This window comes from Carcharhinus amblyrhynchos, unplaced genomic scaffold, assembly GCF_965287045.1.
Source record: "Carcharhinus amblyrhynchos unplaced genomic scaffold, sCarAmb.v2.hapA chromosome_359, whole genome shotgun sequence".
Classification (NCBI taxonomy): Eukaryota; Metazoa; Chordata; class Chondrichthyes; order Carcharhiniformes; family Carcharhinidae; genus Carcharhinus; species Carcharhinus amblyrhynchos.
In genome coordinates this window covers 1,245-145,423 of record NW_027650099.1, presented here as the reverse complement: position 1 = coordinate 145,423, position 144,179 = coordinate 1,245, and the positions used below count along the sequence as shown (strand labels likewise).

General features: G+C 49.7%; 3 protein-coding genes and 1 pseudogene across 4 annotated transcripts; 3 read left to right on the top strand and 1 right to left on the bottom strand.

The window, feature by feature from the left end:
- The first annotated feature begins 21,210 nt into the window (after window positions 1-21,210).
- On the top strand, window positions 21,211-32,417 carry LOC145339247 (putative G-protein coupled receptor 139). The gene is made up of 5 exons (XM_080183648.1): window positions 21,211-21,280; window positions 22,736-23,662; window positions 28,746-28,863; window positions 30,328-30,446; window positions 32,320-32,417. Exons 1-5 carry the CDS (start codon window positions 21,211-21,213, stop codon window positions 32,415-32,417), a joined length of 1,332 nt encoding a protein of 443 aa, XP_080039774.1.
- A 17,980-nt stretch (window positions 32,418-50,397) lies between these two features.
- LOC145339248 (uncharacterized) lies at window positions 50,398-60,656 on the top strand. The gene is made up of 7 exons (XM_080183650.1): window positions 50,398-50,661; window positions 52,225-52,343; window positions 52,483-52,735; window positions 53,338-53,456; window positions 53,647-53,875; window positions 53,990-54,148; window positions 59,254-60,656. Exons 1-6 carry the CDS (start codon window positions 50,481-50,483, stop codon window positions 54,124-54,126), a joined length of 1,038 nt encoding a protein of 345 aa, XP_080039776.1. The 5' UTR covers window positions 50,398-50,480; the 3' UTR covers window positions 54,127-54,148; window positions 59,254-60,656.
- A 13,014-nt stretch (window positions 60,657-73,670) lies between these two features.
- Window positions 73,671-84,376, bottom strand: LOC145339246 (HIG1 domain family member 1C-like). Its single transcript, XM_080183647.1, has 4 exons — window positions 84,314-84,376; window positions 79,448-79,550; window positions 76,906-77,037; window positions 73,671-73,741 (listed from the first exon to the last, which is right to left on the bottom strand). The coding sequence occupies exons 1-4, from the start codon at window positions 84,374-84,376 to the stop codon at window positions 73,689-73,691; spliced, it is 351 nt and encodes a 116-aa protein (XP_080039773.1). The 3' UTR covers window positions 73,671-73,688.
- A 4,669-nt stretch (window positions 84,377-89,045) lies between these two features.
- LOC145339249 (acidic amino acid decarboxylase GADL1 pseudogene) lies at window positions 89,046-141,626 on the top strand (annotated as a pseudogene). Its single transcript, XR_013886012.1, has 3 exons — window positions 89,046-89,145; window positions 133,204-133,355; window positions 141,500-141,626. The product of XR_013886012.1 is annotated as an acidic amino acid decarboxylase GADL1 pseudogene (transcript).
- The last annotated feature ends 2,553 nt before the right edge of the window (window positions 141,627-144,179 follow it).

The following is a 144,179-nucleotide window of genomic DNA, read 5'->3' as shown; positions in this document are numbered from 1 at the left end:
GGCTGGAAACTCGGAAATATATATAATGCACAGTAAACGTTGCCCACAAAAGTACAAAACTTCCCGATACAGCAAGCAGTAAAATGATGGATTTTCTTCGATTCTCCATCTCTGGATCAGCTTCTCCACACTTCTTGCCACGCAGTGCCCTCCGGACCAGATTAGCCATGACAATAGACCTCACGGTGAGTGCATTCAGCAGCAAGATTGAAATCAGCGGTAAGAAGGGGGTTAAAATGTGGGTAAGATACGAAAATGTAATCCACGGAGTCTCAGTGTAAAAGTTTAACTTGATGTTGCAGTACCAGGCGATGTTGTTACTGATATACAAAGGTTCCATTGCAAAGCACCAGGGAATATTTCTTAAGCAGCTCAGCACAAACACAGTGGCCACAACCCCAACTGCCACATGCTTGGTGCAAAACTTCTTCTGAAGCTTCTGGCAGCAAATTGCCACATAGCGATCGACGGTGAAGGCAGCCGTCAGCCAGACGGAACTGTCCTTGGCAGTGTAGACCAGTAAGGTTTTCAAAGCACACACTGGCGTGATGGACAGGAAGCTGACGGGGAAATAAACGGCGATTATTCGATTCAGCGTCACACTGCTGAGAACAACCAGCAGATCAGCTCCAGCCATCGCCACCAGGTAGCAAGTGACGCATTCGGAGAGGCCACACTTGCGTCGGGTCAGGATTATAATCGCTATGATGTTGCCTGTCAAGAAAAATACAAGCGAGTATTGCAATGGAGCAGGTTCGCAGCAAAACAAATCAGCTTTTTGGGACCCCTGATTTTCAAAAAGAGGACTGAAATAACACAAAACAAGGCGGTGCCACAAGATTGTCAGCTCGACGTTCCTCCTGTTGGTCAGTTCATTATAAAACATTATTGGCTGAGTGGGGGGGGGGAGTGTGGATTTCCTATGCAATATCACCCTGTAACATTCCTATTACTGAACGCCTCCCACTAATAACAGCAGGTGACGGTGCAGAGGGATCTGGGCGTCCTGGTGCATGAGTCGCAAAAACCCAGCTTGCAGGTGCAGCAGGTGGTCAGGAAGGCGAATGGGATGCTGGCCTTCATAGCGAGGGGGATTGAATATAAAAGTAGGGAGGTCTTGCTGCAGCTGTATAGGGCATTGGTGAGGCCGCAGCTGGAGTACTGTGTGCAGTTTTGGTCGCCGTACTTACGCAAGGATATTTTGGCCTTGGAGGGAGTGCAGAGGAGGTTTACTAGGCTGATACCGGAGTTGAGGGGGTTGAGCTATGAGGAGAGGCTGAATAAACTAGGCTTGTACTCGTTAGAGTTTAGAAGAATGAGGGGAGATCTCATTGAGACGTATAAGATGATGAATGGGATGGATAGGATAGAGGTGGAGAGACTCTTCCCACTCAGAAAGGACAGTAGGACTAGGGGGCACAGCCTCAAGATAAAGGGGGGGGCGGTTTAGAACGGAGTTGAGGAGGAACTTCTTCACTCAAAGGGTGGTGAATCTCTGGAATTCTCTGCCCGTTGAAGTGGTGGAGGCTGCCTCGCTAAATATATTTAAGACGCGGGTTGATGGGTTTTTGATAAGAGAGGGGATTAAGGGTTATGGGGAGAGGGCGGGAATGTGGAACTGAGCCACGACAGATCAGCCATGATCTTATTGAATGGTGGGGCAGGCTCGAAGGGCCAGATGGCCTACTCCTGCTCCTATTTCTTATGTTCTTATTAACCAGAAACTCAACTGGACCCTGCCAGTTAGACAGGATCTAACCATCTCCCCCTTGGCGTTACCACTGTTGAGTGCCCCCCCCCCAACCCTGCCCCCCCCCCCCCGGCCCCCATCAACATCCTGGGGGGTTGCCAATGACCAGAAACTGGATCCAGCCACATAAACACAGTAGCGACAGGAGGAGGTGAGGCTGGGAATACTGCAGTGAGTAACTCACCTCCTGCCTCCCCAAAGCCTGTCCAAGAACAACACAGCCCGGGAAACAGGCCCTTCGGCCCAACGAGCCCGTGCCGCCATTTTAACAATGTGTTTTCCCTCCTTCACCCTTGCCTATGCCAATGGCACTCCACATTGGAAACCAGATTGAGGGGAGACTAATTTAGGGATAATTTGTTCCACCAATCAGCCTAAGAGCACATCTTTGGGGTGTGGGAGGAAACCGGAGCACCCAGAGAAAACCCACGCAAGCACGGGGAGAATGTGCAAACTCCCGCAGACACTGGCCCAAATCCATGTGTCTGCACAGCAAACAGTGATAGTCACTGAGCTGTTGTGGTGCCCATTTGCTGGTCCAGTTTTAAGCGCACACTAACGATGTGAAGTACTAGGCCACTCTCGAAACATCCAAGAGCAGCCCACGCACGACCCACCGTGTGCATGCCCCTCGTTGGACAACAAGGTGGACCGACACACCTGTGGAGTAAAAGAGACAAAACATCAACACGTGTAGCATTAGATTTCCAGGAACGTCCCGAGGCTCTGATCCTTATTTAAAACAGTCTCCTATATCCCTCCATCCCTGTTTCACTCATGTGTCTATCTAACTAAACCTTAAACAAGGTGGTGCCTGCCTCCACCACCTTACTTGGCAGTGCATTCCATACTCCCACGACCCTCTGTGTGAAAAACCTCCCTCTAGCATCCAAATTATACCTCCCCCCCTCCTCACCCTAAGCCCCTCGTGATATTTGTCTCCAATCTAGGAAAACGCCTGCCACTGTTTACTCTATCTATTCATTATCTTATACACCTCTATCAGATCTCCCCTCATTCTCCGTCTTTCGAAGGAAAACAGCCCCAATTTACCCAATCTTTCCTCATAACCCAGTCCTTCCATACCAGGCAGCATCCTGGTAAACCTCCTCTGCACTCTCTCCAGGGTCTCCATGTCCTTCCGGTAGTAAGGCGACCAGAACTGGATGCAGTACTCCAAATGCGGTCTAACCAACATTCTGTACAACTGTAGCATTAGACGCCAGCTCTTATACTCTATACCCCTTCCTATAAAGGCTAAAGCCAGGAGTGTGATGGAATAGTCTCCACTTGCCTGGATGGGTGCAGCTCCAATGACACTCAAGAATCTTCACACCATCCAGGACAAAACAGCCCCACTTGATTGGCACCACATCCACAAACATTCACTCCCTCCACCACCGACACTCAATAGCAGCACTGTGTGTACCACCTACAAGATGCACTACAGCAACTCACCCAAGGCTCCTCGGACAGCACCTTCCAAACACGTGAACTCTACCATCTAGAAAGCCAAGAGCAGTAGATACTTGGGAACACCAGCCTGGAGGTTCCTGCGCTCAAACCCATTTTCCTGCACTTCTCCCATATCCTGAATGTTCTGAGATTTCAAGTGCTCATCTATTTTTATCAAGGTTTCCGTCCTCCACTACCTTCCCAGGCAGTGCATTCCAGATTCCAACCAGTGAGAAAATATTTTCTCAAATCCCCTCTGAATCTCCTCCCCGTCACCCTAAAACCAGAGTTGTGATTGACCTCTCAACCTAGGGGGACAGCTGCTCCTTCCTCACTCTGTCTATATCCCTCATAATCTTATAGATTGTCCCCGCCGCTCAGCCTTCCCTGATCTAGAGAAAACAATCCAAGTCTATCCTTACAGCTTAAATGCTCCATCCCAGGGAGCGTCCTGGTGGATCTCCTCTGTAGCCCCGTCCAGTGGAATCAGACCCTTCCTATAGTGAGGTGGCCAGAACTGCACTCCAGCTGTGGCCTCACCAATGCTCTGTACAACCCCAATATTACCTCCCTGCTCTTATACTCTATACCCTGACTGTATAGGGCACTGGTGAGGCCGCAGCTGGAGTACTGTGTGCATAATTGGTCGCCGTACTTACACAAGGATATTTTGGCCTTGGAGGGAGTGCAGAGGAGGTTTACTAGGCTGATACCGGAGTTGAGGGGGTTGAGCTACGAGGAGAGGCTGAATAAACTAGGCTTGTACTCGTTAGAGTTTAGAAGAATGAGGGGAGATCTCATTGAGATGTATAAGATGATGAATGGGATGGATAGGATAGAGGTGGAGAGGCTCTTCCCGCTCAGAAAGGACAGTAGGACTAGAGGGCACAGCCTCAAGATAAAGGGGGGGCGGTTTAGAACGGAGTTGAGGAGGAACTTCTTCACTCAAAGGGTGGTGAATCTCTGGAATTCTCTGCCCGTTGAGGTGGTGGAGGCTGCCTCGCTAAATATTTTTAAGAAGCGGGTTGATGGGTTTTTGATAAGAGAGGGGATTAAGGGTTATGGGGAGAGGGCGGGAATGTGGAACTGAGCCACGACAGATTAGCCATGATCTTATTGAATGGCGGGGCAGGCTCGAGGGGCTAGATGGCCTACTCCTATTTCTTATGTTCTTAAAAGCAAGTGTCCCTCTCAAAAAGCAACAGAAACTATCAAATTCCAGAAAGAATGCATCCCAATTATTAAGGCACAGGGATTCATTGGGTTGATTTCTTCAGCAAGTGAAACAATTTTGATTTGAGATCTTGATGGGAGATGGATGCTCCGTCTTGGAACAGAGGAAAGTGACTGAGAGGCCGACACCTTCTCAATCCTGGAGCATGTCTTGTGAAGTATGGAGAAGTCTAAGTAGATCCGGTTGAAATGTGTTCTGTATTTTGGCAGTTTCAAGTTGGGGGTAACATCAACTGGGAGAATAGTGACGGCTGCAGGACAATTTCAGCAGTGCCTTGTGACCTGAAGGTGGCAAAAAGACCCACAAAAGAACCACAAGTTTGGCATCTATAAGTCTGTTCGAATGAAGCCATTGATGGGGAAATGAATCTTGTTTCTGGCTGTACACCCCTCTTAAAATACTCATATTTTTGTCGCAAGGATAATTGGAATATTTCAAAACGTGCAGTTACCGTTCTCACCAGATTACTTTCGAGAGCTCTCATTCTCAACATGGAGAAAATGCCCGGTAATCGGGTTCGAGTTCACTGATTGAAATACACAGAATCACATCTTTCCCAGTGTCGGAATGAGAAGTTTTTGTGTTTGCCTTGCCCGTGTTAAGGATCATTCCGTCATACGCTTCTTATGAAACTGGAATCATAGAACCCCTACAGTGTAGAAGGAGGCCATTCAGCCCATCAAGTCTGCACTGATTCTCTGACATCCCACCCAAGCCCTATTCTGTAACTCCATACATTTACCCCACTAATCCCCCTAACCTACACATCTTTGGACACTAAGGGGCAACTTAGCATGGCCAATCCACCCTAACCTACACATCTTTGGACACTAAGGGACAATTTAGCATGGCCAATCCACCCTAACCTGCACATCTTTGGACACTAAGGGGCAACTTAGCATGGCCAATCCACCCTAACCTGCACATCTTTGGACACTAAGGGACAATTTAGCATGGCCAATCCACCCTAACCTACACATCTTTGGACACTAAGGGGCAATTTAGCATGGCCAATCCACCCTAACCTACACATCTTTGGACACTAAGGGGCAATTTAGCATGGCCAATCCACCCTAACCTACACATCTTTGGATGCTAAGGGGCAATTTAGCATGGCCAATCCACCCTAACCTACACATCTTTGGATGCTAAGGGGCAATTTAACATGGCCAATCCACCCTAACCTGCACATCTTTGGAGACTAAGGGACAATTTAGCATGGCCAATCCACCTAACCTACACACCTTTGGATGCTAAGGGGCAATTTAGCATGGCCAATCCACCCTAACCTACACATCTTTGGATGCTAAGGGGCAATTTAGCATGGCCAATCCACCCTAACCTGCACATCTTTGGAGACTAAGGGGCAATTTAGCATGGCCAATCCACCCTAACCTACACATCTTTGGACACTAAGGGTAATTTAGCATGGCCAATCCACCTAACCTGCACATCTTTGGATAATAAGAGGCAATTTGGCATGGCTAATCTCCCTAGCCTACAAATCTTTGGACACTAAAGGGTGATTTGACATGGGCAATCCACCTAACCTGCACGTCTTTAGATATGGGAGGAAACCGGAGCATCCGGAGGAAACCGAAGCAAACACAGAGAGAACACGCAAACTTCACACAGACACTGACCCAAGGCTAGAATTGAACCCAGGTCCCTGGCGCTGTGAGGCAGCAGTGCTAATCACACTGCCACCGAGTGGCGCCCGTCATGTCAAGGCTGGGCTGCAATGCATGATGGTTACTTTCACTGAAATCTGTCAATCTGTCAAAATTGGAATATGTGTGTGCGTGTGTGTGTATGCATGTGTGATTGTGTCTGTGTGAGTGTGTGTATGTGTATATGTGTGATTGTGTCTGTGTATGTATATGTGTGTGTGTGTGTATGAGTGTGTGATTGTGTGTGTGTGATTGTGTGTGTGTGTGTGTGTGTGTATATGTGTGTGTGTGTGACTGTGTGTGTGATTGTGTCTGTGTGTGTATGCGTGTGTGATTGTGTCTGTGTATGTGTGTGTGTGATTGTGTGTGTGTATATGTGTGTGTGTGTATGTGTCTGTGTGTGTGTGATTGTGTGTGTGTGTGTGTATGTGTCTGCGTGTGTATGTATGCGTGTGTGATTGTGTCTGTGTATGTGTGATTGTGTCTGTGTGTGTGTATGTATGTGTGTGTGTCTGTGTGTGTGTGTATGTATGTGTGTGTGTCTGTGTGTATGTATGTGTGTGTGTGTCTGTGTGTATGTATGTGTGTATATGTGTGTGTCTGTGTGTGTGTATGTATGTGTGTATGTGTCTGTGTGGAACTAGCCATTCTGAATAAAAGCAACATTATGTAGCTGTAAGGGTGCCCACACACCAACTCGCTTCTGCTCCTGAAAGATAGAACGGTTAAATCAATATAATGAATTAATGTGATGTTCATGAATATACCAAAGTCTATTTGTGCTTTATTATGATGTTTTTTCAAGGCTTAGTCTTTGCAGAATAACAATGGGGAGATAGCGACTTGTTTGGGCAGCATAAGGTGATGATGGAAGTACAGAGTTGCAGAGGTTGAGTGAGTAAGAAAAACGTGAATCTCCGAATCTTTGAAAAAACTGCAAAAACTTGCATGGGGCCAATGGTTTGGGGCTAAGGGAATCCACAGACTGTCAATGACCTCCATCTGACTAAATCACATCGGTCAGGACAAACTGTGGCCTAGGAATGGCATGGTAGGGGATGGGGGTAAAGGAAATGAGCTACAGGATAGTATTGGCACATCTAGAAGCAGGAACAGCTGACTGGGAAAAGCATGGCCAATACAGAACAAATCAATATGCTTTCACTGATGGAACCCAGGTTTGACAATTTGTTTTAGAGTTTCTGAAGGAGGCAATGAGCAGGGTAGATAAAGGGCAATCAGTCGATGTAATATACCTGGATTTCCAAAAAGTATTCGATAAGGCGCTGCACAAAATGTTATTGGCAAGATAAGTGTTCAAGAATTTTGAGTGTGGATAGAGAATGCTGCCGGGACTTGAAGGATTGAGTTATAAGGAGAGGCTGGATAGACTGGGACTTTTTTCTCTGGAGCGCAGAGGGGTGATCTTATAGAGGTCTATAAAATAATGAGGGGCATAGATCAGCTAGAGAGTCAATATCTTTTCCCCAAAGGTAGGGGAGTCTAAAACTAGAGGGTATAGGTTTAAGGTGAGAGGGGAGAGGGTCCAGAGGGGGCAGTTTTTTCACACAGAGGGTGGTGAGTGTCTGGAACGAGCTGCCAGAGGCAGTAGTAGAGGCGGGTACAATTTTAGATTTGAAAAAGCGTTTAGAAAGTTACATGGGTATGATGGGTATAGAGGGATATGGGCCAAATGTGGGCAATTGGGATTAGCTTAGGGGTTTTAAAAAAAAGGTGGAATGGACAAGTTGGGCCGAAGGGCCTGTTTCCATACTGTAAACCTCTCTGACTCTATGACTCTAATTTATTAATAGATAGAAAAGCAAGAGCGGACAGAAATGGGGCTTTTTCAGGTTGGCACTCTCAATTTTCTAAACTCCAGTGAATATAACCCTAACCGACTTAGTCTCTCCTCATATGACAGACCTGCCACCCCAGGAATCAGCCTGGTAAACCCTCGCTGTGCTCCCTCTATAGCAAGGACATCCTTCCTCAGATAAGGAGACCAAAACTGTACACAATACTCCAGGTGTGGCCTCACCAACGCCCTGTACAATTGCAGCAAAACATCCCTCTCCCTATACTCAAATCCTCTCGCTATGAAGGCTAACATACCATTTGCCTTCTTTACTGCCTGCTGTACCTGCGCGCTTACTGTCAGTAACTGATACATGAGGACTCCAAGGTCTCACTGAGTATCCACCTCTCTCAATTTACATCCTTTTAGATAATAATCTGTCTTCCTATCATAGCTCCCAAAGTGGATAACCTCACATTTATCCACATTATACTGCATCTGCCATGCAGATATCCACATACTCAGCCTGTCCAAATCACACTGAAACATCTCTGCATCCTCCTCACAGCTCACCCTCCCACCAAACTTTGTATCATCTGCAAATTTGGAGATAATATATTCAGTTCTCTCTTCCAAATCATTAATATATAATGTGAATGGTTGGGGTCCTAACACAGATCCCTGTGGAACGCCACTAGTCACTGCCTGTCAATCAGAAACAGGACAATTGACATTTATAACAGATGAAGAGATAGAGGATAAGGTACCTAAATTTGCGAACAATACTGAACTAGATGGAAAGGTAAACTGCAGGGAGAACACAGAGTGGCTACACGGGTGGCCCAGTGGTTAGCACTACTGCCTCACAGGGCTAAGGTCCTGGGTTCAATCCCAGCCTTGGGTCACTATCTGTGTGGAGTTTCTACATTCTCCCCATGTCTGTGTGGGTTTCCCCCTCGATGCTCCGGTTTCCTTCCACAGTCCAAAGATGCGCAGGTTATGCGGATTGGCCCTGCTAAATTGCCCCTTAGTCATGTACATGGTCACACGGCTTCTGATCTTCAGGTGAGCGTTCTCCAAGGTGGCCTTCACAGTGCAGAGTCGCTGAGCAGAGACTGATAGCCAAGTTCCGCACACATGAGGACGGCCTCAACCGGGATCTTGGGTTCATGTCGCACTATCTGTAATCCCCATGACTTGCAACATCTCACTGTCCTGTCTGGAGACAATACACATCTCTTTAACCTGTGCTTAACCCTCTCTGCACTCACACTGTCTGTATCTTTAAGACTTGATTACCTGTAAAGACTCGCAACCCAACCATTATTTTGTAAATTGAGTTTGTGTCTTTATGTGCCCTGTTTGTGAACAGAACTCCCACTCACCTGATGAAGGAGCAGCGCTCCGAAAGCTCGTGGCTTTTGAACATAAGAACATAAGAACATAAGAAATAGGAGCAGGAGTAGGCCATCTGGCCCTTCGAGCCTGCCCCGCCATTCAATAAGATCATGGCTGATCTGTCGTGGCTCAGTTCCACTTTCCCGCCCTCTCCCCATAACCCTTAATCCCCTCTCTTATCAAAAACCCATCAACCCGCTTCTTAAAAATATTTAGCGAGGCAGCCTCCACCACTTCAACGGGCAGAGAATTCCAGAGATTCACCACCCTTTGAGTGAAGAAGTTCCTCCTCAACTCCGTTCTGAACTGCCCCCCCTTTATCTTGAGGCTGTGCCCCCTAGTCCTACTGTCTTTTTTGAGCGGGAAGAGTCTTTCCACCTCTATCCTATCCATCCCATTCATCATCTTATACGTCTCAATGAGATCTCCCCTCATTCTTCTAAACTCTAACGAGTACAAGCCTAGTTTATTCAGCCTCTCCTCATAGCTCAACCCCCTCAACTCCGGTATCAGCCTAGTAAACCTCCTCTGCACTCCCTCCAAGGCCAAAATATCCTTGCGCAGGTGCGGCGCCCAAAACTGCACACAGTACTCCAGCTGCGGCCTCACCAATGCCCTATACAGCTGCAGCAAGACCTCCCTACTTTTATATTCAATCCCCCTCGCTATGAAGGCCAGCATCCCATTCGCCTTCCTGACCACCTGCTGCACCTGCAGGCTGGGTTTTTGCGACTCATGCACAAGGACCCCGAGGTCCCTCTGCACCGTCGCCTGCTGCAGTTTTTCGCCACGTAAGTAATAGTCCTTCCTACCATTCTTCCTACCAAAGTGGACCACCTCACACTTGCCAACATTAAATTCCATTTGCCATTTCCTGGCCCATTCGCCCAGCCTATCTAGATCCTTCTGTAGACTCTCCACACCCTCCGCACAATTTGCCTTTCCCCCAATCTTGGTGTCATCAGCAAATTTCGACACCCTACACTCGGTTCCCTCCTCCAGATCATCTATATAAATGGTAAATAGCTGATAGTTTGCTACCAAATAAACCTGTTGGACTTTAACCTGGTGTTGTGAGACTTCTTACTGTGTTTGCCAGGGTTAGTGTCAGGGGGCTAGCAGGGTAAATAAGTGGGATAAGGGGCTGGGTGGGATTGTGGTCGGCACAGACTCAATGAGCCAAATGGCCTCCTTGTCGGGATTCTATGAATTCTATGGGTACGGAGAGGGATACAGATCGGCAAGTCAACAACGAGATGGTGGGATCTCCCCCCCGCCGCCACCCCTGCCTGCCCAGCCATCCACAATTTCCACCCCAAGTCAAAGGACCTTTCGATGGGCAGTCAAATTTTCTATCCCATCTGCCACGTTTCCTGTGGCAGCGGAGGGCAAGCGGGAATGTTTAAATTTTACAAGGTGAGGTCCCTCTGTTCAAATCTACAGCAGAGGGGGCTTTCTTCTCAATGCTGTTTGATCCCACAGTCAAAGCAAAACACTGCATCTGGATCAAACTGTGTCGCTCGAACGCACAACTGCATTTTATTCCAACGCAATCGTTGGAAATGGAATGATATAAAATGTAACTCCAAAACAGAGTTATTCAGCTATACAGAGCGCAGCTCCCAACGGCAAACGTTTCCTGAATGAAATTCCTTCCCTTAGACTGAGGGGATTCCTTCCCATTCTATAGAACACAATCAGCATGATCTTAAGTTTATTTATTTAGGATCACAGACTCCCTCCAGTGCAGGAGGAGGCCATTCAGGCCATCAGGTCTGTACTGACCACAACCCCACCCAGGGCCTATCCCCACAACCCCACACATTTACCCCACCGACATCCACATTCCGTGACACGAAGGGGCAATTTCGCCTGGTCAATGTACCTAATCTGCACATCTTTGGGCTGTGGGAGGAAATCACAGCACCCGGAGGAAACCCACGCAGATTCCACACAGTGACCCAAGGCCAGAATCGATCCCTGGCGCTGTGAGGCAGCAATGCTAGCCATTATGCTACCATGCCACCCGTTATTGTCACAAGCAGGCTTACATTAACACTACAACGAAGTTACTGTGAAAATCCCCGAGTCACCACACTCCGGCGTCTGTTCGGGTATACCGAGGGAGAATTTAGCATGGCCAGTGTACCTAACCAGCACGCCTTTCAGACTGTGGGAGGAAACTGGAGCACCCGGAGAAAACCCACGCAGACATGGGGAGAATGTGCAGCCTCCACACAGACAGTGACCCAAGTCGGGAATTGAACCTGGCTCCCTGGCACTGCGAGGCAGCGGTGCTAACCCACTGTGTCATTGCAACGCTGCTGTTTTAATGTTTGATCAAATGCAACGCAATGATCTGGGCACCAGCTTGTGGGCCAGTCGGGGTGACAGAATAAATATGAGCCATCTGTCCACATTGGGTACACCCAATCACCAATCAAAATACATCACAAATAGAAACCAAAGTTGTGGCATGCAGAGAGGATACTTACAAAGGGGACACGTAGGAAGAACATAAGTACATAAGAAATAGGAGCAGGAGTCGGCCATCTAGCCCTTCGAGCCTGCCCCGCCATTCAATAAGATCATGGCTGATCTGAAGTGGATCAGTTCCACTTTCCCGCTTTCTCCCCTTAATTCCCCTGTCTATCAGAAACCTATCTACCCGTGACTTAAATATATTTAGCGAGGTAGCCTCCACCACTTCAACAGGCAGAGAATTCCAGAGATTCACCATCCTTTGAGTGAAGAAGTTCCTCCTCAACTCTGATCTAAACCGCCCCCCCCTTATCTTGAGGCTGTGCCCTCTAGTCCTGCTGTCCTTTCTAAGCGGGAAGAATCTCTCTACCTCTACCCTATCCATCCGCTTCATTATCTTATACGTCTCTATAAGATCCCCCCCCCCATCCTTCTGAACTCCAACGAGTACAGACCCAGTCTATTCAATCTCTCTTCATAGTCCAACCCCCTCATCTCCGGTATCAGCCTAGTGAACCTCCTCTGCACTCCCTCCAAGGCCAATATATCCTTGCGCAAGTGCAGCGACCAAAACTGCACACAGTACTCCAGCTGCGGCCTCACCAGTGCCCTGTACAGTTGCAGCAAGACCTCCCTGCTTTTATATTCAATCCCCCTCGCTATAAAGGCCAACATCCCATTCGCCTTCTTGATCACCTGCTGCACCTGCAGACTGGGTTTTTGCGACTCGTGCACAAGGACCCCCAGGTCCCTCTGCACCGTAGCATGCCGCAGCTTTTCACCCTTTAAATATCAGGTATCAGTGTACCAGATATGTGGGCAAGTCACAATCTGCCTGCACTGTTACTTACCTGGGATACCCAAGGCTGCGAGGATAGGGTAGCATATTGCATACACAAGCCCATTGGCTGGTTCGTGCATTTCCTGCTGGATACGATGGCCTCTGTTCATACGTGACACAGTGACTCTGAGCAGAGCCCCATAAATGATTGGAAGACTGTCTCATATATGCTCGAGTAAAACCTCATGTGACACAATTAGGCAGCATTATTTACAGTCATTTAAACAAACAGCCAATGAGAGACGTCATCGTGCTTTAGTCAGCTGTGACCTTTTCTGTATCAATACTTTTCCGTTTCTGTATGTGTGGTAAGGATAGGTAACAACACCTCCCCCACGATCATCCTCAACACCAATGCCCCACAAGGCTGTGTTCTCAGCCCCCTCCTTATACACCTATAGCTGTGCGGCCAATTCCTCTCCTATTCGATTATCGGGTTTGCTGATGACACCGCCGTAATGGGTCAGATCTCAAACAATGACAGAGTACAGGAATGAGATAGAGAATCTGGTGAACTGGTGCGGTGACAATAATCTCGCCCTCAATGTCAACAAGACAAAGCAGATTGTCATAGACTTCAGGAAAGGTAGTGGAGAATATACCCCTGTCTACATCAACGGGGATGAAGTAGAAAGGGTCGAGAGCTTCAGGTTCTTAGGTGTCCAGATCACCAACAGCCTGTCCTGGTCCCCCCATGGTCTCCCTCATCCTCCGTCTTTCCAGGGAGAACAACCCCAATTTACCCAATCTCTCCTCATAGCTAAGACCCTCCATACCAGGCAACATCCTGGTAAACCTTTTCTGTACTCTCTCCAAAGCCCCCACGTCCTTCTGGTAGTGTGGTGACCAGAACTGGATGCAGTATTCCAAATGTGGCCTGACCAACGTTCTATATAGCTGCAACACCATATGCCAACTTTTATACTCTATGGCCCATCCAATAAAATACTCCAATCTTTTGGAATGTGGGAGGAAACCGGAGCACCTGGAGGAAACCCACACAGAAATTGGGAGAATGTGCAAACTCCACACAGACAGTGACCCAAGGCCAGAGTCGAACCCAGGTCCCTGGCGCTGTGAAGCAGCAGTGCGAACTACTGTGTTGGCACGAAGATGAGTGGAAAAGCAAATTGCGTGGAGGGTGTGGAAAGTCTGCAGAGGGATCTGGATAGGCTGAGCGAGTGGGCGAGGACCTGACAGATGGAGTATAATGTTAGCAAGTGTGAGGTTATCCACTTTGGTAGAAATAATAGTAGGAGGGATTATTATTTAATGGGTGAAAAGCTGCAGCATGCTACGATGCAGAGGGACCTGGGGGTCCTTGTGCACGAGTCACAAAACCCAGCCTGCAGGTGGAACAGGTGATCAGGAAGGCGAATGGAATGTTGGCCTTTATAGCGAGGGGGATAGAATATAAAAGCAGGGAGGTCTTGCTGCAACTGTACAGGGTACTGGTGAGGCCGCAGCTGGAGTACTGTGTGCAGTTTTGGTCACCGCACTTGCGCAAGGATATATTGGCCTTGGAGGGAGTGCAGAGGAGGTTCACTAGGCTGATACCGGAGATGAGGGGGTTGGACTATGAAGAGAGACTAAATAGACTGGGTCCGTACTCGTTGGAGTTTAGAAGGATGAGGGGGGATCTTATAGAGACGTATAAGATAATGAAGGGGATAGATAGGGTAGAGGTAGAGAGATTCTTCCTGCTTAGAAAGGATAGCAGGACTAGCGGGCACAGCCTCAAGATAAGAGGGGTTCAGTTTAGATCAGAGTTGAGGAGGAACTTCTTCACTCAAAGGGTGGTGAATCTCTGGAATTCTCTGCTCGTTGAACTGGTGGAGGCTGCCTCGCTAAATATATTTAAGTCACGGGTAGATAGGTTTTTGACAGACAAGGGGATTAAGGGTTATGGGGAGAAAGCGGGAAAGTGGAACTGATCCACTTCAGATCAGCCATGATCTTCGGTGCAGGCTCGAAGGGCTAGATGGCCTACTCCTGCTCCTATTTCTTATGTTCTTTGAGTCACACGGAACATAAAGAAGATTCTTTTCCTGTTTGGGGCCCGTAATCTCAGCACCAGAACATCAGAAATTCCTCATAATTCCTCAGTTCCATGTCCTGGGACCGATTACAGTTGCTTCCGCAGTAAGTCGGATGATGAGAGCTGAACTGTTCAGTTCCATTCTGTACTCCTCAGACACTGAAGTAACATGACCTGCAGAACACTCAAGCAGATTAGTGACATTTGCTCCATGTCCAAGCCAGGCATGACTATTTTCCCATCATAGGATTACAGTCACTGAGGCTCGACTTGAGGGGTTACCATTGACCAGAAACTGAACTGGACCCAGCCATATAAACGCAGTGGCTCCCAGAGCAGGTCAGAGGCTGGGAATCCTGCGGAGAGTAACTCACCTCCTGACTCCCCAAAGCCTGTCCACCATCTACAAGGCACGAGTCAGGAGTGCGATGGAATACTTGCCTGGATGGGTACAGATCCAACAAAGAACAAAAACAGCCCGGGAAACAGGCCCTTCGGCCCAACGAGCCCGCACTGCCATTTTAACATTACCAGTCCCCCCCTCCACCCATGACCCTTATCTATTGTTTTATGGCCATCCACATTGAGGGAAAACTGATTTAGGGACAATTTATTACCTCCAATCAGCCTAAGAGCACATCTTTGGGGTGTGGGAGGAAACCAGAGCACCCGGAGAAAACCCACGCAAGCACGGGGAGAATGCGCAAACTCCTACAGACACTGGCCCAAATCCATGTGTCTGCACAGCAATCAGAGATAGTCATTGAGCTGTCGTCTTGCCCAGTATCTGGTCCAGTTTAGGCACACACTAACGACACGAAGCACTAGGCCACTCTCGAACAACCAAGAGCAGCCCAAGTACGACCCATCATGTGTACGCCCCTCGTTGGACAACAAGGCGGACAACACTCAAGAACCTCAACCCCATCCAGGATAAAACAGCCCCGCTCGATCACTGCAACCTTTTCCTGATTGTTAAGAATGAGCAAATAATTCCAAGGGCGTGAGAATATTCTCCTCAGTTCAAGTGGGGGAAGTGAGAATTCCAGATTTAGTCTGTACAACTGGCTATTCCACAACATGGGGATATTGCAATCCCCCACCTCTGTCCGACTAGTTCACAATCTTTCCTCTTGTAATGTCGATGGAGGGTGGAATTCTTCGGCTCGCACCAAGGCCGGAGAATCCCACTCGGGGCCAACGAGCCTTTGCGTGATCCATGTCCCGTCACTGGGATTCCCGCTAGACAGGAAAATTCCAGCCCGGGTTTACCGTGCTCACTGATACAAGTAGCAGTTCAACTTAGCCATAAGGCAGTGGCACAGTGCGTTAACAAAGAACAACACAGCACAGGAAACAGGCCCTTCAGCTCAACAAGCCCGCGTTGCCCATTTTAACATTGTGAGTTCCCGCCTCTACCTATGACCTTTGTCTACGCCTATTGGACTCCACAATAAAGGAATTATAATCAGATTGAGGGGAGACTAATTTAGGGACAATTTGTTACACCAATCAGCCTAACAGCACATCTTTGGGGTGTGGGGGGAAACCGGAGCGCCCGGAGAAAACCCACGCCAGCACGGGGAGAATGTGCAAACTCCCCACAGACACTGGCCCAAATCCATGTGTCTGCACAGCAAACAGTGATAGTCACTGAGCTGTCGTGTTGCCCAGTATCTGGTCCAGTTTAAGCACACACTAACGACATGAAGCACTAGGCCAATCTCAAACATCCAAGAGCAGCCCTAGTACGACCCATTGCGTGTATGCCCCTCGTTGGACAAGGCGGACCGACTTAAAACATGTGAATTAAAAGAGAAAAACATTAGTATCATTCCACATCCTTTTACATTACCAGGGATGTCCCAATGCTAATGAACCTTATTTAAAACAATCTCCGATATCCTCCCATCTCCAACTCACTCATGTGCCTGTCTAAGTTACTCTTAAACAACCCCTGCCGGGGTTGGGAGGGGTGGGAGGGCAGCCCAGAGATTTCTGTCGCGGTCCCACCAATGATATTAAAATTAGATTTCAGATATTCAAATCAGCTTTGTGCCGATTTCCGACAGTGAGCTGACAATGCGGGAAATCTGATGGCTGGAGATGCGTGGAGGCTGTTTTGCACAACAGGGAGCCTGTTAAACTGCTCCTGTCTCCTGGCTCGCCGCTGGAGAGACTGAATAGACTGGGTCTGTACACGATGGAGTTTAGAAGGCTGAGGGGGGATCTTATAGAGACGTACAAGATAATGAAGTGGATAGATAGGGTCGAGAGATTCTTCCCGCTTAGAAAGGACAGCAGGACTAGAGGGCACAGCCTCAAGATAAGGGGGGGGGCAGTTTAGATCGGAGTTGAGGAGGAACTTCTTCACTCAAAGGGTGGTGAATCTCTGGAATTCTTTGCCCGTTGAAGGCTACCTCACTAAATATATTTAAGTCACGGGTAGATAGGTTTCTGAAAGACAGGGGAATTAAGGGTTATGGGGAGTAAGTGGAACTGATCCACTTCAGATCAGCCATGATCTTATTGAATGGCGGGGCAGGCTCGAGGGGCTAGATGGCCTACTCCCGCCCCTATTTCTTATAACATTGGAGACCTGGAAGAATTTTGCATGCACCATTTCGCAACAGAGGTCGGGTACCAGACAGGGTAGCTAAAACCAGTTAATGACCACGGGGACAGGGTTAAAGTGACCTCTCTGGGCGGCCCCGAACACACACGAGGGGAATTGAGGGACGGGTCAGTTTCTCTGGAACAAAGTCTGCGAGCAACTCAAAACCTTCTGAAAGAGAGTTTGTCAGCTTGACATTTCTGAAAGTCCAAGGAGCCGTTTGGACTCTGTGAAAGGAATTAAAAGGCACGTTCTGAAGCGGGGCTTGTGCCAGTTTGAACTCAAGTGGGAACTCTTCCCCTCCGGACGCTGCCCAGCTCGCTGAGCAGATTGCCAGAACTGATTGACGACCGAGCTGGGACCTGGAGTTAAAGCAACAACAAAGGGACATTCTGAAGAAGAGAGAAGAAGCAACTGAACAGCAGCAGTGAGCAGAGTGGGAACAGGAAGGGATGGCAGATATTTTATCACCATTTTGATAAAAGGTGGAACATTAGCATTGGGGCGTCCCTGGTAAGGTAAATGGATATGGTATGATAATAATGTTTTTCCTCTTTTAATTCACAGGTTTTAAGTCGGTCCACCTTGTTGTCCAACAAGGGGCATACACACGATGGGTCGTGCTTGGGCTGTTCTTGGTTGTTCGAGATTGGCCTAGTGTTTCACATCGTTAGTGTGTGCTTAAACTGGACCAGATACTGGGCAACGACAGCTCAGTGACTATCACTGTTTGCTGTGCAGACACATGGATTTGGGCCGGTGTCTGTGGGAGTTTGCGCATTCTCCCCGTGCTTGCGTGGGTTTTCTCCGGGTGCTCCGGTTTCCTCCCACACCCCAAAGATGTGCTGTTAGGCTGACTGGCAGGAATAAATCATCCCTAAATTAGTTTCCCTCAATCTGGATGGCCATAAAACATTAGACAAGGGTCATGGGTGGAGAGGGGGGGACTGGTAATGTTAAAATGGCAGCGTGGGCTCGTTGGGCCGAAGGGCCTGTTTCCCGGGCTGATTTTGTTCTTTGTTAACATTCACTGTGCAAGAGAATGACTGAACTGCACTAAACTACAGTTCCGTTGACGTGCTTCAATATAACCGAATGTTCCAGAGTACCCACTGGAGCTTTTACAAATCTTTTCATATTGTTGGTTCATTTCTTTTAAAGTGGAAGTGAGAGAGATTTTCCCACAGAGACACAGAGAGAGAGAGAGAAAAACTGTCCCAGAGAGAGACAGAGACTGTTCGAGAGAGAGAGAGAGAGAGAGACTGTCCCAGGGAGAGAGAGAGAGAGACTGTCCCAGGGAGAGAGAGAGAGAGACTGTCCCAGAGAGAGAGAGACTGTTCCAGACAGAGAGAGAGAGAGAGACTGTCCCACAGAGAGAGAGAGACTGTCCGAGAGAGAGAGAGAGAGACTGTCCCAGGGAGAGAGAGAGACTGTCCGAGAGAGAGAGAGAGACTGTCCCAGGGAGACTGTCCCAGAGAGAGAGACTGTCCCAAGGAGAGAGACTGTCCCAGCGAGAGAGAGAAACTGTCCCAGAGAGAAAGAGAGAGACTGTCCCAGAAAGAGTGAGAGAGAGAGAGAGAAAAACTGCCCCAGAGAGAGAGAGTGTCCCAGAGAGAGAGAGACCATCCTGGAGAGAGATGGAGAGAGAGGCAGAGACTGCCAAAATGTCCCTTCGTGTCCAAAGATGTGCAGGTTAGGGTGGATTGGCTATGCTAAATTGCCCCTTGTTGTCCAAAGACGTGTAGATTAGGTGGATTGGCCATGCTAAATTACCCCTTAGTGTCCAAAGATGTGTAGATTAGGGAGATTGCCCATGCTAAATTGTCCTTTAGTGTCCAAAGGTATGTAGGTTAGGGTGGATTGGCCATGTTAAATTACCCCTTAGTATCCAAAGGTGTGTAGGTTAGGGAGATTGGCTATGCTAAATTGTCCTTTCGTGTCCAAAGATGTGTAGGTTAGGGTGGATTGACCATGCTAAATTGCCCCTTAGTATCCAAAGATGTGTAGGTTAGGTGGATTGGCCATGCTAAATTGTCCCTTAGTGTCCAAAGATGTGTAGGTTAGGGTGGATTGGCCATGCTAAATTGTCCCTTAATGTCCAAAGATGTGCAGGTTAGGTGGATTGGCCATGCTAAATTGTCCCTTAGTGTCCAAAGATGTGCAGGTTAGGGTGGATTGGCCATGCTAAATTGCCCCTTAGTGTCCAAAGATGTGTAGGTTAGGGTGGATTGGCCATGTTAAATTACCCCTTAGTGTCCAAAGATGTGCAGGTTAGGGTGGATTGGCCATGCTAAATTGTCCCTTAGTGTCCAAAGATGTGCAGGTTAGGGTGGATTGGCCATGTTAAATTACCCCTTAGTATCCAAAGATGTGCAGGTTAGGGTGGATTGGCCATGTTAAATTACCCCTTAGCATCCAAAGATGTGCAGGTTAGGGTGGATTGGCCATGTTAAATTACCCCTTAGTGTCCAAAGATGTGCAGGTTAGGGTGGATTGGCCATGCTAAATTGTCCCTTAGTGTCCAAAGATGTGCAGGTTAGGGTGGATTGGCCATGTTAAATTACCCCTTAGTATCCAAAGATGTGCAGGTTAGGGTGGATTGGCCATGTTAAATTACCCCTTAGCATCCAAAGATGTGCAGGTTAGGTGGATTGGCCATGCTAAATTGTCCCTTAGTGTCCAAAGATGTGCAGGTTAGGGTGGATTGGCCATGCTAAATTGCCCCTTAGTGTCCAAAGATGTGCAGGTTAGGTGGATTGGCCATGCTAAATTGCCCCTTAGTGTCCAAAGATGTGCAGGTTAGGGTGGATTGGCCATGCTAAATTGTCCCTTAGTGTCCAAAGATGTGTAGGTTAGGGTGGATTGGCCATGCTAAATTGTCCCTTAGTGTCCAAAGATGTGTAGGTTAGGGTGGATTGGCCATGCTAAATTGTCCCTTAGTGTCCAAAGATGTGTAGGTTAGGGTGGATTGGCCATGCTAAATTGTCCCTTAGTGTCCAAAGATGTGCAGGTTAGGGTGGATTGGCCATGTTAAATTACCCCTTAGTATCCAAAGATGTGCAGGTTAGATGGATTGGCCGTGTTAAATTACTCCTGATAATCAGGGGGATTAGTGGGGTAAATACGTGGGGTTACTGGGATAGGGACTGGGTGGGATTGTGGTCGGCGCAGACTCGATGGGCTGAATGTCCTCTTTCTGCGCTGTATGGATTCGATGATTCTGTGCTATGATACTAGGTGACGGTTGTGAGCAAGCTTTGAACGTCGGAAGGATCCTTAATCCCCCCCTCCATCGCACCTTCCAGTGAGTACGACTGTTAGTGTCTTCTGGTGATCAATAGTAAAACCCTTTCAAAAACAAAAGGAGCTGCCCATCAGTTCCAGAAATGGAGGCTGTTGAGAAATGGCAGCACCAAGAACCAGGGGTTAACCCGTCCAAACCATCCACACTCTGATCCACATGAAACTCGTCTCATCCCCTCAATTTTTCAATGCTTATCCAGTGTTTCCTGATACGCACTTGTGTTACTCGCCTGCTAAGCTGCACCTTATCACCAATGTTGTGTAGAAAGCTCTATCTGCTGTGTGCACAGTTCCAGCTGGAGATTGGTGACAGGTGACCAACAGAGTTGCTGTGCCTGTACAGACAAGGCTTGTTCATGCGGTCGTTCGGGCAGCTCAGTCTCAGAGGCGCAGGAGAACTTTTTAAAAATATGTTGAAAAACCGTTTTGAAATAGTTTGGAGAATACATACGTTTCCTAATGGATCTGAAGCTTTCACAATCGGTGATTAAAGCTGTTTGTTTAACTGAATGTCACTAATTTGGTGTGCTGTTTCTCATTGTCCCAAAGGCATATTAGCCTCAGGTATAAGTAACCTCTCCTTTGACTCTCTTAGCAGTTTTCAGACCCTCGCTCTGTGAGACAGAATATGGTCTACCCGACCATCTTTACGTTTGAACGCATCTACTACCCTGTTCTTGCAGCAGTTGGTATTACAGGTAAGGAAATGGGGCTAGCTGCAGTATAACTGTCTCTGTGCTTGCATTCTAGGGCAGCACGGTGGCACAGTGGGGTTAGCACTGCTGCCTCACAGCACCAGGGACCCGGGTTCGATTCCTGGCTTAGGGTCACTGTCTGAGTGCAGTTTGCACATTCTCCCTGTGTCTGCGTGGGGATGCTCTGGTTTCCTCCCACAGTCCAAAAGACGTGCTGGTTAGGTGGATTGTCCATGCTAAATTCTCCTTCAGTTAACCCGAACAGGAGCTGGGGGGAATTTCCACAGTAACTTCATTGCAGTGTTAATGTAAGCCTTCTTGTGACACTCATAAATACACTTTAACTTTACTTCTTTTTTAACATATAGTCATGATTCTGTTTGTAATAAAGACAGAGATTGAGTGTGTGTGTGTGTGGAGATAGAGAGAAGAAACAAGAGATTCCAGAATCAGTGTATATGTACACTTATAATGATATCATCTTTTTTTTATTCATCCGTGTGACATGGGCGTCACTGGCTGGCCAGCATTTATTGCCCATCTCTAGTTGCCTGCGGGTAGTCGAGAGTCAACCACATTGCTGTGGCTCTGGAGTCACATGTAGGCCAGACCGGGTAAGGACAGCAGATTTCCTTCCCAAAAGGGAACCAGATGGGTTTTTCCGACAATGGTTTCATGGTCATCAGTAGATCCTTAATTCCAGATATTCCTGTTCTATTCATTGATTTATTGGACTTTTCCAGTGTCACTTTTTGGTGTGTTTGTTGGCCACTCCATCAGATGCTTTGACTGAAAGCTCACAACGATTTTTGCATCTTCAGCTGGACAAGGATTGGCGGGCATTGCGTGTAGCCTGGAGGCTGGCATCGGGTGATGGCACTGTGTTACTGTTCATTCAGGGTCGGTGTGGCAACGTGCACTTTTTGCCTGCATGTGGGCGCAGTCATGATGTGGATCATCTAGTTGAGCAGGAATCTCTCGCATTCTCGCTTGCTGGAAAGAGTCGTAGGTTGGTACGCAGACCGTTTGGCCACAAAATGAATGCGTCTTCCCTGGCCATCAAGTCCTTGAGACCAAATTTCTTTGTCGAGCAGCAGCCAGCACAGAACAAGACCGGGTTCAGAACAACATCCTCTGAGACTTTCTCCATCATTTATCTAATCTCATTGAACTCACTTTAGCATCTCTTCCTCAGTGCAGTCAATATCCTGGCATTCTCTGTTAATCTCTTATTAATTCTGTTAATCTCTTATTAATTCTCTGTTAATCTCTTATTAACTCTGAGAGACTTCAATCTATTGATGGTGATTGGTTTATTTTAGTTACCCCCTTCTTCAATCCCAGAACTAGCTGAAATTAACCTAGGCAGCGACAATGCTGGAGTTAGTGTGTCGGTGCTGAGATTGATTCCTTTGTGACGATGTGATATTAATTCTCTTTTCTCTCTCTCTCGTGTAGTTAACGTGGTGGCCATTGTGATCCTATCCCGGGGTAAATGTGGCCTCTCCAAATGTATCAGTCGCTACCTGATTGCCATGGCAGCCGCAGACCTTACGGTGGTGATCATTGAAGTCATACTGAAGCGAATTAACAACATTTACCTGCCAATAAATTTCCTGTTTATCACTCCCATATGTGCCATGAAACTGGTGACAAAGATTGCCGCCCTGGACTGCTCGGTTTGGTTCACAGTTGCTTTCACCTTTGATCGCTTTGTAGCCATTTGTTGTCAGAATCTTAGGACAAGATATTGTACGCCGAGGACTGCGGGCATAGTTGTCTCGAGTGTGTGCATAATTGGCTGTGTCAGGAGCATCCCGTTCTACTTTATGTACGAGCCCCAACTTATAATTAATAAGATTCCATATTTCTGCATTGAAACGCCTGCCTATTACACCTCACCCCTGTGGGCAGCGTACGAGTGGTTCGACAGCATTTTAACTCCTTTAGTGCCAATCTTTCTTATTCTGTTGTTCAATGCTCTCACAGTCAAACACATTATCAAGGCCAATATAGTCCGCAGGGGACTGCGGAATATTGCCGATAATCAGACTGATCCAGAAAGCGAGAGTCGAAAGAAATCAATGATTTTGCTCTTCACCCTATCTGGAAACTTCATTCTTCTCTGGCTGACATACGTTATACACTCTTTAAGCTGGCGTGTGAAAAACTACAATTATACAAACAAGTACTACACAAATCCGATATACATCAACCAACAAACGGGATACATGCTGCAGCTACTGAGCTCCTGCACCAACACGTGCATCTACGGGCTGACACAGAAAAAGTTCAGAGAGGAGTTGAAGAATGGGGTGATATATCTGCTCACACTGAATGGAAGATTATGTAAACTGCAAACAGCTGACAAAAACCTGCAATGGAGTATGTAGGTTAGAAGCCAGTCCCTTCCTCGATTCCATACTGCCACACCACGTGATGATTTGAAGAAAAAGACTGACCATCTTGATATATCAGCAGCCCTATTAGCACACTTAGCATTGTTCAGTAAGTGCCGCCCAGCAATGTTCATGCCCGTTTGTTCATGAGGTGTGGGTGTAGCTAAATAGGCCAGCATTTATTATCTATCCATAATTGAGAAGTTGGTGGTGAACTGCCTTCTTGAACCCACTGCAGACTGATGTGTAGGTACACCCACAGTGCTGTTAGAGAGGAAGTGCCAGGATTTTGACCCAGTGACAGTAAAGGAACAGTGATATATTTCCAAGTCAGGATGGTGGTGACTTGGAGGGGAATCTCCCGATGATGGTGTTCTCAGATATCTGCTGCTCGTGTCCTAGATGGTAGAGGCTGTAAGTTTGGAAGGTGCTGCCGAAGGAACCTCAGCGAGTTGCTGCAGTGCCTCTTGTGGATGGTACACACTGCTGTTACTGAGTGTCGGTGGTGGAGGGAGTGAATGGATGGGGGGCCAATCAAGCGGGGCTGCTTTGTCCTGGATGGTGTCGAGCTTCTCGAGTGTTGTTGGAGCTGCACCCATTGAGGCAAGCGGAAAATATTCTGTTACACTCCTGACTTGTAGATGGTGGACAGGCTTTGGGGAGTCAGGAGGTGAGTTACTCACTGCAGGATTCCCAGTCTCTGACCTGCTCTGGTAGCCACAGTATTTACATGGCTGGGTCTAGTTCAGTGTCTGGTCAATGGTAACCCCCAAGATGCTGATAGTGGGGGGATTCAGTGATGGCAATGCCATTCAATGTCAAGTGTTGACGGTTAGAGTGTCTCTTATTGGTGATGGTCATTGCCTGGCATTTGTGTGGCGTGAATGTTACTTGTCAGCCCAAGTCTGGATATTGTCCAGATCTTGCTGCATTTGAATATGGACTGTTTCAGTATCTGAGGGGTCGCAAATGGTGCTGAACATTGTGCGATCATCGGTGAACATCCCCACTTCTGACCTTATGATGGAGGGAAGGTCATTGATGAAGCAGCTGAAGATGGTTGGGCCTCGGACACTGACCCTGAGGGAGACCTGCAGAGATGTCCTGGAGCTGAGATGAGTGACCTCCAATCACCATAAGCATCTCCCTATGTACCAGGTATGACTCCAACCAGCAGACAGTTTGCCCCCAAATACCCATTGATTCCAGTTTGGCTCAGGTTCCTAGATGTGACACTCGGTCAAATGTGGCCTTGATGTCAAGGGCTGTCACTCTCACCTCAGCTCTGGAATTCAGCTCTTTTGTCCATGTTTGAAGCTGTAATGAGATCAGGAGCTGAGTGACCCTGGCAAAACCCAAACTGGGCGTCACTGAGCAGGTTATTGCTGAGCAGGTGCTGTTTGATAGCTCTGTCGATGACCCCTTCCATCACTTTACTGATGATCGAGAGTAGACTGATTGGGCGGTAATTGGCTGGGTTGGATTTGTCCTGCTTTGTGTGTACAGGACATAGCTGGGCAATTTTCCACATTGTTGTGGAATCAAGAATCTATCCAGCTCAGCCCTAAAATATTCAGACGCTGCTTTCACTGCCTTTTCAGGAAGAGAGTTCCAGAGACATACAACACAGTGAGAAGAAATTTCATCGTCTCCATCTTAAATGGGTGATCCCTTATATTGAAACAGTGACCCCACCCCCGTTCTAGATTATCCCACAAGAGGAAACATCCTTTCCACATCCACCCTGTCAATAAACCTCAGCATCTTTTAGATGAGGGACTGATCGAGTCCCTCCTCTTTGAAACTCCAGTGGATCCACATCTAACCTCGCCAACATGTCCTCATGAGAGATCCCGCTGATTCCTGCTATATTAGTCTAGTAAACCTTTGCTGAACGGCTGAATATATTTGCGTCTTTCCTTAAATACAGAGGCCAGTATTGTACACACTATCCAGATGTGGTCTCGCCAGTGTCCTGTAAAACTGACACGTAACCTCTCTGCTTTTGTAATCAAGTCCCCTCACAATAAATAACATCCTATTACCTTTCCTAATTACTTGCTGTACCTGTATACTGGCCTTTTGTGATTCATGCAGTCAGACACCCGGTTCCCTCTGCACCTCAGCGCTCTGCAATCTCTCATCGCGTAGATAATATGCTTCATTTTAATTCTTCCAGCCTATGCCCGCGTCATAATCCCGTTGCAAGATCCCTTGCCCATTCACTCAAACCCAGCCAGCAGTGGGATTCTTGAACCGTGCTCGCCCCAAAACCGGAGACTCCAGACCCAAGGTCAATGGACCTGTGTGTGATCCTCCCCCCCCCACCCCCACTACGATTCCTGTGGCAGATGGGACCGGAAGAATCCACCCCCCTATATCTTTTTGTAGCCTCCTTCTGTCCTCTTCAGAACGTACTTTCCTACCTACCTTCGTGTCATTGGCAAATTTGGCAACCATCCCATCCATCTCTTCGTCTAAGCCAGCTATAGAAATTGTAAATAGTTGAGGCCCCAGCACCGAGTGTTGTGACACACCACGCAATACATCCTGCCAATGAGAAAGCAAACTGTTAATGCCAACTCTCTCCTGTTCATAGAATCATACAGTTCAGAAGAGGCCCTTCAACCCATCGAATCTGCACCAACACATTGAGAACACCTAATCCCATTGACCAGCACTTGGCCCTGAATGTTATAATGTGCCAAGTGTTTATCCAGATACTTTATAAAGGATGTGAGGCATCCACCCGCCCCCCCCCACCACCCTCCCAGGCAGTGCATTCCAGACCATCACCACCCTCTGGGTAAAAAGGCTTTCCCTCACATCCTCTTATATCACCCCCCCGACCCCGACAAGGACAGCATGGCGGCACAGTGGGTCAGCACTGCTGCCTCACAGCACCAGGGAACCCGGGTTTGATTCCTGGCTTGGGTCGACTCTGCATATTCTCCCCGTGTCTGCGTGGGTTTCCTCCCACAGTCTGAAAGACGTGCTGGTTAGGGGTGCATTGGGCCGTGCTAAATTCTCCCTCGGTGTAACCCGGACAGGCACCGGAGTGTGGTGACAAGGGGATTTTCACCGTAACTTCATCACAGTGTTAGCATTAGCCTACTCGTGACACTAATAAATTAACTTTAAATTTTTAAACCTCCTGCCCTCCACCTTGAACCTGTGTCTCCTCGCGACTGACCCTTCAACTCAGGGGAACAGCTGCTCCTTATCCACTCTGTCCATGTCTTATAACCTTGTACACCTCGATCAGGTCGTCCCTCAGTCTTCTCTGCTCCAGAGAAAACAATCCAAGCCTTCCCAACCTCTCTTCATAACTGAAATACTCCATCCCAGGCAGCGTCCTGGTGTATCTCCCCTGCATCCCCTCCAGTACAATCTCATCCTTCCTATAATGTGGAGACCAGAACTGCACTCAGTGCTCCAGCTGTGACCTCACCAAAGCTCTATACAACTCCCAACATCACCTCCCTGCTTTTGCAATCTGTACCTTGATTATTAAAGGCAAGTCTCCCATATATCTACTTCACCACCCCACTAACATGCCTTTCTGCCTTCAGAAATCTATGGACAACAAATCAGGGTCCCTTTGTTCCATAGAACTTCCTAGTGTCCTGCATTCATTGAATACTTCCTTGTCAAATTACTCCTTCAAAACAGGGCTAAATTCCATCTGCCACTCATCTGCCCATTTGACCATCTTGCCTATACTTTCCTATAGCCCAAGACACTCTGTCTCACTGTTCACCACCTGGTCAATCTTTGTATCATAAGAACATAAGAAACAGGAGCAGGAATCAGTCCGCCTTGTTGTCCAACGAGGGGCATACACGCGATGGGTCGTACAATGGCTACTCTTGGATGTTTCGAGATTGGCCTAGTGCTTCATGTCGTTAGTGTGCGCTTAAATTGGACCAGATGCTGGGCACCACAACAGCTCAGTGACTATCGCTGTTTGCTGTGCAGACACATGGATTTGGGCCGGTGTCTGTGGGAGTTGGCGCATTCTCCCCGTGCTTGCGTGGGTTTTCTCCGGGTGCTTCGGTTTCCTCCCACACCCCAAAGATGTGCTGTTAGGCTGACTGGAGGTAATAAATTGTCCCTAAATTAGTTTCCCTCAATGTGGAATGCCATAAGCATAGATAAGGGTCATGGGTGGAGGGGGGGACTGGTGATGTTAAAATGGCGGTGTGGGCTCGTTGGGCCGAAGGGCCTGTTTCCCGGGCTGTTTTTGTTCTTTGAGTAGGCCATCTAGCCCCTCGAGCCTGCCCCGCCATTCAATAAGATGATGGCTGATCTAATAGTGGATCAGTTCCACTTACCCGCCTGCTCCCCATAACCCTTAATTCCCTTATCGATCAGAAACCTATCTACCCGTGACTTAAATATATTTAGCGAGGTAGCCTCCACCACTTCAACAGGCAGAGAATTCCAGAGATTCACCACCCTCTGAGAGAAGAAGTTCCTCCTCAACTCTGTTCTAAATTGACTCCCCCTTATTTTGAGGCTGTGCCCTCTAGTCCTGGTTTCCTTTCACAATTCTTATTCATCCACAAACTTACTAATCCTGAACTCCAAGTATGCCTTCTATAACTTATTTAATTAAAGCTTCTAACATTTTACCTACAAAAGACGGTAGCTGCCTGGCCTGTAGTTTCCCACGTTCTGTCTCCCTCCCTTTTTTTGAATAATTGGGTGGGATTTTCTGGTCAGGCTCACCCCAAAACGGGAAAATCCTGCCTAAGGAAAATGGTCCTGGCGATGGAGCTCGCCCGCTCCGATTCCTGTGGAGGGCAGCACGGGAGAATTTGCCCCATAGAGTTGCGTTTGCAGCTCTTCCAATCTGACGGGATTTTCCCCGATTCTTGGAAAATTAAACTCAATGCAACAACGAAAATCCATCAGGAGCTGGCCTCGGTCGCTGCTCCAACAATTCTCCCAGGATCACATCTCTGGAGGCTGTTCCTCCCTCACTTCCTTCAATGTCCTCATTTATATTAGCCTGGGTCCCTGGGGTAACTCGTCTACTCCCTCCTCAATTTGAACATGGTCTGTAGTTCCAAATAACCACAGGAAGACGTTGCTTGATTTGATCAGTCAGTCAGTGGCATGCATCGCCTACGCAGCTGGCATCACCCTGGCACCAAAATCCACAAAACACATCGCCTTTGTGGGGTAACTGGAAGGTATTTTTGCATAGACTCCTCGTCCTGAAAATACCAGTCGTGGATCCACTGCACAGTCGGAGTTAGAAATACCTTGCTTAACCTGTGGCCACGAATGTGGAGACGCCGGCGTTGGACTGGGGATAAACACAGTAAGAAGTCTCACAACACCAGGTTAAGAACAAAGATCAACACAGCCCGGGAAACAGGCCCTTCGGGCCAACGAGCCCGTGCCGCCATCTTAACAATGTGTTTTTCCTCCTCCACCCTTGACCCATGTCTATGTTTATGGTACCCCCATTGGAAACCAGATTCAGGGGAGACTAATTTAGGGACAATTTGTTCCACCAATCAGCCTAAGAGCACATCTTTGGGGTGTGGGAGGAAACCGGAGCACCCGGAGGAAACCCACGCAAGCACGGGGAGAATGTGCAAACTCCCACAGACACCGGCCCCAAATCCATGTATCTGCACAGCAATCAGTGATAGTCACTGAGCTGTTGTGGTGCCCATCTGCTGGTCCAGTTTTAAGCGTACACAAACGACGTGAAGTACGAGGCCACTCTCGAAACATCCAAGAGCAGCCCTCGTACGACCCACCGTGTGCATGCCCCTTGTTAGACAACAAGGTGGACTGATTCAGTTCAGGGTCTTTTCCCGTTTCCCCCAGGAATCCAGTTTTCTGGATTCTAAAGTCCAACAGGTTTATTTGGTAGCACGAGCTTTTGGAGTGTCACTCCTTCAGGTGAGTGCACTCAGTGCTCTGAAAGCTCGCGATACCAAATAAAGCTACTGTAGCCTGGTGTTGTGAGGCCTCTTACTGTAAGCCGTGGTTCACACTGTTGTATTTCCAGGGGAATTTGGGGTAGACTGGGTGCTTTTCGAGTCCAAAAATGGTGTCATTCGGCCCACTTTCCAGTTGGCATAATACACAGTCAGCAATGATCTGATCAGGTTTGCCATTGGTCCATTTAATAACCAGTTTAATACAATTCACAGAGACCATGACGTGGCTTACCTCTGCTTGCTGGGACTGACACAAACTCATACACAGGGAGGCACTCATACACAAACTAATGGAATACTTCCACATCCTGCACATTTTTCAAATTACCCGGAAGCTTGGGGAGCCTCTAGATCCCCATAGCTTTGGCCATGGCAATGCTTCAGCCAATCAGAGACAACTGGTCAACCAATCAGCACCCTTTTTTCCTGTCGTATAAATTGTGATCATTTGAAATTTGGTGCTCGTGTTTGTCCTGATGAGTACAAAATGAAAAGCTTTGACAGTACGCACCTTTCAGCAATATTCAAGCCCTGCACCACCCAGCGACGTGGGCCGCGATTTTAATGTTTGCCCCACCCATCGATTTCCGCCGCGAACAGCCTCCTGCCCATTTCCAGCAAGACACGGAACAAATTATTTAAATTTATTCTAATCCATGTGTTTAGCGATGTGTTTCCATGTGTTTAGCGATCCCGGTGCTCACTCATCCTGGCTCACTTGCCTTTGCGGTCTCGTCGGGAGTGATTCTCTCCAGCGAGGAAAAGCCTGGCTCCCCATGAGCGGGGAGCAGTCGTGTGGCCTCACCGGTAGAACCAGAGACCATTGAGGGCACTGCCGGCCTGGCACATCGGCACTGCCCACCAGGCAATGACAGGAGATGGGGCCTGAAAGGACACGGCTGAAGGGGGTGGGACCGATGAGGCGGAGCCTGGAGGGGGCTACGGGGGTGTGGCCTGGATGGGGTGGAGCCAGGCCAGGTGGGCCTTTTCAGGGAAGGGGGGTGCGGCCCCTGCTGCTGAGCCTGTGATTGTTGAGGGAGGGGGAGGCATGATCAGTGTGGGTGGCAGAGAGGCAGTGATCAGCTATGGGTCCCTACATTAGCAGGGGGAGGGGGGTACTGGGTGAAGGCTGGCTCCAGGAGCTGTGGACTGACAGCTCTCTCTGCTGTCGGAATGTACAATAGCTCCCTCTGCTGGCTGATTGATGTGGAGCTGCTGGACTGGGGGAAGCACAGTAAGAAGTTTAACCTCACCCACTGGTAGCCAGTGTTAGGGGGCGATGAGCTACACTCACAAGTGACAACTTTCCCTTGGTATTTCTCACATCCACAATCATCTCACACCTTCAGAGGCAGGCTCATTTCTTATTTCTGGGCTGACGTCCTTTATTGATGCTGGCATTTCACCCAGACATTTTCCCCCATTTTTCCAAGTTGTCAGACACACTTGAATATTCAGCAACTTGTGCCTTGGTCACCCTGCTGTGTCTCGGTAAGTACTATCAAACCATACCCACTTATCACTATTTGTGCCATCAATTCATGTATCTTATTAGAATTGCTGTGTGCATTCAGATAAAGATTTAATTTTATATATATATATGTATCCCCATATTCTGATCTTTCTTGTTCATTTGTTAATTCTCTCTGTAATAACTTTCTTGTCACGCTCTGGCTATCATTTCCCATATCACTACTGTGACTTTAGTGTACCTTTAAGAGATTTTTATTTTAATCATGATCTGTGCAGCTCTCACAGTCAGATTTCTCAGCTACCAGCCTTAGCTGATTGCATTGGTTTGATGGGAGATGTCCTTCTGCTTAACAGGGGGTTTGTTTAGTTTAGCTGGGATGTTGATGACTCTGCATTGTTCGGAGGAAAATGGGTTGGCAGGTCAGCTGACAGGAGGTTTCACATTTTCAGTTTGGAGCTGCAGTTTGAGTTTTAGTTTTAGAAGGGGCATCAAGCTGAATAGAAGTCTCCCTCTCCTTTGGAAATTACACTGGACATCTGAAAGCAAGGTCTTGCCTTTCTGAAAGGGGACTCTGCCGTATTGGCGGCTTGCTTGGTGTTTTGGGAAGCTATTCTGACTATAAACTATCCAGAGAACAGTCTACCCAGAGAACTGCAGACTACATCCAAAGGACCCAAGTCCAGTATTATATGAGCATTAGTCTTTGCTGAGTTAAACCTGTGAAAAGGGTCTTTTGTTTATGGAGTTGGAACACCTTAGATATCTTTGCTAAAGATGTATACATTATAATGGATCTTTTGTTTCTTGTTTGTAATTGATAAGAGTTCTTGCTAATTTTCTTACTATATATGTTAACTATATTCTTAAATAAATTTATTTGCTAAAAGCTCCCTAGTGGGTCATTTGAATCACACCAGAAATGAAACATGCTTATCCCAGCCAAATTCAAGAGGCAAAACACATGATCCAGGTGGGCGACATAAAAAAAACTTTCTAGTTTCTGACCTGAACCATAACACCACCCTGCACTGCTCTCTTATCCTTCTGCTTAACTTTCTGAATTACCCCTCACGTGAACTAGTTTGCTTAAAGCTCACTGCACCACCCTGCCCATGAATCAAAACTTATTTCTGCAACGCCAAACTTTGAGCCACACATCTGACTCTTTGCTCTGAGTTAATCTACATCAATTTGCTTGTGGTTCAGGTACGAATCCACAGATGGCCAACTTTGTTGCTGCAATCTTTAATTTAACTCCTTACGGTTCATACTCGCCAAGGAGAAACTCTTCCTTCTACCCATGACGTCATTATCTGGGTGGATCCAGTTCTAACTTTCAGGAGGCTACAGAATCAAAGAGGTTTACAGCACTGAAACAGGCCCTTCGGCCCAACCTGTCCATGCCACCCAGTTTTTACCACTAAGCAAGTTCCAATTGCCTGCATTTGGCCCATATCCCTCTATGCCCATCTTACCCATGTAACTGTCTAAATGCTTTTTAAAAGACAAAATTGTACCTGCCTCTGCTACTACCTCTGGCAGCTTGTTCCAGAGACACAGTACCCTCTGTGTAAAACCGTCAGCGCCGAGACCGGTACATGTGCAGTGACCCAGACATACCGGTCTTCCGATCGCTGGCCAGCCCCGTGATCCTTGCAAACGTCAGCCCTCCCCCCCACCACGCTCCCCCCTCAAACCATTCCCTGGTTCGCTAATATTATGAAAATGATATTAAAATTAGGATTTGAATACGTACCCAGCCTCCCGCTGGAAATCCGGTGCTGGGAAACACGATCACAGTGGAATATGGCATGTGCAAATCCTGCGCATTGCCCACTGGGATATGCCCCCAACGGGAGATTCCCCCGACGGGAGACACTGACTCTGGTTACAATTACACTGAGAATCACTCAGTATCTGGGGGAGAGAGACACTGACTCTGGTTACAATTACACTGAGAATCACTCAGTGTCTGGGGGGAGAGACACTGACTCTGGTTACAATTACAATGAGAATCACTCAGTATCTGGGGGGAGAGACACTGACTCTGGTTACAATTACAATGAGAATCACTCAGTATCTGGAGGGAGAGACACTGACTCTGGTTACAATTACAATGAGAATCACTCAGTATCTGGGGGAGAGACACTGACTCTGGTTACAATTACAATGAGAATCACTCAGTATCTGGGGGAGAGACACTGACTCTGGTTACAATTACAATGAGAATCACTCAGTATCTGGGGGGAGAGACACTGACTCAGGTTACAATTACAATGAGAATCACTCAGTATCTGGGAGAGAGACACTGACTCTGGTTACAATTACAATGAGAATCACTCAGTATCTGGGGGGGAGAGACACTGACTCTGGTTACAATTACAATGAGAATCACTCAGTATCTGGGGAGAGAGACACTGACTCTGGTTACAATTACACTGAGAATCACTCAGTATCTGGGGGAGAGAGACACTGACTCTGGTTACAATTACAATGAGAATCACTCAGTATCTGGGGGAGAGACACTGACTCTGGTTACAATTACAATGAGAATCACTCAGTATCTGGGGGAGAGACACTGACTCTGGTTACAATTACAATGAGAATCACTCAGTATCTGGGGGGAGAGACACTGACTCAGGTTACAATTACAATGAGAATCACTCAGTATCTGGGAGAGAGACACTGACTCTGGTTACAATTACAATGAGAATCACTCAGTATCTGGGGGGGAGAGACACTGACTCTGGTTACAATTACAATGAGAATCACTCAGTATCTGGGGAGAGAGACACTGACTCTGGTTACAATTACACTGAGAATCACTCAGTATCTGGGGGAGAGAGACACTGACTCTGGTTACAATTACAATGAGAATCACTCAGTATCTGGGGGGGAGACACTGACTCTGGTTACAATTACAATGAGAATCATTCAGTATCTGGAGGAGAGAGACACTGACTCTGGTTACAATTACAATGAGAATCCCTCAGTATCTGGAGGAGAGACACTGACTCTGGTTACAATTACAATGAGAATCACTCAGTATCTGGGGGAGAGACACTGACTCTGGTTACAATTACAATGAGAATCACTCAGTATCTGGGGGGAGAGACACTGACTCTGGTTACAATTACAATGAGAATCACTCAGTATCTGGGGAGAGAGACACTGACTCTGGTTACAATTACAATGAGAATCACTCAGTATCTGGAGGGAGAGACACTGACTCTGGTTACAATTACAATGAGAATCACTCAGTATCTGGGGAGAGAGACACTGACTCTGGTTACAATTACACTGAGAATCACTCAGTATCTGGGGGAGAGAGACACTGACTCTGGTTACAATTACAATGAGAATCACTCAGTATCTGGGGGGGAGACACTAACTCTGGTTACAATTACAATGAGAATCACTCAGTATCTGGGGGAGAGACACTGACTCTGGTTACAATTACAATGAGAATCACTCAGTATCTGGAGGAGAGACACTGACTCTGGTTACAATTACAATGAGAATCACTCAGTATCTCGGGGGAGAGACACTGACTCTGGTTACAATTACAATGAGAATCACTCAGTATCTGGAGGAGAGACACTGACTCTGGTTACAATTACACTGAGAATCACTCAGTATCTGGGGGGAGAGACACTGACTCTGGTTACAATTACACTGAGAATCACTCAGTATCTGGGGGGAGAGACACTGACTCTGGTTACAATTACAATGAGAATCACTCAGTATCTGGGGGAGAGACACTGACTCTGGTTACAATTACAATGAGAATCACTCAGTATCTTGGGGAGAGACACTGACTCAGGTTACAATTACAATGTGAATCACTCAGTATCTGGGGGAGAGACACTGACTCTGGTTACAATTACAATGAGAATCACTCAGTATCTGGGGGAGAGACACTGACTCTGGTTACAATTACACTGAGAATCACTCAGTATCTGGGGGGAGAGACACTGACTCTGGTTACAATTACAATGAGAATCACTCAGTGTCTGGGGGAGAGACACTGACTCTGGTTACAATTACAATGAGAATCACTCAGTATCTGGGGGAGAGACACTGACTCTGGTTACAATTACACTGAGAATCACTCAGTATCTGGGGGGAGAGACACTGACTCTGGTTACAATTACAATGAGAATCACTCAGTATCTGGGAGAGAGACACTGACTCTGGTTACAATTACAATGAGAATCACTCAGTATCTGGGGGAGAGACACTGACTCTGGTTACAATTACAATGAGAATCACTCAGTATCTGGGGGAGAGACACTGACTCTGGTTACAATTACAATGAGAATCACTCAGTATCTGGGGGAGAGACACTGACTCTGGTTACAATTACACTGAGAATCACTCAGTATCTGGGGGGAGAGACACTGACTCTGGTTACAATTACAATGAGAATCACTCAGTATCTGGGGGAGAGACACTGACTCTGGTTACAATTACAATGAGAATCACTCAGTATCTGGGGGGAGAGACACTGACTCTGGTTACAATTACAATGAGAATCACTCAGTATCTGGAGGAGAGACACTGACTCTGGTTACAATTACACTGAGAATCACTCAGTATCTGGGGGGAGAGACACTGACTCTGGTTACAATTACACTGAGAATCACTCAGTATCTGGGGGGAGAGACACTGACTCTGGTTACAATTACAATGAGAATCACTCAGTATCTGGGGGAGAGACACTGACTCTGGTTACAATTACAATGAGAATCACTCAGTATCTTGGGGAGAGACACTGACTCAGGTTACAATTACAATGAGAATCACTCAGTATCTGGGGGAGAGACACTGACTCTGGTTACAATTACAATGAGAATCACTCAGTATCTGGGGGAGAGACACTGACTCTGGTTACAATTACACTGAGAATCACTCAGTATCTGGGGGGAGAGACACTGACTCTGGTTACAATTACAATGAGAATCACTCAGTATCTGGGGGAGAGACACTGACTCTGGTTACAATTACAATGAGAATCACTCAGTATCTGGGGGAGAGACACTGACTCTGGTTACAATTACACTGAGAATCACTCAGTATCTGGGGGGAGAGACACTGACTCTGGTTACAATTACAATGAGAATCACTCAGTATCTGGGAGAGAGACACTGACTCTGGTTACAATTACAATGAGAATAACTCAGTATCTGGGGGAGAGACACTGACTCTGGTTACAATTACAATGAGAATCACTCAGTATCTCGGGGAGAGACACTGACTCTGGTTACAATTACAATGAGAATCACTCAGTATCTGGGGGAGAGACACTGACTCTGGTTACAATTACACTGAGAATCACTCAGTATCTGGGGGGAGAGACACTGACTCTGGTTACAATTACACTGAGAATCACTCAGTATCTTGGGGGAGAGACATTGACTCTGGTTACAATTACACTGAGAATCACTCAGTATCTGGGGGGAGAGACACTGACTCTGGTTACAATTACAATGAGAATCACTCAGTATCTGGGGGAGAGACACTGACTCTGGTTACAATTACAATGAGAATCACTCAGTATCTGGGGGAGAGACACTGACTCTGGTTACAATTACAATGAGAATCACTCAGTATCTGGGGGAGAGACACTGACTTTGGTTACAATTACAATGAGAATCACTCAGTATCTGGGGGAGAGACACTGACTCTGGTTACAATTACAATGAGAATCACTCAGTATCTGGGGGAGAGACACTGACTCTGGTTACAATTACAATGAGAATCACTCAGTATCTGGGAGAGAGACACTGACTCTGGTTACAATTACAATGAGAATCACTCAGTATCTGGGGGAGAGACACTGACTCTGGTTACAATTACAATGAGAATCACTCAGTATCTGGGGGAGAGACACTGACTCTGGTTACAATTACAATGAGAATCACTCAGTATCTGGGGGAGAGACACTGACTCTGGTTACAATTACACTGAGAATCACTCAGTATCTGGGGGAGAGACACTGACTCTGGTTACAATTACACTGAGAATCACTCAGTATCTTGGGGGAGAGACATTGACTCTGGTTACAATTACACTGAGAATCACTCAGTATCTGGGGGGAGAGACACTGACTCTGGTTACAATTACAATGAGAATCACTCAGTATCTGGGGGAGAGACACTGACTCTGGTTACAATTACAATGAGAATCACTCAGTATCTGGGGGAGAGACACTGACTCTGGTTACAATTACAATGAGAATCACTCAGTATCTGGGGGGAGAGACACTGACTCTGGTTACAATTACAATGAGAATCACTCAGTATCTGGGGGAGAGACACTGACTCTGGTTACAATTACAATGAGAATCACTCAGTATCTGGGGGAGAGACACTGACTCTGGTTACAATTACAATGAGAATCACTCAGTATCTGGGAGAGAGACACTGACTCTGGTTACAATTACAATGAGAATCACTCAGTATCTGGGGGAGAGACACTGACTCTGGTTACAATTACACTGAGAATCACTCAGTATCTGGGGGAGAGACACTGACTCTGGTTACAATTACAATGAGAATCACTCAGTATCTGGGGGAGAGACACTGACTCTGGTTACAATTACACTGAGAATCACTCAGTATCTGGGGGAGAGACACTGACTCTGGTTACAATTACAATGAGAATCACTCAGTATCTGGGGGGAGAGACACTGACTCTGGTTACAATTACACTGAGAATCACTCAGTATCTGGGGGAGAGACACTGACTCTGGTTACAATTACACTGAGAATCACTCAGTATCTGGGGGAGAGACACTGACTCTGGTTACAATTACACTGAGAATCACTCAGTATCTGGGGGAGAGACACTGACTCTGGTTACAATTACACTGAGAATCACTCAGTATCTTGGGGAGAGAGACACTGACTCTGGTTACAATTACACTGAGAATCACTCAGTATCTTGGGGAGAGAGACACTGACTCTGGTTACAATTACAATGAGAATCACTCAGTATCTGGGGGAGAGACACTGACTCTGGTTACAATTACACTGAGAATCACTCAGTATCTTGGGGAGAGAGACACTGACTCTGGTTACAATTACAATGAGAATCACTCAGTATCTGGAGGAGAGACACTGACTCTGGTTACAATTACACTGAGAATCACTCAGTATCTTGGGGGGGAGACACTGACTCTGGTTACAATTACACTGAGAATCACTCAGTATCTGGGGGAGAGACACTGACTCTGGTTACAATTACACTGAGAATCACTCAGTATCTTGGGGGGAGAGACACTGACTCTGGTTACAATTACAATGAGAATCACTCAGTATCTGGGGGAGAGACACTGACTCTGGTTACAATTACACTGAGAATCACTCAGTATCTGGGGGAGAGACACTGACTCTGGTTACAATTACAATGAGAATCACTCAGTATCTGGGGGAGAGACACTGACTCTGGTTACAATTACACTGAGAATCACTCAGTATCTGGGGGAGAGACACTGACTCTGGTTACAATTACAATGAGAATCACTCAGTATCTGGGGGAGAGACACTGACTCTGGTTACAATTACACTGAGAATCACTCAGTATCTGGGGGAGAGACACTGACTCTGGTTACAATTACACTGAGAATCACTCAGTATCTGGGGGAGAGACACTGACTCTGGTTACAATTACACTGAGAATCACTCAGTATCTGGGGGAGAGACACTGACTCTGGTTACAATTACACTGAGAATCACTCAGTATCTTGGGGAGAGAGACACTGACTCTGGTTACAATTACACTGAGAATCACTCAGTATCTGGGGGAGAGACACTGACTCTGGTTACAATTACAATGAGAATCACTCAGTATCTGGGAGAGAGACACTGACTCTGGTTACAATTACACTGAGAATCACTCAGTATCTGGAGGGAGAGACACTGACTCTGGTGACAATTACAATGAGAATCACTCAGTATCTGGGGGAGAGACACTGACTCTGGTTACAATTACAATGAGAATCACTCAGTATCTGGGGAGAGAGACACTGACTCTGGTTACAATTACACTGAGAATCACTCAGTATCTGGGGGAGAGACACTGACTCTGGTTACAATTACAATGAGAATCACTCAGTATCTGGAGGAGAGACACTGACTCTGGTTACAATTACAATGAGAATCACTCAGTATCTGGGGGGAGAGACACTGACTCTGGTTACAATTACAATGAGAATCACTCAGTATCTGGGAGAGAGACACTGACTCTGGTTACAATTACACTGAGAATCACTCAGTATCTGGGGGAGAGACACTGACTCTGGTTACAATTACAATGAGAATCACTCAGTATCTGGAGGAGAGACACTGACTCTGGTTACAATTACAATGAGAATCACTCAGTATCTGGGGGGAGAGACACTGACTCTGGTTACAATTACAATGAGAATCACTCAGTATCTGGGGGGGAGACACTGACTCTGGTTACAATTACAATGAGAATCACTCAGTATCTGGGGGAGAGACACTGACTCTGGTTACAATTACACTGAGAATCACTCAGTATCTGGGGGAGAGACACTGACTCTGGTTACAATTACACTGAGAATCACTCAGTATCTGGGGGAGAGACACTGACTCTGGTTACAATTACAATGAGAATCACTCAGTATCTGGGGGAGAGACACTGACTCTGGTTACAATTACAATGAGAATCACTCAGTATCTGGGGGAGAGACACTGACTCTGGTTACAATTACAATGAGAATCACTCAGTATCTGGGGGAGAGACACTGACTCTGGTTACAATTACAATGAGAATCACTCAGTATCTGGGGGAGAGACACTGACTCTGGTTACAATTACAATGAGAATCACTCAGTATCTGGGGGAGAGACACTGACTCTGGTTACAATTACAATGAGAATCACTCAGTATCTGGGGAGAGAGACACTGACTCTGGTTACAATTACAATGAGAATCACTCAGTATCTGGGGGAGAGACACTGACTCTGGTTACAATTACACTGAGAATCACTCAGTATCTGGGGGAGAGACACTGACTCTGGTTACAATTACAATGAGAATCACTCAGTATCTGGGGGAGAGACACTGACTCTGGTTACAATTACACTGAGAATCACTCAGTATCTGGGGGAGAGACACTGACTCTGGTTACAATTACACTGAGAATCACTCAGTATCTGGGGGAGAGACACTGACTCTGGTTACAATTACACTGAGAATCACTCAGTATCTGGGGGAGAGACACTGACTCTGGTTACAATTACAATGAGAATCACTCAGTATCTGGGGGAGAGACACTGACTCTGGTTACAATTACACTGAGAATCACTCAGTATCTGGGGGAGAGACACTGACTCTGGTTACAATTACACTGAGAATCACTCAGTATCTTGGGGAGAGAGACACTGACTCTGGTTACAATTACACTGAGAATCACTCAGTATCTTGGGGAGAGAGACACTGACTCTGGTTACAATTACAATGAGAATCACTCAGTATCTGGGGGAGAGACACTGACTCTGGTTACAATTACACTGAGAATCACTCAGTATCTTGGGGAGAGAGACACTGACTCTGGTTACAATTACAATGAGAATCACTCAGTATCTGGGGGAGAGACACTGACTCTGGTTACAATTACACTGAGAATCACTCAGTATCTTGGGGAGAGAGACACTGACTCTGGTTACAATTACAATGAGAATCACTCAGTATCTGGAGGAGAGACACTGACTCTGGTTACAATTACACTGAGAATCACTCAGTATCTTGGGGGGGAGACACTGACTCTGGTTACAATTACACTGAGAATCACTCAGTATCTGGGGGAGAGACACTGACTCTGGTTACAATTACACTGAGAATCACTCAGTATCTGGGGGAGAGACACTGACTCTGGTTACAATTACAATGAGAATCACTCAGTATCTGGGGGAGAGACACTGACTCTAGTTACAATTACACTGAGAATCACTCAGTATCTGGGGGAGAGACACTGACTCTGGTTACAATTACAATGAGAATCACTCAGTATCTGGGGGGAGAGACACTGACTCTGGTTACAATTACACTGAGAATCACTCAGTATCTGGGGGAGAGACACTGACTCTGGTTACAATTACACTGAGAATCACTCAGTATCTGGGGGAGAGACACTGACTCTGGTTACAATTACACTGAGAATCACTCAGTATCTGGGGGAGAGACACTGACTCTGGTTACAATTACACTGAGAATCACTCAGTATCTTGGGGAGAGAGACACTGACTCTGGTTACAATTACACTGAGAATCACTCAGTATCTGGGGAGAGAGACACTGACTCTGGTTACAATTACAATGAGAATCACTCAGTATCTGGGGGAGAGACACTGACTCTGGTTACAATTACACTGAGAATCACTCAGTATCTTGGGGAGAGAGACACTGACTCTGGTTACAATTACAATGAGAATCACTCAGTATCTGGAGGAGAGACACTGACTCTGGTTACAATTACAATGAGAATCACTCAGTATCTGGGGGAGAGACACTGACTCTGGTTACAATTACACTGAGAATCACTCAGTATCTGGGGAGAGAGACACTGACTCTGGTTACAATTACAATGAGAATCACTCAGTATCTGGGGGAGAGACACTGACTCTGGTTACAATTACAATGAGAATCACTCAGTATCTGGGAGAGAGACACTGACTCTGGTTACAATTACACTGAGAATCACTCAGTATCTGGGGGGAGAGACACTGACTCTGGTTACAATTACAATGAGAATCACTCAGTATCTGGAGGAGAGACACTGACTCTGGTTACAATTACAATGAGAATCACTCAGTATCTGGGGGGAGAGACACTGACTCTGGTTACAATTACAATGAGAATCACTCAGTATCTGGGGGGAGAGACACTGACTCTGGTTACAATTACAATGAGAATCACTCAGTATCTGGGGGGAGAGACACTGACTCTGGTTACAATTACACTGAGAATCACTCAGTATCTGGGGGAGAGACACTGACTCTGGTTACAATTACAATGAGAATCACTCAGTATCTGGGGGGAGAGACACTGACTCTGGTTACAATTACACTGAGAATCACTCAGTATCTGGGGGAGAGACACTGACTCTGGTTACAATTACACTGAGAATCACTCAGTATCTGGGGGAGAGACACTGACTCTGGTTACAATGATAAATACTAACTGTCTCTCTCAGTTCCTCAGAAGGATTGCCCCGGAAGTGCTCTGGGTTGCTTGGCTTGAAAGCTCGCGCCTTTGTGGCGGGACCGGAAGTCCCGCCTCGCCCACCGTGATTGGCGGGTGTGGGGCGAGTGCCGTCGTGTGATTGGTTGGAGCGGGTGTCAGACAGCAGCAGCTTGGAGGAGTGTTGTTCGAGCTTCCCCATTGTCCAGGTGACTGTGTGTGTGTGAGAGACACTGAGAGAGAGCAGTTAGACTGTCTGTTACAGCTTCCCCATTGTCCAGGTGACAGTGTGTGTGTGTGAGACACTGAGAGAGAGCAGTTAGACTGTCTGTTACAGCTTCCCCATTGTCCAGGTGACAGTGTGTGTGTGTGAGACACTGAGAGAGAGCAGTTAGACTGTCTGTTACAGCTTCCCCATTGTCCAGGTGACAGTGTGTGTGTGTGAGAGACACTGAGAGAGAGCAGTTAGACTGCCTGTTACAGCTTCCCCATTGTCCAGGTGACAGTGTGTGAGAGACACTGAGAGAGAGCAGTTAGACTGCCTGTTACAGCTTCCCCATTGTCCAGGTGACAGTGTGTGAGAGACACTGAGAGAGAGCAGTTAGACTGTCTGTTACAGCTTCCCCATTGTCCAGGTGACAGTGTGTGTGTGTGAGAGACACTGAGAGAGAGCAGTTAGACTGTCTGTTACAGCTTCCCCATTGTCCAGGTGACAGTGTGTGTGTGTGAGACACTGAGAGAGAGCAGTTAGACTGTTACAGCTTCCCCATTGTCCAGGTGACAGTGTGTGTGTGAGAGACACTGAGAGAGAGCAGTTAGACTGTTACAGCTTCCCCATTGTCCAGGTGACAGTGTGTGTGTGAGAGAGACACTGAGAGAGAGCAGTTAGACTGTTACAGCTTCCCCATTGTCCAGGTGACAGTGTGTGTGTGAGAGAGACACTGAGAGAGAGCAGTTAGACTGTCTGTTACAGCTTCCCCATTGTCCAGGTGACAGTGTGTGTGAGAGAGACACTGAGAGAGAGCAGTTAGACTGTCTGTTACAGCTTCCCCATTGTCCAGGTGACAGTGTGTGTGTGAGAGACACTGAGAGAGAGCAGTTAGACTGCCTGTTACAGCTTCCCCATTGTCCAGGTGACAGTGTGTGTGTGAGAGACACTGAGAGAGAGCAGTTAGACTGTCTGTTACAGCTTCCCCATTGTCCAGGTGACAGTGTGTGTGTGAGAGACACTGAGAGAGAGCAGTTAGACTGCCTGTTACAGCTTCCCCATTGTCCAGGTGACAGTGTGTGAGAGACACTGAGAGAGAGCAGTTAGACTGTCTGTTACAGCTTCCCCATTGTCCAGGTGACAGTGTGTGAGAGACACTGAGAGAGAGCAGTTAGACTGTCTGTTACAGCTTCCCCATTGTCCAGGTGACAGTGTGTGTGTGTGAGAGATACTGAGAGAGAGCAGTTAGACTGTCTGTTACAGCTTCCCCATTGTCCAGGTGACAGTGTGTGTGTGTGTGAGAGACACTGAGAGAGAGCAGTTAGACTGTCTGTTACAGCTTCCCCATTGTCCTGGTGACAGTGTGTGTGTGTGTGAGAGACACTGAGAGAGGGCAGTTAGACTGTCTGTTACAGCTTCCCCATTGTCCAGGTGACAGTGTGTGTGTGAGAGACACAGAGAGAGCAGTTAGACTGCCTGTTACAGCTTCCCCATTGTCCAGGTGACAGTGTGTGTGTGTGAGACACTGAGAGAGAGCAGTTAGACTGCCTGTTACAGCTTCCCCATTGTCCAGGTGACAGTGTGTGTGTGTGAGACACTGAGAGAGAGCAGTTAGACTGCCTGTTACAGCTTCCCCATTGTCCAGGTGACAGTGTGTGTGTGTGAGAGACACTGAGAGAGGGCAGTTAGACTGCCTGTTACAGCTTCCCAATTGTCCAGGTGACAGTGTGTGAGAGACACAGAGAGAGAGCAGTTAGACTGTCTGTTACAGCTTCCCCATCGTCCAGGTGACAGTGTGTGTGTGTGAGAGACACTGAGAGAGAGCAGTTAGACTGTCTGTTACAGCTTCCCCATTGTCCAGGTGACAGTGTGTGTGAGAGAGACGCTGAGAGAGAGCAGTTCGACTGTCTGTTACAGCTTCCCCATTGTCCAGGTGACAGTGTGTGTGTGTGAGAGACACAGAGAGAGCAGTTAGACTGTCTGTTACAGCTTCCCCATTGTCCAGGTGACAGTGTGTGAGAGACACTGAGAGAGAGCAGTTAGACTGCCTGTTACAGCTTCCCCATTGTCCAGGTGACAGTGTGTGAGAGACACTGAGAGAGAGCAGTTAGACTGCCTGTTACAGCTTCCCCATTGTCCAGGTGACAGTGTTTGTGAGAGAGACACTGAGAGAGAGCAGTTCGACTGTCTGTTACAGCTTCCCCATTGTCCAGGTGACAGTGTGTGTGTGTGAGAGACACTGAGAGAGAGCAGTTAGACTGTCTGTTACAGCTTCCCCATTGTCCAGGTGACAGTGTGTGTGAGAGAGACACTGAGAGAGAGCAGTTAGACTGTCTGTTACAGCTTCCCCATTGTCCAGGTGACAAGTGTGTGTGAGAGAGACACTGAGAGAGAGCAGTTAGACTGCCTGTTACAGCTTCCCCATTGTCCAGGTGACAGTGTGTGAGAGACACTGAGAGAGAGCAGTTAGACTGCCTGTTACAGCTTCCCCATTGTCCAGGTGACAGTGTGTGAGAGACACTGAGAGAGAGCAGTTAGACTGCCTGTTACAGCTTCCCCATTGTCCAGGTGACAGTGTGTGAGAGACACTGAGAGAGAGCAGTTAGACTGCCTGTTACAGCTTCCCCATTGTCCAGGTAACAGTGTGTGAGAGACACTGAGAGAGAGCAGTTAGACTGTCTGTTACAGCTTCCCCATTGTCCAGGTGACAGTGTGTGTGTGAGACACTGAGAGAGAGCAGTTAGACTGTCTGTTACAGCTTCCCCATTGTCCAGGTGACAGTGTGTGTGTGTGAGACACTGAGAGAGAGCAGTTAGACTGTCTGTTACAGCTTCCCCATTGTCCAGGTGACAGTGTGTGAGAGACACTGAGAGAGGGCAGTTAGACTGCCTGTTACAGCTTCCCCATCGTCCAGGTGACAGTGTGTGTGTGAGAGACACTGAGAGAGAGCAGTTAGACTGTCTGTTACAGCTTCCCCATTGTCCAGGTGACAGTGTGTGTGTGTGAGAGACACTGAGAGAGAGCAGTTAGACTGTTACAGCTTCCCCATTATCCAGGTGACAGTGTGTGTGTGTGAGAGACACTGAGAGAGAGCAGTTAGACTGTCTGTTACAGCTTCCCCATTGTCCAGGTGACAGTGTGTGTGAGAGAGACACTGAGAGAGAGCAGTTAGACTGCCTGTTACAGCTTCCCCATTGTCCAGGTGACAGTGTGTGAGAGACACTGAGAGAGAGCAGTTAGACTGCCTGTTACAGCTTCCCCATTGTCCAGGTGACAGTGTGTGAGAGACACTGAGAGAGAGCAGTTAGACTGCCTGTTACAGCTTCCCCATTGTCCAGGTGACAGTGTGTGAGAGACACTGAGAGAGAGCAGTTAGACTGCCTGTTACAGCTTCCCCATTGTCCAGGTAACAGTGTGTGAGAGACACTGAGAGAGAGCAGTTAGACTGTCTGTTACAGCTTCCCCATTGTCCAGGTGACAGTGTGTGTGTGAGACACTGAGAGAGAGCAGTTAGACTGTCTGTTACAGCTTCCCCATTGTCCAGGTGACAGTGTGTGTGTGTGAGACACTGAGAGAGAGCAGTTAGACTGTCTGTTACAGCTTCCCCATTGTCCAGGTGACAGTGTGTGAGAGACACTGAGAGAGGGCAGTTAGACTGCCTGTTACAGCTTCCCCATCGTCCAGGTGACAGTGTGTGTGTGAGAGACACTGAGAGAGAGCAGTTAGACTGTCTGTTACAGCTTCCCCATTGTCCAGGTGACAGTGTGTGTGTGTGAGAGACACTGAGAGAGAGCAGTTAGACTGTTACAGCTTCCCCATTATCCAGGTGACAGTGTGTGTGTGTGAGAGACACTGAGAGAGAGCAGTTAGACTGTCTGTTACAGCTTCCCCATTGTCCAGGTGACAGTGTGTGTGAGAGAGACACTGAGAGAGAGCAGTTAGACTGTCTGTTACAGCTTCCCCATTGTCCAGGTGACAGTGTGTGAGAGACACTGATAGAGAGAGCAGTTAGACTGCCTGTTACAGCTTCCCCATTGTCCAGGTGACAGTGTGTGAGAGACACTGAGAGAGAGCAGTTAGACTGCCTGTTACAGCTTCCCCATTGTCCAGGTGACAGTGTGTGTGTGTGAGAGACACTGAGAGAGAGCAGTTAGACTGTTACAGCTTCCCCATTGTCCAGGTGACAGTGTGTGAGAGAGATACTGAGAGAGAGCAGTTAGACTGTCTGTTACAGCTTCCCCATTGTCCAGGTGACAGTGTGTGTGTGTGAGAGACACTGAGAGAGAGCAGTTCGACTGTCTGTTACAGCTTCCCCATTGTCCAGGTGACAGTGTGTGTGTGTGAGAGACACTGAGAGAGAGCAGTTAGACTGTCTGTTACAGCTTCCCCATTGTCCAGGTGACAGTGTGTGTGACAGAGACACTGAGAGAGAGCAGTTAGACTGTCTGTTACAGCTTCCCCATTGTCCAGGTGACAGTGTGTGAGAGACACTGAGAGAGAGCAGTTAGACTGCCTGTTACAGCTTCCCCATTGTCCAGGTGACAGTGTGTGAGAGACACTGAGAGAGAGCAATTAGACTGTCTGTTACAGCTTCCCCATTGTCCAGGTGACTGTGTGTATGTGAGAGACACTGAGAGAGAGCAGTTAGACTGTCTGTTACAGCTTCCCCATTGTCCAGGTGACAGTGTGTGAGAGACACTGAGAGAGAGCAGTTAGACTGCCTGTTACAGCTTCCCCATTGTCCAGGTGACAGTGTTTGTGAGAGAGACACTGAGAGAGAGCAGTTAGACTGTCTGTTACAGCTTCCCCATTGTCCAGGTGACAGTGTGTGTGTGTGAGAGACACTGAGAGAGAGCAGTTAGACTGTCTGTTACAGCTTCCCCATTGTCCAGGTGACTGTGTGTGTGTGTGTGAGAGACACTGAGAGAGAGCAGTTAGACTGTCTGTTACAGCTTCCCCATTGTCCAGGTGACTGTGTGTGTGTGTGAGAGACACTGAGAGAGAGCAGTTAGACTGTCTGTTACAGCTTCCCCATCGTCCAGGTGAGTGTGTGAGAGACACTGAGAGAGAGCAGTTAGACTGTCTGTTACAGCTTCCCCATTGTCCAGGTGACAGTGTGTGAGAGACACTGAGAGAGAGCAGTTAGACTGTCTGTTACAGCTTCCCCATTGTCCAGGTGACAGTGTGTGTGTGAGAGACACTGAGAGAGAGCAGTTAGACTGTCTGTTACAGCTTCCCCATTGTCCAGGTGACAGTGTGTGTGTGTGTGAGAGACACTGAGAGAGAGCAGTTAGACTGTCTGTTACAGCTTCCCCATCGTCCAGGTGACAGTGTGTGTGTGAGAGACACAGAGAGAGCAGTTAGACTGTCTGTTACAGCTTCCCCATTGTCCAGGTGACAGTGTGTGTGTGTGAGAGACACTGAGAGAGAGCAGTTCGACTGTCTGTTACAGCTTCCCCATTGTCCAGGTGACAGTGTGTGTGTGAGAGACACTGAGAGAGAGCAGTTAGACTGTCTGTTACAGCTTCCCCATTGTCCAGGTGACAGTGTGTGTGTGTGAGAGACACTGAGAGAGAGCAGTTAGACTGTCTGTTACAGCTTCCCCATTGTCCTGGTGACAGTGTGTGTGTGTGAGAGACACTGAGAGAGAGCAGTTAGACTGTCTGTTACAGCTTCCCCATTGTCCTGGTGACAGTGTGTGTGTGTGAGAGACACTGAGAGAGAGCAGTTAGACTGTCTGTTACAGCTTCCCCATTGTCCTGGTGACAGTGTGTGTGTGTGAGAGACACTGAGAGAGAGTAGTTAGACTGTCTGTTACAGCTTCCCCATCGTCCTGGTGACAGTGTGTGTGTGAGAGACACTGAGAGAGAGCAGTTAGACTGCCTGTTACAGCTTCCCCATTGTCCAGGTGACAGTGTGTGAGAGACACTGAGAGAGAGCAGTTAGACTGCCTGTTACAGCTTCCCCATTGTCCAGGTGACAGTGTGTGAGAGACACTGAGAGAGAGCAGTTAGACTGTCTGTTACAGCTTCCCCATTGTCCAGGTGACAGTGTGTGTGTGAGAGACACTGACAGAGAGCAGTTCGACTGTCTGTTACAGCTTCCCCATTGTCCAGGTGATAGAACATAGAACGCTACAGCACAAACAGGCCCTTTGGCCCACGAGTTGCGCCGATCACATCAACACCTATCTATAACCCCCAATCCCATAAAACCCCATATACTCATCCAGAAGTCTTTTAAAAGACCCCAGCGAGTTCGCCTCCACCACCACTGACGGCAGCCGATTCCACTCACTCACCACCCTCTGAGTGAAAAACTTACCCCTAACGTCACTTCTGTACTTTCCTCCCCGCACCTTAAATCTGTGTCCTCTCGTAGCGACCATTTCAACCCGGGGAAATAGCCTCTGAGAATCCACCCTATCCATTCCTCTCAACATTTTATAAACCTCTATCAGGTCGCCTCTCAACCTTCGTCTCTCCAGGGAAAAGAGACCCAGCTCCCTCAACCTAACTTCATAAGGCATGCCTCCCAGTCCAGGCAACATCCTTGTAAATCTCCTCTGCACCCTTTCAATAGCTTCTACGTCTTTCCTATAGTGAGGCGACCAGAACTGCGCACAGTACTCCAAATGAGGCCTGACAAGGGTCTTATAAAGTTGCAGCATTACCTCCCGACTCCTAAACTCAATCCCTCGATTAATGAAGGCCAGTACGCCATACGCCTTCTTGACCACCTCTTCCACCTGCGAGGCCGATTTAAGAGTCCTGTGGACCCGGACCCCAAGATCCTTCTGCTCTTCAACACTACTAAGACTCCTGCCCTTGATAGTGTACTCGTTCATCCCATTGGTCCTGCCAAAATGGACGACCACGCATTTATCCGCGTTGAAGTCCATCTGCCACTTCTCCGCCCAGTCCTGCATCCTATTTATGTCCTGCTGCAACTTTTGACATCCTTCCAGACCATCCACAACACCACCGACCTTCGTGTCATCAGCGAACTTACTTACCCATCCCTCCACTTCCTCATCCAGGTCATTTATGAAAATGACAAACATCAAGGGTCCTAGAACAGATCCCTGGGGCACTCCACTGGTGACTGACCTCCATTCAGAAAAAGACCCATCCGCAACCACTCTCTGCCTTCTGCAGGCAAGCCAGTTCTGGATCCACAAGGCCAAAGCCCCTTGGATCCCATGCCCTCTCACCTTCTCAAGAAGTCTTGCATGGGGGACCTTATCAAACGCCTTGCTGAAGTCCATGTACACCACGTTCACGGCACTTCCTTTGTCAATGTGTTCAGTCACATTTTCGAAGAACTCAACTAGGCTCGTAAGGCACGACCTGCCCTTGACAAATCCATGCTGACTATTCCTGATCATGTCAAACCTCTCCAAATGCTCGTAGATCTTGTCCCTCAGAAGCCTCTCCATCAGCTTACCAACCACTGAGGTCAGACTCACCAGTCGGTAATTTCCCGGGCTATCTCTGTTCCCTTCCTTGAAAATAGGGACTACATCCGCAATCCTCCAATCTTCTGGAACCTCTCCCGTCTCCATTGACAACGCAAAGATAGTGTGTGTGTGTGTGTGTGTGTGAGACACAGAGAGAGCAGTTAGACTGTCTGTTACAGCTTCCCCATTGTCCAGGTGACAGTGTGTGTGAGAGAGACACTGAGAGAGAGCAGTTAGACTGTCTGTTACAGCTTCCCCATTGTCCAGGTGACAGTGTGTGTGTGAGAGACACTGAGAGAGAGCAGTTAGACTGCCTGTTACAGCTTCCCCATTGTCCAGGTGACAGTGTGTGTGTGTGAGAGAGCAGTTAGGCTGCCTGTTACAGCTTCCCCATTGATATACTCACTGATATCTGCTGCTCAGTAGTTCACTGTATTCATCACATATCTCCCTCAACAGGCAGGACTGTGTTGCTTCAACACTTTCACATCATGTCTGTTCCCAAGTTTGCCTTTGTTCGCTTCCTTGATGATGAGGAATGTCGAATTGTGCGCATTGCAGACGACATCAAACACTTCGATCCATTGGATCATCATGATTCGAAAATCTACATGGTGCGGCGGAGCTGGCCACGGCACTGGGATTCCGGCAAGGAAAACCATGGAAGGGACGGTGAGTTGTCCCAAGGTTCAATTCTCAATTCTCCCAGGCACATTTGAAAGCTAACTGGGACGTTTAGCTTGTCCCCAAAGGAACATTTCTGAATCTGAAATTAATGTGATACAATGCCTTGATTAACTAGGTTGATGAGTCTAAAATGCAGTGTGTAAAATCCAAATTGAATATGGTACGACGTGGACGTTGTTTCTCTTTTGAGACATAACTTTGAATCCCCCAAAGAGGAATAAGTTGCCTTGTAATCTCTTAAAAGTGAGTGGGAAGGTGTGATCTATTCTTCAGTCACATTTACTGGTTAACTGACAGAAATTGCTGACTGTTTAAAATGAAAACTTAACAATTTATTTAATAAATAGGGAGTTTAACTAAAGAAATAATATACCGAATAAAATAAGATTCTACTGGAATGCTGTTCAATTAAATACAATATTCATTCATTAACCAAAAAAAAGTAATAACAGAATTTAATCACTCAAAAAAAATAGACAACCAGGTTTGGGTCTTTCGGAACCTTCTTGAGTTTCTCGGTTGATTTCTCTGGCTGTAAGTTCTTTTTGATTTGGTACCTTTCGCTGGTTAGGTGCTGCCTTCTCTTTAGAGATATGAGGCTGGAGACTTGAGGGGTGGCAGGTACTATCTTGTTTTTTCCCCCCTTGCACTCTTTTATACCTGTGATAACCTGTCACTTTTTGGTCTGATTCTGTCAACACCATCAAATTCAAATCTTATAGGTTCCTGGTGGCTGAAGGTTCACTAGGCTGATACCGGAGATGAGGGGGTTGGCCTGTGAAGAGAGATTAAATAGATTGGGTCTGTACTCGTTGGAGTTTAGAAGGATGAGGGGGGATCTTATAGAGACGTATAAGATAATGAAGGGGATGGATAGGGTAGAGGTAGAGAGATTCTTCCCGCTTAGAAAGGATAGCAGGACTAGGGGGCACAGCCTCAAGATAAGGGGGGTGCAGTTTAGATCAGAGTTGAGGAGGAACTTCTTCACTCAAAGGGTGGTGAATCTCTGGAATTCTCTGCCCGTTGAAGTGGTGGAGGCTGCCTCGCTAAATATATTGAAGTCACGGGTAGATAGATTTCTGATAGACAAGGGAATTAAGGGTTATGGGGAGAAAGCGGGAAAGTGGAACTGAGCCACGACAGATTAGCCATGATCTTATTGAATGGCGGGGCAGGCTCGAAGGGCTAGATGGCCGACTCCTGCTCCTATTTCTTATGTTCTTATGACAGGCTGCTCTAAATTGATAGGCCAAATTCAAAACATTCAAATACCTGAAGCCGGTTACCGAGGCAACCCTGCTGCCTGGCCTTTGATACAAATGTATCAGTCTGGGACCCCGTGTGCACCTGCATTTTAAACCTCCAAGCACTGAAACAAAACACCAGCTTCTAAAGGGACACCACTATGTTTCTTTTTCCTCTACCATTTTTTACATCTTTATCAACACCAAATTCCAACTTTGCAAACCCAACTTTGCAACAAATGTCATTTTCTGGGGGATCAGTGAAGTATATGTAACTCTAATCTGATCTTGTTCTGTGCCATAGACTCATATGAAACACTCAGACAGAAAGCATTTAGTGGCCCAAGGTCCAGAATACGAAATATGTACCCCACTCTCAAGCTGGACACTGAAAGTGGTGATGATTTTCCTTACGCATCTCCGGTAAGGACAGAGAGGCAACTCAAGAATGTGAATGTTCTCCAGTTAAGTAGTGATTTTCATTGCAAATAGCATATTCAATCCTCCATCAAAGCCATGTGACCATTGTAATTTCAAATCTTTATGACCTCCCCTCTGACAGAAAAACAAGTCTTCTGGAATAAAGGTGAGCCCAGACCGTCAGGGCTCAGCCATCACAAACAAGTGGATCACGGAAAAGGTTGAGGAGGATTTGGATTGGAGCATGACTCCAGCTTCCCAGTCCCAGGAGCTGGCTAAGGATGAGACAATCAGGAAGTTGAAAGAAGAGAGGGCAGCCCTCCAGCAGAAGCTGCAGAGGCTCGAAACTCTCAACTTCAAGCTCCAAGAGGAAATCGTTGCACTCTCAAAAAAGGGTAACGTCCTTATTTAGATCACTGTTATTTCACAATGGCACAACGTACCTCCCTTTTGGTGACTTATGCAGCATCACTCTGACAGATGATAGCAGTTGTGCAATGACTTCCATCAAATGAGGTATTTAGAACATAGAAAAACCATAGCACAAACAGGCCCTTCCGCCCACAAGTTGTGCCAAACATGTCCCTACCTACTAGGCTTATCTATAACCCTCTATCTTACTGAGTTCCGTGTACTTATCCAAAAGTCTCTTAAAAGACCCTATCGAATCCACCTCCACCACCACCAACGGCAGCCGGTTCCACTCACCCACCACCCTCTGAGTGAAAATCTTTCCCCTGATGTCTCCTCTGTACCTATTCCCCAGCACCCTAAACCTGTGTCCTCTCGTAGTGACCATTTCAGCCCTGGGAAATAGCCTCTGAGAATCCACTCGATCAATACCTCTCAACGTCTTATGCACCTCTATCAGGTCGCCTCTCATCCTTCGTCTCTCCAAGGAGAAAAGATCGAGCTCCCTCGACCTATCTTCATAAGGCATGCCTCCCAATCCAGGCAACATCTGACTGATCCTGATTATTTTTCATCATTGTTTCAGCAAGACTGGCAGACAGGCCTGACGATGCACCAACACCTCCCAAGCAGAGTCGAACCCCAATGTTGACTGAACAAGGAGAGGCAACCAGCAATCAACTGTACACTCCAAATGATGGCAAGGTAATGATTCTTAATTTTCAAAGCATTTGGAAATCCCCGTTGGTTTAAGCAAGCATCCTTCTTGAAGTGAAGATAAATCAGAACATTCAGTGAGATTTGAATCACGGGGTAATCTGTCCTGCCGTAGTGGCTGTCTTATTTTCCAAGTTTTAGACTTAGGATACTGAAGATGCCCTCAATTTACTTGTAGGTGCAATTGTTAGGTGGCATTGAGATCTCCGAGAAAGAGTGGTGTACTGTCAACAGCCAAAGGACGAATTCACTATTCGTCAAGTCTCTGGCTGTTGCTATCTGGGGGAGCACCACGCTCCGGGACAGGTCGGTCTGCGGGAGAGTGTGCCCACGGTTTATCCACACTGCAGGTACTCCTCCGAAGGCTAAACCTCCGCTCTCACCAAGGAAGTTGAACGCAGTCAAAGGTAACAAACCCTTCTTAAATCGTTGTCGCCATTTCTGCTGTGACTTTAAGGATTAAAGTAATACCTTGCTTAATCTTTTATTTTCTTTCCTCCCCGCTTTTTATATTGTGGCAGCATGTTTCACCCACCACCTCAATGCCCAGGGGTTAAGTGCGGAGGCTGTGGCGAGCGAGCTCAGAAAGATGAATAATTACATCACGGAGAAAATCCAAGACCTCAACAGGGCTGAAGTCTGGCAAATTCCCCCGTAGCGTTGATCATGTTTAACTTTGTGTGAGTTTGCATTTTATCTGCAATGAAACTGTTTTTAATTTTTCTGTTATGTCGCTGCTTTTCTTGTATCTCAATAAAATTTGAAAATTTACAAACTAGTTAAATTTCCAGTTTAGAGAGTTGTCACCCAGCTGTTCAAAATGTCTTAACCTGCCTAAACTACTTATCATATCATATCTTCAATCTCCCGTCTTATTCCCACAATCCTTGATTCCCTTACTCATTACAAGTCTGTTTATCTCGGCCTTTAAGTTTATTTATTAATCATAAGTAGACTTACATTAGGCTTCAATGAGGTTACTGGGAAAATTCCCCAGTCGCCACACTCCGGTGCCTGTTCGGGTTACACCGAGGGAGAATTTAGCACGGCCCAATGCACCCTAACCAGCACGTCTTTCAGACTGTGGGAGGAAACCGGAGTACCCGGAGGAAACCCACGCAGACACAGGGAGAACGTGCAGACTCCACACAGACAGTGACCCGAACCTGGGTCCATGGCACTGTGAGGCAGCAGTGTGAACCACTGTGCCGCCCATACTTCAGTATACTTAATGTAAACATAATGTATTTAATGACCCAGCTCTGCAGTAAAGAATGCCACAGATTCACTACCCTTAGAGAGAAGAAGTTCTTCCTCATCTCTATCTTCAATGGGTGACCCCCTTACTCTGAGATGCTGCCCTCTGGTCCTAGACTCTCCCACAAGGGGAAACAGCCTCTCAGCATCGACCCTGTCAAACCTCCTGAGAATCCTGTCTCAATAAGGTCACCTCTCGTTCTCCTAAACTCCAATGAGCACAGACCCAACCTCTCAGAAGAAAATCCCTCCATACCCAGGATCAACCTGGTGAACCTTCTCTGGACTGCCTCCAATGCCAGTATATCTTTCCTTAAATAACGGGACCAAAACTGTTCACGGTATTCCAGAATTGTAATTAGAATCCCTACAGTGCAGGAGGAGGCCATTCAGCCTACTGAGTCTGCACAGACCACAATCCCACCCAGGCCCAATTCCCATAACCCCACATACTTACTCTGCTAATCCCAACACTAGGTTAATTTAGCATGGCCAATCCACCTAACCTGCACATCTTTGTGAGGAAACCCACGCAGGCAACATGCCAACTCCACAAAGACAGTGACCCAAGGCCAGAATTGAACCTGGGATCATAGCAGTGAGAGGCAGCAGTGCTAACCACTGTGCTAGTTCTAGTGTCTTTATTGAACTGAATGTATTATAGCTGCCTCCACATATTCCCTGCTATGGAGATGCCGGTGTTGGACTGGGTGGACAAGCACAGGTTATAGGTTTATTTGAAATCTCAAGCTTTCAGAGCGCTGCTCCTTCCTCAGCTGAAGTGGAGCGATGTGCGCAGACACAGAATATACCGGCAGAGTGACGATAGCCCGACACCAACAGGCAATCAAGAGTGTCAATGGATAAGCACAGACAGTGTAGGCTGGCTGAATACCTGGCAAAGGAGCTGTGCTCCGAAAGCTTGTGATTTCAAATAGACCTGTTAGAGTATGACCTGGTGTCATGTGACCTCCCATCACATCCCCTCATGGCGGAGGGTCACATGATCAAAGGATCAAGGTAGGATCAAATAGTGATTGCATATCAAAAGCCCCTTCCCAAACAGCAGAAATGTCACCTGCACTGTCACCACAACTCTTCTGTATTAAAGTATTCTCATTTGTCCCCGTAACTGCATTGCAAACACACTTGTTACATTGTGCAAGTCTCTTCGTGGTACACGTTGTCATTGGCTGTTGCTTCCCTGGGGACTGTCATTCCTGTGGCACTTGTTGTTCGTTTGGATTGTTGAGGACAGGTGCACAGTGACTAACGCACAAGGACACTCGCTGAGTATCCACCTCTCAATTTACACCCATTCCAGTAATAATCAGTCTTCCTATTATTGCCCAAGATGGATAACCTCACGTTTATCCACATTATACTGGATCTGCCATGCAGATATCCACACACTCAGCCTGTCCAAATCACTGAAACATCTCTGCATCCTCCTCACAGCTCACCCTCCCACCAAACTTTGTATCATCTGCAAATTTGGAGATAATACATTCAGTTCCCTCTTGCAAATCATTAATATATAATGTGAACAGTTGGGGTCCCAGCACAGATCCCTGCAGAACTCCACTAGTCACTGACTGCCAATCAGAAAAAGACCCATTTATGCCAACTCTTCGCTTCCTATCTGCTAACCAGCTTTCTATCCATCTCGGGACATTACCCGCAATCCCATGTGCTTTAACTTTACATAGCATGTTATATGTGAGACCTTGTCAAAAGCCTTCTGAAAGTCTATTGGTTCTTGGTCAACCCTACTGGTTACATCCTCAAGAAAACCCAATAGATTCATAGATTCCTACAGTGCAGAAGGAGGCCATTTGGCCCATCAAGTCTGCACCGACCACAATCCCACCCAGGCTCTATCCCCATAACCTCATCTATTTACCCTGCAAATCCACTTGACGCTAAGGCACAATTTAGCAAAACCAAGCAACCTAACCAGCACGGCTTTCGGACTGTGGGAGGAAACTGGAACACCCGGAGGGAACCCACGTGGGGAGAATGTGCAGTCTCCACACAGACAGTGACGCAAGGCTGGAATTGAACCCATGTCCCTGGTGCTGTGAGGCAGCGGTGCTAACCACCGTGCCCCTAATGAGTTCCTGCCAAAGTGAAGAGATCTACCCTCAGCTTCACGTGTGGTCTGTCTGGGGTGACATATCTGATCAATGGCTCGCTTGCTTGTTCAGCTGGCACATGTTACTGGCCAAATGGTCTTTTATTTCATTGCTCGTGTTCGGCCAGAGGAGGACTTTTCTTGCCTTCCTCAGACTCGACTCAATCCCTTGATGGCTTGCGTGGCCATGTTTCAGCATCTCTCTCATCCCCTCTGGACGAGATGCTATCTTGGTCAGTTCACCTTGGTATATCCTAAGGTGCTGCTGTGGCCGATGATATGTCCGAGATGCTCTCAGGTTATCCTTTCGTCTCTGCTGCTAGCCTTGGCTTCTCTTCCAGCGTTTTAAGACTCAGTCTCAGTTCCACTTCGGACACCATGTTACAAGCTCAAAGGCTTTCTGATGTCTTTATTGAACTGAGTGCCTGTCATAGCAGAGGTCACGCGACTATGGCAAGCCAGCTAGGACACGTGATAATGACTGGATTTCAAAATCCACTCAGCGGCAAGGCAAACTTGCATTCTCTTCACTAATTACCCGTGAGAATCAGAAGCAGTGATTTTCCTGAACCAGTGTACACCGTGCTGTGGGTGGGACGGAGTTGCAGGATTTTGACCTAGTCATAACTGAAGACAGAAATTTTTCCAAGTGTGTACTGTGTGAGACGAGAGTTCAGAGTGTTTCTACGCATCTGCTGTGTTTTTAGAATATTCATTCACGGGATATGGGCTTCGCTGGCTAAGTCAGTATTTATTGCCCACCCCTAATTGCCCCTTGAGAAGGTCGTGGGTGAGCTGCCTTCTGGAACCCACTGCAGTCTGTGTGGTGTAGGTACACCCTCAGTGCTGTTAGGGAGGGAGTTCCAGGATTGTTATTGGACATCAGTTCACTAGGCTGATACTGGAGATGAGGGGGTTAGACTATGAAGAGAGACTAAATAGACTGGGTCTGTACTCGTTGGAGTTTAGAAGGATGAGGGGGGGATCTTATAGAGACGTATAAGATAATGAAGGGGATGGATAGGGTAGAGGTAGAGAGATTCTTCCTGCTTAGAAAGGATAGCAGGACTAGAGGGCACAGCCTCAAGATAAGGGGGGGGCAGTTTAGAACGGAGTTGAGGAGGAACTTCTTCACTCAAAGGGTGGTGAATCTCTGGAATTCTCTGCCCGTTGAAGTGGTGGAGGCTACCTCGCTAAATATATTTAAGACACGGGTAGATAGGTTTTTGACAGACAAGGGAATTAAGGGTTATGGGGAGAAAGTGGGAAAGTGGAACTGATCCACTTCAGATCAGCCATGATCTTATTGAATGGCGGGGCAGGCTCGAAGGGCTAGATGGCCGACTCCTGCTCCTATTTCTTATGTTTCTTACACCACACGGACTGACTGATAAGAACGTAGGTACACCCACAGTGCTGTCAGGGAGGGAGTTCCAGGATTGTTATTGGACGTCAGCCAGTCCGTGTGGTGTAAATACACCCACAGTGCTGTCAGGGAGGGAGGTCCAGGATTGTTATTGGACATCAGTCAGTCCGTGTGGTGTAGGTACACCCACAGTGCTGTCAGGGAGGGAGTTCCAGGATTGTTATTGGACATCAGTCAGTCCGTGTGGTGTAGGTACACCCACAGTGCTGTCAGGGAGGGAATTCCAGGATTGTTATTGAACATCAGTCAGTCTTTTGATTTGATTTGATTTATTATTGACACATGTATTGGTATATAGTGAAAAGTATTGTTCCTTGTGCACTATATAGACAAAGCATACCATTCATAGAGAAGGAAAGGAGAGAGTGCAGAATGTAATGTTACAGTCATAGCTGGAGTGTAGAGAAAGATCAGCTTAATGTGAGGAAGGTCCACTCAAAAGTCTGACAACAGCAGGGAAGAAGCTGCTCTTGAGTTGGTTAGTACATGACTTCAGACTTTTGTATCTTTTTCCCAACAGAAGAAGGTGGAAGCAAGAATGTCTGGGGTGTGTGAGGTCCTTAATTATGTTGGCTGCTTTGCCGAGGCAGCGGGAAGTGTAGACAGAGTCAATGGATGGGAGGCTGGTTTGCTTGATGGATTGGGCTACATTTATGATCTTTTGTAATTTCTTGCGGTCTTGGGCAGAGCAGAAGCCCAGACCAAGCTGTGATACAACCAGAAAGGATGCTTTCTATGGGGCATCTGTAAAAGTTGGTGAGAGTCATAGTGGACATGCCTAGTCTCCTGAGAAAGTAGAGGCGTTGGTGGGGCTTTCTTAACTATAGTGTTGGCATGGGAGGGACCAGGACAGGTTGTTGGTGATCTGCTAACCTAGAAATCTGAAGCTCTCGACCCTTTCCATTTCATCCCCATTTTTTCTCAGATATAAGCTGCTGTTTAATAGTCTCTTTTCTTTGATTGGACAGATAATAATGCAACACAGCACAGTCAGACCGGCCGAAATAAGTTAGTGTCTGTGGCGAGCTGATTTCCTGTCTGACCAGCATTGAGGAAGATGATACCAGAAAATCACGATGATTTGGATCCTGTTTTCCTACACGAAATGTCACGAATACAGAAACACATATCAATAGGTCCTCAAGTGTGAAAATGATCAATTATTATTAAAAGAAAATTCTGAAACTGCGTGGTATTTTCAGATCACTACAGTAAGATTGCAGCTTTCAGCTGGTTGAGGAATGATTATCTCCAGGAGTGTCAGATTTCTCCATATTGTTTGTATCTGTGTCAAAACTATTGAAGTAATTTCTTTGTTAAGGCTGCAGCTAATCTTTGATTTGATTTATTATTGTCACATGTATTAGTATACAGTGAAAAGTATTGTTTCTTGCGCGCTATACAGACAAAGCATACCATTCACAGAAGGAAAGGAGAGGGTGCAGAATGTAGTGTTACAATCACAGCTAGGGTGTAGAGAAAGATCAGCTTAATGTGAGGCAGGTCCATTCAAAAGTCTGACAGCAGCAGGGAAGAAGCTGTTCTTGAGTCGGTTGGTACGTGACCTCAGACTTCTGTATTTTTTTCCCAAAGGAAGGAGGTGGAAGAGAGAATGTCTGGGGTGTGTGGGGTCTTTAATTATACTGGTTGCTTTGCCAAGGCACTGGGAAGTGTAGACAGAGTCAATGGATGGGAGGCTGGTTTGCATGATGGATTGGGCTACATTCATGACCTTTTGTAGTTCCTTGCAGTCTTGGGCAGAGCAGGATCCCAGACCAAGCTGTGATACAACCAGAAAGAATGCTTTCTATGGGGCATCTATAGAAGTTGGTGAGGGTCGTAGCAGACATGCCAAATTTCCTTAGTCTCCTGAGAAAGTAGAGGCGTTGGTGGGGCTTTCTTAACTGTAGTGTCGGCGTGGGGGGGGGACCAGGACAGGTTGTTGGTGATCTGGGCATGTAGAAACTTGAAGCTCTCGACCCTTTCTACTTCGTCCCCATTGATGTAGACAGGGGCATGTTATCCTTTACGTTTCCTGAACTCGATGACAATCTCCTTCGTTTTGACATCGAGGGAGAGATTATTGTTGCCGCACCAGTTCACCAGATTCTCTATCTCATTCCTGTACTCTGTCTCGTCATTGTTTGAGATCTGACCCACAACTTGAAAATCGAGTTAGAGGGGAATTTGGCCGCACAGTCGTAGGTGTATAAGGAGTGTGGTAGGGGGCTGAGAACACAGCCCTGTGGGGCACTGGTGTTGAGGATGATCGTGGAGGAGGTGTTGTTGCCTATCCTTACTGATTGTGGTCTGTGAGTTAGGAAGTTTACCAGCACAGTGGGTTAGCACTGCTGCTTCACAGCTCCAGGGTCCTGGGTATGATTCCCGGCTCAGGTCACTGTCTGTTTGGAGTTTGCACATTCTTCTCGTGTCTGTGTGGGTTTCCTCCGGGTGCTCTGGCTTCCTCCCACAGTCCAAAGATGTGTGGGTTAGGTTGATTGGCTGTGCTAAAATTGCCCCTTAGTGTCCCAAGATGCTTAGGTTAGAGGGATTAGTGGGTAAAATATGTAGGGATATGGGGATAAGGCCTGGGTGGGATTGTGGTCAGTGCAGACTTGAAGGGCCTCTTTCTGCACTGTAGGGTTCTATGATAAGTTCAGGCTCCAGTCGCAGAGGCAGGAGCTGAGGCCCAGACCATGGAGTTTGGAGATGAGTTTCGTGGGAATAATGGTGTTGAAGGCTGAGCTGTAGTCAATAAATAGGAGTCTGACATTGGTGTCCTTGTTGAGTGCAAGGCAATGATCAGGGGGAGAATGTGTCTGGGAAACACATCCAATGTATGGATGTGCTCAGTTCATAATGTCATTATTCCCCATCACCGGAAACCAGTGCTTTTCACAGAAATGCAGAAGCCAGTAATTCTTCAGATGGAATGTGTTTAAAGTTTATTTATTAGCGTCACAAGTAGGCTTACGTTAACACTGCAATCAAGTTACTGTGGAAATTCCCGAGTTGCCACACTCCAGCACCTGTTTGGGTACAGCGGGAGAATTTAGCACGGCCAATGCACCCTAACCAGCACGTCTTTCGGACTGTGGGAGGAAGCCGGAGGAAACCCACGCAAACATGGGGAGAATGTGCAAACACCACACAGTGACCCAAGCTGAGAATTGAACCCAGGTCCCTGGCATTGTGAGGCGGCAGTGCTAACCCGCTGCGCTACCGTGCTACCCACTTACTGTACTTTTATTGCAGTTATCAGAATTCCTGGTAAGCTTTGATTCCAGCTGTTAATTGTATAAGTAGGTTTGAACTTGCTGTTGTTGCAAAAATGGGACAGGCAGCTGTTCTGTTTCGTCAGTTTAATTGCACAATTTGCGAATTTTCTGGTGGTTTTAACATCTGAAAAGAGGGTTGTGTATCCAGCCTGGCAATGCAACAATATCCATTACTGTGCTGAACGTACTGAGATCATTTGTCTGCTTTCATACCTATCAGACCATAAACAATTCTCTACACCTCTGGATCCAAAAACGTTTGAATACACTTGGGAAAATAAAATCAGTGATTACTAATGATTCAACACATTCTCTCTGTGTCACACGCAGAAAGCACAATGCTTTTATCTAACAACATGGCATTTGTAAACGAAGTTCAATGTTGCTATGGGTTGTTATTAGGGGGCACAGTGGTTAGCACTGTTACCTTACGGCTCAATTCCCGACTTGGGTCACAGTCTGTGCGGAATCTGCATGTTCTCCCCATGTCTGTATGGGTTTCCTCTCTCAGCCTGAAAGGCGTGCTGGTTCGGTGCACTGGCTGTGCTAAATTCTCCCTCAGTGAACCCAAACATAGGGTAGCGGTAGAGAGATTTTTCCCGCTTAGAAAGGATAGCAGGACTAGAGGGCACAGCCTCAAGATAAGGAGGGGGGGGGGGCGCAGTTTAGATCAGAGTTGAGGAGGAACTTCTTCACTCAAAGGGTGGTGAATCTCTGGAATTCTCTGCCCGTTGAAGTGGTGGAGGCTGCCTCGCTAAATATATTTAAGACACGGGTAGATAGGCTTCTGATAGACAGGGGAATTAAGGGTTATGGGGAGAAAGCGGGAAAGTGGAACTGATCCACTTCAGATCAGCCATGATATTATTGAATGGCAGGGCAGGCTCGAAGGGCCAGATGGCCCACTCCTGCTCCTATTTCTTATGTTCTTATTAGGTGCCCTACTGTGGCGATTAGGGGATTTTCACAGTAACTTCATTGCAGTGTTAATTAAGCTGACTTGTGCCACTAATAAAGATGAAGCTTTATTAAAATAGAAGCAGGAGTAGGCATTCCCACACATGCTGTGAGCCCCCTTCCTCTCTACACCTGACACACACACACACTTTCACACACTCATTCTCACACACACTCTGAAACAATCACCCATTTGTACACGGGGACCAGACGTAACATTTCCAAACATGCTTATGACATAAACCTAGTTGTCAGGAGGCTTCAAGGGGACTTGGACAGGCTGGGTGAATGGGCAAGGTCATGGCAGATGCAATATAATGTGAATAAGTGTGAAGTTATCTACTTTGGTAGAAAAAAACACAAAGGCAGAGTATTTATTCAACGGTGTGAGATTGGAAAGAGTTGTGTCTGGAGAGGCCTGGGTGTCCTTGTTCACAGAACACTGAAAGCTAGCGTGCAGGCACAGCAAGCTATGAAAAAGGCTAATGGTCCACCGGCCTTCATCGAAAGGGGATTTGTGTACAGGAGTAAAGATATCTTGCTGCAATTGTTCACTGCCTTGGTCAGACCATGCCTGGAGCACTGTATAAATTTGGTCTCCTTTTAAGGATATGTTAGCCATAGAAGGATGTAACGGAGATTCAGCAGACCGATATTCACAGTAACTTCACTGCAGTGTTAATGTAAGACTACTTGTGACAAATAAATAAACTTCAAATAAACTTTAATATTGTTATAGAGGTTTACAGCATGGAAACAGGCCCTTCGGACCAACTTGTCCATGTAGCCCCTTTTTTTTAAACCATGCAGCTCGTCCCAATTGCCCACATTTGGCCCATATCCTTCTATACCCATGTAACTCTCTAAATGCTTTTTATTAAAGACAAAATTGTACCCACCTCTACTACTACCTCTGGCAGCTCGTTCTAGACACTCACCACCCTCTGTGTGAAAAAATTGCCCCTCTGGATACTTTTGTATCTCTCCTCTCTCACCTTAAACCTCTGCCCTCTAGTTTTAGACTCCCCTACCTTTGGGGAAAAGATATTGACTATCTAGCTGATCTGTGCCCCTCATTATTTTATAGACCTCTATAAGGTCACCCCTCAGCCTCCTACGCTCCAGAGAAAAAAGTCCCAGTCTATCCAGCCTCTCCTTATAATTCAATCCATCAAGTCCCGGTAGCTTCCGAGTAAATCTTTTCTGCACTCTTTCTAGTTTAATAATATTCTTTCTATAATAGGGTGACCAGAATTGCACTCAGTATTCCAAGTGTGGCCGTACCAATGTCCTGTACAACTTCAACAAGACATTTCAACTCCTGTATTCAATGTTTTGACCGATGAAACTAAGCATGCTGAATGCCTTCTTCACCACTCTGTCCACCTGTGACTCCACTTTCAAGGAGCTATAAACCTAGATCTCTTTGTTCTATAACTCTCCCCAGCGCCCTACCATTAACTGAGTAAGTCCTGCCCTGGTTCAATCTACCTCGCATTTATCTCAATTAAAATCCATCTGCCATTCGTCAGCCCACTGGCCCAATTGATCAAGATCCCGTTGCAATTGGAGATAACTTTCTTCACTGTCCATTATATCTCCAATCTTAGTGTCATCTGCAAACTTACTCACCATGCCTCCTACATTTTCATCCAAATCATTAATATAAATGACAATTACCAATGGACCCAGCACTGATCCCTGAGGCACACCACTGGTCACAGGCCTCCAGTTTGAAAAACAACTCTACAATCACCCTCTGTCTTCTGTCATCAAGCCAATTTTGTATCCATCTGGCTACCTCACCCCGGATCTCGTGAGATTTAACCTTATGCAACAACCTACCAATGTGGTACCTTGACAAAGGCCTTGCTAAAGTTCATGTAGACAACATCAACTGCGCTGCCCTCATCTATCTTCTTATCAAATTCATGAGACATGATTTTCCATTCACAAAGCCATGCTGACTGTCCCTAATCAGTCCTTGCCTCTCTAAATGCCTGTAAATCCTGTCTCTCGGACTACATTCGAACAATTTACCCACCACTGGCCTGTAGTTCCCAGGCTTTTCCCTGCAGCCCTTTTTAAACAAAGGCACATTTGCCACTCTCCAATCCTCAGGCACCTCACCTGTGACTATCGATGATTCAAATATCCCGGCTAGGGGACCCGCAATTTCCTCCTGAACCTCCCACAATGTCCTGGGATACACTTCATCAGGTCCCTTTATCTACCTTGATGTGCTTTAAGACTTCCAGCACCTCCTCCTCTGTAATATGTACACTCCTCTAGACATCACTATTTATTTCCCCAAGTTCCCTAACATCCATTCTTTTCTCCACAGTAAATACTGATGAGAAAATATTCACTTAGGATCTCACCCATCTCTTGTGGATTCGCGCATAGACTGTGGGAGGAAACCGGAGCACCTGGAGGAAACCCATGCAGACACAGGGAGAATGTGCAAACTGCACACTCCACCCAAAGCCATGCAGCCAAGATGACCCTGTTGATCTTTAAGAGGCCCTACTCTCTCCTTTGTTACTCTTTTGGCCTTTATGTATTTATAGAAGCTTTTTGGAATCTCCTTTGCCTTATCTGCCAAAGCCCTGGGATGTGAGATTGATGAGGAATGATTGGGGAACCTGGGAATCTATTCTACAGAGCTGTGAAGAACAAATGGTGATCTCGTAGAAACGTACAAATTTCTTACAGGGCGTCGCAGGGTTTATGTAGATTGGATGTTTCCCCTGGCTGGTGGGACTAGAACTAGGGGGACACAGTCTCAGAATCAGGAGTATAGACCATTTCAGCCTTGCAGGAACACAGCCTGATAGTCTCCACCTTAAATGCTTCCACTTTCTCTCTTCATTGCTGTCCTCCACTCCCTCTGTTAATCTCCCTCCATCTCTATCCTGTCTCTCTCTATCTCACTTTGACCCTCTCCAGCCTGGATGGAGCAGAGTTGAAGAAGCCAGTGGGAGCAGAGTGAATATTGTGAAGGCAGAGTGAGACAGATGATTGATTAACAAGGAGCTGAAAGGTTATTGGGAATAGGCAGGAATGTGGGGTTGAGGTTACAATCATAGAATCAGTGAGTGCAGATGGAGGTCATTCAGCTCATCGAGTCTGCACCCACTCTTCAACATAGCATCCCACCCAGCCCGATCCCCATAAATCCACGCATTTATCCCACTAACCTCCCTAACCTGCACATCATCGGACACTAAGGGGCAGTTTAGCATGGCCAATCCATCCTGATTTATGTCTGAAGCCATTGTCTTTGGTCCCCACCAAAAAGTCTGTGTCCTGGTTACCAATTCCATCCCTCTCCCTTGTATTAGCCTAAAAGTAAACCACCTTAATGTCCACATCTTTGGACGCTTAAGGGGCAATTTAGCATGGCCAATCCACCTAACCTACACATCTTTGGACACTAAGGGACAATTTAGCATGGCCAATCCACCCTAACCTACACATCTTTGAACACTAAGAGGTAATTTAGCATGGCCAATCCCCCTAACCTACACATCTTTGGACACTAAGGGACAATTTAGCATGGCCAATCCACCCTAACCTACACATCTTTGAACACTAAGGGGTAATTTAACATGGCCAATCCACCCTAACCTACACATCTTTGAACACTAAGGGACAATTTAGCATGGCCAATCCACCCTAACCTACACATCTTTGAACACTAAGGGGTAATTTAGCATGGCCAATCCACCCTAACCTACACATCTTTGGACACTAAGGGACAATTTAGCATGGCCAATCCACCCTAACCTGCACATCTTTGGACACTAAGGGGCAATTTAGCATGGCCAATCCACCTAACCTGCACATCTTTGGACACTAAGGGGCAATTTAGCATGGCCAATCCACCCTAACCTACACATCTTTGGACACTAAGGGGCAATTTAGCATGGCCAATCCACCCTAACCTACACATCTTTGGACACTAAGGGGCAATTTAGCATGGCCAATCCACCCTAACCCACACATCTCTGTAATGTGGGAGGAAACCGGAACAGTCAGAGGAAACCCATGCAGACACGGGAGAACTCAGTCCCCACTAATTACGTCGAACACTTTGGTTTTCAGGAAGCATTCCGAGAGTGATGCTGCTTTAACATGAAGTGATGAGGAATGAAGGGGTTAAAATCAATGAGTTACAGTAGAGTTCCACTGTGAAACTGCCAAGGCTACACAAAGCAATAAAATCAAGGGACAGGGGAGAATTTGGACAGAGCACATAGACACCACTGTGAAGTCTCTAGATAATTGTCAAGGACAACAGACAGGTTTTGATCAAACACAATAGAACATAGAACATTACAGCGCAGAACAGGCCCTTCGGCCCACGATGTTGCACCGACCAGTTAAAAAAAACAATGACCCACTAATCTAAACCAATCCCTTATCGTCCATAAACCTATCCACGGATCTCTTAAACGCCCCCAAACTAGGCGCATTTACAACCGCAGCAGGCAGGGCATTCCAATCCCTCACCACCCTCTGGGTAAAGAACCTACCCCTGACATCCGTCCTATAACTACCCCCCCTTAATTTAAAGCTATGCCCCCTCGTGCTAGCTTTCTCCATCCGAGGAAAAAGGCTATCACTGTCCACCCTATCTAAACCTCTAATCATCTTATATGTTTCAATAAGATCCCCTCTTAGCCGCTTTCTTTCTAGCGAAAACAACCCCAAATCCCTCAGTCTCTCCTCATAGGACCTCCCCTCCATACCAGGCAACATCCTGGTAAACCTCCTCTGCACCCTCTCCAAAGCCTCCACATCCTTCCTGTAATGTGGGGACCAGAACTGCACACAGTACTCCAAGTGCGGCCGCACCAGAGTTGTGTACAGTTGCAACATGACGCTGCGACTCCTAAATTCAATCCCCCTACCAATAAACGCCAAGACACCGTATGCCTTCTTAACAACCTTATCTACTTGATTCCCAACTTTCAGGGATCTATGCACACATACACCTAGATCCCTCTGTTCATCCACACTATTCAAAGTCCTCCCGTTAGCCCTATACTCGACACATCTGTTATTCCTACCAAAGTGAATCACCTCACACTTCTCCGCATTAAACTCCATCTGCCACCTCTCAGCCCAGCTCTGCAACCTGTCTAAGTCTCCCTGCAAACTATGACACCCTTCCTCACTATCTACCACACCTCCGACTTTGGTGTCATCAGCAAATTTACTAATCCACCCAGCTATACCCTCATCCAGATCATTAATAAAAATTACAACCAGCAGTGGCCCCAAAACAGATCCCTGAGGTACACCACTCGTAACCGAACTCCATGACGAATATTTACCATCAACCACCACCCTCTGTCTCCTATCTGCTAGCCAATTCCTGATCCAATTTCCTAGACTACCCTCAATCCCATACATCTGCATTTTCTGCAGAAGCCTTCCATGGTGTACCTTATCGAACGCCTTACTAAAATCCATATACACCACGTCAACTGCCTTACCCCCATCCACCTCTTTGGTCACTTTCTCAAAAAACTCAATAAGGTTAGTAAGGCACGACCTACCCGCTACAAAACCATGCTGACTATCTCCAATCAACTCATTACTCTCCAAATAACTATAAATCCTATCCCTAATAATTTTTTCTAAAACCTTGCCCACAACAGAAGTAAGACTCACCGGTCTATAATTCCTGGGGAAGTCTCTGTTCCCCTTCTTAAACAATGGGACAACATTCGCTGTCCTCCAATCCTCCGGTACTATACCAGAGACCAACGATGACCTGAAGATCAGAGCCAGAGGCTCTGCAATCGCCTCTCTTGCCTCCCAGAGAATCCTAGGGTAAATCCCATCCGGACCAGGGTAAATCCCATCCGTCAGTTGTTCCATTCTGCCGCCACGGGAATCAAAGTGGGCGAGGCGCGGACCATAGAAAGTTCTGTTGATCTCGGGGTTCAGGGTTTATCTTCCAGTTTTGGGGTAAGCGTGGCTGGAAAAGCTCACCCAATAAGTCACTGCAGAAAGCCCAGAGGTGTGTCTGTTAGCTGATGGTGTAAACGCTAGTGCCTTGCTCTGAATTGGATGTTGTAACTGGGCAAGTATTGGTTAAATACTAATTTGGGAAATAAATGAAGTCATCAGAACTATCAACCTATAGGTTGAGGGAGCTCGGTCTCTTCTCCCTGGAGAGACGAAGGTTGAGAGGCGACCTGATAGAGGTTTGTAAAATGTTGAGAGGAATAGATAGGGTGGATTCTCGGAGGCTATTTCCCCGGGTTGAAATGGTCGCTACGAGAGGACACAGGTTTAAGGTGCTGGGGAGCAAGTACAGAGGAGATGTTAGGGGTAAGTTTTTCACTCAGAGGGTGGTGAGTGAGTGGAATCGGCTGCCGTCGGTGGTGGTAGAGGCGAACTCACTGGGGTCTTTTAAAAGACTTCTGGATGAGTATATGGGATTTAATGGGATTGGGAGTTACAGATAGTTCTATGGCCTGGTAGGTATGGATATGATCGGCGCAACTTGTGGGCTGAAGGGCCTGTTTGTGCTGTAGTGTTCTATGTTCTAACTGATCATTGCAATTGGATATTAATTACCTTTGAATGAAGGTACAATTTTGTTTGGTGTGTGTAAATCACTTGGCATTGAGCCAAAGGGTATAACTACCATTGTACTGCCTTACTTGGGGAGTCTGAGAGCCCCTAGTGATTGGCGGTTCAATATAGACTTCCTTACCATAGTTAGGGTGCATTGGCTGGGCTAAATTCTCCCTCCGTTTACCTGAACAAGTGCCGGAGTGTGGCGACTCGGGGAATTTTCATAGTAACTTCATTGTGTAAGACTACTTGAGACACTAATAAATAAATAAAATAAATAAGTTTGAGGTGTGGGGGAAATGGCATTTCAATCGATGTCCTGCAAATCACTCATTTAATAAAAGCTGCGGACGCTGGCAATCTGAAATTAAAGTAGAAAATGCTGGATAAACTCAGCAGGTCTGGCAGCATCTGTGGAGAGAGAAAGAATGTTAATGTTTCCAATCTAAAGTGGCTCCTCTTCAGCACTCATTTCTCCCTCAATGTTTAACTGCACAGGCAATCTAATCATCCCTGTTAAACCCGCAGTGAAATATTGGACAAGCTCACTCAGCATTGCTCATAACACACCAGGAGCTCACCTCTCATCCTCAGCAATCTCGATATTCCCAGTCCATTCACCAGCCTGCCTGGCATGGCCTGCCCTCTTTTCTGACTCTCCACGGAGAGAGAGAAACAGGGAATGAAGTCCAGAGGCAGGCTATCTGACGTTATCAATGTCCTAGATTACATTCAGCACAAGTAACGTATCACGTCTACAAGACCAACAGCTCGGGTGCACAGGGACTGGATCAAGGAGCTTGTTGAGCTTTGTATTCACGGAAGAGTGAGGGGGGGATCTCAGAAACTTATAAAATTCTAACAGGGTTAGACAGGGTAGATTCAGAAAGAATGTTCCCCATGGTGGGGGAGTCCAGAACTAGGGGGTTATAGTTTGAGGGTAAGGGGTAAACTTATAAAATTCTAACAGGGTTAGACAGGGTGGATTCAGAAAGAATGTTCCCGATGGTGGGGGAGTCCAGAACTAGGGGTCATAGTTTGAGGGTAAGGGATAAACCTTTTAGGACTGAAATGAGGAGAAATGTCTTCACCCAGAGGGTGGGGAATGTGTGGAATTCACTCCCACAGAAAGTAGTTGAGGCCAAAATGTTATTGGATTTCAAGAAGAAATTAGATATCGCTCTTGGGGCTAAAGGGATCGAGGGATATGGGGGGGAGGGGATCAGGATATTGAATTGGATGATCAGCCATGATCAGAATGAATGGCGGAGCAGGATTGGAGGGCCAAATGGCCTACTCCTTCTCCTAGTTTCTATTCAGCTGACAGCACCCAATTGACTCACCGAGCAGGTTCATCCACACCAGGAAATACTAACATGCCTCCTGTTTTTATTTCTCATATCGCCCACGCTCACAATACACCTTGCACTGAGTACCCAGGGGTGTATAGTGAGACTATGAGCCCAGCTCCTTCATGTGTATCAGGAGGAAAAACGTTGGGAGTGGAGCCTCTGTGCCTCATTGCTACTCTCCTAACTACTGAGTTCCTTCCTTTCGGTCTGTGGCATACCCCTCGTACACAAACCTCATTCTAGAATGTGTGTCGCTCCTGTGTCCAATATTAAGCGCCGGTTGGAATGAAAGCTACAACTTTCCTTTCTCAATTTGGGATCTAACTCCAAAGGCGATGGCTGGTTTCTCAAACACTATCTAGCTCTTCTCAAGCTGGAATAATTATCAGTCGTGCCTCTACTAATGGCTCTGTTGTTTCTGGCTGTGACTCTCCACTCTGCAGTTCCAGCTGAAATGTCACTGTTCACATCTTACAGAGCCATGAACGCTGGCTGACAGCAGCAGAAGCAATGATGTGTCTCTGCTCTGAGCACAGAAACCTGCACGTGCACAATGGCGCTCTCTGCTGCTGTCAGCCAGCTTTCGGGCGATTTCGGCCCTGCCCTCTTACTGCCAAATTTCAAGTTGCCAAGATTTTTTTCACTAAGTGTGGATTCGATTATTAAGTTGCTCAAATAAATGGTGCGCGTATCTCTTGGTTTATTCGGGTGTTAGAATTTCTTTGGTAAGATTGCCCCCAATGAGTGGCATTGGGTGAGGATAGATCATTCTTAGCTGCTATACCAACCACAGGTGAATAACAACGTCCACTTATAAAGCACCGCAACATCGTAAAACAGGCCAAGGCACTTCACAGGAGCACTGAAACTAATTTGCCACTTCTACCCGAACTCACCAGGTCAAACCAGTTCTACCCAAACCCACCTCCCCTCAAAGGTGCCCTCTGTACCAACCCTGGAATTGTTTCTTCTGGTTTCTCTCTCCTCATGTCTCACCTTGCCCAGCAGATCCTTCCTGCACTCTCAATCCTATCCCCCAGAAACTGTTGCCCTCACAACTTCCCTTCCTGTCCGTATATTAGCCGACATTAACAGTTCTCTCTCGCCGTCACCCTATCCTTTCAATCTGCCATCATACCTCTCCTAAAAATTCCTTGAGTCTTTGTAAATGACCATCCCATCTCCAACCTCCCACCACCCCCCGCCCCCCCCCCAACAAACTCCTTGAACGTGTTGTCACCTCCTGAATCTCTCCAATCAGATCTCAGCCCCGATACTGAAACAACACGTATCGAAGTTACAAATGACCTTCTCTGTGACCGGGAAAATAGAAAGTTTTCCCCCGATCCTTCTCCAGCTGTCTGCAGCCTTTGACATGGTCTGACCACTCCATCCTCCTTCCACTCCCTCTCCAGCTGGGTTCCATCTTTGGACACTAAGGGGCAATTTAGCATGGCCAATCCACCCTAACCTGCACATCTTTGGACACTAAGGGGCAATTTAACATGGCCAATCCACCCTAACCTACACATCTTTGGACACTAAGGGGCAATTTAGCATGGCCAATCCACCCTAACCTGCACATCTTTGGACACTAAGGGACAATTTACCATGGTCAATCCACCTAACCTGCACATCTTTGGACACTAAGGGACAATTTAGCATGGCCAATCCACCTAACCTACACATCTTTGGATACTAAGGGGCAATTTAGCATGGCCAATCCACCCTAACCTACACATCTTTGGACACTAAGGGACAATTTAGCATGGCCAATCCACCTAACCTGCACATCTTTGGACACTAAGGGGCAATTTAGCATGGCCAATCCACCCTAACCTACATATCTTTGGACACTAAGGGACAATTTAGCATGGTCAATCCACCTAACCTGCACATCTTTGGACACTAAGGGACAATTTAGCATGGCCAATCCACCTAACCTGCACATCTTTAGACACTAAGGGGCAATTTAGCATGGCCAATCCACCCTAACCTACATATCTTTGGACACTAAGGGACAATTTAGCATGGCCAATCCACCTAACCTACGCATCTTTGGACACTAAGGGGCAATTTAGCATGGCCAATCCACCTAACCTACACATCTTTGGACACTAAGGGACAATTTAGCATGGCCAATCCACCTAACCTGCACATCTTTGGATACGAAGGGACAATTTAGCATGGCCAATCCACCCTAACCTACACATCTTTTGATAGATAAGAATGGAACAGGTGAGAGCAGAGTTCACACCCTGGGGACCCAGAGATGAGCTTTAGCTGACGTGCGTGCACTATCAGTAAGAGCAATGCCTTCTTCTACCTCTGTATTACCACCCGACTCTGTCCCTGCTCCAGCTCATCAACAACCTCTTACCTCTTGCCTACCACAACACGTTCTGGGCCAGCCTCCAATATTCGAGCCTCCACCAAGCCGATTGCATCCAAAACGCTTACCTGTGCCGACGTGGCTCACCATCACATTTTTTCCAGTGACCAAACGACATGACACAGGGAGAGTCATTGGGACGAAAGACGAAAAGCTTGGTCAGAGTCATAGGTTTGCAGGAGTGTCTTCAGGGTGATGAGCGAACGGGACTTGGGGTCTGGATAACTCCAGGGTTGTGGAGAGTGGGAGGCCGGTTAGTCGAGAGGCAAAGGCATGAATGGGGGTTTCTGCAGAGGGGCTGGGGTAGGGCTGAGGTTAGGACGTAATAGATTGGCAATAGACCCCGGGGAGGGGGCGGAGAGAGAGAGAGAGGGTGCACCCAAAGGCCTCAAACCAGATCCCCTTTCTAGAAGGGGCAGAGAAACGATTGAGAGAAGGGGATCCACAGCTGTGACACAAATATACAGGGCAGGAAGACATTGACTGCAGTACAGATGGGCTGCCAGCAGCAAGTACTGTGCACAGCGAACGGCAAAGTAGGCCTCTCATTGCCCACGTTATAATCCTACACAATGTCGAGTGAGCGTAGTGCATCTGGCAGGAGCTAGCGCATTGCAGGAATCAGCAAACCCCGTGCAAGTCTTGGGAAGAGTGTGGAGTTGTGTGTAGCAGTGAAAAAAAAAGCTTCAAGTTAGGTCAGTGTCGCAGTGTCCGCACCGAGCCTCAACGTGATGCTTCTAAAATCCATTGTAGATCAGCTAAATTAGTCATGCTCAAGTCAGGCCTGTTTACTGTCCAATAAGACTTACTTTTGCAGGGAGGGGTTGCTAGTTTTGCCGAGGTTTCTTGATGAAATCATTGTACATAGAGTAGACAACACCTGGAAGAGATTGAAAATTCAGCATTACTGGACTATCGCAATGGAATTTCTTTCGTGATGATAGTAGGCAGCTGCTATAGATACACACACACACACACACGTGTATTTTTATGTTTAAGGGGACTGTTTAAAATTCAGCTCTAGTTTGCAGGCAGCCAGTACGTCTGGCAAACATTTAGCTCAGATGTTGGCGAGCAGGGTAATTTTCTCATTTTAGCCACATAGTGTTCAGTGAGGATAGAGCTAATGGATTTTTGTTTGCAGATGAAGATTTTCCCCCGGGCTTTCTGATTCGGTTGGTTGAAAGGATCGTGAGTTGTCCATCAGGTGCTGATGTGGTAATGGGCGGAGTTAGGTCTGTAGCAGAGGGAAAACAGCTTTTGAGTTCTGCCTGGGATTCGTTTGAAGACAAAGGTTCTCTACAACTGCTCGCTGTTTCCGCAAAATTTCAAGACTGCCTACACTCATTATAACAAGTATATTTATGGGTGCTAACTGTATTTAAAGTGGCTTTTAAATCTGCAAGAGGAATGTTGCTTATTTATAACCGAAACAGTGATAAATTAGAAATTAAAGTTGCTTCTTTGCAATTTTAAGTATTCTTCAACTGTTAATGGCTAAACTGTTCATTTGTTAGAGTTATATTTAAACTGTTATTAAATAAAGTTTGTTTTACTATCAAAGATGCTCAATTTGTCAGTGGAATTACTCCTGGAGCAAAGCATCCTGTCTTTACATTTATGCCAAAATAGAAAAAGTATTGGGGTCTAGTCTGACTTCATAATATAACATGGAGTTCAGAGATGAGGGGGTTAGCCTATGAAGAGAGACTAAATAGACTGGGTCTGTACTTGTTGGAGTTTAGAAGGATGAGGGGGGAATCTTATAGAGACGTATAAGATAATGAAAGGGATGGATAGGGTAGAGGTAGAGAGATTCTTCCCGCTCAGAAAGGACAACAGGACTAGAGGGCACAGCCTCAAGATAAGGGGGGCACAGTTTAGAACGGAGTTGAGGAGGAACTTCTTCACTCAAAGGGTGGTGAATCTCTGGAATTCTCTGCCCGTTGAAGTGGTGGAGGCTGCCTCGCTAGATATATTTAAGACACGAGTAGATAGGTTTCTGATAGACAGGGGAATTAAGGGGAGAAAGCGGGAAAGTGGAACTGATCCACTTCAGATCAGCCATGATCTTATTGAATGGCGGGGCAGGCTCGAAGGGCTAGACGGCCTACTCCTGCTCCTATTTCTTATGTTCTTATGTTGTTGAGGGCCCTAACACTCGTTAGCATGAAAATTTAAGCTCCTTTGTCTCAAGAAGTCCCAGTTACCACCCTCAGTCCCTGCTAAATTAGCCAATTGTGACCCAGGGAAAGGTTGGTGTCTTCCCATGGATCTCAGAGAGAGAGAACTGGAAGGGAGTGGAATTTTGGGGCGATATGGTGGCACAGTGGTTAGCACTGCTGCCTCATAGCGCTAGGGACCTGGGTTCAATTCCTAGCTCGTGTCATTGTCTGTCTGGGTTTCCTCCGGGTGCTCCGGTTTCCTCCCACAGTCCAAAGATGTGTAGGTTAGGTGGATTGGCCATACTAAATTGACCCTTAGTCTCAGGGGGATTTGCAGGTTAAATGTGTGGGGATAGGGTGGGATTGTTGTTGGTGCAGACTCGATGGGCCTTCTGCACTGTAGGCATTCGAAGATTCATTCTTCTATGAAATGGACAAGGGGACCAGCTCACGGATGGTCGCTGTACAGTTACAGGGAGGATTGGACTCGTTCTGATGCAGCTGCCTGGTTGAAAAGCCCACCAACAATTCACCAACTATAGGCCCTTGGGCAGAGCGTCAGGGTAGCCAACACATGTGGAAAATCACAGGCAACAAGGACAGCCTCACTGAGCCCAACTTTGCAACTCACTGAAATGGAGATCAGGAGGGAAAGGACAGCAGACAGAGGGTGCTGCCAAACCGAATGAAGTGGAAAGCTATGTAAAAATGCAAGATGCTTTGATGCAATGAGCAATCTTGTACAATTGCAGTAAAGTGTACGATACACCTGGACAGTCGCCCAGTCATCCAGCCCCCAGGGCCTTGCTATTTGAAAGGGTGAAGTTCCACCGATCTTCTGCAGAGTCAGGCGCTCTGCGCGAGTTGACAGGGAGTCACGGTTCACCTCTGTCGCAGGGATAAGGGAGCGTGAACTTGGTCAGGGGTCCAGTTGGTGACCACTGCCTGCAGGAAGCCAGTCTGTGGGAACACGAGGTGAAGGTGTGAGTGGCTCTGGGTAAGCTGAGCTTTACAGTTAGCGACACCCGCTGTCCCAGTACAATGTGCAATAGGCATTTCCATCAATAGACACGCATGCAAGCTTGTACACATCAGGGGGAGCGAGGGGACAATAGGATAGGTGAGGGGAACAGCCAAGGATTGGAAACTCAAGTGGCAATGAAGGGGAGGAAGAACTGTGGGGAAAATAAACAGATACAGATCCAAAACCGCCCTGCTCCAGAGTCTGTACACTCTGAACCACCCCCCACAGCCCTGGAACTGTCCACTGTGGGTGGAAAAACTCTGCAGTTGCCCTGACATTCACAGTAAAAATGTAAAAAGACAAAAGGAGGGAAGAAGATGGAAAGATTGTCAAACACTTTGGAGTTTGAGGAGAAGCGGGGGGGGTGGGGGGGGCTGCAGTTTGTTGGAGCCAATCGGCCTCTGGTACCAGTCGCACACACAGTTCACATTGCCACTTGCTCAGCGAGCCAACACTGCATCTCCGCACTAAAAAAAGCAGCGAAAGAGCCCGTGCACAGCCTTGTATTTCCCCGAGGGACACTGTCCGTGCGCCGCTGAAATCATCGTTCCAAAAAGGTGTGGATTCCGTCTGGTTTTAAATCCCAGAAATTTGAGACTTGGACAACACTCCAAAAATCTTCCCTTCAGAATATTGGCAGTGAACATTTTTAACTCGATTTGATTTATTGTCACGTGTATTATAATAGCGAAAAGTATTGTTTATAGTGTGCTGTACAGACAAAGTATACCATTCATAGAGTACACAGAGGAGGAGAGGGTGCAGAATGTAGTGTTACGGTCACAGCTAGGGTGTAGAGAAAGATCAACTGAGTTTAGTGGCAGCCGAGGAAATGATTGAAAAAGTGTCTCTTACCCAGTGTCAGTGCTCCCACCACAAAGCCCTGTGCTGCTACCCTCATGTGGATTAGATGCACCGACACCTTCTGCTCGGATTTACGTAGTTTCTGAAGGCCCAATGCCACGATGGCAAGACACCCCGCAATCCCTGTGAGCAAAATCAAACCAGTTCAAATGAGCAGACTGGCAATATCCACACCAACCCCGAGGTTGGCACCATTAAATACCATCTAAAATGGAACACTATGATCTCAGTCACTTCCATGCCAAAGCTAAACTGACCGACATGGGCATACAGTGCAAAGACTTGTCTGTGAGTGTTACAGACTGCTACATCGCAAGGTGCAGGCGCTGAAGCTTGGCTCCGATTACACAGTGGGGAAAGGCTAATTCTTCTGCACACTGGAGTTTGAACCACACCACACCGGGGAGCTGGTAACGTTGTAGAATATCTCAGGCTGTGTGCCTGACGTTCACTGTACATTGAGAGCATCATGGTTACTGTAACCGCATTGGAGACGCTCAAAGTGCAACATGCTCCGTGGAGAAGACTTTTTTAATTCATTCTTGGGACATGGGTGTCACTGGCTGGGCCAACATTTACTGCCCATCCTGGCTGTCCTTGAAAGGCAGTGAGAATCAACCACATTGCTGTGTCACATGTAGGCCAGACCGAGTAAGGATGGCAGATTTCCTTCCCTAAAGGACATTAGTGAACGGGATGGGTTTTTCCAACAATGGCTCATCAGTAGGTCCTTAATTCCAGATATTTCAATTGAGTTCAAATTGCGCCATCTGCCCTGGTGCTAGAACGTGAGCTGGTTTCTGGATTAACAGTCTAGCGATAATACCACGAGGCCACCGCCTCCCCCTGACTATTACTCCATTTTTCATAATGACTAACGGAGCATATTTTCATGAATAAAATACAGGATCTTGTAAGCAAATAGGAAGGCATAGACAACAAAAGCCAGGAGGTAACATGCTGGGGCAGCAAGGTGGCACAGGGGTTCGCACTGTTGCCTCACAGATACGATCAAGATACAAACGCAATCTGCCTCGTTTGTGAACTGAAATCCCACTCACCTGATGAAGGAGCAGTGCTCCGAAACCTGACAGACTTAGAACATAAGAAATAGGAGCAGGAGTAGGCCATCTAGCCCTTCGAGCCTGCCCCGCCATTCAATAAGATCATGGCTGATCTGTCGTGGCTCAGTTCCACTTTCCCGCCCTCTCCCCATAACCCTTAATCCCCTCTCTTATCAAAAACCCATCAACCCGCATCTTAAAAATATTTAGCGAGGTAGCCTCCACCACTTCAACGGGCAGAGAATTCCAGAGATTCACCACCCTTTGAGTGAAGAAGTTCCTCCTCAACTCCGTTCTAAACCGCCCCCCCTTTATCTTGAGGCTGTGCCCCCTAGTCCTATTATCCTTTCTGAGCAGGAAGAGTCTCTCCACCTCTATCCTATCCATCCCATTCATCATCTTATACGTCTCACTGAGATCTCCCCTCATTCTTCTAAACTCTAATGAGTACAAGCCTAGTTTATTCAGCCTCTCCTCATAGCTCAACCCCCTCAACTCCGGTATCAGCCTAGTAAACCTCCTCCGCACTCCCTCCAAGGCCAAAATATCCTTGTGTAAGTACGGCGCCCAAAACTGCACACAGTACTCCAGCTGCGGCCTCACCAATGCCCTATACAGCTGCAGCAAGACCTCCCTACTTTTATATTCAATCCCCCTCGCTATGAAGGCCAGCATCCCATTCGCCTTCCTGACCACCTGCTGCACCTGCAAGCTGGGTTTTTGCGACTCATGCACAAGGACCCCGAGGTCCCTCTGCACCGTCGCCTGCTGCAGTTTTTCGCCATGTAAGTAATAATCCTTCCTACCATTCTTCCTACCAAAGTGGACCACCTCACACTTGCCAACATTAAATTCCATTTGCCATTTCCTGGCCCATTCGCCCAGCCTATCTAGATCCTTCTGCAGACTCTCCACACCCTCCGCACAATTTGCCTTTCCTCCAATCTTGGTGTCATCAGCAAATTTCGACACCCTGCACTCGGTTCCCTCCTCCAGATCATCTATATAAATGGTAAATAGCTGAGGCCCCAGCACCGACCCCTGGGGCACTCCACTAGTCACCATCCGCCAATCCGAATAGCACCCATTGACCCCCACTCTCTGCCTCCGATTTGACAACCAATCCTCTATCCACGCTCACACCCTACCCCCAACTCCCTGTCCCCTTACTGGCAAAACTTCTCAAGCAATCAGATTACATTTATTGGAACACTAAATTAGGCCCATGCATACCAACTGGAGTTTCACCTTGAACACACCGAGATATTCCTTCTAAAATTCCTCTGTACATACGCCAGAGCTGACACAAGCACTGGGTGCACACTACCAGAGAGTGAATCATCCCCTTATGTCCACTGTCTACGGTATATGTACAGCAGCTGTTGCTGAGACACACTCCCACACAGATTGGCCTTGTCAGGGGCAGTAATACTTGACTCCCGCCCAACCCTCCCCAGAGAGGCTCATACCAATTGGAATGAATGGTGATTCCTTCGACTTTCTGAGAAGCTTTGAACCTCCGCTTTCACCCTGAGAGGGGGACCAAGTATTATTCGATGATGACATGACTTCCTGAGAACGAAAATCAAATGAATAAGAGAAAATTCAGCAAGGAAAAAGACAATATTAATCCATAGCAGCAGACAGAAAGAGGAAGGCACCGTTCCATATTCACTTCACACATCAGCTACAATCAGGGACTCTAACGTCAGGGAGCAAATCAGGGAAGAAAAATGAGCGCACGCCCCAGCCCAGATCCCCCCCCTTTACCCTGTTCACAGATTGCTGTGTGTGTATCTCACTGACACACCCCAGATCCCCCTCCCCCTTACCCTGTTCACAGATTGCTGTGTGTGTATCTCACTGACACACCCCAGATCCCCCTCCCCTTACCCTGTTCACAGATTGCTGTGTGTGTATCTCACTGACACACCCCAGATCCCCCTCCCCCTTACCCTGTTCACAGATTGCTGGGTGTGTATCTCACTGACACACCCCAGATCCCCCTCCCCCTTACCCTGTTCACAGATTGCTGGGTGTGTATCTCACTGACACACCCCAGATCCCCCTCCCCTTACCCTGTTCACAGATTGCTGTGTGTGTATCTCACTGACACACCCCAGATCACCCCCCCTTACCCTGTTCACAGATTGCTGTGTGTGTATCTCACTGACACACCCCAGATCCCCCTCCCCCTTACCCTGTTCACAGATTGCTGTGTGTGTATCTCACTGACACACCCCAGATCCCCCTCCCCCTTACCCTGTTCACAGATTGCTGTGTGTGTATCTCACTGACACACCCCAGATCCCCCTCCCCTTACCCTGTTCACAGATTGCTGTGTGTGTATCTCACTGACACACCCCAGATCCCCCTCCCCTTACCCTGTTCACAGATTGCTGTGTGTGTATCTCACTGACACACCCCAGATCCCCCTCCCCCTTACCCTGTTTACAGATTGCTGTGTGTGTATCTCACTGACACACCCCAGATCCCCCTCCCCCTTACCCTGTTTACAGATTGCTGTGTGTGTATCTCACTGACACACCCCAGATCCCCCTCCCCTTACCCTGTTCACAGATTGCTGTGTGTGTATCTCACTGACACACCCCAGATCCCCCTCCCCCTTACCCTGTTTACAGATTGCTGTGTGTGTATCTCACTGACACACCCCAGATCCCCCTCCCCCTTACCCTGTTCACAGATTGCTGTGTGTGTATCTCACTGACACACCCCAGATCCCCCTCCCCTTACCCTGTTCACAGATTGCTGGGTCTGAGTGTCTCTCTGCAGCTGCGCGCCACCCAGTCGCTCATTGGCAGAGCTCACAAATGATCTGTATTCCCATTGGTTGACTCCATTTTAGACGTCACGGCCGCTGCTTCAAGTGGCAGCGCGCACCACTCCGGCCGCGTGGCGGGCGGCGCGGTTACCGGGGCGACCGGATACAGGCCCCGCCCCTGGACCCTCCCACTCTGCCCACCATCTTCCCCCCGCCAAGTTCCCCCCCCCCCTCACTGCCTCAAACCCCCCCTCCCTCAAACCCCCCCTCACTGCCTCAAACCCCCCTCCCTCAAACCCCCCTCCCTCAAACCCCCCTCCCTCAAACCCCCCTCCCTCAAACCCCCCCTCCCTCAAACCCCCCCTCACTGCCTCAAACCCCCCCTCCCTCAAACCCCCCCTCACTGCCTCAAACCCCCCTCCCTCAAACCCCCCCTCACTGCCTCAAACCCCCCTCCCTCAAACCCCCCCTCACTGCCTCAAACCCCCCTCCCTCAAACCCCCCCTCACTGCCTCAAACCCCCCTCCCTCAAACCCCCCTCCCTCAAACCCCCCCTCCCTCAAACCCCCCCTCCCTCAAACCCCCCTCCCTCAAACCCCCCCTCCCTCAAACCCCCCTCCCTCAAACCCCCCCTCACTGCCTCAAACCCCCCCTCCCTCAAACCCCCCCTCACTGCCTCAAACCCCCCTCCCTCAAACCCCCCCTCACTGCCTCAAACCCCCCCTCCCTCAAACCCCCCCTCACACTGCCTCAAACCCCCCTCCCTCAAACGCCCCCCCTCACTCCCTCAAACCCCCCTCCCTCAAACCCCCCTCCCTCAAACCCCCCTCCCTCAAACCCCCCTCACTGCCTCAAACCCCCCTCCCTCAAACCCCCCCACACTGCCTCAAACCCCCCTCCCCCAAACCCCCCCTTCACTGCCTCGAACCCCCCTCCCTCAAACCCCCCCTCACTGCCTCAAACCCCCCTGCCTCAAACCCCCCCTCACTGCCTCAAACCCCCCTCCCTAACGCCCCCCCTCACTCCCTCAAACCCCCCTCCCTCAAACCCCCCCTCACTGCCTCAAACCCCCCTCCCTCAAACCCCCTCCCCCAAACCCCCCTCACTGCCTCAAACCCCCCTCCCCCAAACCCCCCTCACTGCCTCAAACCCCCATCCCTCAAACCCCCCTCCCCCAAACCCCCCTCACTGCCTCAAACCCCCCTCCCTCAAACCCCCCTGCCTCAAACCCCCCCTCACTGCCTCAAACCCCCCTCCCTCAACCCCCCCTCACTGCCCCAAACCCCCCCTCCCCCAAACCCCCCCTCCCCCAAACCCCCCCTCACTGCCTCAAACCCCCCTCACACTGCCTCAAACCCCCTCCCTCAAACCCCCACTCACTGCCCCGAACCCCCCCCCACTCACTGCCCCGAACCCCCCCCCCACTCACTGCCCCGAACCCCCCCCCACTCACTGCCCCGAACCCCCCCCCACTCACTGCCCCGAACCCCCCCCCACTCACTGCCCCGAACCCCCCCCCACTCACTGCCCCGAACCCCCCCCACTCACTGCCCCGAACCCCCCCCCACTCACTGCCCCGAACCCCCCCCCACTCACTGCCCCGAACCCCCCCCACTCACTGCCCCGAACCCCCCCCCACTCACTGCCCCGAACCCCCCCCCACTCACTGCCCCGAACCCCCCCCCACTCACTGCCCCGAACCCCCCCCCACTCACTGCCCCGAACCCCCCCCACTCACTGCCCCGAACCCCCCCCACTCACTGCCCCGAACCCCCCCCCACTCACTGCCCCGAACCCCCCCCCACTCACTGCCCCGAACCCCCCCCCACTCACTGCCCCGAACCCCCCCCCACTCACTGCCCCGAACCCCCCCCCACTCACTGCCCCGAACCCCCCCCCACTCACTGCCCCGAACCCCCCCCACTCACTGCCCCGAACCCCCCCCCACTCACTGCCCCGAACCCCCCCCCACTCACTGCCCCGAACCCCCCCCACTCACTGCCCCGAACCCCCCCCACTCACTGCCCCGAACCCCCCCCCACTCACTGCCCCGAACCCCCCCCCACTCACTGCCCCGAACCCCCCCCCACTCACTGCCCCGAACCCCCCCCCACTCACTGCCCCGAACCCCCCCCCACTCACTGCCCCGAACCCCCCCCCACTCACTGCCCCGAACCCCCCCCACTCACTGCCCCGAACCCCCCCCCCACTCACTGCCCCGAACCCCCCCCCACTCACTGCCCCGAACCCCCCCCACTCACTGCCCCGAACCCCCCCCCACTCACTGCCCCGAACCCCCCTCCCAAACCACCCCACTCACTGTCCCAAACCCCCCTCACCCAAACCAACACCTTCACCCAAACTTCCCCTCCCTCTCCCCTCAAACCAGGGCTCCCTCCCCCACTGCCCTGAACCAAGCCCCTCCCCCTTCCCCACTGCCCTGAACCAAGCCCCTCCCCCTCCCCCCACTGCCCTGAACCAAGCCCCTCCCCCTTCCCCACTGCCCTGAACCAAGCCCCTCCCCCTTCCCCACTGCCCTGAACCAAGCCCCTCCCCCTCCCCCACTGCCCTGAACCAAGCCCCTCCCCCTCCCCCACTGCCCTGAACCAAGCCCCTCCCCCTCCCCCACTGCCCTGAACCAAGCCCCTCCCCCTCCCCCTCCCCCACTGCCCTGAACCAAGCCCCTCACCCACTGCCCTTCCCTCAACCCAACTTCCCCAAACTTCCCCTCCTCTGAACCAAGCCCCCCCCGCCTGCTGCCCCGAACCAAGCCCCTAACACACCAACCCCTCCCTCAGCCCAGGGGCCAGCAAGCAGCCATCCCCTCCAACCCCCCCCCCCCACCCCGCACTGCCCTTTAGCCAACCCCCCTGCCCCATATGTAGGGATATGGGGATAGGGCCTGGGTGGGATTGTGGTCAGTGCAGACTCGATGGGCCAAATGGTCTTCTTCTGTACGGTAGGGATTCTATGAAATTCTGTTTTCAGCTTCTCAATTATCCTTTTTTTAAATTCTTCTGTGTCACCCCATAGGAAATCATCCACACGCATCACAAAAATTCCAGCTAGTTTTCCTTTAACCTTCCAGTAAAACATTGCTGGTTCTGCTTTGAACTGGACACAGCCAGTCTTCAGCAATACAGATCATACAGAGAAATACCAAGCCTTTGATGAATCACTTAACCCACACACACGTTTGTTCAATTTCCACAAACATCCCTGTGTATTACCTGTTTCTTTGGGTAGCCTCAAAAAACATCTCCGAAATGTTGCAGAAATGCTGTTGTGGTATCTATTGATTGACACATCCGATTATGAGATGCTAGAACAGCAAAAAAAAATTCACTTTCCCTGCTGTGGGTGAATCAACCGTAATGTTTCTCCCATCCAAACGTTCCTCATACCCATGGGCTACTAATCTGGCTTTAGCTTCGTACGTCCCATCTTGCGAAACCTCCTCTGTGCAAACTCACCTATGGGACAAAGCAGGCTGCCCTTCATACACCCCCAACTCCTTCCAACTGTCCAGCTCCCTTTGTTTGGCCACTCTTACTTCCGTGAGCTCTATTTTGTTTGAATATATCAATACTTCCTCGTCACGGGGGCTTCTAATCATATTGCTATCATTGGTTTGTTCCTAGATTTCCTCATTAAGCTCCAGCCTCTTATGTCTGTTTCTGTCAGGGCTGCTACTCAGACCGCTGTTGACACTGTGTTGGTCACAAATTTGTGACTTTTTCCTGGAATCATGAATGCTTACTGTTTCATCCTCACCCTTTTTTTTGAAAAAGTGACCAAAGAGGTGGATGGGGGTAAGGCAGTTGACGTGGTATATGTGGACTTTAGTAAGGCGTTTGATAAGGTTCACCATGGAAGGCTTCTGCAGAAAATGCAGATGTATGGGATTGAGGGTGATTTAGTTAATTGGATCAGGAATTGGCTAGCAGATAGGAGACAGAGGGTGGTGGTTGATGGAAAGTATTCGTCATGGAGTTCGGTTACAAGTGGTGTGCCTCAGGGATCTGTTTTGGGGCCACTGCTGTTTGTAATTTTTATAAATGATCTTGATGAGGGTATAGAAGGATGGATTAGTAAATTTGCTGATGACACCAAAGTCGGAGGAGTGGTAGATAGTGAAGAGGGGTGTCATAGTTTACAGAGAGACTTGGACAAGTTGCAGAGCTGGGCCGAGAGGTGGCGGATGGAGTTTAATGCGGAAAAGTGTGAGGTAATTCACTTTGGCAGGAATAACAGATGTGTAGAGTATAGGGCTAACGGTAGGACTCTGAATAGTGTGGATGAACAGAGGGATCTAGGTGTATGTGTACATAGATCCCTGAAAGTTGGGAATCAAGTAGATAGGGTTGTTAGGAAGGCATACGGTGTCTTGGCGTTTATTAGTAGGGGGATTGAATTTAGGAGCTGCAACGTCATGTTGCAACTGTACAAAACTCTGGTGCGGCCGCACTTGGAGTATTGTATACAGTTCTGGTCCCCACATTATAGGAAGGATGTGGAGGCATTGGAGAGGGTGCAGAGGAGGTTTACCAGGATGTTGCCTGGTATGGAGGGAAGGTCCTATGAGGAGAGACTGAGGGATTTGGGGTTGTTTTCGTTAGAAAGAAGGCGGCTACGAGGGGACCTTATTGAAACATATAAGATGATTAGAGGTTTAGATAGGGTGGATGGTGATAGCCTTTTTCCTCGGATGGAGAAAGCTAGTACGAGGGGGCATAGCTTTAAATTAAGGGGTGGTAGTTATAGGACGGATGTCAGAGGTAGGTTCTTTACCCAGAGGGTGGTGGGGGAATAGAATGCCCTGTCTGCTGCAGTTGTAGATGCGCCTAGTTTGGGGGTGTTTCAGAGATCCATGGATAGGTTTATGGATGGAAAGGGATTGGTTTAGGTTAGAGGGTCATTGTTTTTTTCTTAATTGGTCGGCGCAACATCGTGGGCCGAAGGGCCTGTTCTGCGCTGTAATGTTCTATGTTCTACGTCTCGCTTTTTTTGCTTCCGTCTGTCCACCTCATTTGCCCCAATCTTTGGCTTCTTGCTCTTGGATGTTGAGCCAGTGTTTGTACTTTCCTGATTATAGTGGCCTCCCTCCACTCGCTTGACCGTTTGGGTATGTATAATACTACTGTGCCTACTTTGGGTAGCTGAACCTTTCAAGTCGTAGCTTCATCCCCTGCTTCACTGGTACTTTATTGATCATCCCTAACCCTAACCCTAACCCTTATTGATCATCAGATTTCCTCTCATCTCTTGTTGACTGATCCTCATAATAACTCAGGGAATGTGCATGTGAGATGCAAGATACCCTTTTGCATCTTGTTCAGATACTCAGAATTCGTACCCAAGTCCCACTACTCTCGAAGAGGGAGCTCGTACTGTCTGATTACCGTGTTGTACTATAACTACCTTCCCATAAGAAACAGGAGCAGGAGTCGGCCATCTAGCCTTTCGAGCCTGCCCCACCATTCAGTAAGATCATGGCTGATCTGAAGTGGATCAGTTCCACTTTTCCGCTTTCTCCCCTTAATTCCCTTGTCTATCAGCAACCTATCTACCCGTGACTTAAATATATTCAGCAAGGTAGCCTCCACCACTTCAGTGGGCAGAGAATTCCAGAGATTCACCACCCTTTGAGTGAAGAAGTTCCTCCTCAACTCCGTTCTAAACCGCCCCCCCTTTATCTTGAGGCTGTGCCCCCAAGTCCTACTGTCCTTTCTGAGCGGGAAGAGTCTCTCCACCTCTATCCTATCCATCCCATTCATCATCTTATACGTCTCAATGAGATCGCCCCTCATTCTTCTAAACTCTAATGAGTACAAGCCTAGTTTATTCAGCCTCTCCTCATAGCTCAACCCCCTCAACTCCGGTATCAGCCTAGTAAACCTCCTCTGCACTCCCTCCAAGGCCAAAATATCCTTGCGTAAGTGCGGTGACCAAAATTGCACACAGTACTCCAGCTGCAGCCTCACCAATGCCCTATACAGCCGCAGCAAGACCTCCCTACTTTTATATTCAATCCCCCTCGCTATGAAGGCCAGCATCCCATTTGCCTTCCTGACCACCTGCTGCACCTGCAGGCTGGGTTTTTGCGACTCGTGCACAAGGACCCCGAGGTCCCTCTGCACCGTCGCCTGCTGCAGTTTTTCGCCACGTAAGTAATAGTCCTTCCTACCATTATTCCGACCAAAGTGGACCACCTCGCACTTGCCAACTCCATTTGCCAGTTCCTGGCCCATTCGCCCAGCCTATCTAGATCCTTCTGCAGACTCTCCACACCCTCTGCACAATTTGCCGTTCCACCAATCTTGGTGTCATCAGCAAATTTCGACACCCTACACTCGGTTCCCTCCTCCAGATCATCTATATAAATGGTAAATAGCTGAGGCCCCAGCACCGACCCCTGGGGCACTCCACTAGTCACCAACCGCCAATCCGAATAGCACCCATTAACCCCCACTCTCTGCCTCCTATTTGACAACCAATCCTCTATCCACGCTAACACCCTACCCCCAACTCCATGTCCCCTGACCTTCTGCAATAACCTCTTGTGAGGTACCTTGTCAAACGCCTTCTGGAAATCAAGAAAGACCACATCCACCGGCTCTCCTCTATCCACCGCCCTAGACACATCCTCGCAGGCAATGACCATCACCAATAGGAGACCCTCTAACCACCGTTTCTTGACATTCAAGAGCATTACCATCACTGAATCCTCCACTATCAACATCCTGGGGGGGGGGGGGGTTGCCATTGACCAGAAACTGAACCGGACCCAGCCGTATTAATTCTATGGCTACAAGAGCAGGTTAGAGGCTGGGAATCCTGTAATTCAGTTCCTGACTCCCCAGAGCCTAGCCGCCATCTACAAGGCACAAGTGAGGAATGTAATGGATACTCTCTGTTGTATATTTGGGTATATGCTGTGTTTAGTACTGCTGCATTGAGAATCTCGTAATGTGTTTAGTTCGTGACGTTAACAGCTGTTTTGTGGGTTTTCGGTCAGTCTAGACCAAGCCTTTGTGCAGTGAATAAGTCTGAATAAACCGGCCTTCTTGAATGTAACCGACTCCACTTTCTGTAACATATACAACAGGACAAAAAGGAAACTGGCGACGAGGATCGGATTCCAACTTATCTTCTAGCCAAATGACAAATCGGAGCTGCACTTAGCCATTGAAGGACTGATCTCCTCTGTGATCTTTCCGGTGCTCAGAGCAGAATCAGCAGCAGATCTACAATCGTCGACAACAGGGTGGACAGCGGTTAACACTATTGCCTCACACTGCCAGGGAACTGGGTTCAAGTCCCAGCTTGGGTGACTGTCTGGTGTGGAGTCTGCACATTTTCCCCGTGTCAGCGTGGGTTTCCTCCGGGTGCTCCGGTTTTTCCTCCCACAGTGCGAAAGATGTGCTGGTTAGGTGGATTGGCCATGCTAAATTGTCCCTTAGTGTCAGGGATTATCATACAACCCTACAGCGCAGAAAGAGGCCCTTCAGCCCATCGAGTCTGCACCGACCACAATCCCACCCAGGCCCTACCCCCATATCCCTACATATTATACCCTCTAACCTCTGCTACCCTGAACACTAAGGGACAATTTCTGAGCATGGCCAATCAACCTAACCCGCACATCTTTGGACTGTGGGAGGAAACCGGAGTACCTGGAGGAAACCCACGCAGACACGGGGAGAATGTGCAGACTCCACACAGCCAGCGACCCGAGCCGGGGATCGAACCCAGGACCCTGGAGCTGTGCAGCAGCAGTGCTAACCCACTGTGCTAGTGTAAATAGGTGGGTTATGGGGATCGGGTTGGGTTAAGTTTCCTTCCCGCTTTGTTTTTTTATGTTTGGGGCGGTTCCCCTCCTTTGAGGGAGATGCCCCTTTTGAGCTGCCCCTGGTTTAATTTGATTTTGTTTATTTGGGGGAACACTGTTCCCTGAGCCGATTTTATTTATTTGGGGGAAACACACAAAAAAAAGTTGGGGTAGGGTGGGATTGGTGTCAGTACAGACTCGACAAGCTGAATGGCCTCCTTCTGCACTGTCAGGATTCTATGATTCTGAATCCTAACCTATCCTCTGAAATCTGCTGTGTATAGCCAGACACTCGCTGTTGTGTGGGTGAAATGCAGTTGCTTCATTCTGGATGAGTGCAGCCAGTTTGCTCCCAGTGGGTGTTAAATGCTGTTGCCCTGAGGATTGGGAGAGAGAGCTGGTGGAGGCGGGATTGGAATTGAGATAGGAGTTCCCAGTTTCCTGGACGCCAGCTAACACAGTCAGTCGCTTTTCAGTCGCTGGTAACTTTCCAGACACACGGACCTCCTCCACAATGGCAAGTGAGCAAGTACAGCAGAGCGCAGATAACAACGGTACTTTGTTTTCATCTCTTTCTGGATGGGGACTTCTAATTATCACATTGTAACTATTGTTGCAGAATAGTTTGTAAATGTTTCTGGAGGGTTGTTACAGATTGTGATCATGTGAGAGAGGAAGTTTTTTTTAGCAGTGAGTTGAATATGGACAGAAGTGGCTTGCCACTCAGACACACCACCCATGCTGGATTTCAGGGGGAGACAGGCACTATAAACTGTACTTTTTACAGAACAGTTAAAATCCCAGCCCCCCTGTCTTGTCTGTAATGGGATTTCCACCACCTTCCCCTCACCCCACAGGAATAAGCAGCGTGTTGTGATGGTAACCTGGGATTTGCATACTAGGGAGTGCAGTGGCTGTTACATCCTCAGGCAGTGACAATAGGACAGAAAGCAGTCAGCCGTAAAAGTTCGTTTCTCTAACCAGAAGTGTGTGCAAACTGTTGACGTGACTGGTTACAGGGACTTCAGTTGTGAGGATAGACTGGAGAAATTGTCACTGTTTATTTTCTTCCTGAACTTGATAATCTCACTTATCCATGTTAACTTTACCTGCCAAATTTTGAACCCATTTGTATATTTCTTATTCAGAATCATCGAATCCCTACAGTGCAGAATGAGGCCAATCGAGCCTGCACCGACCGCAATCCCACACAAGCCCTAAATCCATGTATAATCCCCCTGACACGAAGGGGCAATTTCGCACAGCCAATCCAGTTAACCCACACATCTTTGTAGGAGGAAACCGGAGCACCCGGAGGAAACCCAGACAGACATGGGGAGAATGTGCAGACTCCACACAGACAGTGACCCAAGTTGGGATTGAACCCGGGTCCATGGCACTGTGAGACAGCAGCGCTAACCCCCTGTGTCAACGTGCTGCCGGGGAATCGAACCCGGGTCCCTGGGGCTGTGAGACAGCAGCGATAACCCACTGTGTCACCGTGCTACCGGGGAATTGAACCCGGGTCCCTGGGGCTGTGAGACAGCAGTGCTAACCCACTGTGTCACCGTGCTGCCGGGAATCGAACCCGGGTCCCTGGGGCTGTGAGGCAGCAGTGCTAACCCACTGTGTCACCGTGCTGCCGGGAATCGAACCCGGGTCCCTGACGCTGTGAGACAGCAGCGCTAACCCACTGTGTCACCGTGCTGCTGGGGAATCGAACCCGGGTCCCTGGCGCTGTGAGACAGTAGCGCTAACCCACTGTGTCACCGTGCTGCCGGGGAATCGAACCCAGATCCCTGGCGCTGTGAGACAGCAGCGCTAACCCACTGTGTCACCGTGCTGCCGGGGAATCGAACCCAGATCCCTGGCGCTGTGAGACAGCAGCGCTAACCCACTGTGTCACCGTGCTGCCGGGGAATCAAACCCAGGTCCCTGGCGCTGTGAGGCAGCAGCGCTAACCCACTGTGTCACCGTGCTGCCGGGGAATCGAACCCGGGTCCCTGGGGCTGTGAGGCAGCAGTGCTAACCCACTGTGTCACCGTGCTGCCGGGGAATCGAACCTGGGTCCCTGGCGCTGTGAGGCAGCAGTGCTAACCCACTGTGTCACCATGCTGCCGGGGAATCGAACCCGGGTCCCTGGCGCTGTGAGACAGCAGTGCTAACCCACTGTGCTGCTGTAAAAGCTTTTCTGGAACTCTTTTTTCAGAATAGAATCACATTGAATGAAATCCCTGCAGTGCAGAAGAGGCCATTCAGCCCATCACAGGAGCACCGACTCTCTTACCCAGGCCCACGACACCAGGTTAAAGCCCACCAGGATTATTTGGTATTTACCCTTACAACCCATGCTGACTCTGGGTTGCTTTTTGACTTTGCAAATGTCCTGATATAATCGTACAATCCCTACAGTGCAGAAGGAGGTCATTTGGCCCACTGAGCTGATAACAATCTAACCCAGGCCCTGTCCCCACAACCTCATGTATTTACTCTGCTAATCCCCTGACACTAAGGGGCAATTTATTTTGGCCACTCAACCAAATCCCTACGTTACTACTTCCCCTAACAATTTCCCCACAGATGTTAAACGAATTGGCCTGTAGCTTTTCTGCCTCCCTCCCTTTTTGAATAAGGGTGTGATGTTAGCATTTTCCCAACCCTCCCGAATTTTGGAATATTGTAACTAACGGAACCACGATCCCCAACCCAATTTTCCTTTAAGACCCGAGGATGTAGGCCTCAGGCCCTGGAAATTTGCCTGCCTTCCATTCCAATAGTTGCTCAGTGCTTTTCCCTAGAAATGATGGCTCGAAGTTCCTCCCTTTCTGTAAGGTTTGCATTTTCTGTTACTACTGGGGCGATAGTTGTGTCCTCTGCCACGAATACTGAGGCAAAATATTGATTTAATGTCTCAGCCGTTCCCTACATTTAACTTCCCAGCCTGATCTTCCAATGGGCCAACATTCACTTTAGCTACTCTCTTCCTTTTTATATACATATTGAAGCTTTTGCTGTGCATTTTTATATTTTGTGCGAGTTTTTTTCCCATCATTTTCCTTTGCTCTTTTTAAGTAACCCTTTGACCTTTTAAAAGCTTTCCAATTTTCCCGTGTGTTGCTGGTCTTTGTAATACGGTATGCCTTAGTATTTGTCTTTATGTCATCCTTAACTTCCATGGGCATGGAAGTCTCTCTATCTCTCTCTCTCCCCCACCACCACACCCCATCCCATAAGAACATAAGAAATAGGAGCAGGAATAGGCCATCTAGCCCTTCGAGCCTGCCCCGCCATTCAATAAGATCGTGGCTGACCTGAAGTGGATCAGTTCCACTTTTCCGCTTTCTCCCCTTAATTCCCCTGTCTATCAGAAACCTATCTACCCGTGACTTAAATATATTTAGCGAGGCAGCCTCCACCACTTCAACGGGCAGAGAATTCCAGAGATTCACCACCCTTTGAGTGAAGAAGTTCCTCCTCAACTCTGATCTAAACTGCACCCCCCTTATCTTGAGGCTGTGCCCTCTAGTCCTGCTGTCCTTTCTAAGCAGGAAGAATCTCTCTACCTCTCCCCTATCCATCCCCTTCATTATCTTATACGTCTCTATAAGATCCCCACTCATCCTTCTAAACTCCAACGAGTACAGACCCAGTCTATTTAGTCTCTCTTCATAGTCCAACCCCCTCATCTCCGGTATCAGCCTAGTGAACCTCCTCTGCACTCCCTCCAAGGCCAATATATCCTTGCGCAAGTGTGGCGACCAAAACTGCACACAGTACTCCAGCTGCGGCCTCACCAGTGCCCTGTACAGCTGCAGCAAGATCTCCCCTGCTTTTATATTCTATCCCCCTCGCTATGAAGGCCAACATTCCCCCCCCAAAAGATGTGCGGGTTGGGTGGATTGGCCATGCTAAAATTGCCCCTGAGTGTCAGGGGAACTGGCAAGGTAAGTATGTGGGGTGACGGGGTTGGGGTCTGGATGGGATTGTTACTGGTGCAGGCTTGATGGCCTCTCTCTGCACTGTAATTCTAACTGCCTCATCATTAAATCATACCTAACTGCCCCTATTTGCACTGTCAGCTCACTAATTCTGTTCCAAATGCTTTGTGCATTCAGATACAAAGCCTGTAAGTTTATTTTATCCAATTTCTCCTCTTGTATAAGTCCTCAGTGCAACGAGCCTTTCACACGATCGGTCATTACCTTTTGCTTTCTGTTGACACTCAGACTCATCACTAACCTGTACTCCCACCTTCTTTAACTTTGACTCCCTAATTTTCCAAGGAACTGAACCCTTGCCCCCTTGCTATTGATTTTGACGCCGTCTACCTCGCTAGTTGTACGGTGCACAAGAACACTGGTCCCAGGATGGTTCAGATGTGGGCCATCCCAACAGTATAACCCCCACTTTCCCCAAAATTAATGCCAGTGTCCCACGGACGGAAGCCCACTTCTCCCATACCAGTCTTTAAGCCATATTTTCATCTCTTATTTAACGTACCCGATACCAATTTGCATGTAGCTCAGGTAATAACAGTACGAAGGCAGAGAGTGGTTGTGGATGGGTCTTTTTCTGCATGGAGGTCAGTCACGAGTGCCCCAGGGATCTGTTCTAGGACCCTTACTGTTCGTCATTTTCATAAATGACCTGGATGAGAAAGTGGAGGGATGGGTTAGTAAGTTCGCTGACGATACGAAGGTTCGTGGTGTTGTGGATAGTCTGGAGGGATGTCAGAAGTTGCAGCGGGACATAGATAGGATGCAAGACTGGGCGGAGAAGTGGCAGATGGACTTCAACCCGGATAAATGTGTAGTGGCCCATTTTGGCAGGGCCAATGGGATGCAGGAGTACAATATCAAGGGTAGGAGTCTTAGCAGTGATGAGGAGCAGAAGGATCTTGGGGTCCGGGTCCATAGGACTCTTAAATCGGCTTCACAGGTGGAGGATGTGGTCAAGAAGGCGTATGGTGTACTGGCCTTCATTAATTGAGGGATCGAGTTTAGGAGTCGGGAGGTAATGCTGCAACTTTATAAGACCCTTGTCAGACCCCACTTGGAGTACTGTGCGCAGTTCTGGTCACCTCACTACAGGAAGGATGTGGAAGCTATTGAGAGGGTGCAGAGGAGATTTACAAGGATGTTGCCTGGATTGGGAGGCATGCCTTATGAAGATAGGTTGAGGGAGCTCGGTCTCCCTGGAGAGACGAAGGTTGAGAGGCGACCTGATAGAGGTTTATAAAATGTTGAGAGGAATAGATAGGGTGGATTCTCGGAGGCTATTTCCCAGGGCTGAAATGGTTGCTACGAGAGGACACAGGTTTAAGGTGCTGGGAAGCAAGTACAGAGGAGATGTCAGGGGAAAGTTTTTCACTCAGAGGGTGGTGAGTGAGTGGAATTGCTGCCGTCGGTGGTGGTAGAGGCGAACTCACTGGGGTCTTTTAAAAGACTTCTGGATGAGTATATGGGATTTAATGGGATTGGGAGTTACAGATAGTTCTATGGCTTGGTAGGTATGGATGTGATTGGCGCAACTTGTGGGCTGAAGGGCCTGTTTGTGCTGTAGTGTTCTATGTTGTAAAAAGGCACTTGAAAGGGAAGATTCACCAGGATGCTGCCTGGGCTGGAGTGTTTCAGCTGGCAATAGAGCAGAGAAGGACGAGGGGGGGGGATCTGATTTGAGGTTTACAAAGTTATGAGGGACAAAACACAGTAGATAGGAAGGAACTTTTCCCAAAATTAGAGGGGCCAATAACCAGGGGCATAGATTTAAGGGGCAGGAGAGGATTTGAGGAACAACATTTTCACCCAGAAGGTGGTGGGAATCTGGAACTCGCTGCCTGAAAGGCTGGTAGACACAGGAACCCTCATCACAGGTTAAGTAATATTTAGATGAGCACTCGAAACACCATAGCGTACAACGGTGCAGACCAAATGGGATTAGAATAGATGGGTGTTTGGTGGCCAGCACAGACATGATGGCCTGAAGGGCCTCTTAATGTGCTGGAAAACTATTGAGTTTCTGAATGTGGTGGAGACAGATTCACACAGCGAGTGGTTAGGATCTGGAATGTACTGTCTGAGAGTGTGGTGGAGACAGATTCACACAGCGAGTGGTTAGGATCGGGAATGTACTGTCTGAGAGTGTGGTGGGGACAGGTTCACACAGCGAGTGGTTAGGATCGGGAATGTACTGTCTGAGAGTGTGGTGGGGACAGATTCACACAGCGAGTGGTTAGGATCTGGAATGTACTGTCTGAGAGTGTGGTGGAGACAGGTTCACACAGCGAGTGGTTAGGATCTGGAATGTACTGTCTGAGAGTGTGGTGGAGACAGATTCACACAGCGAGTGGTTAGGATCTGGAATGTACTGTCTGAGAGTGTGGTGGAGACAGGTTCACACAGTGAGTGGTTAGGATCTGGAATGTACTGTCTGAGAGTGTGGTGGGGATGGATTAATTTGAGTCTGAGAATCACAGAAACCCTCCAGTACAGAAAGAGGCCATTCGGCCCATCGAGTCTGCACCGATCACAATCCCACCCAGGCCCTACCCCCATATCCCTGCATATTATACCCACTAATCCCTATAACCTACACATTATAAGGGGCAATTTTTAGCATGACCAATCAACCTAACCCGCACATCTTTGGACTGTGGGAGGAAACCGGAGCACCCGGAGGAAACCCAGGCAGACATGAGGAGAATGTGCAACCTCCACACAGACAGGAGAGAATGAATGTGGAGAGGGAGAATGTGTAGGTTTACAGGTGGGAGGTGGGGAAATGGCCCTGGCTGCATTGCTGACTCAGAGCTGGCAGAGATTTACAAAAATGATTCTTTGGGGGTGTAAGCTTTGTTCCCTCGGCCAGCGTTTATTGCCCAGACCAAATTGTCCTCGAGAAGGTGGTAGTGAGCTGCTTTCATGAGAATGTTCACTTCCTGTGGTTGTAGGTACTCCGAAAGTGGCAGATGGAATACAATGCTGGCAAGTGTGAGGTTGTCCACTTCGGTAGAAATAATAGTAGGAGGGATTATTATTTAAAAGGTGAAAAGCTGCAGCATGCTACGGTGCAGAGGGACCTGGGGGTCCTTGTGCACGAGTCGCAAAAACCCAGCCTGCAGGTGCAGCAGGTGGTCAGGAAGGCGAATGGGATGCTGGCCTTTATAGCGAGGGGGATTGAATATAAAAGTAGGGAGGTCTTGCTGCAACTGTACAGGGCACTGGTGAGGCCGTAGCTGGTGTACTGTGTGCAGTTTTGGTCGCCGCACTTGCGCAAGGATATTTTGGTCTTGGAGGGAGTGCAGAGGAGGTTCACTACACTGATACTGGAGATGAGGGGGTTAGCCTATGAAGAGAGACTAAATAGACTGGGTCTGTACTCGTTGGAGTTTAGAAGGATGAGGGGGGGGATCTTATCGAGACGTATAAGATAATGAAGGGGATGGATAGGGTAGAGGGAGAGAGATTCTTCCCGCTTAGAAAGGATAGCAGGACTAGAGGGCACAGCCTCAAGATAAGGGGGGTGCAGTTTAGATCGGAGTTGAGGAGGAACTTCTTCATTCAAAGGGTGGTGAATCTCTGGAATTCTCTGCCCGTTGAAGTGGTGGAGGCTACCTCGCTGAATATATTTAAGTCACGGGTAGATAGGTTTCTGATAGACAGGGGAATTAAGGGTTATGGGGACAGGGCGGGAAAGTGCAACTGATCCACTTCAGATCAGCCATGGTCTTATTGAATGGCGGGGCAGGCTCGAAGGGCTAGATGGCCTCCTCCTGCTCCTATTTCTTATGTTCTTATGAAAGTGCCATGAGGGAGGAAGATTTTCACCCAGAGACAGTCAAAGGACAGGATGGTGAGTATAGGGGAGCTTAGTGGTGTTCCCGGGAATCTGCTGTGCTTGTTCATCTCGATTTTAGTGGTGCTTTTCAAAGGTGCTGTTGGAGGAACCTTGGTGAGATAATCAGACAGGGAACTGGACACAGTGCTCAACGTGGGACTGACGGAACTGGACACAGTGCTCAAGGTGGGACTGACAGGGAACTGGACACAGTGCTCAAGGTGGGACTGACAGGGAACTGGACACAGTGCTCAAGGTGGGACTGACAGGGAACTGGACACAGTGCTCAAGGTGGGACTGACAGGGAACTGGACACAGTGCTCAAGGTGGGACTGACAGGGAACTGGACACAGTGCTCAAGGTGGGACTGACAGGGAACCGGACACAGTGCTCAAGGTGGGACTGACAGGGAACTGGACACAGTGCTCAAGGTGGGACTGACAGGGAACCGGACACAGTGCTCAAGGTGGGACTGACAGGGAACCGGACACAGTGCTCAAGGTGGGACTGACAGGGAACTGGACACAGTGCTCAAGGTGGGACTGACACAGAACTGGACACAGTGCTCAAGGTGGGACTGACAGGGAACTGGACACAGTGCTCAAGGTGAGACTGACAGGGAACTGGACACAGTGCTCAAGGTGGGACCGACACAGAACTGGACACAGTGCTCAAGGTGGGACTGACAGGGAACTGGACACAGTGCTCAAGGTGGGACTGACAGGGAACTGGACACAGTGCTCAAGGTGGGACCGACACAGAACTGGACACAGTGCTCAAGGTGGGACTGACACAGAACCGGACACAGTGCTCAAGGTGGGACTGACAGGGAACTGGACACAGTGCTCAAGGTGGGACTGACAGGGAACCGGACACTTTTCCCCCTTTAACTAACATGACCTTCATCTGAAAATGAAAGCGAGAATAGCTGGATTACCTCAGCGGATCTGGCAGTGGCTGTGAAGAGAGAAAAAGTTCATGTTTGGGGTCATGTGGAACTTTACGTTGTGAAAGCCTCGGGCCATTCATAGTCCATTTGGACTATCCCTTCCTGACCGACCTTGAGGAGTTTGTACCAGCCCGATTTACCCATTCGAACGCCGTGCAGGCGACTGCTGCTGAATAATTTATTCATCCATCGTTAACCCTCGAGGTTCATCAAGCCACGCAGCGCAGAAGAGGCCTTTCAGACCATCCCGTCCACAGCAACACCTGAGAACCGCCTCATCCCGTCTGCCTGCACTTGGCCCGTCGCCCTGAACGTGGTAATGTGCCAAGTGCTCATCCAGGGATTTTGTAACGGATGTATCCCAACCTGCCTGTTCTGCGCTGTAATGTTCTATGTTCTATGCCTCCCCCACCCTTCCACCCAGCACGTTCCAGACCCTTAGCTGGGGATCCTGTCCGGATTCTTGTGGTCGGACACTGGGTTCCAGTCACTAAAACGAGTTTCCGTCAACGCCCGCTGTCTCGTACAGCTGAGTAGGAAGTCTCACAACACTGGGTTAAAATCCAACAGGGAATCAGAACTCACCTGGAGAAGGAGCGACACTCCGAAAGCTCGTGCTTCTAAATAAACCTGTTGGACTTTAACCTGGTGTTGTGAGACTTCTTACTGTGTCCACCCCCAGTCCAACGCCAGCATCTCCACATCATTCCTACAGTTGAGCCAATTTTGAATCCTCTTTATCAAATTGCCCCATATCTGATGTGCGTTTGTTCTTGGCAAGTCTCCCATGTGGGACTTTGTCAAAGGTTTGGTGAAATCCACATGCACCACATCGACTGCCCCTCCCCTCATCTACACGCCTGGTCACCTCCTCGAATAACTCAATCAAATTTGTCACGTGTGATCTCCCTCATTGGGAGGGTGGGGGGAGGGGGAGGCAGGCTGGTGGCACAGTGGGTTAGCACTGCTGCCTCACAGCCTCGGGGTCCCGGCTTCGATCCCCGGCTCGGGTCTCACTCCGTGCGGAGTTTGTACCCGTGTCTGCGTGGGTTTCCTCCCACAGTCCGGAAGACGTGCTGGTTAGACTGATTGGCCGTTCTAAATTCCCCCCTTAGTGCCGGGGGGGTGGTTAGCAGGGTATGTAGTGGGGTTATGGGGACTGTGGTCAGTGCAGTCCCAATGGGCTGAATGGCCTTCTTCTGCCCTGTAGGGATTCCATGACAGTCTATCCCACATCAAGCTTTGCCTCTGCAAACGGAGAGAGATGCTGTCCTTCGGAATTTTCTCCAACAGTTTCCCTCCCACCGACGTGAGACTCACTGGTCTGTAGTTCCCCATAGGGCGGCACAGAGGGTTAGCACTGCTGCCTCACAGCTCCGGGGACACGGGTTCCATTCCTGGTTGGGTCACTGTCTGTGTGGAGTCTGCACATTCTCCCCGTGTCTGCGTGGGTTTCCTCCCACAGTGCAAAGATGTGCGGGTTAGGTCGATTGGCCGTGCTAAAAAAAAATTGCCCCTTTAGTGTCCTGAGATGTGTAGGTTAGAGGGATTAGTGGGTAAATGCGTAGGGATATGGGGGTAAGGCCTGGATGGGATTATGGTTGGTGCAGGCTCGATGGGCCTCTTTCTGTAGTGTAGGGATTCGATAAGTTCTATTTGTACCAAGTGGAAGAGGGTCGGAGGGGGGGTGGATTTGTCTTTTATTTTCAATTTTCCTTCTGAATCTCAGCATCACATTCAGTTATTCCCAGCAGTGGTCAATTAACGCACGCCAGACAGAACTCCTCCAGCACAGCATGGGTTATCTCAGGCTCACCGTCCATTCATTCTCTTAATGATTGCCTCTCTCTAATCTCCTCTCCCCTCTTGGGATAAACACTGCTTATTTCTTCCATTTGGGTTATCTCTCTATTTGTGTTGCTCAACTTTCTGGCGACTGGAAGCTGTAATCATTTTTTTACGTTTACTATCTTGGATGCAACCTTTGTTTTCAGCCAGTTGCTATCTCGTTCCCTCTTGGCTGGGTGCCCTGCCCATTGTTGCAAAAGGTTTTCTTTATATTCCAATGGTTCTCTCCGAGTTCCTGAAGCCACACCTTTTCCCTGTCGATCAGGGGGCTTTTCACCTCTTTCCCGTTTTCAGCCAAGCTCTTTTCAAAACCGGCCAATCCGTTTCTCCCCCCCGATCCGAGAGACACGCTGTTTATTCCGCTTTGGGAGCCAGCGTCGGTCAGTAAGGGTCAACAGGACTCCCCGGGGGAGGGGGGACGGTCGGGGAGCTGGAACTGATGGCTGGCGGACCCTGCCATTGGTCTACGAGGAGCCGGAGGCAGCAAGTGAGGGCGGCGGCCCGCCGGTTAGGGATGGCGAGGTACGCTGCCATCGAACCGGAAACGGATGCTCTTTGTGGGGTGGGCTGTACATGGGCAGGAGCTCAGCTTGGCCAAGTTGGGAGTGAAAGGAGTCAATGGATTGGTTCAGCCCAGAGCCAGGCTATTTTGGGCAGGCTACTGTTGCCCGCCGCACAGTCTGTTTTACAAAGAACAAAAACGGCCCGGGAACACAGGCCCAACGAGCCTGCGCTGCCATTTTAACATTACCAGTCCCCCCCCTCCACCCATGACCCTTATCTATGCTTACGGCCATCCACATTGAGGGAAAACTAATTTAGGGACAATTTATTGCCTCCAATCAGCTTAAGAGCACATCTTTGGGGTGGGGGAGGAAACCGGAGAAAACCCACGCAAGCACGGGGAGAATGTGCAAACTCCCACAGACACCGGCCCAAATCCATGTGTCTGCACAGCAAACAGTGATAGTCACTGAGCTGTCGTCTTGCCCAGTATCTGGTCCAGTTTAAGCACACACTAACGACATGAAGCACTGGGCCAATCTCGAAACATCCAAGAGCAGCCCCAGTACGACCCATCGCGTGTATGCCCCTCGTTGGACAACAAGGCGGACCGACTTAAAACGCGTGACTGAAAAGAGAAAAACAGTATCATTCCACATCCTTATACGTGACCAGGGATGCCCCAATGCTAATGAACCTTATTTAAAACAGTCTCCTATATCCTTCCATCTCCAACCCACTCATGTGCCTGTCTAAGTTACTCTTAAACAACCCTTATACGATGGACAAATAACTATGAGTAGACGTCTTGTTAGTCCGACTGATATTTATTTAAACCCACACGATCAATAATCACCCACCCAACCAACAATAAGTTATCTTACAGGAAAATACTAGAATTCAAGTACAGTTCAAGATCTTGGCTTAACTTTGCGTGACTGGCAAGTACCCAAGCAGATATTGGCCATTAACTGTCTCGGTAGTTATCTGCGTAGTCTGGTCTGGTCTGGCACTCTGGCTCTGGTCTTCCTTCCCTCCTTCTCAGGTGTGGTGGCTCTCTGTTGCTGTAGCTCGTACGTGGGGTCAGAGAGAGAGCGATTCCTGGTTGCACAGCACTCTTTATGCCCCGTTTGGTTTCGCATCCCTTTTTGGCCAATCAATCAATCAGGACTTCATCACTCTGATCGATAGGGGGCCATAGAACATAGAACATTCCAGCGCAGTCCAGACCCTTCGACCCTCGGTGTTGCGCCGACCAGTGGAACCAATCTAATGACCCTCTAACCTAAACTATTCCAATGTTATCCATATGCCTATCCACTGACCATTCGAACGCCCTTAAAGTTGGCGAGTCCACAACTGCTGCAGGCAGGGCATTCCATGCCCTCTGAGTAAAGAACCTACCTCTGACATCCGTCCTATAATTACCACCCCTTAATTTAAAGCTATGTCCCCTCGTGTTAGCCATCACCATCCGAGGAAAAAGGCTCTCACTGTCCACCCTATCTAACCCTCTGATCATCTTGTCTGCCTCAATTAGGTCACCTCTTAACCTTCTTCTCCCCAGTGAAAATAACCTCAAGTCCCTCAGCCTTTCCTCATAAGACCTTCCCACCATACCAGGCAACATCCTGGTAAACCTCCTCTGCACCCTTTCCAATGCCTCCACATCTTTCTTACAATGCGGTGACCAGAACTGTACGCAATACTCCAAGTGCGGCCGCACCAGAGTTTTGTACAGTTGTAACATAACCTCACGGCTCTGAAATTCAATCCCTCTACCAATAAAAGCTAACACACTGTACGCCTTCTTAACAACCTTATCAACCTGGGTGCCAACTTTCAGGGATCTATGCACATGTACACCGAGATCTCTCTGCTCGTCGACACTACCAAGAGTCCTTCCATTAGCCCTATATTCTGTACTCCTGTTACTCTTACCAAAGTGAATCACCTCACACTTTTCTGTATTAAACTCCGTTTGCCACCTCTCGGCCCAGCTCTGCAGCTTATCTATGTCCCTCTGCAAACTGTAACATCCATCCTTACTGTCTACAACTCCTCCGACTTTGGTGTCGTCAGCAAATTTACTAATCCATCCTTCTACACCCTCATCTAGGTCATTTATAAAAATGACAAACAGCAGTGGCCCCAGAACAGATCCCTGAGGCACACCACTTGTAACTGAACTGACGTTTTGAAAGGTTCCCACATGTCGGATGCTGATTTCCGCTCAAACGGTCTCCCCCAGTCTCCACTCTCCAGATCCTGCTGAATAATGTTCGTCTTGTCCTTATCCACAAATTCCTTAAAACTTACAGAATTATGATTGCTGTTCCCAAAGTATACTCATACTGAAACTTCAATCACCTAGCCAGACTCATTCCCCAACACCAGGTCTAATACGGCTCCTTCCCGCGTTGGGCTATTTACACACTGGTTCAAGAAACCTTCCTGGACTCTCCTTACAAATTCTGCCCCGTCCAAGCTCCTCGCAGTGAGTCCCAATCGCAGTAGGGAGAATTAAAATCACTCACCACAACAGCTCATCTTTCCTCAATCTGACTGTATATCTGCTCCTTGATCTCCCGCTGACGCCTGTAATAAACCCCTGACGTTGTGACTGCACCCTTGTATCTGAGCTCCACCCCTGTTACCTCGCTGCCTGAACCCTCCGAGTTGTTCCCCCTCAGTACAGCTGTGATATTCTCCTTAACCAGTAATGTAACTCCCCCACCCCTTTCTGTCCTGCCTGAAATATCGAAATCCGGGAATGTTTAGCTGCCAACCCTGTTCCTCTTTCAACCAAGCCTCTGTAATAGCAACTTACAGGCTCTAAGTTTATCTGTCCACCAGAGTTCAACAATGACACCCTGCCTGCTCTTCCTCTTAATCTTACTGCCTTTGTCTGTAGCTCTCCCTCACTTATTGCTCCTGCTGCCCGACTGCTCTGGTTCCCATCCTCCTACAGTTTAAACCCTCCTGAGTGACTCTGGCAAATCTACCTGCCAGGATATTGGTGCCTCTCCAGTTTAGGTGTAACCTGTCCCAGAACCAATCCCAGTGATCGAGATATCTGAGCCCTTCCCTCCTACACCAGCTCTTTAGCAACCCGTTTAGTTGCGCTATCTTCCTATTCCTCGCCTCAGGGTACATAGAACAGCACAGTACAGGCTCTTCGGCCCACGATGTTGTGCTGAGCTATGTCCGAACCCAAGATCAAGCTATCCCACTCCCTATCGTTCTGGTGTGCTCCATGTGCCTATCCAATAACCGTTTGAAAGTTCCTAAAGTGTCCGACTCACAGCAGGCAGTCCATTCCTCACCCTAACCATTCTCTGAGCGAAGAATCTACCTCAGACATCCCTCCTATATCTCCCACCATCAACCTTATAGTTATGCCCCCTAGTGGTGGACGATTTGTGTGCTCGATGTCTTGTTTCAGCTTTGAATATGCATCCAATCTTTTGTTCCGCTGTGTGTCTCTCCCGTGTTTTTAGCGGTGATTTGTCCCTCAGGAAATGTACAACTGCCCTTTTACACATGCTAATTTGTTAGTGTCGCAAGTCAGGCTGCAGACATTAACGCTGCAATGAAGTTACTATGAAACTTCCCTGTTCGGGTTGCACTGAGGGAGAATTTAGCACGGGCCAATGCGCCCCTAACCAGCACGTCTTGGGAGGAAACCGGAGCAAACCCACGCAGACACGGGGAGAACGTGCAAACTCCACACAGACAGTGACTCGAGCGGGGAATCAAACCCGGGTCCCTGGCGCTGTGAGGCAGTGGTGCTAACCCACTGAGCCACCATCCTGGTGTATCTTTGGTTTTCAATTATCTGAGCTTGAACCTTGCACAGAATCTGTCTCCAGACAGACCGTTTTGGACTGAGATAGTCCCAGCATGCCTTTCTGTTAGGCAAATTTCTACGTCAGTTTCTGTGTCGTTTTGCTGTCCCTGTGCCCCTGGCCTGATGCTCACCCACAGCCGGCTTTCCTGCAGCGATTCCACCCTTCTCGAGCAGTTGCAGGCTGCTACGCTGAAATACTGTAATCTTGGCCACACACCCATAGCTTTCCCTCCCATTACTCAGCCTCTCCACACAGTACCTGACTGCCTCTTGTTAGGGGTCTTTCCTCAGGTGTTATTGACTTGGCATGGTGCCAGCTGTACAGAATGTGGTTCACACCTCGTGTCTGGCACTTACCTCCTTTTGTTTCCTTCGTGGACCTTTGTGTGAGTGTAGCTTGCGGAAACCGAGTGTTTTGCTTTCCAGAATCTTTACTCCACTTTTCTCAGCTAATTCCTCGCTGTTCAACTCAGCGAGCCCAAGCAATGTGGGCGACCCACTGGTTAGCACTGCCGCATCTCAGCGCCAGGGACCCGGGTTCCATTCCCGGTGGCACACTGGGTTAGCACTGCTGCCTCTCAGCGCCAGGGACCCGGGTTCCATTCCCGGTGACACAGTGGGTTAGCACTGCTGCCTCTCAGCGTCAGGGACCCAGGTTCCATTCCCGGTGACACAGTGGGTTAGCACTGCTGCCTCTCAGCGTCAGGGACCCAGGTTCCATTCCCGGTGACACAGTGGGTTAGCACTGCTGCCTCTGAGCGCCAGGGACCCGGGTTCCATTCCCGGTGACACAGTGGGTTAGCACTGCTGCCTCTCAGCGTCAGGGACCCGGGTTCCATTCCCGGTGACACAGTGGGTTAGCACTGCTGCCTCTCAGCGTCAGGGACCCGGGTTCCATTCCCGGTGACACAGTGGGTTAGCACTGCTGCCTCTCAGCGTCAGGGACCCGGGTTCCATTCCCGTGGCACAGTGGGTTAGCACTGCTGCCTCTGAGCGCCAGGGACCTGGGTTCCATTCCCGGTGACACAGTGGGTTAGCACTGCTGCCTCTGAGCGCCAGGGACCTGGGTTCCATTCCCAACCTCTAGTTCCCTCCCACCTGATGTCCAAAGATGTGCAGGTTGGGGGCGGATTGGTCATTGCTAAGTTGCTTTGCGTGTCCCAGGACTTGTGGATTAGTGGGGTAAGTACGTGGGGTTATGGGGACTGGGTGGGATGCTTTATTGAAGAGTTGATGCAGACTCAATGGGCTGAATGGCCTGTCCCCGAATTTAGGGTGTTGATGACTGTATAATGTGCTCCATGTAAATCGTCCCTCAGAATGTAATATGACTTGAGGTTATTTTCATTAGAGAGAAGGTTAAGAGGTGACCTAATTGAGGCATACAAGATGATCAGAGGGTTAGATAGGGTGGACAGTGAGAGCCTTTCTCCTCGGATGGTGATGGCTAACACGAGGGGACATAGCTTTAAATTAAGGGGTGGTAATTATAAGATGGATGTCAGAGGTAGGTTCTTTACTCAGAGGGTAGTAAGGGCGTGGAATGCCCTGTCTGCAGCAGTTGTGGACTCGCCAACTTTAAGGGCGTTCGAATGGTCAGTGGATAGGCATATGGATAACATTGGAATAGTTTAGGTTAGAGGGTCACTAGATTGGTTCCTGAAGGGCCTGTACTGCGCTGGAATGTTCTATATTCCCAAACGACCGCTTACTCAAAGGCACTGAGGCACGTATCGGCATTCAGGGACCTAACAGCAAAGTCCACTCCCATACAAGGGTAACCCTGAGTATCAGCGTGTAGAGAGTGGGACTGTTCTTTATCATCAACGTTTCCATGTTTTGTGGAAAGGGAACTGAATTTGCTCCAAGTGACATCAGTCAGTCCGTGTGGTGTAGGTACACCCACAGTGCTGTTAGGGAGGGAGTTCCAGGATTGTTATTGGACATCAGTCAGTCCGTGTGGTGTAGGTACACCCACAGTGCTGTTAGGGAGGGAGTTCCAGGATTGTTATTGGACATCAGTCAGTCCGTGTGGTGTAGGTACACCCACAGTGCTGTTAGGGAGGGAGTTCCAGGATTGTTATTGGACATCAGTCAGTCCGTGTGGTGTAGGTACACCCACAGTGCTGTTAGGGAGGGAGTTCCAGGATTGTTATTGGACATCAGTCAGTCCGTGTGGTGTAGGTACACCCACAGTGCTGTTAGGGAGGGAGTTCCAGGATTGTCATTGGACATCAGTCAGTCCCCGTGTAGTGTAGGTACACCCACAGTGCTGTCAGGGAGTCCTGAGTGTCGCAGTTTATTGGCTGTGTCCTTTCCAGTAAGAGGCAGGGTAGCGAGGAGGAGCTCGTGGCTAACTCGGATGTGAAAATCTTTCAAAGCCTTGCTCTGGACTTGTATCGTGAGACCCACTTGGAGCAAATTCAGCTCCCTTTCCACAAAGCGTGGAAACGTTGATGATAAAGAACAGTCCCACTCTCTACACGCTGGTACTCAGGGTTACCCTTGTACGGGAGTGGACTTTGCTGTTGGGTCCCTGAATGCTGACACGCGCCTCAGTGCCTTTGAGTAAGCGGCCAAATTGCCTCGATCTGCCTGCAATCTGAGGCTATGAGAACCAACCACTTTGAGCTGACCTCTCACTTTGTAACTCTGCTGTGGACTGTGGGTTTCTTACAGTTGGAGAGTTAATCGTCTCAGCTCCAGGACATCTCGACAGGAGTCCCTCAGGGTCAGTGTCCGAGGCCTGACCATCTTCAACTGCTCCATCCATGACCTTCCCTCCATCAAGAGGTCAGAGGTGGGGATGTTCGCTGATGATCACACAATGTTCACCATTCGCCACTCCTCAGATACTGAAACAGTCCCTGTCCAAACGCACCAAGGCCTGGACAACACCCAGGATTGGGCTGATGAGTGCCAAGTAACACCCACGCCACACAAATGCCAGGCAATGACCACCACCAGTAGGAGGCACTCTAACCACCGCTGTTTGACATTCAATGGTGTGGAACTGTACAGGGCACCGCAGCTGGTGTACTGTGTGCAGTTTTGGTCGCCGCACTTGCGCAAGGATATATTGGCCTTGGAGGGAGGAGGTTCACTCAGCTGATACCGGAGATGAGGGGGTTGGACTATGAAGAGAGACTAAATAGACTGGGTCTGTACTCATTGGAGTTTAGAAGGATGAGGGGGGAATCTTATAGAGACGTATAAGATAATGAAGGGGATGGATAGGGTCGAGGGAGAGAGATTCTTCCCGTTTAGAAAGGATAGCAGGACTAGAGGGCACAGCCTCAAGATAAGGGGGGCAGTTTAGATCAGAGTTGAGGAGGAACTTCTTCATTCAAAGGGTGGTGAATCTCTGGAATTCTCTGCCCGTTGAAGTGGTGGAGGCTGCCTCGTTGAATATATTTAAGTCACGGGTAGATAGGTTTCTGATAGACAGGGGAATTAAGGGGAGAAAGCGGGAAAGTGGAACTGATCCACTTCAGATCAGCCATGATCTTATTGAATGGCAGGGCAGGCTCGAGGGGCTAGATGGCCGACTCCTGCTCCTATTTCTTATGTTACCATCACTGAATCCCTCACTGTCAACGTCCCTGGGGTTACCATTGACCAGAAACTGAACCAGACTCACCCCATTAACACAGGGGTGACAAGACTTGGTCAGAGGCTGGGAATCCTGCGGTGAGTAACTCGCTTCTCAAAGCCTGTCCACCATCTACAAGTCAGCAGGGTGCTGGAATCCTCTCCATGTGCCTGGATGGGTGCAGCTCCAATGACCCTCGAGCTTTAACGTCATCCAAAACCAAGCCCGCTTGACTGGCACCACATTCAGTCCCTCCACCACCGTGCACAGTGGCAGCCGTGTGTACGATCTACACCGTGCACGGCAGGGACACACCAAGGTTCCTTAGGCAGCACCTTCCAAAAACCCAACCGCTGCCATCTGGAAAGACAAGAGCCACAGATTCCTGGGAATACCCCCACCTTTTGGTTCCTTTCCAAGCCACTCACCATCCTGACTTGGAAATAATTGGCCGTTCCTTCACTGTCACTGGGGTCAAAATCCTGGAACTCCCTCCCTAACAGCACTGTGGGTGTACCTACACCACACGGACTGACTGATGTCCAATAACAATCCTGGAACTCCCTCCCTAACAGCACTGTGGGTGTACCTACACCACGTGGACTGACTGATGTCCAAAAACAATCCTCACTTGTGCCAATAATAAATCCCTTTCTAAACTGTGTTAGAGAGTTTTTCTGGATAGAATGCTCTGATTTGTGTAGGGGAGACAGAAAAGCGGTAGCTGGCTGGTGTTAACGTTCGCTTTGAGCGTGGGTTGTTGAAAGACTCCAGCATTGGAATTGCTACACTAAACACACACGGTCCTGGCAGTCCTCAGAACCCACAGTCCCTGCTTGATTCAAAAGTCTGTAAACTAATCCCTGACAACATAACTGATCGTGTTGTCAGCTGATGGAATTGGCAAGTGGGCAGTACTGCGTCAACCCAAGGCTCTGATCGGACTCACACTCCAAAAATAACCAGCAATAATTGTGGATACGGACACGGTGGAATTAAACTTTAAACTTTACACAGCGTCCAAACCCTTGGGAAAGCAACTGCGCTCAATACTACTGCCTCATTCACAGGATGTGGGTGTCACTGGCTAGGCGAGCAATTATTACCCACCCCGAATTGCCCCTTCATAAGGTGCTGGTGAGCTGCGTTCCTGAACCCACTTCAGTCCGTGTGGTGTAAGTACACCCACCGTGCTGTTAAGGAGGGAGGTCCAGGGTTGTTATTGGACATCAGTCAGTCCGTGTGGTGTAGGTACACCCACAGTGCTGTTAGGGAGGGAGTTCCAGGATTGTTATTGGACATCAGTCAGTCCGTGTGGTGTAGGTACACCCGCAGTGCTGTTAGGGAGGGAGTTCCAGGATTGTTATTGGACATCAGTCAGTCCGTGTGGTGTAGGTACACCCACAGTGCTGTTAGGGAGGGAGTTCCAGGATTGTTATTGGACATCAGTCAGTCCGTGTGGTGTAGGTACACCCACAGTGCTGTTAGGGAGGGAGTTCCAGGATTGTTATTGGACATCAGTCAGTCCGTGTGGTGTAGGTACACCCACAGTGCTGTTAGGGAGGGAGTTCCAGGATTGTTATTGGACATCAGTCAGTCCGTGTGGTGTAGGTACACCCACAGTGCTGTTAGGGAGGGAGTTCCAGTATTGTTATTGGACATCAGTCAGTCCGTGTGGTGTAGGTACACCCACAGTGCTGTTAGGGAGGGAGTTCCAGGATTGTTATTGGACATCAGTCAGTCTGTGTGGTGTAGGTACACCCACAGTGCTGTTAGGGAGGGAGTTCCAGGATTGTTATTGGACATCAGTCAGTCCGTGTGGTGTAGGTACACCCACAGTGCTGTTAGGGAGGGAGTTCCAGGATTGTTATTGGACATCAGTCAGTCCGTGTGGTGTAGGTACACCCACAGTGCTGTTAGGGAGGGAGTTCCAGGATTGTTATTGGACATCAGTCAGTCCGTGTGGTGTAGGTACATCCACAGTGCTGTTAGGGAGGGAGTTCCAGGATTGTTATTGGACATCAGTCAGTCCGTGTGGTGTAGGTACACCCACAGTGCTGTTAGGGAGGGAGTTCCAGGATTGTTATTGGACATCAGTCAGTCCGTGTGGTGTAGGTACACCCGCAGTGCTGTTAGAGGGGAATTGGGCCGTACAGTTATAGGTATATAAGGAGTATAGTAGGGGGCTGAGAACACATCCCTGTGGGGCAGCGGTGTTGAGGATGATTGTGGAGGAGGTGTTGTTGCCTCTCCTTACTAATTGTGGTCTGTGAATTCGGAAGTTCAGGATCCAGGGAGGTGCCGAGACCCAGACCACGGAGTTTGGGGATGAGTTTTGTGGTATTAATGGTGTTGAAGGCTGAGCTGTAGCCAATAAATAGGAGTCTGATATATTTGTCTTTGTTACCTTGTTGAGTGCAGGGCCAGTGAGATGGTTACTATGGACTTGTTACAGCGGAAGGTGAGTTGTAGTGGATCTAGGCAGTGATTCATGCCGTGATGGTTTGAGTTATAAGGAGAGGCTGGATAGACTGGGACTTTTTTCTCTGGAGCGTAGGAGGCTGAGGGGTGATCTTAAAGAGGTCTATAACATAATGAGGGGCACAGATCAGCGAGATAGTCAATATCTTTTCCCCAAAGGTAGGGGAGTCTAAAACTAGAGGGTATAGGTTTAAGATGAGAGAGAAGAGATACAAAAGTGTTCAGAGGGTTTTCACACAGAGGGTGGTGAGTGTCTGGAACGAGCTGCCAGAGGTAGTAGTAGAGACAGGTACAATTTTGTCTTTTAAAAAGCATTTAGTTGCATGTGTACAATGGGTATAGATGGATATGGGGCAAAGGTGGGCAATTGGGATTAGCTTAGGGGTTTTAAAAAAAAAGGTGGCATGGACAAGTTGGGCCGACGGGCCTGTTTCCCTGCTGTAAACCTCTCTGACTCTGACTAACCATGGGCAAACTAATGGCAGATTAAGTTTAATGAAGATAACTGTAGCGTGATTAACTGTTGAAGAGGCAACGAAAAAATAACAGGTACAATTTCATCGGACAATGAAACTTGCAGGGTCTGTGTATGCAAATCATTAAAGGGGTTACCTCGTTTGAAGGGTCGCAGGTCGCTTTAAGAGTGGATCACGTGATTTGACAGTGACGTCATCAGGGTGTTTGCAGAGGCTGCTGTTTTGCTTTGAGTTTTGTATTCCACAGTGCGGAGAGAGCAGCTCTTCAATAAAACCTGTCATGCGTTAGTGTGAATCCACGTGTGCAAACCACATCTTTTCTTATTAAAACCCACAACCCCCGGACGTCACCAAAGGCAGTCGAAACACGATTTTAAAACGAGAGGGGGAAGCCATTTCGGATCAAAGCGGAGAGGGTTGCAACCGTTGGCATTCTCTACCCCGTCAAATATGTTATGAGTTATTTAAGGATCAGTTATTGTTTATAGAAATTGGTATTTAGAAGTGTGTAAATGATGGAAAGGAGATGGCGGGGGGTGGTGAAAGGCGGTGAGATGGAACTCAGCCATGGTGATGTTGAATGGTGGAGCAGGATGGCCCCCTTGTTCCAATAACAGGTTAAAAGAGTTATTAGTTACAGGGTCCTGAGTTTGTAAATAGGGACATAGATATTTCTTGCTTTTGTGTTGCGATTAAACAGCGGTAAAACACTGGCATGGGCCTAACTGGAGTATTGTGTGCAGTTCTTTGGCAAGGATGTGAAGGCTGTGGGGGGAGAGAGAGAGTACAGAAATGATTGACTCGAATGGTTCCAGGCATGACGAACTTCAGTAATGTGGGATGTTCTACTTTGAGAAGCTGTGGAGATTCGATATAAGTGCCCAAAATCTTGAGGGATCTGGACAGAGTAGAAAGGGAGAAACTGTTCTCCCATTGGGGGAAGGATTAAGAACCAGAGAGACACAGATGAAGGTGATTGGTTAAAGAAGCAATAACAACACGAGAATGGAACATTTTTAGGATCTGGAATGTACTGTCTGAGAGTGTGGTGGGGACAGATTCACGCAGCGAGTGGTTAGGATTGGGAATGTACTGTCTGAGAGTGTGGTGGAGACAGATTCACACAGCGAGTGGTTAGGATCTGGAATGTACTGTCTGAGAGTGTGGTGGAGACAGATTCACACAGCGAGTGGTTAAGATCGGGAATGTACTGTCTGAGAGTGTGGTGGAGACAGATTCACACAGCAAGTGGTTAGGATCTGGAATGTACTGTCTGAGAGTGTGGTGGAGACAGATTCACACAGCGAGTGGTTAGGATCTGGAATGTACTGTCTGAGAGTGTGGTGGAGACAGATTCACACAGCGAGTGGTTAGGGTCTGGAATGTACTGTCTGAGAGTGTGGTGGAGACAGATTCACACAGCGAGTGGTTAGGATCTGGAATGTACTGTCTGAGAGTGTGGTGGAGACAGATTCACACAGCGAGTGGTTAGGATCTGGAATGATCTGGCTGTGACAACTGGTGTTCCTCAGGGATCAGTGCTGGAACTTTTGCTGTTGGTAATATATACAAATGATTTGGAAAAATGTAACTGGATTGATTAGTAATTTGCAAATGACAAAGGTTGGTGGATTTGCAGATAGCGATGAGGACTATCAGAGGAGACAGCAGGATGTAGATCAGTTGGAGACTTGGGCAGAGAGATGGCAGATGGAGTTTAATCCAGACAAATGCATTTTGGAAGGTCTAATACAGGTAGAAAATATACAGTAAATGGCAGAACCCTTAAGAGTATTGATAGGCAGAGGGATCTGGGTGTACAGGTACACAGGTCACTGAACGTGGCAATGCAGGTGGGGAAGGTAGTCAGGAAGGCATACGGCATGCTTGCCTTCATAGGCCGGGGCACTGAGTTTAAAAATTGGCAAGTCACGTTGCAGCTTTATAGAACCTTAGTGAGGCCGCACTTGGAATATAGTGTTCAATTCTGGTTGCTACACTATCAGAAGGATGTGGAGGCTTTGGGGAGGGTACAGAAAAGATTTACCAGGATGTTGCCCCTGGTATGGAGGGCATTAGCTACGAGGAGAGGTTGGAGAAACTTGGTTTGTTCTCACTGGAGCGGTGGAGGTTGAAGGGAGACCTGATAGAAGTCTACAAGATTATAAGAGGCATGGACAGAGTGGATAGTCAGAAGCTTTTTCCCAGGGTGGAAGAGTCAATTACTCGGGGGCACAGGTTTAAGGTGCGAGGGGCAAGGTTTAAAGGAGATGTACGAGGCAGATTTTTTACACAGAGGGTGGTGGGTGACTGGAACTCGCTGCTGGGGGGAGGTAGTGGAAGTGGATATGGTAGTGATTTTTAAGGGCTATCTTGACAAGTACATGAATGAGATAGCAATAGAGGGATATGGTCCCTTGAAGGGTAGGGGGTTTAAGTTAAGTTGGGCAGCATGGGCGATGCAGGCTTGGAGGGCTGAAGGGCCTGTTCCTGTGCTGTAATTTTCTTTGTCTCCACCGCGCTCTCGGCCAGTACAAAGAACAATGTTGATCAAGAACGCTGAAAGATGACCCTTTCCTTATCATTACCCAATTATAGGGAAAAAGGGAGGAGAGGAGGATTAGGCAGGTTAACTTACTGAGTGACCGATGACAGGAAAGGAGTGAGAAGGAAAATTTTGGACCCAAGCGCTTATGAATTAGTTGATTATTTTATACATTCTCAAGATGTGTTGCTGGTCAGGCTGACATTTAGCACCCGTCCCTGTATGCCCTCAGTGACCTGGGCCGTGCCTGTCCCTGCATGTCCTCAGTGACCTGGGCCGTGCCTGTCCCTGCATGTCCTCAGTGACCTGGGCCGTGCCCGTCCCTGCATGTCCTCAGTGACCTGGGCAGTGCCTGTCCCTGCATGCCCTCAGTGACCTGGGCAGTGCCCGTCCCTGCATGTCCTCAGTGACCTGGGCAGTGCCTGTCCCTGCATGCCCTCAGTGACCTGGGCAGTGCCCGTCCCTGCATGTCCTCAGTGACCTGGGCAGTGCCCGTCCCTGCATGTCCTCAGTGACCTGGGCAGTGCCCGTCCCTGCATGTCCTCAGTGACCTGGGCCGTGCCCGTCCCTGCATGTCCTCAGTGACCTGGGCAGTGCCTGTCCCTGCATGTCCTCAGTGACCTGGGCCGTGCCCGTCCCTGCATGTCCTCAGTGACCTTGGCAATGCCCGTCCCTGCATGTCCTCAGTGACCTGGGCCGTGCCCGTCCCTGCATGTCCTCAGTGACCTTGGCAATGCCCGACCCTGCATGTCCTCAGTGACCTTGGCAATGCCCGTCCCTGCATGTCCTCAGTGACCTGCTGGGCCGTGCCCGTCCCTGCATGTCCTCAGTGACCTTGGCAATGCCCGTCCCTGCATGTCCTCAGTGACCTTGGCAATGCCCGTCCCTGCATGTCCTCAGTGACCTGGGCCGTGCCCGTCCCTGCATGTCCTCAGTGACCTTGGCAATGCCCGACCCTGCATGTCCTCAGTGACCTTGGCAATGCCCGACCCTGCATGTCCTCAGTGACCTTGGCAATGCCCGACCCTGCATGTCCTCAGTGACCTGGGCCGTGCCCGTCCCTGCATGTCCTCAGTGACCTGCTGGGCCGTGCCCGTCCCTGCATGTCCTCAGTGACCTTGGCAATGCCCGTCCCTGTATGTCCTCAGTGACCTGCTGGGCCGTGCCCGTCCCTGCATGTCCTCAGTGACCTTGGCAATGCCCGTCCCTGCATGTCCTCAGTGACCTTGGCAATGCCCGTCCCTGCATGTCCTCAGTGACCTTGGCAATGCCCGTCCCTGCATGCCCTCAGTGACCTGGGCAGTGCCTGTCCCTGTATGTCCTCAGTGACCTGCTGGGCCGTGCCCGTCCCTGCATGTCCTCAGTGACCTTGGCAATGCCCGACCCTGCATGTCCTCAGTGACCTTGGCAATGCCCGACCCTGCATGTCCTCAGTGACCTTGGCAATGCCCGACCCTGCATGTCCTCAGTGACCTTGGCAATGCCCGTCCCTGCATGTCCTCAGTGACCTGCTGGGCCGTGCCCGTCCCTGCATGTCCTCAGTGACCTTGGCAATGCCTGTCCCTGCATGTCCTCAGTGACCTTGGCAATGCCTGTCCCTGTATGCCCTCAGTGACCTTGGCAATGCCCGACCCTGCATGTCCTCAGTGACCTTGGCAATGCCTGTCCCTGTATGCCCTCAGTGACCTGCTGGGCCGTTTGGGAAGGCAGTTAAGTGTTATCTGTATTGCAAAACGAAGCTTTTGCTTGGGTAACGTGTGTGAGCCTCGCCCCTTTTCCCTGGAGCAAACGCCAAGTGCGGAGAATGTCAGCAATGCTGGAGGTGCCCGGGAGGGAGAGATAAGTGGAACTGGCCGGTTTTTGATGCTGAGGGCACTCGTGCCAGCGGCGACGAGGCAAAGAAGGGGACGTGTGTTCCACCTCTCACTCACAGCTGAGTCCTGCCTGTTGCGAATCGGTGGGTAAAACCCACACGTGGTCCCTCCTGGGTCTGACCAACAGGACGGTTACATATTTACAGGAACCCATCCTGGATTGTGTCCATGCAGAATTATGTCACCCGATTAGTTCCCATGGTGATACACGACCTCCGTCAGGACTGAGTGTTCCTGATTTGTGTGGAGCCTGGCATTCAGCCCTGGTGAACCTTTTACAATGGGCAGGAGCCGAGAGAGTTCAGCAAAATGCAGCAGAGTTCCTCTGTGCCCGCCGAGAGCTCCTAGCCTCCCCCCACTCCTCGAGGAGCAGGTGGTTCGAGTGCGAGGAGTGAGGTTACTTGCTCTGGCACGGGGATCAAGAAGCTTTTGGATTCATTTCAAAACTGCTCCTGAAATTTGATATTTAAAAACTGCGAAGCAATGGAGGTGTTATCGTCAGACTCCCTCCCCACCCCTCTCCTCGCTCTCTCCCCTCCCCTCCCCCCATCTCTTCTCTTCACCTGCCCCCTCCCCCCTCTCTTCCCCTCCCCCCTCCTCCCCCTCTCTTCCCCTCCCCTCCCCTCCCCCCTCTCTTCCCCTCCCCTCCCCCCTCTCTTCCCCTCCCTCCTCCCCCTCCCCCCTCCTCCCCCTCTCTTCCCCTCCCCCCTCCCCCCTCTCTTCCCCTCCCCCTCCTCCCCCTCCCCCCTCCTCCCCCTCTCTTCCCCTCCCCCCCCTCTCTTCCCCTCCCCTCCCCTCCCCCCTCTCTTCCCCTCCCCTCCCCCCTCTCTTCCCCTCCCTCCTCCCCCTCCCCCCTCCTCCCCCTCTCCCTTCCCCTCCCCCCTCCTCCCCCTCTCTTCCCCTCCCTCCTCCTCCCCCTCTCTTCCCCTCCCCCCTCCTCCCCCTCTCTTCCCCTCCCCCCTCCTCCCCCTCTCTTCCCCTCCCTCCTCCTCCCCCTCTCTTCCCCTCCCCCCTCCTCCCCCTCTCTTCCCCTCCCCCCTCCTCCCCCTCCCTCCTCCCCCTCTCTTCCCCTCCCTCCTCCTCCCCCTCCCCTCCCCTCCCCCCTCTCTCTTCCCCTCCCCTCCCCCTCTCTTCCCCTCCCCTCCCCCTCTCTTCCCCTCCCTCCTCCTCCCCCTCTCTTCCCCTCCCTCCTCCTCCCCCTCTCTTCCCCTCCCTCCTCCTCCCCCTCTCTTCCCCTCCCTCCTCCTCCCCCTCTCTTCCCCTCCCTCCTCCTCCCCCTCTCTTCCCCTCCCTCCTCCCCCCTCTCTTCCCCTCCCTCCTCCTCCCCCTCTCTTCCCCTCCCTCCTTCTCCCCCTCTCTTCCCCTCCCCCCTCCTCCCCCTCTCTTCCCCTCCCCTCCCCCCTCTCTTCCCCTCCCCTCCCCCTCTCTTCCCCTCCCTCCTCCTCCCCCCTCTCTTCCCCTCCCTCCTCCTCCCCCTCTCTTCCCCTCCCTCCTCCTCCCCCTCTCTTCCCCTCCCTCCTCCTCCCCCTCTCTTCCCCTCCCTCCTCCTCCTCCCCCTCTCTTCCCCTCCCTCCTCCTCCCCCCTCTCTTCCCCTCCCTCCTCCTCCCCCCTCTCTTCCCCTCCCCCCTCCTCCCCCTCTCTTCCCCTCCCCCCTCCTCCCCCTCTCTTCCCCTCCATCCTCCTCCCCCTCTCTTCCCCTCCCTCCTCCTCCCCCTCTCTTCCCCTCCCTCCTCCTCCCCCTCTCTTCCCCTCCCTCCTCCTCCCCCTCTCTTCCCCTCCCCCCTCCTCCCCCTCTCTTCCCCTCCCCCCTCCTCCCCCCCTCTCTTCCCCTTCCCCTCCCCTCCCCCCTCTCTTCCCTCCCCTCCCCCCTCTCTTCCCCTCCCCTCCCCCTCTCTTCCCCTCCCTCCTCCTCCCCCTCTCTTCCCCTCCCTCCTCCTCCCCCTCTCTTCCCCTCCCTCCTCCTCCCCCTCTCTTCCCCTCCCTCCTCCTCCCCCTCTCTTCCCCTCCCTCCTCCTCCCCCCCTCCCTCCTCCTCCCCCTCTCTTCCCCTCCCTCCTCCTCCCCCTCTCTTCCCCTCCCTCCTCCTCCCCCTCTCTTCCCCTCCCTCCTCCCCCCTCTCTTCCCCTCCCTCCTCCTCCCCCTCTCTTCCCCTCCCTCCTCCCCCCTCTCTTCCCCTCCCCCCTCCTCCCCCTCTCTTCCCCTCCCTCCTCCCCCCTCTCTTCCCCTCCCTCCTCCTCCCTCCTCCTCCCCCTCTCTTCCCCTCCCTCCTCCTCCCTCCTCCTCCCCCTCTCTTCCCCTCCCTCCTTCTCCCCCTCTCTTCCCCTCCCCCCTCCTCCCCCTCTCTTCCCCTCCCCCCTCTCTTCCCCTTCCCCTCCCCTCCCCCCTCTCTTCCCCTCCCCCTCCCCCCTCTCTTTGAATCGGGTAGTTAAGGAGGGACGTGGGACACTTGTTTTTACCAGTCAGGGTATAGAGTATAAGGGCAGGGAGGTAATATTGGGGTTGTACAGAGCATTGGTGAGGCCACAGCTGGAGTGCAGTTCTGGCCACCTCACTATAGGAAGGGTCTGATTCCACTGGACGGGGCTACAGAGGAGATCCACCAGGACGCTCCCTGGGATGGAGCATTTAAGCTGTAAGGATAGACTTGGATTGTTTTCTCTAGATCAGGGAAGGCTGAGCGGCGGGGACAATCTATAAGATTATAAGGGATATAGACAGAGTGAGGAAGGAGCAGCTGGGTTGAGGGGTCAATCACAAGGGGGCAGCGTTAAATTTAAAGTTTATCTCTTGGTGTCACAAGTAAGGCTTACATTAACACTGCAATGAAGTTACTGTGAAATTCCCCGCGTTTTTGGGAGAGGGGCAGGAGATTCAGAGGGGATTTGAGAAAACCTTTTTTCACTGAGGGTAGTTTGGGTGACACAGTGGGTTAGCGCTGCTGCTTCACAGCTCCAGACTCCTGGGTTCGATTCCCGGCTCGGGTCACTGTCTGTGTGGGGTTTGCACATTCTCCTCGTGTCTGCGTGGGTTTCCTCCGGGTGCTCTGGTTTCCTCCCACAGTCCAAAGATTGATTGGCTACGCTAAGAAATTGACCCTTAGTGTCCAGGGATGTGTAGGTTAGATGGGATTAGTGGGTATACTATATGGGGATAGGGCCTGGGTGGGATTGTGTTCGGCACAGACTCGATGGGCTGAACGGCCTTTACGGTGCTGTACCATTGCATTACGCCTCTCCTGGATGGGCTTTGCATCAGCAATCCCAAACACAAACTGCTGGATAAACTCAGCAGGTCTGCTAGCATCTGAGGGGAGAGGAACACCGTTAATGTACTGAGTCAGGATCACTCCAGAGTTCCTCTGTATCACGAGAATATTCATCCAGAAACTTGGCTAACGTTCTGGGGACCCAGGTTGGAATCCCGCCACAGCAGCTGGGGAAAATGAATCCAATAAAAAAAACTGGACTTAAGAATCTACTGATGACTCATTGTCGGAAAAACCCATCTCGTTCACTGTGTCCTTTAGGGAAGGAAATCAGATCTGTCCCCCACCAGTACTGTACCCCAGTGTTATACAGAGACAGACCCGTCCCCCTGTACCCCAGTGTTATACAGAGACAGACCCGTCCCCCTGTACCCCAGTGTTATACAGTGACAGACCCGTCCCCCTGTACCCCAGTGTTATACAGAGACAGACCCGTCCCCCTGTACCCCAGTGTTATACAGAGACAGACCCGTCCCCCTGTACCCCAGTGTTATACAGAGACAGACCCGTCCCCCTGTACCCCAGTGTTATACAGTGACAGACCCGTCCCCCTGTACCCCAGTGTTATACAGCGACAGACCCGTCCCCCTGTACCCCAGTGTTATACAGAGACAGACCCGTCCCCCTGTACCCCAGTGTTATACAGAGACAGACCCGTCCCCCTGTACCCCAGTGTTATACAGCGACAGACCCGTCTCCCTGTACCCCAGTGTTATACAGCGACAGACCCGTCCCCCTGTACCCCAGTGTTATACAGAGACAGACCCGTCCCCCTGTACCCCAGTGTTATACAGAGACAGACCCGTCCCCCTGTACCCCAGTGTTATACAGAGACAGACCCGTCCCCCTGTACCCCAGTGTTATACAGAGACAGACCCGTCCCCCTGTACCCCAGTGTTATACAGAGACAGACCCGTCCCCCTGTACCCCAGTGTTATACAGAGACAGACCCGTCCCCCTGTACCCCAGTGTTATACAGCGACAGACCCGTCTCCCTGTACCCCAGAGTTATACAGAGACAGACCTGTCCCCCTGTACCCCAGTGTTATACAGAGACAGACCCGTCCCCCTGTACCCCAGTGTTATACAGCGACAGACCCGTCCCCCTGTACCCCAGTGTTATACAGAGACAGACCCGTCCCCCTGTACCCCAGTGTTATACAGAGACAGACCCGTCCCCCTGTACCCCAGTGTTATACAGAGACAGACCCGTCCCCCTGTACCCCAGTGTTATACAGAGACAGACCCGTCCCCCTGTACCCCAGTGTTATACAGAGACAGACCCGTCCCCCTGTACCCCAGTGTTATACAGAGACAGACCCGTCCCCTGTACCCCAGTGTTATACAGTGACAGACCCGTCCCCCTGTACCCCAGTGTGATACAGAGACAGACCCGTCCCCTGTACCCCAGTGTTATACAGGGAGAGACCCGTCTCCCTGTACCCCAGTGTTATACAGAGACAGACCCGTCCCCCTGTACCCCAGTGTTATACAGCGACAGACCCGTCCCCCTGTACCCCAGTGTTATACAGAGACAGACCCGTCCCCCTGTACCCCAGTGTTATACAGAGACAGACCCGTCCCCCTGTACCCCAGTGTTATACAGAGACAGACCCGTCCCATTGTACCCCAGTGTTATACAGCGACAGACCCGTCCCCCTGTACCCCAGTGTTATACAGAGACAGACCCGTCCCCCTGTACCCCAGTGTTATACAGTGACAGACCCGTCCCCCTGTACCCCAGTGTTATACAGAGACAGACCCGTCCCCACCAGTACTGTACCCCAGTGTTGTACAACGACAAGACCAGTCCCCACCAGTACTGTTCCCCAGTGTTATACAGAGACAGACCCGTCCCCACCAGTACTGTACCCCAGTGTTATACAGAGACAGACCCGTCCCCACCAGTACTGTACCCCAGTGTTATACAGCGACAGACCCATCCCCTTGTACCCCAGTGTTATACAGCGACAGACCCGTCCCCCTGTACCCCAGTGTTATACAGGGACAGACCCGTCCCCACCAGTACTGTACCCCAGTGTTATACAGCGACAGACCCGTCCCCACCAGTACTGTACCCCAGTGTTATACAGAGACAGACCCGTCCCCACCAGTACTGTACCCCAGTGTTATACAGCGACAGACCCGTCCCCACTAGTACTGTACCCCAGTGTTATACAGTGACAGATCCGTCCCCACCAGTACCGTACCCCAGTGTTATACAGCGACAGAACCGTCCCCACCAGTACTGTACCCCAGTGTTATACAGCGACAAGTCCAGACCCCACCAGTACTGTACCCCTTTATTAAACAGTGAGAGACCCGTCCCCACCAGTACTGTACCCCAGTGTTACACAGTGACAGACCCGTCCCCACCAGTATCGTACCCCAGTGTATACAGCGACAGACCCGTCCCCACCAGTGCTGTACCCCAGTGTTATACAGCGACAGACCCGTCCCCACCAGTGCTGTACCCCAGTGTTATACAGCGACAGACCCGTCCCCACCAGTACTGTACCCCAGTGTTATACAGCGACAGACCCGTCCCCACCAGTGCTGTACCCCAGTGTTATACAGTGACAGACCCGTCCCCACCAGTACTGTACCCCAGTGTTATACAGCGACAAGACCAGTCCCCACCAGTACTGTACCCCTGCGTTATACAGTGACAGACCCGTCCCCACCAGTACTGTACCCCAGTGTTATACAGCGACAGACCCGTCCCCACCAGTACCGTACCCCAGTGTTATACAGCGACAGACCCGTCCCCACCAGTACTGTACCCCAGTGTTATACACTGACAGACCCATCCCCACCAGTACTGTACTCCAGCGTTATACAGGGACAGACCCGTCCCCCTGTACCCCAGTGTTATACAGAGACAGACCCGTCCCCGCCAGTACGGTACCCCAGTGTTGTACAACGACAAGACCAGTCCCCACCAGTACTGTACCCCAGTGTTATACAGAGACAGACCCGTCCCCACCAGTACTGTACCCCAGTGTTATACAGCGACAGACCCATCCCCTTGTACCCCAGTGTTATACAGTGACAGACCCATCCCCCTGTACCCCAGTGTTATACAGAGACAGACCCGTCCCCGCCAGTACTGTACCCCAGTGTTATACAGCGACAGACCTGTCCCCACCAGTACTGTACCCCAGTGTTATACAGCGACAGACCCGTCCCCACCAGTACTGTACCCCAGTGTTATACACTGACAGACCCGTCCCCACCAGTACTGTACCCCAGTGTTATACAGCGACAGACCCGTCCCCACCAGTACTGTACCCCAGTGTTATACAGTGACAGACCCGTCCCCACCAGTTCTGTACCCCAGTGTTATACAGTGACAGACCCGTCCCCACCAGTACTGTACCCCAGTGTTATACAGCGACAGACCCGCCCCCACCAGTACTGTACCCCAGTGTTATACAGCGACAGACACGTCCCCACCATTACTGTACCCCAGTGTTATACAGCGACAGACCCGTCCCCACCAGTACTGTACCCCAGTGTTATACAGCGACAGAACAGTCCCCACCAGTACTGTACCCCAGTGTTATACAGCGACAAGTCCAGTCCCCACCAGTACTGTACCCCAGTATTATACAGGGACAGACCCGTCCCCAACAGTACTGTACCCCAGTGTTATACAGCGACAGACCCGTCCCCACCAGTGCTGTACCCCAGTGTTATACAGCGACAGACCCGTCCCCACCAGTGCTGTACCCCAGTGTTATACGGCGACAGACCCGTCCCCACCAGTGCTGTACCTAAGTGTTATACAGCGACAGACCCGTCCCCACCAGTACTGTACCCCAGTGTTATACAGCGACAGACCCGTCCCCACCAGTACTGTACCCCAGTGTTATACAGCGACAGACCCGTCCCCACCAGTACTGTACCCCAGTGTTATACAGCGACAGACCCATCCCCACCAGTACTGTACCCCAGCGTAATACAGGGACAGACCCGTCCCCCTGTACCCCAGTGTTATACAGAGACAGACCCGTCCCCCTGTACCCCAGTGTTATACAGGGACAGACCCGTCCCCTTGTACCCCAGCGTTATACAGGGAGAGACCCGTCCCCCTGTACCCCAGTGTTATACAGCGACAGACCCGTCCCCGCCAGTACTGTACCCCAGCGTTATACAGCGACAGACCCGTCCCCACCAGTACTGTACCCCAGTGTTATACAGCGACAGACCCGTCCCCACCAGTGCTGTACCCCAGTGTTATACAGCGACAGACCCATCCCCACCAGTACCGTACCCCAGTGTTATACAGCGACAGACCCGTCCCCGCCAGTACTGTACCCCAGCGTTATACAGCGACAGACCCGTCCCCACCAGTACTGTACCCCAGCGTTATACAGCGACAGACCCGTCCCCCTGTACCCCAGTGTTATACAGCGACAGACCCGTCCCCCTGTACCCCAGTGTTATACAGCGACAGACCCGTCCCCCTGTACCCCAGTGTTATACAGTGACAGACCCGTTCCCACCAGTACTGTACCCCAGTGTTATACAGCGACAGACCCGTCCCCCTGTACCCCAGTGTTATACAGTGACAGACCCATCCCCCTGTACCCCAGTGTTACACAGCGACAGATCCGTCCCCCTGTACCCCAGTGTTATACAGGGAGAGACCCGTCCCCCTGTACCCCAGTGTTATACAGAGACAGACCCGTCCCCCTGTACCCCAGTGTTACACAGAGACAGACCCGTCCCCCTGTACCCCAGTGTTATACAGAGACAGACCCGTCCCCCTGTACCCCAGTGTTATACAGAGACAGACCCGTCCCCCTGTACCCCAGTGTTATACAGAGTCAGACCCGTCCCCCTGTACCCCAGTGTTATACAGCGACAGACCCGTCCCCCTGTACCCCAGTGTTATACAGCGACAGACCCATCCCCCTGTACCCCAGTGTTATACAGCAACAGACCCGTCCCATTGTACCCCAGTGTTATACAGTGACAGACCCGTCCCCCTGTACCCCAGTGTTATACAGAGACAGACCCATCCCCCTGTACCCCAGTGTTATACAGAGACAGACCCGTCCCCACCAGTACTGTACCCCAGTGTTATACAGAGACAGACCCGTCCCCACCAGTACTGTACCCCAGTGTTATACAGCGACAGACCCATCCCCTTGTACCCCAGTGTTATACAGCGACAGACCCGTCCCCCTGTACCCCAGTGTTATACAGGGACAGACCCGTCCCCACCAGTACTGTACCCCAGTGTTATACAGCGACAGACCCGTCCCCACTAGTACTGTACCCCAGTGTTATACAGTGACAGATCCGTCCCCACCAGTACCGTACCCCAGTGTTATACAGCGACAGAACCGTCCCCACCAGTACTGTACCCCAGTGTTATACAGCGACAAGTCCAGTCCCCACCAGTACTGTACCCCTTTATTATACAGTGAGAGACCCGTCCCCACCAGTACCGTACCCCAGTGTTACACAGTGACAGACCCGTCCCCACCAGTACCGTACCCCAGTGTTATACAGCGACAGACCTGTCCCCACCAGTGCTGTACCCCAGTGTTATACAGCGACAGACCCGTCCCCACCAGTACTGTACCCCAGTGTTATACAGCGACAGACCCGTCCCCACCAGTACCGTACCCCAGTGTTATACAGAGACAGACCCGTCCCCACCAGTACTGTACCCCAGTGTTATACAGAGACAGACCCGTCCCCACCAGTACTGTACCCCAGTGTTATACAGTGACAGACCCGTCCCCACCAGTACTGTACCCCAGTGTTATACAGTGACAGACCCGTCCCCACCAGTACTGTACCCCTTTATTATACAGTGAGAGACCCGTCCCCACCAGTACCGTACCCCAGTGTTACACAGTGACAGACCCGTCCCCACCAGTACCGTACCCCAGTGTTATACAGCGACAGACCTGTCCCCACCAGTGCTGTACCCCAGTGTTATACAGCGACAGACCCGTCCCCACCAGTACTGTACCCCAGTGTTATACAGTGACAGACCCGTCCCCACCAGTACTGTACCCCAGTGTTATACAGAGACAGACCCGTCCCCACCAGTACTGTACCCCAGTGTTATACAGCGACAGACCCGTCCCCACCAGTGCTGTACCCCAGTGTTATACAGCGACAGACCCGTCCCCACCAGTACTGTACCCCAGTGTTATACAGTGACAGACCCGTCCCCACCAGTACTGTACCCCAGTGTTATGCAGAGACAGACCCGTCCCCCTGTACCCCAGTGTTATACAGCGACAGACCCGTCCCCCTGTACCTCAGTGTTATACAGCGACAGACCCGTCCCCCTGTACCCCAGTGTTATACAGCGACAGACCCGTCCCCCTGTACCCCAGTGTTATACAGCGACAGACCCGTCCCCCTGTACCCCAGTGTTATACAGCGACAGACCCGTCCCCCTGTACCCCAGTGTTATACAGCGACAGACCCGTCCCCCTGTACCCCAGTGTTATACAGCGACAGACCCGTCCCCCTGTACCCCAGTGTTATACACTGACAGACCCGTCCCCACCAGTACTGTACCCCAGTGTTATACAGTGACAGACCCGTCCCCACCAGTGCTGTACCCCAGTGTTATACAGCGACAGACCCTTCCCCCTGTACCCCAGTGTTACACAGCGACAGACCCGTCCCCCTGTACCCCAGTGTTATACAGTGACAGACCCGTCCCCCTGTACCCCAGTGTTATACAGAGACAGACCCGTCCCCCTGTACCCCAGTGTTATACAGTGACAGACCCGTCCCCACCAGTGCTGTACCCCAGTGTTATACAGCGACAGACCCGTCCCCACCAGTACTGTACCCCAGTGTTATACAGGGACAGACCCGTCCCCCTGTACCCCAGCGTTATACAGGGACAGACCCGTCCCCCTGTACCCCAGTGTTATACAGAGACAGACCCGTCCCCGCCAGTACGGTACCCCAGTGTTGTACAACGACAAGACCAGTCCCCACCAGTACTGTACCCCAGTGTTATACAGAGACAGACCCGTCCCCCTGTACCCCAGTGTTATACAGTGACAGACCCGTCCCCCTGTACCCCAGTGTTATACAGAGACAGACCCGTCCCCCTGTACCCCAGTGTTATACAGAGACAGACCCGTCCCCCTGTACCCCAGTGTTATAAAGAGACAGACCCGTCCCCCTGTACCCCAGTGTTATACAGAGACAGACCCGTCCCCCTGTACCCCAGTGTTATACAGAGACAGACCCGTCCCCCTGTACCCCAGTGTTATACAGAGACAGACCAGTCCCCCTGTACCCCAGTGTTATACAGAGACAGACCCGTCCCCCTGTACCCCAGGGTTATACAGCGACAGACCCGTCTCCCTGTACCCCAGTGTTATACAGAGACAGACCCGTCCCCCTGTATCCCAGTGTTATACAGAGTCAGACCCGTCCCCCTGTACCCCAGTGCTATACAGCGACAGACCCGTCCCCCTGTACCCCAGTGTTATACAGAGACAGACCAGTCCCCCTGTACCCCAGTGTTATACAGAGACAGACCCGTCCCCCTGTACCCCAGTGTTATACAGTGACAGACCCGTCCCCCTGTACCCCAGTGTTATACAGAGACAGACCCGTCCCATTGTACCCCAGTGTTACACAGGGAGAGACCCGTCTCCCTGTACCCCAGTGTTATACAGAGACAGACCCATCCCCCTGTACCCCAGTGTTATACAGCGACAGACACATTCCCCTGTACCCCAGTGTTATACAGCGACAGACCCGTCCCCCTGTACCCCAGTGTTATACAGAGACAGACCCGTCTCCCTGTACCCAGTGTTATACAGAGACAGACCCGTCCCATTGTACCCCAGTGTTATACAGAGACAGACCCGTCCCCCTGTACCCCAGTGTTATACAGAGACAGACCCGTCCCCCTGTACCCCGGTGTTATGCAGCGACAGACCCGTCCCCCTGTACCCCAGTGTTATACAGCGACAGACCCGTCCCCCTGTACCCCAGTGTTATACAGTGACAGACCCGTCCCCACCAGTACTGTACCCCAGTGTTATACAGCGACAGACCCGTCCCCCTGCACCCCAGTGTTATACAGTGATAGACCCGTCCCCCTGTACCCCAGTGTTATACAGTGACAGACCCGTCCCCCTGTACCCCAGTGTTATACAGAGACAGACCCGTCCCATTGTACCCCAGTGTTACACAGGGAGAGACCCGTCTCCCTGTACCCCAGTGTTATACAGAGACAGACCCATCCCCCTGTACCCCAGTGTTATACAGCGACAGACACATTCCCCTGTACCCCAGTGTTATACAGCGACAGACCCGTCCCCCTGTACCCCAGTGTTATACAGAGACAGACCTGTCTCCCTGTACCCAGTGTTATACAGAGACAGACCCGTCCCATTGTACCCCAGTGTTATACAGAGACAGACCCGTCCCCCTGTACCCCAGTGTTATACAGAGACAGACCCGTCCCCCTGTACCCCGGTGTTATACAGCGACAGACCCGTCCCCCTGTACCCCAGTGTTATACAGCGACAGACCCGTCCCCCTGTACCCCAGTGTTATACAGTGACAGACCCGTCCCCACCAGTACTGTACCCCAGTGTTATACAGCGACAGACCCGTCCCCCTGTACCCCAGTGTTATACAGTGATAGACCCGTCCCCCTGTACCCCAGTGTTATACAGTGACAGACCCGTCCCCCTGTACCCCAGTGTTATACAGCGACAGACCCGTCCCCACCAGTGCTGTACCCCAGTGTTATACAGCGACAGACCCGTCCCCACCAGTACTGTACCCCAGTGTTATACAGCGACAGACCCGTCCCCACCAGTACTGTACCCCAGTGTTATACAGAGACAGACCCGTCCCCCTGTACCCCAGTGTTATACAGCGACAGACCCGTCCCCCTGTACCCAAGTGTTATACAGCGACAGACCCGTCCCCCTGTACCCCAGTGTTATACAGTGACAGACCCGTCCCCCTGTACCCCAGTGTTATACAGCGACAGACCCGTCCCCCTGTACCCCAGTGTTATACAGCGACAGACCCGTCCCCCTGTACCCCAGTGTTATACAGCGACAGACCCGTCCCCCTGTACCCCAGTGTTATACAGCGACAGACCCGTCCCCCTGTACCCCAGTGTTATACACTGACAGACCCGTCCCCACCAGTACTGTACCCCAGTGTTATACAGTGACAGACCCGTCCCCACCAGTGCTGTACCCCAGTGTTACACAGCGACAGACCCGTCCCCCTGTACCCCAGTGTTATACAGTGACAGACCCGTCCCCCTGTACCCCAGTGTTATACAGAGACAGACCCGTCCCCCTGTACCCCAGTGTTATACAGTGACAGACCCGTCCCCACCAGTGCTGTACCCCAGTGTTATACAGCGACAGACCCGTCCCCACCAGTACTGTACCCCAGTGTTATACAGGGACAGACCCGTCCCCCTGTACCCCAGCGTTATACAGGGACAGACCCGTCCCCCTGTACCCCAGTGTTATACAGAGACAGACCCGTCCCCGCCAGTACGGTACCCCACTGTTGTACAACGACAAGACCAGTCCCCACCAGTACTGTACCCCAGTGTTATACAGAGACAGACCCGTCCCCACCAGTACTGTACCCCAGTGTTATACAGCGACAGACCCATCCCCTTGTACCCCAGTGTTATACAGCGACAGACCCGTCCCCCTGTACCCCAGTGTTATACAGGGACAGACCCGTCCCCACCAGTACTGTACCCCAGTGTTATACAGCGACAGACCTGTCCCCACCAGTACTGTACCCCAGTATTGTACAGCGACAAGACCAGTCCCCACCAGTACTGTACCCCAGTGTTATACACTGACAGACCCGTCCCCACCAGTACTGTACCCCAGTGTTATACAGGGACAGATCCGTCCCCACCAGTACTGTACCCCAGTGTTATACAGCGACAGACCTGTCCCCACCAGTACTGTACCCCAGTGATTTACAGTGACAGACCCGTCCCCACCAGTACCGTACCCCAGTGTTATACAGTGACAGACCCGTCCCCCTGTACCCCAGTGTTATACAGTGACATACCCATCCCCCTGTACCCCAGTGTTATACAGAGACAGACCCGTCCCCGCCAGTACTGTACCCCAGTGTTATACAGCGACAGACCTGTCCCCACCAGTACTGTACCCCAGTGTTATACAGCGACAGACCCGTCCCCACCAGTACTGTACCCCAGTGTTACACACTGACAGACCCGTCCCCACCAGTACTGTACCCCAGTGTTATACACTGACAGACCCGTCCCCACCAGTACTGTACCCCAGTGTTATACAGCGACAGACCCATCCCCACCAGTACTGTACCCCAGTGTTATACAGCGACAGACCCGTCCCCACCAGTACTGTACCCCAGTGTTATACAGCGACAGACACGTCCCCACCATTACTGTACCCCAGTGTTATACAGCGACAGACCCGTCCCCACCAGTACTGTACCCCAGTGTTACACAGCGACAAGTCCAGTCCCCACCAGTACTGTACCCCTGTATTATACAGTGACAGACCCGTCCCCACCAGTACTGTACCCCAGTGTTATACAGTGACAGGCCCGTCCCCACCAGTACTGTACCCCAGTGTTATACAGCGACAGACCCGTCCCCACCAGTACTGTACCCCAGTGTTATACAGTGACAGACCCGTCCCCACCAGTACTGTACCCCAGTGTTATACAGTGACAGACCCGTCCCCCTGTACCCCAGTGTTATACAGCGACAGACCCGTCCCCACCAGTACTGTACCCCAATGTTATACAGTGACAGACCCGTCCCCCTGTACCCCAGTGTTATACAGCGACAGACCCGTCCCCACCAGTACTGTACCCCAGTGTTATACAGTGACAGACCCGTCCCCCTGTACCCCAGTGTTATACAGCGACAGACCCGTCCCCCTGTACCCCAGTGTTATACAGCGACAGACCCGTCCCCACCAGTACTGTACCCCAGTGTTATCCAGCGACAGACCCATCCCCACCAGTACTGTACCGCAGCGTTATTCAGGGACAGACCCGTCCCCACCAGTACTGTACCCCAGTGTTATACAGCGACAGACCCGTCCCCCTGTACCCCAGTGTTATACAGCGACAGACCCGTCCCCCTGTACCCCAGTGTTATACAGCGACAGACCCGTCCCCCTGTACCCCAGTGTTATACAGGGACAGACCCGTCCCCTTGTACCCAGTGTTATACAGAGACAGACCCGTCCCCCTGTACCCCAGTGTTATACAGTGACAGACCCGTCCCCCTGTACCCCAGTGTTATACAGAGACAGACCTGTACCCCAGTGTTATACAGAGTCAGACCCGTCCCCACCAGTGCTGTACCCCAGTGTTATACAGTGACAGACCTGTCCCCACCAGTACTGTACCCCAGTGTTATACAGCGACAGACCCGTCCCCCTGTACCCCAGTGTTATACAGAGACAGACCCGTCCCCCTGTACCCCAGTGTTATACAGTGACAGACCCGTCCCCACCAGTACTGTACCCCAGTGTTATACAGCGACAGACCCATCCCCACCAGTACTGTACCCCAGTGTTATACAGCGACAGACCCATCCCCACCAGTACTGTACCCCAGTGTTATACAGCGACAGACCCATCCCCACCAGTACTGTACCCCAGTGTTATACAGCGACAGACACGTCCCCACCATTACTATACCCCAGTGTTATACAGCGACAGACCCGTCCCCACCAGTACTGTACCCCAGTGTTATACAGCGACAGACCCGTCCCCGCCAGTACCGTACCCCAGCGTTATACAGCGACAGACCCGTCCCCCTGTACCCCAGCGTTATACAGGGTGAGACCCGTCCCCCTGTACCCCAGTGTTATACAGGGAGAGACCCGTCCCCCTGCACCCCAGTGTTATACAGCGACAGACCCGTCCCCCTGTACCCCAGTGTTATACAGTGACAGACCCGTCCCCACCAGTACTGTACCCTAGTGTTATACAGCGACAGACCCGTCCCCACTAGTACTGTACCCTAGTGTTATACAGCGACAGACCCGTCCCCACCAGTGCTGTACCCCAGTGTTATACAGTGACAGACCTGTCCCCACCAGTGCTGTACCCCAGTGTTATACAGTGACAGACCCGTCCCCACCAGTACTGTACCCCAGTGTTATACAGAGACAGACCCGTCCCCACCAGTACTGTACCCCATTGTTATACAGCGACAGACCCATCCCCTTGTACCCCAGTGTTATACAGCGACAGACCCGTCCCCCTGTACCCCAGTGTTATACAGGGACAGACCCGTCCCCACCAGTACTGTACCCCAGTGTTATACAGCGACAGACCTGTCCCCACCAGTACTGTACCCCAGTATTGTACAGCGACAAGACCAGTCCCCACCAGTACTGTACCCCAGTGTTATACAGCGACAGACCCGTCCCCACCAGTACTGTACCCCAGTGTTATACAGGGACAGATCCGTCCCCACCAGTACTGTACCCCAGTGTTATACAGCGACAGACCTGTCCCCACCAGTACTGTACCCCAGTGATTTACAGTGACAGACCCGTCCCCACCAGTACCGTACCCCAGTGTTATACAGTGACAGACCCGTCCCCCTGTACCCCAGTGTTATACAGTGACATACCCATCCCCCTGTACCCCAGTGTTATACAGAGACAGACCCGTCCCCGCCAGTACTGTACCCCAGTGTTATACAGCGACAGACCTGTCCCCACCAGTACTGTACCCCAGTGTTATACAGCGACAGACCCGTCCCCACCAGTACTGTACCCCAGTGTTATACACTGACAGACCCGTCCCCACCAGTACTGTACCCCAGTGTTATACAGCGACAGACCCGTCCCCACCAGTACTGTACCCCAGTGTTATACACTGACAGACCCGTCCCCACCAGTACTGTACCCCAGTGTTATACAGCGACAGACCCATCCCCACCAGTACTGTACCCCAGTGTTATACAGCGACAGACCCGTCCCCACCAGTACTGTACCCCAGTGTTACACAGCGACAAGTCCAGTCCCCACCAGTACTGTACCCCAGTATTATACAGTGACAGACCCGTCCCCACCAGTACTGTACCCCAGTGTTATACAGTGACAGGCCCGTCCCCACCAGTACTGTACCCCAGTGTTATACAGCGACAGACCCGTCCCCACCAGTACTGTACCCCAGTGTTATACAGTGACAGACCCGTCCCCACCAGTACTGTACCCCAGTGTTATACAGTGACAGACCCGTCCCCCTGTACCCCAGTGTTATACAGCGACAGACCCGTCCCCACCAGTACTGTACCCCAATGTTATACAGTGACAGACCCGTCCCCCTGTACCCCAGTGTTATACAGCGACAGACCCGTCCCCACCAGTACTGTACCCCAGTGTTATACAGTGACAGACCCGTCCCCCTGTACCCCAGTGTTATACAGCGACAGACCCGTCCCCCTGTACCCCAGTGTTATACAGCGACAGACCCGTCCCCACCAGTACTGTACCCCAGTGTTATCCAGCGACAGACCCATCCCCACCAGTACTGTACCGCAGCGTTATTCAGGGACAGACCCGTCCCCACCAGTACTGTACCCCAGTGTTATACAGCGACAGACCCGTCCCCCTGTACCCCAGTGTTATACAGCGACAGACCCGTCCCCCTGTACCCCAGTGTTATACAGCGACAGACCCGTCCCCCTGTACCCCAGTGTTATACAGGGACAGACCCGTCCCCTTGTACCCCAGTGTTATACAGAGACAGACCCGTCCCCCTGTACCCCAGTGTTATACAGTGACAGACCCGTCCCCCTGTACCCCAGTGTTATACAGAGACAGACCCGTCCCCCTGTACCCCAGTGTTATACAGAGTCAGACCCGTCCCCACCAGTGCTGTACCCCAGTGTTATACAGTGACAGACCTGTCCCCACCAGTACTGTACCCCAGTGTTATACAGCGACAGACCCGTCCCCCTGTACCCCAGTGTTATACAGAGACAGACCCGTCCCCCTGTACCCCAGTGTTATACAGTGACAGACCCGTCCCCACCAGTACTGTACCCCAGTGTTATACAGCGACAGACCCATCCCCACCAGTACTGTACCCCAGTGTTATACAGCGACAGACCCATCCCCACCAGTACTGTACCCCAGTGTTATACAGCGACAGACCCATCCCCACCAGTACTGTACCCCAGTGTTATACAGCGACAGACACGTCCCCACCATTACTGTACCCCAGTGTTATACAGCGACAGACCCGTCCCCACCAGTACTGTACCCCAGTGTTATACAGCGACAGACCCGTCCCCGCCAGTACCGTACCCCAGCGTTATACAGCGACAGACCCGTCCCCCTGTACCCCAGCGTTATACAGGGTGAGACCCGTCCCCCTGTACCCCAGTGTTATACAGGGAGAGACCCGTCCCCCTGCACCCCAGTGTTATACAGCGACAGACCCGTCCCCCTGTACCCCAGTGTTATACAGTGACAGACCCGTCCCCACCAGTACTGTACCCCAGTGTTATACAGCGACAGACCCGTCCCCACTAGTACTGTACCCTAGTGTTATACAGCGACAGACCCGTCCCCTCCAGTGCTGTACCCCAGTGTTATACAGTGACAGACCCGTCCCCACCAGTGCTGTACCCCAGTGTTATACAGTGACAGACCCGTCCCCACCAGTGCTGTACCCCAGTGTTATACAGCGACAGACCCGTCCCCACCTGTACTGTACCCTAGTGTTATACAGTGACAGACCCGTCCCCACCAGTGCTGTACCCCAGTGTTATACAGCGACAGACCCGTCCCCACCAGTACTGTACCCCAGTGTTATACAGCGACAGACCCGTCCCCACCAGTACTGTACCCCAGTGTTATACAGTGACAGACCCGTCCCCACCAGTGCTGTACCCCAGTACAGACATGAGCTTGAAGTAAAGGGGATATGTCCTCTCTCTCTGTCTGACCCCAAAAATCTCTCTCTCTCTCTCTCTCTCGTATAGGGAGTGGGGTAGCTTGATCTTGGGATTGGACATCGCTCGGCACAACATTGAGGGCCGAATGGCCTGTACTGTGCTGTAGTGTTCTACATATCTTCTCTTTTCTTCCCTGAAGTCTTCTGTTTGACTTTATCCTGGTTTGTTTGACCAGTCGAGGAGATGGGGAACGGCCCATAGTCTAAGTGGTGCCACGTTGCCCGAACTGTACTCTGAGGAATCCGACGTGGGGGAACCTGATTTGGAGGGTGAGAGTGTAATGTGTGGAGCCGCCCCCATGTCCGCTCGTGACGAGGGAGTCGTTCTCACTTGATACATTGCCGCTTTGGTCCGATACCTTGCTTTGTGTTCTGAACGCCTCTTAGATTTTGCTTCCTGTTCTACAGAGGAGCGGTCTCGGAAGTGTCCCGTTATTGTGGATGGAATACTGCTGGATGGGCCACTGAATGATCCGCAAGCGGGAGAGCAATTTGTCCAGGACGCGTTCCAAATCATTTTCCGGGAGGCCGTCAGGAAGGGGACGTGTGTCGATGAGAAGGTGGGAATAATTTTCGATCCGTATCTGCCGAAATTTACAGAGCCCGCTCTCCTTAAAGAGAGACTGGGCAGTATCGGAGGGTTGAATGCAGTCACTGGGCCTCTCGCCTGGGCTCGTTCTATCAGTCCCACGGTAGATCCAAGCTCAACTGATTCCTCAGTCCAGTGACCAGGAGTCGTTTGCCATTCCTGATTGGTTTTTATCTGCAGAGGGTCATCCCCAGGGGACTTGCAAACTGTGGTAGCGTGGCCCCTTTAAGAGATGATCGTTCACTGGCCACATGACCTTGGCCAATAGCATGCAAACTTCAGCCAATCGGGAGCAGCCCTGGGGCTTGCACTCAGGCTTTTGGGATTGCACTGTGTAGTTGTGCTGCTAAACAGCTCATTGTAAGTTGCTCTTCTCAATCAATAGATCTTTTAGATTGTTAATTGCCACGTAATAGTCACACTGGCAACGAGGACAAAGCCTGCAGTGCAGAGTTACAAGGAGAGGATGGCGATCACTCAAATTTTGAAGGAGGAAAAGTACAGGCTCCTCCTGCAATACGTGGGAAATCGGGGCTACTTCCAGTGTCCCCTGGTGACCATGTGTTCAGGAAACGTGTCCAGCCGCACCAACTGAATAACTTTTAAAGATATCACCATTGAAAGAAATTATAGCGCCATTTGACTCGGAGTTGGGGAGTTGTGGGCAGTATGTCGAGGGACTGTTATTCCGTTTTCCCACGACAGAAATAACAAAAAGGTGGGAATGCTCACAGTCCACAGCGTCTCACAATCTGATGAGGAGTTTGATGTCACTCGGAGCTCCGGACACACAAATCTTTGAGCGGTTTGTCAACCAGGGTCGATGATCAGTCGATAACGTGAAGTGGTGACCGTATAAATAACGGTGAGACTTTCAGCCAATGAAAGCTCTACTCAATGCTGCTCTCTGGAGTACTGTGTGCAGTTTTGGTCGCCACACTTACGCAAGGATATATTGGCCTTGGAGGGAGTGCAGAGGAGGTTCACTAGGCTGATACCGGAGATGAGGGGGTTGGACTATGAAGAGAGACTAAATAGACTGGGTCTGTACTCGTTGGAGTTTAGAAGGATGAGGGGGGATCTTATCGAGACGTATAAGATAATGAAGGGGATGGATAGGGGAAAGGTAGAGAGATTCTTCCCGCTTAGAAAGGACAGCAGGACTAGAGGACACAGCCTCAAGATAAGAGAGGGACAGTTTAGATCGGAGTTGAGGAGGAACTTCTTCACTCAAAGGGTGGTGAATCTCTGGAATTCTCTGCCCGTTGAAGTGGTGGAGGCTGCCTCGCTAAATATATTTAAGTCACGGGTAGATAGGTTTCTGATAGACAGGGGAATTAAGGGGAGAAAGCGGGAAAGTGGAACTGATCCACTTCAGATCAGCCATGATCTTATTGAATGGCGGGGCAGGCTCGAAGGGCTGGATGGCCGACTCCTGCTCCTATTTCTTATGTTCTCTCTAGCTGGGCTCCGTTAGATTTTGCACTCGTCAGACGCAAAGTGGTTGTTCTCCCATCTGTGAAACAACTGCCCCGACTCGGTAAGGTGGAGCGTCGCAAAGAAACAGCATTGGTAGCTTGTGATTAGAAGGGTGGAATCGCACCGGAGAGGGTGCAGGGGAGATACACCAAGGACGCTGCCTGGGATGGAGTATTTCGGTTGTGAAGAGAGGTTGGGTAAGACTTGGGTTGTTTTCTCTGGAGCAGAGAAGACTGAGGGACGACCCGACGGAGGTGTACAAGATAGTGAGGGACAGAGTGGAGACGTAGGGTCAGTCACGAGGAGACATAGGTTCAAAGTGAGGGGTTTAGGGGGATGTGAGGAGAAGCTTTTAAAACTCAGAGTGGTGGTGATGGTCTGTAACGCGCTGCCTGGGAGGGTTAGCAGAACTTGCCTGGATAGAATCCTACAGTGCAGAAGGAGGCCACTCGGCTCATCAAATCTGCAGCAGCTGCTAACCCACCCACACCCAATCCCCATGCTTTTACCCTAGCTAGTCCCCCTGATTACACGAAGGGGCAATTTAGCACGGCCAGTTTGCCTAATCTGCCTTTCCTCGCGCATCTTTGCACTGTGCAAGGAAACCGGGGCACCCGGAGGAAACCCACGCAGACACGGGGAGAATGCGCAAACTCCACGCAGACAGTGACCCGAGCCGGGAATCAAACCCGGGTCCCTGGCGCTGGGTGGCAGGATTGCAAACCACCGTGCTGCCCCATGGTGGGAGAGGCAGGGTGCCTCATATCCTTTAAAAAGTACCTAGCTGAGCACTTGGCACATCAGGGCAATGGGCCAAGTGCTGGTCAGAGAGGTTTACAGCAGGGAAACAGGCCCTTTGGCCCAACTTCTCCATGCTGCCCTTTTTTTTAAAACCTCTAAGCTAATCCTAATTGCCCGCGTTTGGCCCACATCCCTCGATACCCATTGTACCCATGTAACTGTCGAAATGCTTTTTAAAAGACAAAATTGTACCCGCCTCTACTACTACCTCTGGCAGCTTGTTCCAGACACTCATCACCTGCTGTGTGAAAAAATTGCCCCCTCTGGACCCTTTTGTATCTCTCCCCTCTCACCTTGAACCTATGTCTCTAGTTTTAGACTCTCCTACCTTTGGGAAAAGATATTGACTATCTAGCTGATCTGTGCCCCTCATTATTTTATAGACCTCAATAAGATCATCCCTCACCCTCCTATGCTCCAGAGAAAAAAGTCCCAGTCTATCCAGCCTCTCCTTATAACTCAATCCATCAAGTCCCGGTAGCATCCTAGTAAATCTTTTCTGTACTCTTTCTAGTTTAATCATATCCTTTCTATAATAGGGTGACCAGAACTGTACACAGTATTCCAAGTGTGGCCTTACCAATGTCTTGTACAACTTCAACAAGACGTCCCAACTCCTGTATTCAATGTTCTGACCGATGAAACCAAGCATGCCAAATGCCTTCTTCACCACTCTGTCCCACCTGTGACTCCACTTTCAAGGAGCTATGAACCTGTACCCCTCGATCTCTTTGTTCTGTAACTTTCCCCAATGCCCTACCATTAACTGAGTAAGAACATAAGAAATAGGAACAGGAGTAGGCCATCTAGCCCTTCAAGCCCGCCCCGCCATTCAATAAGATCATGGCTGATCTGAAGTGGATCAGTTCCACTTTCCCGCTTTCTCCCCTTAATTCCCTTGTCTATCAGAAATCTATCTACCCGTGACTTAAATATATTTAGCGAGGCAGCCTCCACCACTTCAACGGGCAGAGAATTCCAGAGATTCACCACCCTTTGAGTGAAGAAGTTCCTCCTCAACTCTGATCTAAACTGCACCCCCCCTTATCTTGAGGTTGTGTCCTCTAGTCCTGCTATCCTTTCTAAGCGGGAAGAGTCTCTCTACCTCTACCCTATCCATCCCCTTCATTATCTGATACGTCTCAATGAGATCTCCCCTCATCCTTCTAAACTCTAACGAGTACAGGCCCAGTCTATTCAGCCTCTCCTCATAGCTCAACCCCCTCAACTCCGGTATCAGCCTAGTAAACCTCCTCTGCACTCCCTCCAGGGCCAAAATATCCTTGCGCAAGTTTGGCGACCAAAACTGCACACAGTACTCCAGCTGCGGCCTCACCAGTGCCCTGTACAGTTGCAGCAAGACCTCCCTGCTTTTATATTCTATCCCCCTCGCTATAAAGGCCAACATCCCATTCGCCTTCTTGATCACCTGCTGCACCTGCAGACTGGGTTTTTGCGATTCGTGCACAAGGACCCCCAGGTCCCTCTGCACCGTAGCATGCTGCAGCTTTTCTCCCTTTAAATAGTAATCCCTTCTACTATTATTTCTGCCAAAGTGGATAACCTCACACTTGCTAACATTGTATTCCATCTGCCAGGTCCTCGCCCACTCGCTCAGCCTATCCAGATCTCTCTGCAGACTTTCCGCACCTTCCACGCAATTTGCCGTTCCACTTATCTTTGTGTCATCAGCAAATTTCGACACCTTACACTCGGTTCCCTCCTCCAGATTCTATTCGCGTATTCCATTCCATATTTAACTCTTTTCAGACAGAGGCATTATAACTGGGGATTTCAGCTGGGATGGTGAAATTCTAGAGCAAGTCAAGATTAGGAGCAGATATTTGATGTTTTAGAGAGCATAAACGTGCATGATCATAATCAGTGCAGAAAGAGGCCCTTCAGCCCATCGAGTCTGTACCGAACACAATCCCACCCAGGTCCTACCCCCATATCCCTACATATTATACCCACTAATCCCTCTAACCTACACATCCCTGGACACTAAGGGGCAAATTCTTAGCATGGTCAATCAACCTAACTCGCACATCCTTGGGGGGAAACCCACGCAGACACGAGGAGAATGTGCAAACTCCACACAGACAGTGACCCGATGCCGGGAATCGAACCCAGGACCCTGGAGCTGTGAAGCAGCAGTGCTAACCCACTGTGCCATCGTGCCGCCCAAGAGTCTGATGAGATGTCTCCTAGGGTCCAATAAATTCCCAGGGTCTGATGAGATGTATCCCAAGCTGCTAATGGAAACAGGGAAGTAGATTCCAGGGTCCCTGCTGGAGATATTTAAGTGTTTGCTGGTCACAGGTAAAGTGCCAGATGATTGGAAGATAGCTAACATGGTAGCTTTATTCGAAGAGCGCTGCAGGGATAAGGCGGGTAATTCCAGGCCAGTCAGTCTAATGTCAGTACACGGGAAATTATTGGGAAATAATTCTGGGGGACAGGATCAATCAACACTTAAAAAGGCAGGGATTGATAAGGAATAGTCAACACGGATTTGTTGGTGGGAGATCTTACTAAATTTAACCGAGTATTTTGAAAGGTAAACTAAAAATATTGGTGAGGGTAGCGCAGTGGATGCGGTTTACATGGATTTCAGTAAGGCCTTTGGCAAGTTTCCACATGGAAGGCTGGTCCCGAAGGTTCGAGCCCATGGGATCTCGGGCAAGTTTGCGAATTGGATCAAAAATTGGCTTGTTAATCGGAGGCAAAGAGTGGAGGGCTGTTTGTGTGATTGAAAGCCTGTGACCAGCGGTGGACATGATGTGGAGATGCCGGCGTTGGACTGGGGTAAACACGGATCTTACAAGCGGTGTACCACAGGGATCGGTGCTGGGACACTTGCTGTTTGCTACATTCATTAATGATTTGGATGTGAATATGGAAAGTATAATTAGTAAGTTTGCAGATGACACAAAAGTTGGTGGCTTTGGTGATAGTCTGAGGTTCCAGAATGATATTGATCAACGGGTAAGTTGGACAGAGCAAATGCAGGAGGGATTTAATGTGACGTGACGTATTTTGGGAGGTCTAAAGAGCTAAGACCAGCGCAGTACAGGAAACAGGCCCTTCGGCCCAACAAGCCTCACCTCCCTTCTTCTACCTATGACTTTTTTCTACGTCAGATTAAGGGAGGACTAATTTAGGGATAATTTGTTACACCAATCAGCCTAAAATCACGTTTTTTTTTTGGGGTGTGGGTGGAAACCGGAGCACCCAGAGAAAACCCACGCAAGCACGGGGAGAATGCGCCAACTCCCATAGACACCGACCCAAGTCGGAGATCCGTCCCTGTATCTGCACAGCAAACAGTGATAGTCGCTGAGCTGTCGTGTTGCCTATCAGTTGGTCCAGTTTAAGCGTACACTAACGACGTGAGGCACTAAGCAACTCTCGAAGCAACATTCAAGAGTAGCCCTCGCACGACCCACCGCGTGTATACCCAGTGTTGGGCGACAAGGCGGATCGAACTGCCTGTGGATGTAGAGGGTCGCAGTAAACCATTGGTGAGGCCACACTCTCGGAATGATGTGATTGCACTGAAGGAGATGCAGGGGAGATCTGCCTGGGATGGAAAGCTACATTCATGAGGGGAGGCTGGGTTTGTTTTCCCTGGAGCTGAGGAGCGGGGAGCTGAAGGAGGTCTACAAGATTGAGAGGAACAGTTTGTAAGAATCTTTTCCCTGTGATAAAGCTGTCAAAGGGCAGAGATTTAAGGTGAGGAGTTCAGAGGGGCTCGGAGAAAGAATGGTAGTGGTGTAGGTACACCCACAGTGCTGTTAGGGAGGGAGTTCCAGGATTGTTATTGGACATCAGTCAGTCCATGTGGTGTAGGTACACCCACAGTGCTGTTAGGGAGGGAGTTCCAGGATTGTTATTGGACATCAGTCAGTCCGTGTGGTGTAGGTACACCCACAGTGCTGTTAGGGAGGGAGTTCCAGGATTGTTATTGGACATCAGTCAGTCCGTGTGGTGTAGGTACACCCACAGTGCTGTTAGGGAGGGAGTTCCAGGATTGTTATTGGACATCAGTCAGTTCCCGTGCTGCCTCACAGCACCAGGGACCCGGGTTCAACTCCAGCCTCGGGTCCCTGTCTGTGTGGAGTCTGCACATTCTCCCCGTGTCTGCATGGGTTTCCTCTGGGTGCTCTGGTTTCGCCCCACAGTCTAAAGATGTACGGGTTAGGTGGATTGGCCATGATGAATTGTCCGTTAGCGTTCAAAGATGTATCAGTTCGGGGGATAAATGCTTGGGGTTGCAGGGTACAGGTCTGGGTGGGATTGCTCCTTCGTGTCGGGGGGGGGGGAGGTTACGTGGGGTTACATGGATAGGGCCTGGGTGGGATTGTGATTGATGCAGACGCAAATAACCTCCTTCTGCACTGTAGGGATTCTCTGATTCTAAGTTACTTCTGGCGTTCCCAGTTATCTACTGCTCTTGTCCTTCTACACGGTTCTGGGTTCAGAAGGAGCCTTGGTTCCCGCAGTGAGTCTCGGAGGTGTGGAGGGGGTGAATTTTAAGGTGCTGGATGGGGTGCCAATCAGAGGACTGCATTGTCAGGCTTTGGAGAGTCAGGAGGTGAGTTACTCACCGCAGGATTCCCAGCCTCTGACCTGCCCCAGTAACCTCACTGTGTTAGTGGTTGTGAATGTAGCCCAATTCATCACACAAAACAGCCTCCCATCCATTGGCTCTGTCTACACTTCCCGCTGCCTTGGGAAAAGCATAATTAAGGACCCCACGCACCCCGGACATTCTCTCTTCCACCCTCTTCCGTCGGGAAAAAGATACAAAAGTCTGAGGTCCCGTACCGACCGACTCAAGAACAGCTTCTTCCCTGCTGCTGTCAGACTTTTGAATGGACCTACCTCACATTAAGTTGATCTTTCTCTACACCCTATCTGTAACTGTAACACTACATTCTGCACACTCTCCTTTCCTTCTCTATGAGCGGTATGCTTTGTCTGTATAGCATGCAAGAAACAATACTTTTCACTGTATCCCCATAACATATAATAATAAAAAATCAGATCAAAATTTTTGCTGATCTTTCTCTACACCCTCGCTGTGACTGTAACACTACATTCTGTACCTTCTCCTTTCCTTCTCTATGAGCGGTATGCTTTGTCTGTATAGCACGCAAGAAACAATACTTTTCACTGTATCCCAATAACATATAACAATAATAAATCAAATATTAGCTGATCTTTCTCTACACCCTCGCTGTGACTGTAACACTACATTCTGTACCTTCTCCTTCTCTATGAGCGGTATGCTTTGTCTGTATAGCACGCAAGAAACAATACTTTTCACTGTATCCCAATAACATATAATAAATCAAATATTAAGCTGATCTTTCTCTATGCCCTCGCTGTGACTGTAACACTATATTCTGCTCTCCTTTCCTTCTCCCCAATGTACTCTATGAAGGGTATGCTTTGTCTGTATAGCACGCAAGAAACAATACTTTTCACTGTATCCCAATAACATATAATAAATCAAATATTAAGTTGATCTTTCTCTGCACCCTAGCTGTAACACTGTACTCTGCACTCTCTCCTTTCCTTCTCCCCTGTGTACTCTATGAAGGGTATGCTTTTATAAGCACGCAAGAAACAATATTTTTCACTATGTTAACACGTGTGACAGTGATAAATCAATCCTGGATTGGGTTGGGCACAGCTTTATTGAGTCGAGTGAGCCTGTAGCAGATGTGGAACTGATCAATTCTGACCCCTTGTGCCTGTAAATCTGACACACGAGCAATGGTCCCATTACCTTCCCCTCCCCACCCCCCGTGCTTTCTCTGTCTGTAGGTCTGTGACTGGAAGGAGCCCGGAGAACTGCAGGACCTTCTCGACCTTGACTTAGTCGACGCTGGCGAGCCCCCAGAGAAACTTCTGGAACGCTGCCGAGACATCATCCGTTACAGTGTCAAAACTGGTAGGTAGCCTCGTGACTGGCCCTGTTTTCTTTGAGTGCCTCAAGAAACCCGTGTTTTTATTGTGTTTGGAAGGAGGACATTTTCCCGCCTGTTTCACGCTGTTCACCCAATTCCCGAAACCTTGTCGGACACGGAACAGCAAGGGAACAGACCCTTCGGCCCACAATGTTAGGCTATAAGACATAGGAGCAGAATTAGACCATTGGGCCATTGCTCTGCTGTTCCATCGTGACTTCTCAACGCCCCCCCCATTGTGCTGTAGTGTTCTATGTTCTATATCCCTCTCTCTTCCTCATGTTTCATGTGTTTATCTAAAGCCCCTTAAACGCCCCTATTCGATCTGCCTCCATCACCAACCCTGGCAGCGCGTTCCAAACACCTCCGCAAAAAACTTGCCCCTCACATCTCCTTTGAACTTTTCCCCTCTCCCCTTCAGTGTACGCTCCCTAGTTTTAGACTCTGGGGCAAAGATTCTGTCCGTCAACCCTATCTATGCCTCTCATTTTATAGATTTCTATCAGGTCTCCTCTCAACCGCTCCAATCCTAGTCTATCCAGCCTCTCCTTATAGCTCATACCCCGTAACCCAGGCAGCATCCTGGTAAACCTCTTCTGCCCCCTCTCCAAAGCCTCCGCATCCATGTGGTGACCACAACTGAACACAATCCTCTTTCAGTAAAGACATTCCCCAGATTAGGAAGTCCTTTTTCTTATCTTTCTGTCGATCCCAGTTAAGAACATAAGAAATAGAAGCAGGAGTGGGCCTTTGAGCCTGCCCCGCCATTCAATAAGATCATGGCTGATCTGAAGTGGATCAGTTCCACTTTCTCACTTTCTCCCCTTAATTCCCCTGTCTATCAGAAACCTATCTACCCGTGACTTAAAAATATTTAGCGAGGCAGCCTCCACCACTTCAACGGGCAGAGAATTCCAGAGATTCACCACCCTTTGAGTGAAGAAGTTCCTCCTCAACTCCGTTCTAAACCGCCCCCCCTTTATCTTGAGGCTGTGCCCCCTAGTCCTACTGTCTTTTTTGAGCGGGAAGAGTCTCTCCACCTCTATCCTATCCATCCCATTCATCATCTTATACGTCTCAATGAGATCTCCCCTCATTCTTCTAAACTCTAACGAGTACAAGCCTAGTTTATTCAGCCTCTCCTCATAGCTCAACCCCCTCAACTCCGGTATCAGCCTAGTAAACCTCCTCTGCACTCCCTCCAAGGCCAAAATATCCTTGCGTAAGTACGGCGACCAAAAATGCACACAGTACTCCAGTTGCGGCCTCACCAATGCCCTATACAGCTGCAGCAAGACCTCCCTACTTTTAAATTCAATCCCCCTCGCTATGAAGGCCAGCATCCCATTCGCCTTCCTGACCACGGAACAGCGATGCTCAGTCCATCGTGACGGGTTGAACAGGATTCTGTGCCTGCCGCAGAATCTGCCAATGGTGCGGCGCACAAGGAGACCCATTGGCCCATATCTTTTGTATCACAACAGAATAGTGGGACATGTTGAAGGAGAAGATGGGGAGTGTACCGGGCCAACGGCAAAGGGTTTGAGCAACGAATGCTGGATGTGGAGGGATAACCAACATTGGATAAAGAGAGAATGGGAGGCTTACGGCAGGCTCAGGACAGCCACACTCCTAAAGCAATATGGAATGTGCGACAGGGAACTCCAAAAGGAAATTCAGAGACCAAAAAAAGAGGCATGAAAGGATATTGGCAGGTCGAATAAAGTAAAATCCAGAGTTGTTTTACAAGTATTTTAAGGATAACTAGGGCGAGAGTAAGACCCTTTCAGGGGCACATGGGGAGCTCTAGGTAGGATTCGAATGGAATATTTTTGTGTTGGTGTTTACTAGTGAGACAACATAGGAACAGAAATCAGAGAGAAGGACTGCGATACAGTTGAAGAACTTAATGTAGACACAGCAGGTCTGGCAGACTAAAAGTAGATAAATCTCCAGGGCCAGGTGAAATGCGTCCCAGTGAGGCGAGGGGTGGTAATTATAAGACGGATGTCAGACGTAGGTTCTTTACTCAGAGGGTAGTAAGGGCCCAGCCTGCAGCAGTTGTGGACTCGCCAACTTTAAGGGTGTTTGAATGGTCGAATAGCAGGGGCGACCGTAATCATTTTCAGTTCCTCTCAGGCTGTTGTTAAATGATCAGACCTGCTTATCCCACCCCCAGCGCTGAGTGAACAGACCTTTCCTCCAATATATTGGGAAGAGTGAAACCATTGTCATTGGTCCCCACTCCAAACTAGGCTCCCTCCCCTTGCTACCTTTCTCAAGCCTGCGCCAAATTATTCACAACCTCGTACGTGACCCTCAAGGTGAACTCTCTGTCGCCGATCCACCACTAAGATCGCCCGCTCCCCAGCTTTGTACTGTTGTCTAACTCTGACTCTGCCCTGTCTCAACTCGTCTGCTGAAACCCACACCTTTCTTACCTCGATTTTTGTCTGCACCGTAGAGCGTGGATCTGTCAGGCCCTTGTTTTACGTAGATAAGTATGACACCATAAGATTTTGGAGCAGAAATAGACC

What these genes read in the sequence shown, in the direction of transcription:
- LOC145339247 (XM_080183648.1), top strand. Translation starts at nt 21,211, where the DNA reads ATGGTCTACCCGACCATCTTTACGTTTGAACGCATCTACTACCCTGTT. An exon ending in TGACAAAAACCTGCAATGGA is followed by an intron (nt 23,663 to 28,745) that starts GTATGTAGGTTA and finishes CATGGTCTGTAG; the next exon opens with TTCCAAATAACCACAGGAAG. An exon ending in GCAGTCGTGTGGCCTCACCG is followed by an intron (nt 30,447 to 32,319) that starts GTAGAACCAGAG and finishes CTTGTGGTTCAG; the next exon opens with GTACGAATCCACAGATGGCC.
- LOC145339248 (XM_080183650.1), top strand. Translation starts at nt 50,481, where the DNA reads ATGTCTGTTCCCAAGTTTGCCTTTGTTCGCTTCCTTGATGATGAGGAA. An exon ending in GGAAAACCATGGAAGGGACG is followed by an intron (nt 50,662 to 52,224) that starts GTGAGTTGTCCC and finishes TCTGTGCCATAG; the next exon opens with ACTCATATGAAACACTCAGA. An exon ending in ATTTTCCTTACGCATCTCCG is followed by an intron (nt 52,344 to 52,482) that starts GTAAGGACAGAG and finishes CCCCTCTGACAG; the next exon opens with AAAAACAAGTCTTCTGGAAT.
- LOC145339246 (XM_080183647.1), bottom strand. Translation starts at nt 84,376, where the DNA reads ATGATTAGAAGCCCCCGTGACGAGGAAGTATTGATATATTCAAACAAA. An exon ending in ACAAAATAGAGCTCACGGAA is followed by an intron (nt 79,551 to 84,313) that starts GTAAGAGTGGCC and finishes TTTCGTTCTCAG; the next exon opens with GAAGTCATGTCATCATCGAA. An exon ending in ATCACCATTCATTCCAATTG is followed by an intron (nt 77,038 to 79,447) that starts GTATGAGCCTCT and finishes TTTTGCTCACAG; the next exon opens with GGATTGCGGGGTGTCTTGCC.